This window comes from Pan paniscus, chromosome 4, assembly GCF_029289425.2.
Source record: "Pan paniscus chromosome 4, NHGRI_mPanPan1-v2.0_pri, whole genome shotgun sequence".
Taxonomy (NCBI): domain Eukaryota; kingdom Metazoa; phylum Chordata; class Mammalia; order Primates; family Hominidae; genus Pan; species Pan paniscus.
Window position 1 is genome coordinate 77829515 of NC_073253.2, and position 121896 is coordinate 77951410.

The 121896-nt window shown below is 40.0% G+C and overlaps 1 protein-coding gene across 2 annotated transcripts; it reads left to right on the forward strand.

Moving 5' to 3' along the window:
• Positions 1 to 30081: 30081 nt before the first annotated feature.
• On the forward strand, positions 30082 to 120692 carry ZFR (zinc finger RNA binding protein). Of its 2 annotated transcripts, XM_034960212.3 has the most exons (20): positions 30082 to 30554; positions 30848 to 30947; positions 55062 to 55344; positions 57361 to 57505; positions 59975 to 60193; positions 68126 to 68373; positions 71040 to 71231; positions 71740 to 72031; positions 74937 to 75133; positions 77777 to 77896; positions 79817 to 79962; positions 84705 to 84867; positions 86463 to 86668; positions 87433 to 87583; positions 89486 to 89627; positions 94978 to 95075; positions 95938 to 96033; positions 110755 to 110866; positions 110985 to 111082; positions 119100 to 120692. In XM_034960212.3, the coding sequence occupies exons 1-20, from the start codon at positions 30518 to 30520 to the stop codon at positions 119277 to 119279; spliced, it is 3225 nt and encodes a 1074-aa protein (XP_034816103.1). In that variant the 5' UTR covers positions 30082 to 30517; the 3' UTR covers positions 119280 to 120692. The 2 variants fall into 2 exon arrangements, 1 of the variants encoding a protein (XP_034816103.1); XR_008625396.2 differs by lacking the exons at positions 94978 to 95075; positions 110985 to 111082; positions 119100 to 120692 and having other exon boundaries at positions 110755 to 110775.
• Positions 120693 to 121896: the final 1204 nt, after the last annotated feature.

A 121896-nucleotide genomic window follows, 5' to 3' on the forward strand; every position in this document is an offset into this window, starting at 1 on the left:
CCAGCTAATTTTTGTATTTTTTAGTACAGATGAGTTTTCGCCATGTTGTCCAGGCTGGTCTTGAACTCCTGACCTCAGGTGATCCGCCCTCCTCGGCCCCCCATAGTGCTGGGATTACAGGTGTGAGCCACTGCGCTGGGTCTTGCCAATGAAATATTAAAGGATGTCACCCGAGCAGAGGTTTTCAATGAGTTTGCATGGTTTGGGCTGCCTTCTCAAACCTCTGCTAGCTGCCAAGAGAAGCTGCTGGTCCCAGCGTGAGAGCCATGTGGGGCAGACGTGATCTGGATCCACAGCCTGAAGCAGAACCACCACAGCTGACCTGAACACCTATAGGTGAGATACATAAATGTGGTGTTGATGTTGTAAGTCGCTGAAATTCAGTGTGTTTTTCAGGTAGAATCATTGCAGTAAAACCTGACTGACCCAGCCTCCTTCTTTGGCACGTCCCCAGTGCTTACCGTGCAGCTCCACGTCACTCCAATGGTCACTCCTCACCAGGCATTAACTGTGACTCTTGCTGCCCAAGTTTCCACCCTCCCTGCTGTGGCTGGTGCCCTGTTGGTCACCCCTGTGACATGTCCCGTTTCTCTGGAGTCAGAGGCAAGGTACAGCTCCCCTCTGTTGCTGCTGGAGTGAAATACCTCTTCCAATCCGGGTTAAACTCTTTGAGGCCATAAAACACAGCTCCCTGTGCTGTTATCTACAGCTCTCAAGCTTGGCTGATTCGTTTTTCACTTCAGTAAATGATCCTTCTCCCCAGGAGACTGACACAAGACAACTTGGCCGAAGATCATTTGAGACGCTCCTCAGGGCTACATTCAAACCATATCCCCTACCGACCCAGGAGAGAAAGCTCCCTTGCTGCCCTGAGTGAGGTATTCTAGAATACTGCCAGGAGGAGAAAGGTAAATGTGGGTTATATCCCTCCAGGCCAGCTGACCGGCCCGTGCACAAGGTATCAGGGTCTTTTGAGAAAAGAATCCCAGATGGCCCAAGTGGAAATTCACATGAGCTCCATGGCATAAGCCTACACTCTGAGACTCTACCTAAGATAAGTGGCTGGTAAATGATACGTTTACCTTTCCATTCTCTAGAGAAGATAGTTCTGTATCAAGCGAGTCCTGGAATAGTCATTATCCATTCATCCAACAAATATTCAAATACGGAGCTAAGCACCAGAGACACAAAAGTGAAGGAGGCAAAGTCCTTGCCCTCATGAAGTTTATGTTCCTGGGAGGAAAGTAAGGAAACAGAACATAAAGAGATAGACATATAAAGACATCATTTTCAGTAGTGATAAGGGTTATTTTAAAATGTAAGGTAGCCAGATGCGGTGGCTCACACCTGTAATCCCAGCACTTTGGGAGGCCTAGGCAGGAGGATCACAAGGTCAGGAGGTTGAGACCATCCTGGCCAACATGGTGAAACCCTGTCTCTACTAAAAATACAAAAATCAGCCAGGCGTGGTGGCGGGCCCCTGTAGTCCCAGCTACTCAGGAGACTGAGGCAGGAGAATCACTTGAAACTGGAAGGCGGAAGTTGCAGTGACCCCAGATTGTCCACTCCAGCCTGGACAAAAGAGCAAAACTCCACCTCAAAAAAATAAATAAATAAATAACGTAAACCATGGAAAAAGGCCTCTTTTACATATAGCAGCGGGAGAATGTCTCTGAGAACCTACGTAGAAAACCCTAAGTAGACACCTGAATCCAAGGACCCCACCATCCCCCTGATTAAGGGACGGAACACACCATAAGAAGTATGAAGAAAGAACAAACTACAATAGGAAGAACAAACACAAGGATCCTGAGACTGGAGTAAAAGTCACAGACCATCATGAATGCCAGTGACTGGAGGAGAAGGAGCCAAGAGGAGTCGGAAGCAGTGGGTGGCCAGGGGCCAGGTCACGTAGGGGCCTGTCCGCCACGTAAGGAATTTGAGTTTTGTTTTGTTTTTATTTTATTTTATGAGACAGAGAGTCACTCTGTTACCCAGGCTGGACTGCCGTGGTGTGATCTCGGCTCACTGCAACCTCTGCCTCCCAGGTTTAAACAATCCTCCTACCTCAGTCTCCTAGGTAGCTGGGATTACAGATGTGCATCACCACGCCTGGCTAATTTTTGTATTTTTAATAGAGACAGGGTTTCGCCATGTTGGCCAGGCTGGTCTTGAATTCCTGGCCTCAAGCAATCCTCCAACCTCAACCTCCCAAAGTGCTGGGATTACAGATGTGAGCCACTGCTCCTGGCCTTGTTTTGTTTTTAATTTTTCTTTCTTTCTTTCTTTTTTTTTTTTTTTTTAGAAATAGAGTCTTACTCTATCACACCCAGGCTAGAGTGCAGTGGTGCCGTCATAACTCACTGCAGCCTCCAAATCCTGGGCTCAAGTAATTCTCTCACCCTGGCCTCCCAAGAAGCTGGGCTTACAGGTGTGTGCCACCACACCCAGATACTTTTTCTGTCAAGACAAGGTCTCTCTTTTTTTTTTTTTTTTTTCTGGAGACAAAGTCTCACTCTGTCACCCAGGCTGGAGTATAGTGGCATGATCAAGGATCAAAGCTCACTGCAGCCTCGACCTTCCAGGCTCAAGCAATCCTCCACCTTCCAGGCTCAAGCAATCCTCCCATCTCAGCTTCCTCAGTAGCTGGGACTACAGGCACACACCACCACACCTGGATAATTTTTGTTTTTTTGTTTTCTGTTTTTAGAGACAGGGTTTCATTATGTTGCCTTGGCTGGTCTTGAACTCTTGGCCTCAAGCAATCCTCCTACCTCAGCCTCCCAAATAGCTAAGATTACAGGCAGGAGCCACTGTGCCTGGCAGGAATTTGAGTTTTCTTAGAAGCGGCTTGTGATCTGATGAATATATTTAAAATCTAATCTACACTGATATAGGGGATGAAGGAGGAGGCAGCAAGACCAGTTAGAAGGTTACTGCAATAGCTTAGATGGGAGATGCCAGTGGTGTGGATGAAGTGGTGGTGGTAGAGGTGGTAAGACGTAGTCAGATTTTGGGTATAGTTTGAAGGTAGAATCAACAAGACTTGCTGAGCAATTGGAGGTGATGGGTGAAGAAAAGAATCAAGAATAACTTCCTGGGATGGGCAGACTAAAGTGGGAGTGGCTCTGGCAATGATCCCCCCAGCCTGTTTCACATGGTAACACAGATTCCCCACTGTCATTTATGTAAGAATGTTGTGAGGACAGCTGGATATGCCAGTTGGTGGCAGTCAAGGGACAGTCCAGGCTGGCAGTATAAACCTGGGAATCATTAGCTTTTAGATAAATTTGAAGCTGTGAACCAGGATGAATTCTCAAGGAAGAAAGTGTAGCAAGAAAAGAGAAGGAGCTGAGAACAGATTCTGAGGCATTCCGGTGTGTTTAGAATCCTCCATCTAGAAGATGCCTTCAGACATGTGGGTGGTTCTCCCTTTGGATGTAACAGGGGACCCATGTTCTTGGGAGCAGAGGCCTCAAGGGTCTTGGTGACCCCCTCCAGTTTTTGCATGGGCCCTGGTGTCTGGCCCCTGTTTCTGTAGCAAGGAGTCTCAACTGAGGCTTCAGCTCTAAAGAAACACAGCCAAGTCAGGGCTGAGTTACAGGCAGAGACTCCAAGTAAACTGATAATTTGCTTTGTGTTGTACACGGTTTCACATAAGTTCTGTGGCCAGGATGTCACTTATGTTGTGTGGGAAGAGCAAAATTGGGATGAAGATTTGTTAGCATTTAAAATTTTCAACTTATCTTTTAAGCAAACTACTAAGTTTTTAAAATAATTCTTTCATGGTTGCTAGGGTAGATATGGTCACTTGCAATCAAACTGTGCTGCCATATCTTAGTTTTTAAAATCTTTCCAATTATGGAGAATGTATAACTTACACAAAAGTAGACCAAATGGTACGATAAGTGCCCCACCCCATATTCATTATCTAACCTCCAAAACCATCAATCCATCAATCCATGGGACAATCCTGCCCCAACCAAACCCTCACCCACTTCTTCTCCTCCCAAACTATTTCGAAGTAAATTTCAGACATGACATCATTTCATCCATGAATATGTGAGTATGTTTCTCTAAAAGACTAGGTATTTTTAGTTTTATTTGTTTGTTTTTAGAAGAAGATCTGGCTATATTGTCCTGGCAGGTCTTGAATTCCTGGGCTCAAACAATCCTCCTGCCTCAGCTCCCAAGTAGCTGGGACCACAGACATGTACCATCATGCCTGGCTAAGATTAGTTTTTAAAACGTAACCACATCCAGGCCTCCCCTGGCCTCAATCCCACCACTTTTAACCCTTGTTTTGAACAGTAAAGGGTACATACAGGCCGGGCACGGTGGCTCACGCCTGTAATCCCAGCATTTTGGGAGGCCGAGGTGGGTGGATCATTTGAGGTCAGGAGTTCGAGACCAGCCTGACCAACATGGCGAAAACCCGTCTCTACTAAAAATAAAAAAATTAGCCCGGCATGGTGGCACACACCCGTAACCTCAGCTGCTTGGGAGGCTGAGGCGTGAGAATCACTTGAACCTGGGGGCGGAGGCTGCAATGAGCAGCAAGCGCGCCACTGCAGTCCAGCCTGGGTGACAGGGCAAGACTGTCTCAAAAAACAAGCAAACAAACAAACAAACATACAATGGATTATCATTTAGCCTTTAAAATAAGGAGGAAATCCTGCAATATGTTACAACATGAATGAAACTTGAGGATATTATGCTAAGTGAAATTAAGTCAGTCACAGAAGGACAAATACTGCATGATTCCACTGCAGTGGTATTTTTAAATAGTCAAATTCATAGAATCAAAGAGTGGAATGGTGGTTGCCAGGGGCTGGGAGAAGGGAAATAAGGAGTTGCTAATCAACAAACAGAAAGTTTCAGTTAAGCAAGGTGAATAAGTTCTACAGAACCTGCCACACAATCTTTTCCTTATAGTTAACTGTATTGTACACTTAACAATTTGTTAAAGAGAGTAGATCTCATGTTGTGTTCTTACCACAATAAAATCAAATTTTTTAAAGAATGATTTGCTGGGCCGGGCGTGATGGCTCACGCCTGTAATCCCAGCACTTTGGGAGGCTGAGACAGGTGGATCACCTGAAGTCAGGAGTTTGAGACCAGCCTGGCCAACATGGTGAAACCCCATCTCTACTAAAAATACAAAAATTAGCTGAGCACGGTGGCAGGTGCCTATAATCCCAGCTACCTGGGAGGCTGAGGCAGGAGAATCGCTTGAACCCAGGAGGCGGAGGTTGCAGTGTGCTGAGATCATGCCATTGCACTCCAGCCAGGGCAACAAGAGCAAGACTCTGTCTCAAAAAAGAAAAAAAAAAAGAAGAAGGATTTTCTGTGCAAGTTCATTGTGGGATTCTGAAGGAGTCTATGATTCTCATTAACAGCCTGATGTTAGAATTCCTACATGACACCTCCAAAAGGAAAGTTCAAGATAAATGAAGGCTGTACAAAATCATGTCTCCATGTAATCATGTGCTCACACCCTGACTCTTTGACGTGCCCTCCTGCTCTCCACCCATACAATGTGCCTGTATCTGTCTCTTTCACTTCTGTTGCCTTTTTGATTGTGAGCCCTTGCTCAAAGATTCTGCTTCAGGGTCTGTGTTTATCTGTCTGGCTTATATGAGAGGTAATGCCAACATTTAAATTGCCAACATTTAAATCCCAGCTCTGTCTCTTTAAATAGCTGTGTTACCTTGGGCAAGTGCCTTAAACTTTCTGTGTGTTAGTTTCCTCATCTGTAAAATGGAGATAGTAATAGTAACTCCCATAATGGAGTTCTTATGAGGATTAAATAAGATGGCACGTGTACAGTGATTAGAACAGACTTGGCACAACAGTAGTCGTTGTTTTTTATTAAAATATATACAAAGCAAAAGTCTCTGTTTCCACTGCTCTAAACCCTGTGGAGCTGTTGCAGTCATCAGTGGCCCTGAATTGCAGCCTCTTGGTCTTGTGGCTGTGCATTGCACATTTTCAGGTAGCTTCCCTGGGAGCACTGGATTTCCACACTGCTAAGCCCCCAGGCTGGTTCCTTATCCATTACACCCAGTTAGTTGGGCACCTTCACTGGGAGAAGAGATGCATGAACCCTTGCCTGTTCCCTGCTCAGCTGTGGGCCCTGAGGTCCTTTCTTGGCAGGCTGAACTGACCTTGAACAAGAAGGGAGGTGCAATAGGCACACCTGAGGCACCACAGTAGGGGTCTGGAATCAGTCAGGTTGCTGGGGGCGTAATGTCTGCTATGCTTGAGCTTCTCAAAACCCTAAGCCACAGGAACGTGCCACCCTCCAAACCTCTAGGTTCTACCTCTGTTTCCCATTCCTGGTCTGGGCCAGGAGTCCTCCGGTCCACAGGCCTGGCTTGTGTTTGACATCTTGCCCTGCTCTCTCTGGCCCAAAGGGTCCCTGCTCAGTCTTCCTCTAAAGGCTTTATTGATCTTCCTTTCACATTTAAATCTGCAATCTACCTGAAATTGATCATGTCTCTAGTTTGAATATTCTGCAGAGAATTGAAGTGACAATGATTGGCATTCGTTCATTAGGCAATGGTGTCTGTCCAGACTGTTCCTCCAGGTCCTGCTTTCTCACCCTGAAGAGCTGACTTTGTTCCTGCCCAATTCCAAGCCTGATCTCCCAGCATTCCCACTGAGTCTAGGCTCTCTATGGTCTCCCCTAAAATCTCCTGTTTATCACATCAGCCAGAATTGGTTTCCATTCCTTGCAACCAAAGGTCCCTAATTTTTATACCCCCAGAAAAGTGGATGGCTCAGCTCTAGCTGTTTTGGGTGAAGGTGCTGGAAAGAAAGACCTATTGGGATATCAAAGGAGTAAGTACATAAATTACTACTGGTAAAACTTAGTTCGTCATATTTACTTCCTTTGTGCAGAAGACTTGAAACACCCATCCTAAGGCTTTGCTTAGAAATTGGGCAACATGGGTAGCCATGAAGTCATTCATGCTGGAGACACTGGGCATAGGCAGACAAAGGTTGCATGCATGGGGTACTCAGGAACCTGCCAATAGGCTCTAATATATCTTCACAGATTTTAGATTATTTGAAATAAACCAAGGCTTGTTATGGCAGAAGCAATGCCCTACCCATACTCGGCCTGCCCCATAATGTCTGAGATGATCAAGGACACCTTTTGTGGACAGAGCCCATTAATCAGGAATCTCAAACTCTGGAAATCTCTGAGGGAGAATGTAGGGGGAACTTCCGGCTCTCAGGTCTGGGTGACTAGTGACATGTGATTTCACCATTACTAAGATTATTGTAAGCATATCTTTTGTGTCCCTTGCAACCAACATAATTCCCAGGTTGCTACCCAAGCTGAGACTACCCAATCACCCCACAAATAAATGGCAGATGTTGTTTTATTGCCTACTTGGCAGCTGTTATGGACTGAATATTTGTGTCCACTATAATTCATATGTTGAAGCCCTAATCCCAGATATGATGATAATTGCAGATGGAGCCTTTTAGATGTAATTAGGGATCTAGAGCCTTAATCAAAAATTGAACTCTGTCAGGCCTTGATCTTGAACTTTTCAACCTCTAGAACTGTGAGAAAATAAATGCCTGTTGTTTAAGCCACTCAGTCTATGGGGCTTTGTTATGGCAGCACAAGCTAAGACCATAGCCATCCCCTTTCTTTCCTAACAGCACCCTAATTTGGTAATGGTTGAAACCCCTGGCAACAGAACCCCAGGGATAAATAGTGATTTGTCTAAGGCAGTCATCATATTACCTATCATTCCCCTTTTCCAACAACAGGTTTAGGAGTAAGCATGTCAATCAGTTATAGTCAATGAAACCCAAAAGAAAGTTGGCTAGGGATAAAAAGCCATTAAAAGTCCTTTTTCCTCTGCTCCTTGCTCCTTCCTTTCTCTTGTGCAATTGGAACTGCAGCAGCCATCTCATGGCAAAGAGGTAACACATGAGAAGAAGAAAAGCTAATATCCTGATGATTGTGAGGCTGAGAGTGCTTAACAATATTAGTGAGCCATTCAACCAACCTTGGGGCTTCACATTGAATAAGTAATAAATGTTCTTATTGTTCAGCCTTACTAGTCAGCTTTCTATTACTATTTGAAGCTAAATGCAACCTCACTGATATAGGAATGCACCAGACTTCTCCTAGGCAGGCTGATTGCCAAAAGGTATTTATCCAACGTAAGGCTATACCATTTCTCTAGGCCCAAGATACAGCTTCTTGGCAAGTGTGTCCTCCTATATTGGAGGCAGAATGCCCTAAATGGTTAAAAACTCCAGTTTTAGAATCAGAGGCCTGGGTTCAAATCCTGGCTCTTTAGCTTATTAACTATGTGACCCTGAGAATGTTAGTTAACTGCTCTGTGCCTCAATTTCCTCATGAAAACCTCCCCCCCACGCCGCCATGAGACAGAGTTTCGCTCTTGTTGCCCAGGCTGGAATGCAGTGGTGCAATCTCGGCTCACTGCAACCTCCACATCCCGGGTTCAAGCGATTCTCCTGCCTCAGCCTCCCAAGTAGCTGGGATTACAGGAACCCACCACCATACCTAGCTAATTTTCTGTATTTTTAATAGAGATGGGGTTTCGCCATGTTGACCAGGCTGGTCTCGAACTCCTGACCTCAGGTGATCCACCCACCTCGTCCTCCCAAGGTGCTGGGATTACAGGTGTAAGCCGCAGCACCCGGCCAAAACCTTATAAACACCAAATGTGTGTTTATCATGGTCTGAGCCTAGAATCCAAGTCAGCATTGACAAACAAACACAAAGTCTATTTGCCACGTTTTAGGAATAATAATAGTACCTACCTTGTAAGGTTGTTCTGAGAATTAAATAACTCCTATAAAATGCATAGCACTGGGTTTGTATATAGCCTAGCATATAATAATCACTCAAATGTTAGCTATATCCCGTGACAGAAGATGAGGTACAAGGTCTCCAGTATTTAGTGGACAATAATGTCCAGCATGGATTCCAACCCTTGATTGTACAAATTGAGAAATCAATGGAGCCCTCTGCTCTAGAACATCTTTTTTTCTTTTTTTTTCTTTTTGAGACGGAGTTTCGCTCTCGTTGCACAGGCTGGAGTGCAATGGCGCGATCTCAGCTCACCGCAATCTCCGCCTCCCTGGTTCAAGCGATTCTCCTGCCTCAGCCTCCCAAGTGCTGGGATTACAGTTGTGAGCCACCACGCCTGGCCCTTTTTTTTTTTTTTTTTTTTTCAAATGGAATCTAACTCACCCAGGCTGGAGTGCAGTAGTGCAATCTCAGCTCACTGCAACCTCCACCTCCTGGGTTCATGTGATTCTCCTGCCTCAGCCTCCCCAGTCGCTGAGATTACAGGCACGCACCACCACGCCCAGCTAATTTTTGTATTTTTAGTAGAGATGGGGTTTCTCCAGGCCGGTCTTGAACTCCTGACCTCAGGAGATCCTCCCACCTTGGACTCCCAAAGTGCTGGGATTACAGGCGTGAGCTACTGTGCCTGGCCCTTCTCTAGAACATCTGAGGAGTCTTCTTTATAAAGGAAGTGAAATCTCAGTGCAGAGATAGGAATATAGTTTGAAACATTCAGGCATAATTTCCACCTGTTTGTCCAGGAACATTACCCACATCTTCTGATAGACTCTTGAGGTCAGTCACCAACCACAGAACATCCAAATGTTCATTAAGCTGAGACTCCAGGGAGCCTAATTTGGAACAGATCTATAGTACAATGAGTAGAGAGGCCTTGAAGACGTGAGAGAGTTGGCTCAAATTATCAAGCCCATCAAATTACCTTGATGGCCATGGATCATCTAGGGTTTCATGAATGCAAACATAAATGGCTTACAGCCTGGAAGTTATCCTCTATATTGATGGTTCTTGATCAAAGTGACAGCACCTCCTAGAGGAATGTTGGAAATTTGTGGTGTTATTTTTGGTTGTCACAGAGAGACTACTAGCATTTGATGGTCAGGGGCCATGAGTGTTAGACATCCTACAGTGCACAGGACAGTCTTGTAAGACATTGGATTGTCCTACATCCACCACGACTTTATAGTATCAAAATGGACACTCATGTATAAGTAAGATACATTTTTAACAATCTGAACCTAGAATCTAAGTCTGCTTTGACATATAAACACAAAATATTTTTACCTAGTTTTAACATACTCTAGATTTGAAAGGGATGTCATTATTGTATAAATGGAAGGTTGGTTGTACTGTGCTCTGTTTATCACTTTTAGCACAGATTGTTTTACCACTTCAAAAAAATCGCATCATCACTAGGTAATTAAGAGCCTTCTTCAGCCGGGCGCAGTGGCTCACGCCTGTAATCCCAGCACTTTGGGAGGCCAAGGCAGGCAGATCACCTGAGGTCGGAAGTTTGAGACCAGCCTGACCAACATGGAGAAACCCCATGTGTTTTTTTTGAGATGGAGTCTCACTCTGTCTCTCTGTCTCCCAGGCTGGGGTGCAGTGGCGCGATCTCGGCTCACCATAACCTCTGCCTCCTGGGTTCAAGCAATTCTCTTGCCTCAGCCTCCCAAATAACTGGGATTACAAGTGCCTGCCATCATGCCTGGTTAATTTTTATATTTTTAGTAGAGATGGGGTTTCACCTTGTTGGCCAGGCTGGTCTTGAACTCCTGACCTCAGGTGATCCACCTGCCTCAGGCTCCCAAAGTGCTGGGATTACAGGCATAAGCCACCGTGGCTGGCCGGGGCTATTTCTTTTTAAGTAAGCTTTAGGTTGAAGTAAACATACATACAGATAAATATACAAATCATGAGTAGCCATTTAATGAATTTCTATAAATTACCCATTTCTTACCCAATTTATACATTTATAAATTAAATGTTATACCATCTCCTTGGTTGGACCCTAATACTATCATCCCCTTTCCAGCCACTTCCCACCCACTATCCTGACTTAAAACAATAGAGACTAATTTTGCTTAACTAGAACCTCATGTAAATAACCATACATAATCTTTACTTATGTCTGGCTATTTTTTTTTTGGCCGAACATTATATTAGCAAGAATCATCCATGCTGTTGCATGTAACAGTAATTCATTCATTTTCGTTGCCAATAATATTCTATTTTATGAAGAGGATATAGCTTATTCATTTGACTATTGATAAATGTATTAAACTATTTTCACACTGCTCTAAATATACTACCTGAGGCCAGGCACAGTGGCTCACACCTGTAATCTCAGGGAGACCAAGGCCAGCGGGTCACTTGAGGTCAGAAGTTTGAGACCAGCCTGGCCAACGTGGTGAAACCCTGTCTCTAACAAAAATACAAAAATTAGCTTGGTGTGGTGGTGCACGCCTGTAATCCCAGCTGCTCAGGAGGCTGAGACAGGAGAATTGCCTAAACCTGGGAGGCAGAGGTTGTAGTGAGCCGAGATCGCGCCACTGCACTCCAGCCTGGGCAAAGAGGCTCTGTCTTAAAAAAAAAAAAAAAAAAAAAAAGATGCTACCTGAGACTGGGTAATTTAAAAACAAAAGAAGTTTAATTGACTTACAATTCCACACGGTGGGGGAGGCCTCAGGAAACTTACAATTATGGCAGAAAGCAACAGGAAGCAAGCACCTTCTTTACAAGGTGGCAGGAGAGAGAGAGAGCTCAGAGGTAAACTGCCACTTTTAAAACCATCAGATCTGGTGAGAACTCCCTCACTATCACAAGAACAGCATGGGGGAAACCACCCCATGATCCAGTCACCTCCCACCAGGTCGCTCCCTCGATACATGGGGATTACAATTTGAGATCAGATTTGGTTGAGGACACAGAGCCAAACCATGTCAATGAACACTTTGGTAGTTTCCAATTTTGGACTAATAGGAATAGTTGCTCCCATGAATATTTGTGTACTTATCCTTTGGTAAACATATATACACATTTCTGAGATAGATCCGAGAATGGAATTGCTGGATTGTATAAGTATGCACTGCTGAGCTTTAATAGACTCTGCCAAACAGTTTTCGAAAGTGGTTGAAACAATTGGCACTCCCACCCTAGTAATGACAGTTCCACTTGTTCCACACTTTTGTATTTAGATATTTAAATGTTTTTTTCTAACACCGTGTCATAAAGAAGCTTGTCTACGTGACTTTGAGAAGTTGCTATGTGAAACTACAAAGGTGGGAGTATGGCCACCCCAGCACAGAATTCATGTTCCACATCATGTCTGAATGTACTCAAGGTTGGGTGCCACTTAGTGGAATTGGTGGCACCAAGGAGAAAGGCCTTGGCTGAGTCACAGCCTAGCCCAGCAGTCAGCTCTGGGGCTGTCTCATACAGAGGATGATTCACTCCATGCCCCTCCTGGTAGAAGAAGAGGTTCTTCAAGTGTTCCTTCCCTTCAGCCCAGTCAGGGCAGCTGGAGTAAAGCAGGGCTGACTGTGCACAAGTGGAGGAGTCTGGAGTAGGCAGAGGAAAGGGAAATGAGGGGGCTGTCTGACAGCTAGAAAGCAGATTCAAGGTAGGTGGGAGTGGGGGAAGCTAGGGTACAATGACTATATTTCTAAGACGTATGCAAATCAGATGTACTCAGAACTAGGTTTTTATTGAAAAATTATTCATCATATGGGGAAAATGTTTCCCTAACCATCACAAAAGGGCATATAATGAAAAAATAAAGTCTTTTTTACCTCTTAGATTCACAGTTCTCCAGGCTGTTTCCCATAAGACAGGCACAGTCCCTCCAGAAGCAGTCTGTACTTACACAAGCGTAAACACAGGTATCTTCAATAAGTTATTCAACTTCTTTAGGTGTCTTAGTCTATTTTGTGCTGTTATAACAGAATATCACAAACTGGCTAATTTATTATAATGAGCAGAAATTTATTGGCTCACAGTTCTGGATGCTGGGAAGTCCAAGATCAAGGTGCTGGCATCTGGTGAGGGGCTTCTTGATGCGCCATCACATGGTGGAAGGCAGTGTACAAAGAGAAACTGTGTCCTCACAAGTGGCATTAATCTATTTGAGGGTGGACCCCTCAGGGGGGCTTAAACACCTCCAATTAGGCCCTACATCCCTATACTGTTGCCTTGGGGATTAAGCTTCCAACACATGAGTTTTAGAGGGGACAAAAACTGGGCTTCAGCGTCCTCATCCTTAGAATTATGAGGCTGGGCAGAACGTTTCCCAAACTTACTTGCTGGTAAGAATCATTTGGGAGGACTTGTTTAACATATGATTTCTCCAACCGAAGGCCCTGGGATTCTGATTTAGTGAAAATGCAGTGGGATTTAGGAATTTGTATAATTGGAAGAATCTCTAGGTGACTCTTATTATTAGGAATTTGGAGAATCACTGGATTTAGAGAGTCTCTAACAGTTAAAAATTTTCAAAAGCCTATAATATTCTGCCCTTTAGAAATCCTAATATGATCTTATGTTGTACAAATCAGAACTAATGAAGAAAGAAGAAAGGTGCCTTTATGGGAGCATAGTAAAGTGACTGAAAGCCACCATGTGGGCCCTTTTCCAGTAACAGTGGGGAATGTTGGCACCTCTCCTTGGTCTTGTTGCTTTTGCATGCATGGAAGCTTGTAATTGTGATTTAGTTTGCTCTGATGACATGGACTTAAGGAAAGGAGCATCTTTTCTGGGCAATTCAGTGAAGATTAGAGAGCCTGGATCAGTCGGGAGAGGAATGTATGCGACTTCTTCTGTAAAAGCTGGGAAGTAAATGGAGATGGCTACAGACAACAGAAGGCAGTTAAAGCCTTCCCCAGATGGGTATGACTGGGTTTTAATCCAGATCTCAGCTTGAATGGATAACATGACCCAAACACTTGGAACTTAGGACTAGAAATGTAGCCCCCTACAAAAGGACTTCTTACAGCTGAAGAATCTCTCAAGTAGTGCAAACAATCTCTCAAGAAGATGCGTTCGTTTCCCTACATGGACTGTACCTTTTGTAGGGCCTTCCCTGGCTTGAGTGTGTTTGTGAGCACAGGCACACACGTGTGCACGTGCACATGTGCATGCCTGTGTATGCAGGCCGTATTAGGCCATTCCTATGTTGCTATAAAGAAATACCTAAGCCTAGTTCATTTATAAAGAAAAGAGGTTTAACTGGCTGATGGTTCTGCAGGCTGTACAACAAGTGTGGTGCTGGCACTTGCTTCTGGTAAGGACATCAGGAAGCTTTCAATCATGGTGGAAGGCAAAGGGGGAGCAGGCACGTCACACAGCGAAAGCAGGAGCAAAAGAGAGAGCAGGGAGGTACCACACAGTTTTAAACAACCAGATTTTGTGACAACTCACCATTGTGAGGACAGTACCAAGCCACTCATGAAGGATCTGTCCCCATGACCCAAACACCTCCCACCAGGCTCCACCTCTGATATGGTTTGGCTCGATGTCCCCACCCAAACCTCATCTTGAATTGTAATCCCAATGTGTCAGGGGGAACCTGGTGGGAGGTGATTACATCATGGGGCAGTTTCCCCTATGATGTTCTCCTGATAGTGAGGGAGTTATCATGAGATCTAATGGTTTAAAAGTAGTTTCCCCTGCTCTTTCTCTCTGTCCTGCTACATGTAAGACATGCCTTGCTTCCCCTTCACCTTCTGCCATGATTTTAAGTTTTCTGAGGCCTCTCTAGCCATGTGGAACTGTGAGTCAATTAAACCTCTTTCCTTTATAAATTACCCACTCTCAGACAGTTCTTTATAGCAGAACGAAAATGAACTAATACAGAAAATTGGTACCGGGATAGCAGGGTACTTCTATAAAGATAACCTGAAAATGTGGAAGCGACTTTGGAACTGGGTAAGAGGCAGAGGTTGGAACAGTTTGGAGGGCTTGGAAGAAGAGAAGATGCGGGAAAGTTTGTAATGTCCTAGAGACTTGTTGAATGGTTTTGACCAAAATACTGATAGTGATATGGAAGTCCAGGCTGAGGTGGTCTCAGATGGAGACGAGAAACTTATTGGGAACTGGAGCAAAGGTCACTCTTCCTCTGCTTTAGCAAAGGGACTGGTGGCATTTTGCCCCTTCCCTAGAGGTCTGTGGAACATTGTTTTGTTTTGTTTTGTTTTGAGACAGAGTCTTGCTCTGTTGCCCAGGCTGGAGCACAGTGGTGCAATCTCAGCTAACTGCACACTCTGCTTCCCAGGTTCAAGCTATTCTCCTGCCTCAGCCTCCCGTGTAGCTGGGATTACAGGCGTGCACCACCACACTTGGCTAATTTTTTAAATTTTTAGTAAAGACAGTGTTTTGCCATGTATCAAACTCCTGGCCTCAAGTGATCCACCTGCCTCAGCCTCCCAAATTGCTGGGATTACAGGCATAAGCCACCATGCCCAGCCAAGATCTATGAAACTTTGAAATTAAGAGAGATGATTAGGGTATCTGGCAGACGAAATTTCTTTTTTCTTTTTTTTTGAGATGGGGTTTTGCTCTTGCTGCCCAGGCTGCAGTGCAATGGTGTGATCTCAGCTCACTGCAACCTCTGACTCTCAGGTTCAAATGATTCTCCTGTCTCAGCCTCCTGAGTAGCTGGAATTACGGGCACCCATCACTCCACCCTACTAATTTTTTGTATTTTTAGTAGAGATAGGGTTTCACCTTGTTGGTCAGACTGGTCTTGAACTCCTGACCTCAAGTGATCCACCTGCTTCAGCCTCCCAAAGTGCTGGGATTACAGGTGTGAGCCACCACTCCCCACCAATTTAGGGTATCTGGCAGAAGAATTTTTAAGCATCAAAGCATTCAAGAGGTAACCTGGCTGATTCTGAAAGCATTCAGTCGTGTGTGTTCACAAAGAGTTTATCTGAAACTGAAACTTATGTTTAAAAGGGAAGCAGAGCATAAATGTTTGGAAAATTTGCAGCATGACCATATGGTAGAAAAGAAAAACCCATTTTTCTGGGAAGAAATTCAAGCCGACTGCAGAAATTTGCATAAGCAAGGGGGAGCTGAATGTTAATAGCCAAGACAATGGGAAAAAATGTCTCCAGGGCATGTCAGAGAACTTCATGACAGCCCCTCCCATCACATGCCTGGAAGCTTAGGAGGGAAAAATGGTTTCTTGGGCCAGAGCTTGGTCCTGCTGCTCTGTGCAGACTCAGGACTTGGTGCCCTGTGTCCTAGCTGCTCCAGCTCTAGCTGTGGCTAAAAGGGATCAAGGTACAGCTTGGGCTATTGCTTCAGAGGGTACAAGCTCCAAGCCTTGGCAGCTTCCACATGGTATTGGGCCTGCGGGCCTGCAGAAATCAAGAGCTGAGGCTTGGCAGCCACTGCCTAGATTTCAGAGGATTTATGGAAATGTCTGGATGTCCAGGCAGACGTCTGCTGCAGGGGTGAAGCCTTCATGGAGGACCTCTACTAGGGCAATGCAGAGGGAAAATGTGGGATTGGAGCCCCCACATAAAGTCCCCACTGGGGCACTGCCTACTAGAGCTGTGAGGAGAGAGCTACCATCCTGCAGACCCCAGAATGGTAGATCCACCAAAGCTTGCACTGTACACCTGGAAAAGCTGCAGGCACACAATGCCAGCCCATGAAAGCAGCCGCAGGGGCTATACCCTGCAGAGCTGCCCAAGGCTTTGGGAGCCTACCCCTTGCATCAGGGTGTCCTGGATGTGAGACATGAAGCCAAAGGAGATCATTTCAGAGCTTTAAGATTTTATGACTGCCCCATTGGGTTTTGGAATTGTATGGGGCCTGTGGCCCCTTTGTTTTGGCCAATTTCTCCCATTTGGAACAGGAACATTTACCCAATGCCTGTGCCCCCATTGTCTCTAGGAAGTAGCTAACTTGTTTTTTGTTTTACAGGCTCATAGGCGGAAAAGACTTGCCTTGTCTCAGATGAGACTTTGGACTTTGACTTTCGGGTTAATGCTGGAATGAGTTAAGACTTTGGGGGACTGTTGGGAAGGTATGACTGGTTTTGAAATGTGAAAAGGATATGAGATTTGAGAAGGACCAGAGGTGGAATGATATGGTTTGGCTCTGTGTCCCCAGTCAAACCTCATCTTTAGTTCCCCACATGTTGATGGAGGGACCTGGTGGGAGGTGATTGGATCATGGGGGTGGTTTCCCCCATGCCGTTCTCATGATAGTGAGTGAGTTCTCAGAAAATCTGATGGTTTAAAAGTGGCAGTTTCTCCTGCTGTCTCTCTCCTGTCACCATGTAAGCTGTGCCTTGCTTCCCCTTCGCCTTCCACCATGATTGTAAGTTTCCTGAAGCCTCCCCAGCCATGCAGAACTGTGAGTCAATTAAACCTCTTTCCTTTATAAATTACCCAATCTCAGGCAGTTCTTTATAGCAGTGTGAAAACAGACTAATACAACCTCCAACATTGGGGATTACATTTCCACATGAGATTTTGAGGGGACAAACATCCAAACTATTTCACAAGCTAATTTCCACAGTCATTAATGAAAGATCCTTATATTTTTACTTGGTTTTGGTGGTGTTGGGGGAAGGCAGGGTGCAGGCATTAAAGAACCAGCATCTATTTTTTCTGCTATTCCTGACATAAAGAGGAATAAGGGCACTTAATTTAAGTTTATTTTACCAATTTGGGAGTTGTTATTACTCACACTGATCATCAATAATAAATATATATGATGAAATGAAATGGCTTTGGACTGGAAATCAGGTATGTCTTGATGTGGCGCTGCCACTAAGGAGCTATGTGACCTTAAGCAAGTCACTTACATCTCTAGACCTGATTCCTTGTGCAAATAATGAAAGTGTAGGCTAGGTGGTACCTGATTTTGCTTATTCTAAGGTGTGCTTTTTTCACATTTTAATATTTCTGAACTTGGGATGTATCTTATAATCAATGGGTGTCTCACAATTATTATTGGCAGAGTTTTCTTCTTGGCTGCCTTTATAATCTACAGCATATTAGATTCAATTAAATACTGTACTTAGCTCTATGAGTAGCTACATAATAAAGCCTTATGTTTGCACATTAATATAATACTCCGCATCTTCCAATTATGTTCTAAATACTCATTCATGCATTTCTAGAGGACCCAGGTTGGTGGTTTTCAACTTTGGCTTCCCAGAGAAGACGTGAGCTGACTCTTATAAAGGAATTGTCACTTACCTGGCAGGCAGAAAGGAATGAACAGAAGAGACAAAAGGAGGAAATATGTGGGAAGTCACAAAGACATAGAAAAACAAGACACATTTGGAAAATGTCAAGTGTCTTGTATGGCTGGACAACAGAGTACACATTGGTAGCTTAGCAGATGAGGCTTTAGGAGGACATAGGAACCAGATTGCAAGGGTTCTGGGTAACATCCTAAGAAGCTTGGATTTTATCCTCAGGGTTAAGGGTGCTGAAGGTTTATCAACAAAGAGGAGATCTATCCGGATTCACCTCTGAAGTTCAGGAAAATCACTCTGGTGGTATGGGAGATTGTCATTTAAAAGGGTGAGGGAAGTAAGATGAGTTAAGAGGTTGCTGACATATTCAGACAAGAAACGATGACAGCTTTAACTGACAACTGGTAGGAAAATGAGGGAGAAGAAATGAAGCTGAAAGATATTTATAGAATGTTGACCAAAGAGATCCAGAATATGAGGGAGGGATCAAGGATGATTTCAAAGTCCAAGCATGGGGCTCACGCCTGTAATCCCATCACTTTGGGAGGTCGAGGTAGGAGGATCACTTGAGCCCAGGAGTTTGAGACCAGCCTGGACAACATAGGGAGACCCTGTCTCTACAAAAAAATTTAAAAATTAGCCGAGCATGGTGGTTGCACCTGTGGTCCCAGCTACTTGGGAGGCTGAGATGGGAGGTTGGCTCGACTCTGGGAAGTCAAGGCTGCGGGGAGTCATGTTCACACCACTGCACTGCACTCCACTCCAGCCTGAGTGACAAAGACTGACCCTGTCTCCACAGAAAAAAAAAAAAGGGAAAAAAGAAGTATAATTCCCAGATTTCTGGACTAGCTGCCTAAATGAAAAACAGTGCCATATAAAGTTGGGGGCTTAAGAAGAGAAGAGGGTTTGAAAGGCCAGAGTAGTTATGTTTTGCTTATGTTGATTTTGGGGTGCCTGAGAGAAATATGCAATTGAAGATGTTCACAAAATAAGTGAAAAATAAGTCTAGTTCTCAAAACAAGTTTAACTCTTATGATATCTTTAGGTAAAAAAAACTTCCATTTATTTGCTCCTCAGAATCCACTCTCCACCATTCTCCACCCTTCTCTGTGTTCTGGGAGGCTGAATTGTATGCATTACAGACGCTTCTTGTTAAGGTTGGCCAATTTGGAGCCCTGGCAGATCAGAGAGAGAGAGAGAGAGAGAGGATAGTCAGCTTGAGGTATTTGTTGTCTCCTATCTCCCTCCCTTCCAGGTCAACAGCTCCTGTCTGGTGGCCTTCTCCACACAGCTCTTTCAGAGTTCCTCAACTTATCCCTTCCCTTGATAGTTTAGGCCAAATTGCCCGATTTGAATATACCTCCTGTTTCCTTTTGGGGTCCTGATTAGTACAGTATAATGTACCAGGAGTGGCTAAGGAAGAAGAAATGGAAAAATAAATTGGTTTGCACACATATTTAAGGAGTGCATGGCACTTCACCTTACCCAGGGGAACAGGAACATGAATAGTGCCAGGCATGCGATGGTATCACAGTTTCTCATATATGACTGGTGCGTGGCATGAGATGAAGCGAAGGGGTAGGACAAGGCATTGGGAAATCAACTGACTCCAACTGAGAAAATATGTGGTCATTCAGAAATCTTCAGTGGCAGTTTTGACGAAGTCCCCCATCTCCTATGAGGTCACAGGGAAAGAATGGCTGAAGACCAACTTTTTAGGGCCTAACGGTTAATGGTAAGAGCTGCAGAGTTTCAGCACTAATTAAAAGCTGAATGTTGATAAGTGTTTAAGTCTAGGACACCAGTGGGGAAAGGGTGGAACCTTGAGACATGGGATGGGATGGGACCTGTGGGAAGAGATAATCAAGGCTAAGAACTCTGAACCCAAGTGCCCCACACCACCCTTGGTTGCAGAGCCAGCCTTCCCTGCACAAAAGCCCTTTAATGCTGCATTTTGGGACAGCTGCCTTATAAGCCAATGCCTCTTCTGAGGGCCCACATCTGCAAGCCTTATTGCCTCAAGGCACAGGGCTTGGTGGACATCTTTGGATTTTTTAAAAATCCTTCAGCTGGGCACAGTGGCTCATGCCTGTAACACCAGCAGTTTGGGAGGCGGAGGCTGAGGCTGGTGGATCACCTGAGGTCAGGAATGCGAGACCAGCCTGTCAACATGGCGAAACTTCATCTCTACCAAAACTACAAAAATTAGCTGGGCATGGTGACGCATGCCTGTAATCCCAGCTACTTAGCTGGGCATGGTGACGCATGCCTGTAATCCCAGCTACTTGGGAGGCTGAGGCTGAGGCAGGAGAATAGCTTGAACCTGGGAGATGGGGGTTGCAGTGAGCCGAAATTGCACCATCACACTCCAGCCTGGGCAACAAGAGCTAAACTCCATCTCAAAAAAAAAAAAAATTTCGTCTCTCCCCTCCCTCTGATCTTTGGATTTTTGAGGTAATATGGACCACATTTGGGCATGCTGCTCTAATCCACTTAGTGGGCAACTCATAAGGCTACTGATTTTGAGTGTAGTCAGTTAAGCAAAGACTCTGAAGCAAGTCCAGGCTGTTATCCCAGCTTCCCTGTAGCTGGGCTTTATAACCCAAGGATACAGTGGTCCTGGAAATTTCTGTGTCAGCCGAAAATGCTATATGTAGCCCCTAGCAAGCCCCAACAGGAAAATCAAACACAAATCCCTAAGGTTTTAGAATTGGAGGACCATGTCTGCCAACGAGTATTCTTCTACCTGAAAAGTAGCTTTTAAGAGGCTCCTGAGCCCTTGTAGAGACTTAACACCTGAATCTGGGACCCCGTGTGCCTATGAAAACTGCCCATCATGAACTGAGTATTCATGAAGGGTAGTTAACTCATGATCCATCAAATCATATAATTAAACATGCACAGTAGCATTCCAAATAGAAGCGATCATGTATGAGACCAGGCTGAAACAGCCCAGAAGGCACCATAAACTATCACAAGCAGGTGGCCCAGAAGCCCACAGTACCTGCTCCTGGTACCTTCCTCCAGCCGTCCTTACACCCTCATAGGGAGTTCCCTGTGGCCAGTTAATGAAAGAGGCAGACAAGGAGGAATCAAGGACCTGCATCATTGACCAATCTGCATGGCATGTTGGTACGAGCTGAAATTAGAAAACTGCTGCCTTACTGCTCCACTCAAGGGGGCCCTGAAATATAGTGGTAAAGGACAGGGTTGGGGGAGGACACTTTATTATCTACTTCATGTGTAAATAAAGGTAGGCTGAGTATGGATCTGTACTTATAAATGGGGACTGGCTGGTGGGTTGTTAGCTGATCAGGACCTGGGAAAGAATTAGGCTAGAAAATTGTGACAATAAGATCTGGAGGGTGGAAAGTACATGAATGGACCTTTCAGAATGGTCACAGAATGTAGAGCTATGTCCCATATATCTTAGGCCCTCAAACCTAAGAATATGTCATCTTACATGGCAGAAGGAACTTCGCAGATGTGATTAAGGATTTGAGCCGGGAAGAGTATCCTAGATTATCCAGGTGGACCCAATGCAATCACAAGGATCCTTTTTTTTTTCTTTTTTCTTTTTTTCCAAGACATGATCTCCCTCTGTCACCCAGGCAGGAGTGCAGTTGATGCAACCACAGCTCACTGCAGTCTCAAACTCCTAGGCTCAAGCAATCTTCCCACCTCAGTCTCCCACGTAGCTGGGACCACAGGCGCATGCCACCATGCCAGGCTAATTTTTTATTTTTTGTAGAGGCGAGATCTCGTTATGTTGCTCTGGCTCGTCTTGAACTCCTGGGTTTAACTGATCCTCCCGCCTCAGCCTCCCAAAGTGCTAGGATTACAGGCATGAGCCACTGTGCCTGGCCATAAGGATCCTTATAAGAAGAAGACAGGAGTGTCAGAATCAGAGAGAGATTTGAAGATGCTATACTGCTAGCTTTAAAGAACAGTTCATGGCTGGGCACAGTGGCTCACACCTGTAATCCCAGCACTTTGGGAGGCCAAGGCGGGTGGATTACCTGAGGTCAGGAGTTCAAGACCAGCCTGACCAACATGGTGAAACCCTGTCTCTACTAAAAATACAAAAAATTAACCGGGCTTGGTGGCAGGCACCTGTAATCCCAGCTACTCAGGAGGCAGAGGTAGGAGAATCGCTTGAAGTTGCAGTGAGCAGAGATTGTGCCACTGCACTCCAGCCTGGGCAACAGAGCAATAGTCCATCTCAAAATAAAATAAAATTAAATTAAAAATAAATAAAAAAGAGTTCATGAGCCAAGGAATGTAGGCAACCTCTATAAGCTGGAAAAAACAAACAGACAAACATGCATCCCTGGGGGCAATTTGTTTTGTTTGTTTGTTTTTTTGAGATGGAGTCACACTCTGTCGCCCAGGCTAGAGTTCAGTGGCACAATCTCGGCTCACTGCAGCCTCACTTCTCGGGTTCAAGCGATTCTCCTTGCCTCCGCCTCCTGAGTAGCTGGGATTACAGGCACCCACCACCATGCCTGGCTAATTTTTGTACTTTTAGTAGAGACGGGGTTTCTTCATGTTGGTCAGGGCTGGTCTTGAACTCCTGACCTCAAGTGATCCACCCCACCCACCTCAGCTTCCCAAAGTGCTGTGATTACAGTGAGTCACCATGCCCGGCCCCTGTTGCCAATTTGATTTTAGCACAGTGAGGCTTCTAAACTACAGAATTGTAAGATAATAAACGTGTAGTTTTAAGCCAGGAATTCTGTGGTGACCTTTTGCAGCAGCGATAAGAAACTGATATACCATGTAAATGCCCATCAGAGAGTGTTCCCAGTGGAGGGGGCACTTCATCAATCAGGTGGGCCGATGACTTGTTTTATAGATGGCAGTCAGCCTTTATTTTTTTCTCAATTAGCAATAATCGCACTTCAGATAAACCCCATTGTCTATGATGCTGCCGCTGCATAAAGGTGGCCTTTTTTATTTTTTATTTTTATTTTTTTGAGACAGAGTCTCACTCTGTCGCCCAGGCTGGAGTGCAGTGGCGCAATCTCTGCTCACTGCAACCTCTGCCTCCTGGGTTCAAGCAATTCTCGTGCCTCAGCCTCCCAAGTAGCTGGGATTACAGGCATGTGCCACCATGCCTGGCAAATTTTTAGTATTTTTTGTAGAGATGGGGTTTCACCATATTGGTCAGGTTGGTCTCCAACTCCTGGCCTCAAGTGATCTGCCCACCTTGGCCTCGCAAAGTGCTAGGAATACAGGCATGAGCCACCATGCCTGGCCGCAGTCAGCCTTTTAAAAACAATTTTATTTTAAATAGAGACTGGGTCTCACTCTGTTGCCCAGGCTGGTCTTGAACCCCTGGGCTCAAGCGATCCACCCTCCTCGGCCTCCCAAAGCATTGGGATTACAGCTGACACGCCTAGCAGCAGTCAGCCTTTTTCCCCAGCCACCTTAGTGCTAGCCTGATGGGCTCATGTACAAAATATGAATTTAGTTGTTTAATCCTCATGTCAAATTATGAGGTTAGTACTATTATTATTTTTTCTGTTTTGTAGATGAGACCAGGGCATGAGAAGGTTAAGTAAATTCGCCAAAGTCATATTGTCAGTAAGTAGTAAAACCAGGATTTGAACATAGGTCATCTGACTCTGGTACTATACTATCCAATATAGTAGCCGCTAGCCATGTATGGGTTTTTAAAATTAAATTAAATTAAAATGTAGTTGCTGTCATACTAGCCCCATTTCAAGTGTTCAATAGCCACATGTGGCCAGTGGTTACCATATTGCACAGTGCAGAGAGAGAACATTTCTATCTTTGAAGAAAGTTCTATTGGACAGTGTTGATCTAGAGCGTGGGCTTTAAACCAATATGTCCTTCAGCATCTCCCATTGATAATCATATCAAGCTCTAAATCAGGTCACAGTGTGGCTGAGACTCTTCTCCAAGCTGCTAAACAGCGACTCCTATGGCTGCCTTGAGTCCTGTAGGTTCTTCAGGTTCCTATGAATATGTTACTGACACAAAGAAACCCTTATAACATTGGTGTTGGGGGTTCAAGCTTGGTAGCAAATAGCATTTTCTAGAATGTCAAGGGAGCTGCAAGGACTAAAATATGTTGGCATCTGCATTTGTGGCTGGTACCATGTCAGATGGTACTTGGGGGAGGGGGAAGAAAGATATTAAAGACCTATATCATAAAACCATTACCCTCAAAAAATGGACACAAGACTAATTTCATTCATCCCCAAAATATTTATTAAGTGCATACTGTGTTCTTGGAATGGTTCTCTCTTTTTAATATTTTATTTTTTGAGACAGCATCTCACGCTGTCACTCAGGCTGGAGTGTAGTGGCATGATCTCAGCTCACTCCAACCTCCACCTCCCAGACTCAAGGGATCCTCTTACCTCAGCCTCCTGTAGCTGGGACTACAGGTGCATGCCACCATGACCAGCTAGTTTTTGTATTTTCTGTAGAGACAGGGTTTCACTATGTTGCCCAGGCTGGTCTTGAACTCCTGAGCTCAAGTGCTCTGCCCGTCTCGGCTTCCCAAAGTGCTGGGATTACAGGCATGAGCCACCATGCTCGGCCGGAATGGCTCTAGGCATTGGAAATTCATTGGCAGATAAAACAGACATGGTTCCTGACCCCGTGGAGTTCATGTTCTTTCCTGGGGGAAGAGAGATATTGAGTAAGAAATGACCAGTCTGATGAGTGTTACAAAATGGGAACTATAGGATGCCTTGGAATGAAATAATTAAAGAGCCAATAATGTAAGTGCTCTAGGAGTTCATAAACGAAAAATAGCCATGTGCACTAAAACTGGAAACACAAAGGTGACTCTAGTGACCCACCAGTAATAGGACGTGTTCTTACTTTAGGCAAGTGTGAATCTTTACGAGATTTTTAGCAGGGTAATGACATGTTCAGATGTGTTTCAGGGAAGCAGTATGTCGCAGAGGTCAGGCATTCTGGAAACAGGTAGGTATAGTTTAAATCCTGCGTTTGCCACTTATTACCCTTATGAACTCACTTTTACTATCTCTAAATGGGATAATCATGATAGTACCTACCTTGTAGGTTTTTGTAAAGAATAAATGAGACAATGCATTATAATGTACACTGTTATTACTACTACTTTTTTTGTTGTTGTTGTTACAGAGTCTCACTCTGTTGCCCAGGCTGGAGTGCAGTGGCATGATCTTGGCTCACTGCAACCTCTGCCTCCTGGGTTGGAGCAATTCTCCTGCCTCAACCTCCCGAGTAGCTGGGATTACAGGTGTGCGCCACCATGCCAGGCTAATTTTAGTATTTTTAGTACAGATGAGGTTTCACCACGTTGGCCAGGCTGGTCTTGAACTCCTGACCTCAGGTGATCCACCCTCCTCAGCCTCCCAGAGCGCGGGGATTACAGGCATGAGCCACCACGCCCAGCCCTATTTATTTATTTTTTTAATCTTAGCTCCTTGATCATTGTGTAGAGGACAGATTTGAGAGGATTAGATTATTGGGAAGAGAGACCAATTAGTGGGCTGTTGAAGTAGGCTTGGGCAAGTGATGAACTACAGTAGTGGTTGTAGAGAGGAAAAGAATTTCAGCTATTCAGAGAGTTTGGGGGAAAAAAGGTATACCAGCAATTCCACTCCTAGGGATATACTCAGGAGAACTGAAAACATCTGTCCACACAAAAACTTGCATATCAGTGTTCATAGTGATGTTATTCATAATAGCCCAATAATGGAAGCATCCCAAACATCCATCAACTTATGAATGAATAAATAAAATGTGGTATATCCAAACAATGGACGATGAAATTTGAAAACATTATGCTAAGTGAAAGAAGCCAGACACAAAAGGCCACATTATTGTATGATTCCATTTATATGTCCAGGATAGACAAATCCATAGAGACACAAAGTAATTTTGTGGTTGTTAGGCATTGGAAGGAGGTAGAAATGGGGAGTGACTGCTAATGGGTACAGGATTTATTATGAGATGATGAAAATGTGCTTACAGTGAGCCAGGCACTGATCTAAGAGCTTTACATCTAGGAAGTCTTTAACCCCTACCAACAATCCCCTGATGAAGATACTACTTTTACATCTCTATTTACAGAGGAGGAAGAAAAATGAAGCAGAGAGATTGTGGCTGAGGTCACAGAGCAGAAAGTGACAGAGCTGGGATTTGAAGCCAGGTGTGTCCAGCTTTAGAGTCCTTGCTCTTACTCACCTCACTATACTCCTCTTGGTATAGAGTAGCTAGTATGATATCCTTTCTGGCTAATTTATCCGTATTTTATCAAGGTCTTTCAGGATACCACACCTTGACTCAAAGGTGTGACGGAAGACAACTATTATAGATTTATTTTTGGTGAGTTTAGGGGCTGGCTTTCTCAGGCTAGCTCTACCTTGTGGCTAATTGACTGCCAATGACATTTCCTCTTTTACCTTCAGATCCTAATTGAGGTTCATAATTATGACCCTGAGGCACTACAGGTTCTTGAACTACCTTCTGAATCATGAAAGAAAGATTAAACTGTGCACAGCGTGGTTCATTCATTCCATAAGTACTTATTGGGTGCCTACCAACAGGTACCCAATACTGGCAACCTGCCCTCGTGAAGCTTATAGTTTGATGAGAGAGAGAAATATATATTAATCATATAATCACACAATAAGTATAAGATTGCAACTGTGACAAGGGCAACTAAGAAGAGATGTCTGGTGCTCTGAGAGCATAGCAAGGGTTTGACCCATCAAGGTCACGAGGGGTTGAATGAGTTGCGATCCCCAAGCATGAGGGTAAACCAGGTAAAGGGAAGAAGGGAGAACATTCTAGGCAGGGAGAACATGCAAAGCCCCCTGGTGGGAGGGAGCATGGTGAACAGGAGGCCAAGATAGCTGGGATAGAGTGAATAAGGAGGAAGATGCTGAAAAGGCAGGTGGGCCACACCACAGAGTCTTGTGGGCCACATGGAAGAATTTGCTTTATCCTGAGAGATGAAAGCACAGAGGATTTGATCAGATTTGCATACCAAACCAGTTCTGGACATGAAGGATGACAATCCCTATTATAATTGGTTGCTTCTGGTCAAGTATTTCATCTTTAATTGTTGACCCAGAAGACTACGTACAGCCATGCTGCCTAGACCGGGTACTCTAGAACATAAACTCTTCCAGGGCAGAGCCACCTACTTTTGACTTGTAGGTGTGATTTGCACAATGCATTCACTTATTAGAAGGTTGATTTTAAAAGACTGGCAATCGGCCTGGCACAGTGGCACACGCCTGTAATCCCAGCACTTTGGGAGGCCAAGGTGGGTGGATCACTTGAGGTCAGGACTTTGAGAACAGCCTGGCCAACATGGTGAAACCCTTCTCTACTAAACATACAAAAATTAGCTGGGTGTGGTGGCGCATGCCTGTAGTCCCAGCTACTTGGGAGACTGAGGCAGGAGAATTGCTTGATCTTGAGAGGCAGAGTTTGTAGTGAGCTGAGATCGCGCCATTGCACTCCAGCGTGGGTGACAAAGCAAGACTTTGTCTCAAATAAATAAATAAAAATAAAGGACTGACAATCATCTAGCCTAGTCTTTTTACATCAAAAAGCTAGGCGTTAGGCCAGGCATGGTGGCTCACTCTCACCAGTAATCCTAGCACTTTGGGAGGCCGAAGTGAGCAGATCGCCTGAGCTCAGGAATCGGAGACCAGCCTGGGCAATGTGGCAAAACTCCATCTCTACAAAAAATACAAAAATTAGCTGGGCATGGTGGCATGTGCCTGTAGTCCCAGCTACTCAGGAGGCTGAGGTGGGAGGATTGCTTGAGCCCAGGAGGTTGGGGCTGCATTGAGCTGAGATCACAACACTGCACTTAGCCTGGGCGACAGAGTGAAACCCTATCTCAAAACAAAAAAAACTAGATGTCTTACATAAATGCTGCCTCATTTAAACCCCACCAGAGTCCCATCAGGAAGACGTTATTGTTATTCTTGCCGTATGGGTTCAGATAGGTTAAATAACATGTTCAGGTTACTCCACTACTAGATGCCCAGGAAAAATATTCAAAACCCTCCAAAACTCCTTCCTTAAAGAAGCCCAAGTCAAGGGCAAGTAGGTGCGATACTGAAAGGTTGTTCCTACAGGCTGCATCTTTGAGAGTGCTGTTGTAAATAATTTTCACTACTGCCACACCTACTTTGACCCCTAAGAACCAGGGGAGAGGCCCCGTCTTCCTCTTTCTAGTTATGTGCTTGCTCATTGGGGTGTGCCAGCAGCACGCCGGCCTCCAAAGGCCTGCCAAGCAACCAAGCATAAAACTGGCCTACACAGACTCTTTTTAGGCAAGTAATTAACACCTGTCTTTTCTCCTCCAGTTTTATTCAAATAGCCTAGTAACTAATAGAGTCGGTTCATCAAAGCAGTTACAGTCAGTGTCTTGAAGCTTGACTGCTCAATGAAGTTCAAGGCAAAGTACCTTTAAAATACAGTTCTAATGTCCTATGTGTAGGAGGTGTTTCTTCCTAGCAACATCCTTGGGGCACAAATAACTTTTGCCTGGGAAAACATCAGTATTCTCAAAAATAATGACACTTAACTTTTCTCCAAGGTTCTACATTTTCTCTTTCTGAAATGAGTAACAGGACAAATCAGACAGGTTCTGAGAGCCTGTACTTTTGTAGGAGGCGTGGGGAGCAAGGTTGGCACAAAAAAGAATTGAGGCATTGTTTCTGCTCTGGCACAAGAAAGTAGGACAAAGCCCTGAATTTCATGGGTGGGTTCTGATTCACCCTTTGCATTTCTTTTTTTCCTTTCCTTTTTTTTTTTTTTTTAAGACGGAGTCTCGTTCTGTCGCTCAGGCTGGAGTCCAGGGGCGCGATCTTGGCTCACTGCAACCTCTGCTTCCAGGGTTCAAGCGATTCTCCTGCCTCAGCCTTCTGAGTAGCTGGGACTACAGGCGCCCGCCACCACGCCCGGCTTTTTTTTTTTTTTTTTTTTTTTGAGACGGGGTTTCACCATGTTGGCCACTGACCTCACCTCGTGATCCACCCGACTCGGCCGCCCAAAGTGTTGGGATTACAGGCGTGAGCCACCGCGCCCGGCCAGCATTTCCTTTTAATGTTCATATCCAACAATGAGGAGAGATGAGGAGCAGGGAGTCTGGGGGATGGGCATGGAGAAGGTAAGGAAGAGGTGAAATGCAGGCAGTACATATGTACTTGATGGAAGACACGAAACATAAGGCCAGAGAAACTAGACCATCAGAAGAGGGACTGGAAGAGGAAAGAGAATGGTTGAAAACGAACTGAGAAACTAAAGGGAAGAAAGCGAGGAAACAGAGGGAAAGAGGAAATGCTTGCATGGGGGCAAGTACTGTTCTGTCCTTACCACTAAAGATCTGGCACGTGATCTGGTCTCCCTCTCACTTGACTCCAGCCAGACTGATCTTCTTGCTCTTGAACATTCATTCCTTCATCTGGACCCTTCCACTTGCTGCTCTTCCTGCAGGCATCTCCCAGGCCTGTCCTTCCTTCCTTCAAGTGGTCTCCCTAACCACACTCTACATGAAATAGCACCTCCCTTACCCTTATTTTCCTTACTCTGCTTTATTTATGCTTGAAGCTCCAGTCACCATCAGACAGAATTTCTGTGTTTTGGCTACTGGCTGTTGTCTGACATATACCCGCTCCTAGAACGTAAACTCCACGGGAACAGGGACTTTGTTTTGTTCCCTGCTGTATCTCCAGCACCTACAACACTGCCTGACACCCTGCTGGGTGACCGATATACGCCGGATGGCTCAGGGAGTGGGTGCAGGTCGAGGAAAGGGTATAGCAAGAGGTATGTCCGGGAGGGATGTTTAGGGTGTGCTTTTAGTCCAACAGAAAAGCACTTTCCATCCTTTTTCTATTTCTCTCCTCTCCTTCTCCCTCCCTCCGCACTTCAGAGGTTGGGGAAAAGCTGCGGGAAAGCAGGAAATAAGGAAAAATCCTAAATTGCCCAGCTCGAATTCCAATGAAAAATTAATGAGCGAGGAAGACAGGGAGGCAGGGAATAAATGCACATGCAAAAGTGAAGGAAACCAGTGGAAAGCAAAGAAAAAGGCGAACAGACGTCACTCTCTCTGGTCACGCTCCCCGACTCCCCAGAGGACAGGCGAGGCGCTTCTGGCACACGCCCCCGTCGCCCCGCGGCCGCGCGGCGTCACCACCACTTCGGAGAAGGCCAGGCCCCTCTTCCCCCGCGGGCTTCCCCGCGCCCGCACCGCCGAGGCCCCAGCACGCGCCCGGGGGAGCCGCGAAGACGGCGGGGACTACAGCTCCCAGGATGCCGAGCACAGGCGCGCCTGCGCAGTGCGGTCGGAGGCGGCGGTCTGTTCTCCGCTGAGGAGGAGCGGGGCAGAGGAGGGAGGCAGCGGGTGAGAGTTCAGAGTTCAGCAGCAGCAGCCCGAGCCCATGATTCCCATATGCCCTGTAGTTTCTTTCACCTATGGTGAGTCTAATGTGGCCCGCGAGGCCTCTGCCCGGCCCCCTCCCTGGCCCCGGGCAGCGGGGAGCCGCGGGGGTTGGGGCAGGCTCCGGGGAGGAGGCGGCGGCCGCCACCCGGGCGTGCGAGTGAGTGAGGGAGTGCGAGGCGGGAGGGGGAGGCGGCGCGGCCGCGGCCTGGGCCCCGCCAGGGCTGCTCTCACGGCGCCTCTCTCTTTCTCTCCCTGCCCTCCCTCGGCGTCTCGGCTCCTCTGTGTCTCTTGTCCCGCCATGGGACCCGACTCTTCGTGCCCGCCGCAGTGCCCAGCCGGCTGGGGGAAGATGCCAAAATGGCGACCGGCAACTACTTTGGATTCACCCACAGCGGGGCGGCGGCGGCGGCGGCTGCGGCCCAATATAGGTAACGGCATCCTGCCTTCTCCCTGTTCGCCCCTTGCTCTCCCCTCGGCCCGGATCCTGTCGATGCGACGCCCCCGCGCCCGCCCCCAGCCATCCCAGAGCCCCGGCCCGCTGCAGGCCTGGCCCGGCCCAGCCCCGCGGCCTCTCCCGCCCCGCCTTGCCCGGCCCGGCCCGGCCCGCGGCGGGGAGCGGCCCCCAGTAGGGGGGAGGTAGAGACGGCGGAGGTGTAGGGACGTGGAGGCCTCAGGGCCCTTCAGCGGCCCCTTAACTAAAATGGCCTCCTGCGGCCGCCGAGCGGAGCCGCCACCGCCGCCCGGCAGGCCCCCCAGTCCCCGCCTCCGCGCGTCCAGCCCCCACCTCCCATCTTCTTCCCACTTGGGGGATGGAGAGGGTGGCTGAAGGGACCTCACGGGGAGTGCCGTGTCGCAGGTCCACTGGCTTCTCCTGCGACGCCTCTCTGCGTCGTCGCCTGGTGCTTCAACCCCCGGAGCCCAGATAACGTGTCGTTGTCTCGGGTACCTTTTCCTCCGCCGTGGGGCTTCTTCCCCAGACGCTCCATCGCTAGCGAGTCCTGCTGACAAACTGCGGGTGTCACTGTGTTCATCGGGTTCCTTTAGTTTTTCCTGCAAGGAGAGAGGTTCACATACCAACCACCTGTAAATTGTGTAGTTCTTAGACTGGAAAAGATGTGCGAAGTTTCTAGTGCTGATAAATGAGTGCCCAGCCTTGTTTGAGCTATGGAGTTTAGGCCCCAGGTGGGCCTGTCATTCTCCTTGCGGGGGTCTTTCCCCTGCGGGGAATGGTGAGGAGGGAAGAAGATGCAAGTGAGATTGTACTGAGTCATTGTAATGCACCGGATGAAATCCCTACTTTAAGGGAAGCTCTCATTTCTGAAGTCTGTAGTTCATTATACATGTTACCAAAGACAAACACAACAGTGGATTGTTAAATTGTTACTTTTGAGTCAATCTGAGACTTTTGATTCAGGCCATAAGCGCACACGGCTCCTGCGTGATATGCTTTTTATGTATGTTAGATGTTGGTTAAACCCAGGCAGTTTTTTTCATTTGATTTACTTCAGGAGGCACGGTGTTTAATGGAAAGGGCATCATTGGGAGCCAGAAGACCCGAGTTCAGTCTCTTTTGCTCTTGATTTTTTTTTTTTTGAATAAATAATTTTTCTTACAGAGAAAGGACCTATGTTGCCCAGGCTGATCTCGAACTCCTGGGCTCAAGTCCTGCCTCGGCCTCCCAGAGTGCTAGGATTACGGGCATGAGCCACCACACCTGGCCTCTTTTGCTCCTGATTTTATGACGTTGGGAACATCATATAGTTGGGTTTTCATGTTCATCATCTGTAAAATGAGATGCTGGGCAAACTATCTTTTTGGGCTGAAACTTGTGGTTTTGAGAAACCAAGTTACTGTATTCCATGGCATCCTAAGATGCCATTTGTTGTAAAAGGTACCATTATTGTAGGTAGCACTAAAAAAAAATGCTGCCAGTTAAGACACTGCTTAAGACTCCATTAAGAGATGTCAAAATGTATAAATGTGCATCATATTGGTGAAACTAGATTTTACTAATTGTTGAATGCCATGTGGCATTTTACAAGTGTTTTTTCATGAGGCCTGCATTCCAGAAAAAGCACTGAGATGACAAATTATTACAGCAAAATCTTGGGGCATTTCAAGTATTAGCAAATCGTTTGCTTATAATTTTTGATAATTAGACAACAAAAAAAGTTTCAGCTACTTTGATAAAACTTTTTAGGACTTTTAAAAAATTCAACAGCTTTTTGGGGTACAAGTGGTTTTTGGTTACGTGGATTAATTATATAGTGAATTCTGAGATTTTAGTAGGGCTAATAATTTTCAAGGAGAGGAAAAAACCATCTTTTTCTCAGAAGAGATAGCTAATCAGCATCTGTGCCATAAATCTGCTGGCAATTACTAGTATTCCGTCTAGAAAAGATTGTGTTTAACCATTAAAATTTTACTTGTTTTACTCAGGTTTTTTCTGTTTTTCTCATATGGGCTGAGTGATAAGATTTGTTGAATTACTAACTTTATTTACTGTAAAGTGGTGGGTTCTTTGTGGCACTTCCGAAATGTTTTTCCTAAATGCAGACCTACAGATAGAAATGAAGAAAGGAAATGCTGATTTAAAGATAATTAATAATTTTTTGATAAAATATTTATGTGATTGTTTTATCCCAGTATAGGGAACTGTGACAGAATTTCTGTTTCTAATAATTTTTTTTTTGGCTTTGAAACTCAAAAGTTTAAACTGTAACAACAATCCAGGTTACTAAGTTGATTAAGTGTACATCTGATGAGAAAAGACTAGTCTTTTGACATTACTTATATTGCTAAAACTTAGGCACTCTTGTACATAAGGCCTTGTATATAAACATAGTACATGAAAAGTGTTTGCATTTAATGGCAAGAAATCAGGCCCAATAATACTGGGAATTTTGGCAAGGAAGATGAATGAATAACATTAATAACAAAAGCACATGCAAAAAGTGTGGTGGTGATGCTAATTTTTCTTCCTGGCTGGAAATAATTATAATGGAAATTTTAGAGACGGAAGACCAAGGTCTACTTTACTAATATTTTTTCAAATTTGAAGATCTCAAACTCAGGAAAATCTTAAGTACAGTTCACGCCTGAAAACATATGCAGTTTTTTTTTTTTTCCAATCAAATTTGGATAGAAAATAGAGTATTCATGGAGGGCCAACTTTTTGTATTCGCAGTTTCCACAGGGCCTACTGTGGGACTTTATGTATGGATTTTTGTATACGTAGCGGTCCTGGAACCAATCCCCTGCTTATATGGAGGGATGACTGTATTTATGTGTAAATGATGTGATTGAATTGCTTCACCTATCATTGAATACAGATAAAGTAAACATCCTACACCTAAATGTAATTCCAGAGGCCAGGCGTGGTGGCTCACGCCTGTAATCCCAGCACATTGGGAGGCTAAGGCGGGTGGATCACCTGAGGTCAGGGGTATGAGATCAGCCTGACCAACATGGCGAAACCCGGTCTCTACTACTAAAAATACAAAAGTTAGCTGGGCATGGTGGCGGGCACCTGTAATCCCAGCTACTCTGGAGGCTGAGGCAGGAGAATCGCTTGAACCGGGGAGGTGGAGGTTGCAGTGAGCCAAGATCGTGCCATTACACTCTGGCTGGGCGACAGAGACAGACTCCGTCTCAAAATAAAATACAATAAAAGTAATTCCAGCTCTTAGTTTTCTTGATTACAGCTCTGTAAGATATTTGATTAAATTTATTTTAGATTTAGACTTTTTAGCTTGTTAATATTTGAGATTCATAATGGCACACTAAAGATCAGATTCTTTAAGATGTAAAGATCTGTAATAATGAATTTGTCAAGTATGGCTACTAGTAACTTGTAGATTAGTTACCACGTTTTTCATTTGTGTTCATGCATATTAGACAATTTTGTGGTAAGCGTTTCTCAGTCTTGTGTTCTAAGTCCCATAAACTATGGAATTTTTTTTTTTCCTGTTTTGTATTTTTTGTTTTTTTTTTTGTTTTTGAGACAGAGTCTCCTTCTGTCACCCAGGCTGGAGTGCAATGGCACGATCTTGGCTCACTGCAACCTCTGCCTCTCGGGTTCAAGTGATTCTCCTGCCTCAGCCTCCTGAGTAGCTGGGATTACAGGCGTGTGCCACCACGCCTGGCTAGTTTTTGTATTTTTAGTACAGACGAGTTTCACCATGTTGGCCAGGCTGGTCTCAAACTTCCGAACTCAGGTCCTCCGCCCGCCTCAGCCTCCAGAAGTGCTGGGATTACAGGCATGAGCCACCGCGCCCAACCTTGTTTTGCATTTTTTTAAGTCAAGTAAATAATGCCAGTTAAGTATTCGTTTGTATGTGTTTACATGTGTACGTTTCTGATAGCATGTTAATTTGAGGGTGCACAGGAGAAAGCAGATTTCAGACATGGTGAAAATGTAAGGATGGCTTCATGGCCAAAAGGGAACTTGGTTAGGTAGATAACCTGTTAAGAGTAGAGTACCTTTTTTGTTTGAGGAAATGCACTTACATAAATCTAGTTTTATTTTTAAATAAATCTTGCGGAGAGAACTATTATGACAGTTCTAAGGACTTTAGGATAGCAAAGAATATGAGGAAAGGTAATTCTCAGTAGAAAAAACTTCCTAATAGTTTCATAGGATCAAAAATCATTTTTTTAAACTTCTTCATTGTCAAAGATAGAGAAGTTCTGATAGGAATTCTTCAGTTTTTGAGGAGAATTCTTGGCATATACATTTATAAAAGCATATGTAATAAACGTTATAAAATAATCCCATTATATCCCACAATTAATGAGACATAACCATTTCTTTGAGGCTTTTTTTTTTTTTTTTTTTAAGACATGGTCTCGCTCTCTCACCCAGGCTGCAGTGTAGTGGTGATCATAGCTCACTGCAGCCTTGAACCCCTGAGCTCAAGTGATCCTCCTGCAATGGGCTTCCAAGGTGCTGGGATTACAGGTGTGAGCCACTATGCCCAGCCTCGTCGAGAGTTGTAAACAGCCACTTTTTCTTTATTTATACTTTAGAAAAACCTTGGCCATAGCAGTAAGTGGATTTTGACTATTGCTGTACCTTAAGCATCTGCCAGTCAAAAGAAGGCATCTCATCTAATGATTTTGAGATGTCTTAGAGACTTCCATTCCTAAAGGATGAGGTAACTCGGGTAGGGTAACAGTAGCTTGGATAGGCTGATAAGCTAATGAGTTTTCCTTTTTTCCTTTCTCTTTTTTACTTTTTATTTGAAAGTAGTGTTATTAAGAATATTGTGTCTTGAATTCAGGAAAGAATAAAAGTAACACTAGTAAGGTAGAAAAGGATTAAACACTGAGAAAGTAAAAAAACCAGGTGAACAGGTTTTTGAAACCAACCTTGGTGATGGAAATTTACTGGCTTTACAAAAAAAAGAAATATTGCAACGACTAATAACATCAATCCTTCCATTGTTGAATCAGAGACCTTAGGATGTACACTGCATGGATAAGCTTGAAATAAGATAATTTTCATTCCAAAAGGATTGTTGCTATTACACTGATGGTATAATGGCTATTAGTCTTAATAGAGTAGGGTGAGCCAGAATATCCCTGTATAGAATAGGTATCTGCTTGAGTATGCTTTTGTAAACTGCCTTATAGTACACTGTGAACAAAAGGACATAACTTTGGAACTATATAGAGTTTGAATCCCAGCTCCATCCCTTCAGGCACCCTGGCCAAGTATCAACTTCTCTAAGACTTGGTTTCCTCACCTGACTTGCCTTGAGGTGAAGTTTAAATATAAAATTTTCTAGCCTAGTGCCTGATTATCAATAGGCATTCCTATCAATGCTGTTTCCTGCAGAGATTTAAGTAATAATATTATAAGGGTTTTAGAAGGATTCCTTGGTTAATATCTATCATATATTTATATAGAGAGTTTCATAATCTCACAGTAAAATGTTTTAAAACATTTGGAGTCCTCATTACTAATAGAGAAAGAAGGAAAGTTTCTATTTACAGGTAACATGATTATTATGCTTGTCAGGCAAGAATATGAGAACTAATAAGAGTACAGCAAGTTTTCTGGATCTATGATCAGGCAAAGGCCAGGAGCGGTGGCTCATGCCTGTAATCCCTGCACTTTGGGAGGCCGAGGTGGGCAGATCACTTGAGGTTGGGAATTCGAGACCAGCCTGACCAACATGGAGAAACCCTGTCTCTACTAAAACTACAAAATTAGCCAGGCGTGGTGGTGCATGCCTGTAATCCCAGCTACTCGGGAGGCTGAGGCAGGAGAATAGCTTGAATCCAGGAGGTGGAGGTTGCGGTGAGCCAAGATCGCGCCATTGCACTCCAGCCTGGGCGACAAGAGTGAAACTCCATCTCAAAAAAAAAAAAAAAAAAAAAAATCAGATAAAATCAGTAGCATTCTTGTTTCATCAATATTGAATTAGATTATTAAATTTCAAATAAGTCCTGTTTATGTATAGCCACCAAATCTATTAAGTAAGCAGGAATAAAACAAATGAAGTATTCAAAACACTTTGAAGAGAAAATACAATAGGATAAAAAAGTCATAAAAGATGACAAAGATGGACTGTGTTCATGAGTGAAAAACCAATGCCATCAAATTATTATCTCCTATATATATTTAGCATTACTCCAATAAAAATCTCATAGGATTTTTGATATAACTTGATAAAGGGATTTTAATGTATATAGTGAGGAGAGTGTTCAGCTAAAAATATCATGAAAGTCTTGGAGAAATGATAAGGAAGGACTTGTAATATCAGATACCAAAATATTATTAATAGAAAAATGTGGTATTGGTACAGGGATAGACAGATTATTGAGTTAAAATAGAGATCCCAGAGATAGACATGCTTATATAAGCAGTTGGATTAGAGTATATATCTAATATATGTCTGTTTAAATAGATGTATTTGTTAAAAAAAAAATCAGCTACATTTTTACTCAGAGACATAGATCATCAGGTTAATCAGAAGACCATTCAGGCTTATAAATGTTGTAATTGATGAAGTATGTTAGTATTATTTGGATGGATCTTTAGTCTACTTATTAAAGGTGCTTGACTATTAATTGTCCATGACACCACTCTGTCAGAATACAGGATTAGAGTGATTGTTCTGAGTATATCGTTTCTTAGTATTTCATGAAAGCCATGTACAGTACAGCTTTTATTCATACAGAGATAAAATGAATGAAATAAACTTTGGGTTTTTTTGGTTTTATTTGAATATTAGTCTTGTATACACTTTATATTAAAGTGCATTTGTAGGGAATAATTCACTTATTTAATATTTTATGAGCATCTACAATATGTATAGTCCCTGCTTTCAGGGAGTTTACACTTCTGGGGCATGAGGGTGGAGACAGATGAGTCTACAAGTAACTATGCCATTATAATTAAGTTTTAATGAAATACTAAAATGGGAAATTGGAGGATTTTGACTATGGAGTTTGAGGTAGACTTCGTGTTCTTTCATTCTGAAAATCAAGGGAAGGTCATTTTAGACAAAGGAAAAGTATTGAGCCAAGACAAATATCTGGATTGCATGATATAATAGAGACTGGGTTGGCTCTGAAGTCAGACTACCTGAGCTGAATCTGGCTCCTCCTATTACCTGCCATGTGACCTTGGGCAAACAGTTTCTTGTTCGTTTTTTTATCTATAAATTGAAGATAATATTTTCTTTGCCTCATAGGAAAACTGCACATGTAAGAGAATAGTTCAATGAAATGTCATAAACCGAGTGTACCTGTGTAACTTGCACTTAAATTAAAAACAAAAACAGAACATTATCAATATCCCAGGAGATTTTTACATTCTCCATTGTGTTGTTTTGAGGATTCACTATTATTTGTAAAGTGGACCTGGCAGTGACTCACACCTGTAACCCTAGCACTTTGGTAGGCCTAGGCGGGAGGATTTTAATCCCAGGATTTTGAGACTAGCGTGAACAGCAAAGTGAGACTCTGTATTATTAATAAAATGAAGAAAAGAAAACATTATTTGTGAAGTGTTCAGAACAGTATCTGGCATATATTATATCTCTATCAATGTTAGCCATTATTCAGTAGGTGGCTGGTGAATATGGATGAAACTAGAGAAAGTACACTGCCTGGCATATATCAAGCATTCAGTAGACATGTTTTAAATTATTTATAGAAAAATAAAGAATACAACTATGGGGCCAGGCACGGTGGCTCACGCCTGTATTACCAGCACTTTGGGAGGCTGAGGCGGGCGGATCACAAGGTCAGGAGATCGAGACCATCCTGGCTAACACGGTGAAACCACGTCTCTACTAAAAATAAAAAAAAAAAAATCAGCCGGGCGTGGTGGTGGGCGCCTGTAGTCCCAGCTACTCGGGAGGCCGAGGCAGGAGAATGGTGTGAACCCAGGAGGCGGAGCTTGCAGTGAGCCGAGATCGCGCCACTGCACTCCAGCCTGGGCGACAGAGCGAGACTCCATCTCAAAAAAAAAAAAAAAAAAAAGAATACAACTGTGGTTACCAACTTTAAGGTAGGACCAGGGAAAGAAATAAATACTGTGTGAACAGAGAGCCAGGAGAATTTAGGGTCATGAAAACCAAAAGATGATAGCAAGGTCGTCAGCTTTAGAGTTGCTGGATTAGGGATTTAGTACAGTTATCAAATTACTGGTGTAATTTTAATGAGTAGCCTTTATAAGGAAACTAGAATCTGATCACTTGGAGCTACAGAAAAAAATAGCATAAAATTTTGCTTAAAATAAGTTTGTAGTCTAGTGTTCACATAGATACTTAAGAGCTCCAGAGGTCACATGGGCTTAAAGTATTGGGAAGCACTGTGGTTGAAATCAATCAAATGAAAATAAATTTTTTGAATTCATATTTCTGGGAAAAGCTATAGTATAAAATACACTACTAGTATGGTAGTCAGTATTAAATGGGCAAGGCATGTCTTTGAAAATAGGCTTGAAGAAATATGACCCTTTTTGATGGGAAAAACAATAAAACTGTTTAAACAATAACCATGTAGATGAGAGCAAAGAGTGCTGTGATTTATGAAAGTGGCTTTACAGCTTCTCTTACTTCCCCAATCCTGCCCATTCCCAAACCGTTTTATACTATAAGCATAATGGTCTCTATGAAATGTAAATTTAATCATAACACTCTTCTGTTTAAGTTACTATCAGAATATCTGGTTATCCTAGTTTTATATTTAGAAGTCTGTAATGCTTCACCCACATTTACGAAATTCACACACTTCCGAAAATATTCGTAGTAAGCTTGTAAAAGCTTGACAGTAAAAACTGAATTGACAGAAGGTTAGCTTTTTTCCCATCTCACTCAGTGTGAATATTCATACCTTTCCTTGAAGAAGTGTTAATACATTTGAGAAATGATGAAGGATTTATTTTTCGTGAGTATAAAAAGTTACAGAGGTCGGGTGTTGTGGTTCATGCCTGTAATCCCAGCATTTTGGGAGGCTGATGTGGGTGGATTCCTTGAGCCCAGGAATTGAGGTCACCAGCCTGACCTCAAGCAATCCACTTGCCTCTACAAAAATTAACCCCCCATCATGGTATACACCTGTGGTCCCTGCTCCTCGAGAGGCTGAGGTGGGAGGATCACCGGAGCCTGGGGAGGTCAAGGCTGCAGTGAGCCTTGATCGAGCCACTGCACTCCAGCCTGGGTGACAGAGTGAAACCCTGTCTTTAAAAAAGAAAGAAAGAAAAAGTTACAGAGTACTTCATTTTAATTAATTTATGGTATCCTTCAGAGTTTATTGTACCCAACCAACAGTGAGTTTCTTTTTTGAGTAGTTCTAGTTACAAGGATTGACATTCCATGACTTTTATTTCTTAGAGGCCTTCCAAAGAGCAAAGAAAACATTTCCCTTATTTTTCAAAATGGAATAAAATTCATCCTATCTAGCAAGATTTATATCATGGGATCTTAAACATTTTGTTGTTTTATCATTCTGTGAATTATTTCCTCTATCACGTATTCCCAACTATGTTAAAGACTAATATAATTGGAAAATGGAAGAATGTTGGAATCACCTGCAAGGGTGGTACAGTAGTGAAATAACTGGATGATATTGCATTGCCCAAGTATCATAGCTTCTTTCAAAAAGCTAGAAAAGAAAGTAGAGACACTAACTTCATAGTTGGCTTTTAGTTTTCCTTCAACACAGTTGAGAATGCAAAATTGTTCATTCTCTGCCCATACCAGCAAAGGAGAAGGAAGTTGACACAGGAAAATGTTTCCCAATTATCAGATATATCATGAGATGAATGCAAAAAGCACCGCTCTAGACCAATGATAATGTTGAAATTGTATAAGCAGAAAATCTCAGGCTACAAGTCTTCAGCTGATAATGTCCTACATGAATTTTTCAAACTCAAGAATCAATACATAATACATTTCTAAGGATTAAAAAGGAAATATGCCATTCTCATTCAGTTAGTCATTCACTAGAAGGGACTTCGTTTTATAATATTCTGTGAGGAGAACCAGAACATCCTATTTTGCTAAGCAGATACTTGGCAGAATTCTTTCACCTTTTTGTTGTTGTTTTGAGGCAAGGGTCTCGAACTCTAGCCCACGCTGGAGTGCAGTGGCACAATCTTGGCTCACTGCAAACCTCTGCCTCCCAGGCACAGGTGATCCTCCCTCCTCAGCCTCCTAAGTGGGACTACAGGCATGTGCCACCGTGCCCAGCTTATTTTTGTAGAGATGGGGTTTTTGCCATGTTGCCCAGGTTGGTCTCAAGCTCCTGGATTCAAGCGATCCGCCTGCCTTGGCCTCCCAAAGTGCAGGGATTACAGGCCTGAGCCACCGTGCCTGGTGAATTCTTTCATCTTTTGTGAAGTTTATGCACTAAAATATACTTGATATGGTTCATTAGTGGACAAATGCTGAAAACAGATGCTTTATATAAAAGTGATTAGAAAAAAGTAGTTGGTGTAGAAATGAGTTATTAGATTAAACATTCCAAATCTAAAATTGAAAATGTTTTGCAGGTAGGGAGTAAAGAAGATGGCCATCTCTTTAACAAAATAGGAGCCATCAGACGTTTCAGAAAAAATTTTTATGGATTGTATTTTGACCCTGCAAGTGCAGGAAGAAGAACCAGAAGTAATGATGAACCAGATAGAACTTGTTAGAGATATATTTCAAATCTGGAGTCAGCATTTGTGAGGTGGGCATGTTCCAAGTTTGTGCATCAAAATTGAGCAGTTAGCTGTGTTTAGAGAACATGGTCCATATACCTTTGAAGTCAGGGCAATATGGAATAAAAATTCGGGTTTACTATAATTTTTTAACTACTGTAATTCTTATTTATAGAAGTTTCTAATCGTTCTTTTTCGTTATCCCTTATTTTAATGGAAATTATTTGTTAAATGACTAAAATTAAAATAATTTAAAAGATCCAGTGGACGCAGATGGGAAATGGTGATAGCTGTCTTTCCTGGTGAGTTAAAGATTACAAGAAAATTAACAATTTTCATACGACATTTAACCACCTTGCTCCCCTGTGGTCTACACCATTCTAGTGAGTTGGTAGGAATTGTAGGATAAGCTGTCTTATTCTAGTGTTTAAGAAGAAATCAAGCGGCAGGGCACAGTGGTTCATGTCTATAATCCCAGCACTTTGGGAGGCTGAAGCGGGAGGATCACTTGAAGCTGAGTTTGAGACCAGCCTGGGTAGCATAGCAAGACCTCATCTCTGTTTAAAAAAAAAAAAAAAAAACAATTAGCCAGGCATGGTGGAGTACACCTGTGGTCCCAGCTACTTAGAAGACTGAGGTAGGAGGATCACGTGAGCTGGGGATGTTGAGGGTGCAGTGAGCTGTGATTGCACCACTGCACTCCTTCCTGGGTGACAGAGTGAAAAAAATAAAAAGAAGAAATGGAACCTAAATTTAAATTTCTTCTAAAATCTATGGTAATAAAATTATTATTATAATGACATTGCAAAGATAATGGGAGCATGACATTACAACATCAAGAATAAGGAATAGCCAGGTGCTGTGGCTCACACCTGTAATCCCAACACTTTGGGAGGCTGAGGGGAGAGGATTACTTGACCTCAGGAGTTTGAGACCAGCTATATATAAAGAACTCTTAAAACTCAACAAAAGTCAAATAATCCAATTTAAAAATTGGCAGAAGACTTAAATAGAAACTTTACCAAAAATGACATACAAATGGCCAAAAAGCATATGAAAAGACGCTCAACATCACTGACTACCATAGAAATGCAAATCAAAACCACAATGGGCCATCACCTCACATTTAGTGAGCTATTACCTACATTATAGTAAACCCAATTTTTTATTCCATATTGCCCTGAAAGGTATATGGACTGTGTTCTCTAAATACAACTAACTGTTCAACTTTGATGCACAAACTTGCAGTGGCGCAATCAAAGTTCACTGTACCCTCAACATCCCCAGCTCAACATAGCGAGACCAGCATCTCTGCAAACAATTACCCGGGTTTGGTGGCAGGTTTCTGTGGTCCCAGCTACTCAGGAGGCTGAGGTGGGTGGATCGCTTGAACCTGGGAGGTTGAGGCTGCAGTGAGCCACGTTTATACCACTGCACTCCAGCCTGGGTGACAAAGTGAGACCCTGTGTCCAAAAAAAAAAAAAAAATAGCTGGGCATGCTGGCACACATGCGTAGTCCCAGCTACTACTCGGGAGGCTGAGGTGGGAAGATCATCTGAGTCTAGTCTGCAGTGAGCCATGATCTTGCCACTGCACTTACTGGGAAACAGTAAACCCTGTTGGGTTAAAAAACAAAAACAAAACAAAAAGAATAAAGTTGCTTTGTCTTTGGGGTGATTCTGTGAGGAAGTTTGTCTTTTTTTTTTTTTTTCAATGTTATACCTAATTTAAAGACATTTAAATGTCAGTAGTTTCGTAGATACATAAAATGCCACAATTTGTCCTAGAAAAGTCCAACACTGTTGAGCATTAAACTTGGACTAAAGGGAAGGTCAGATTGTGTTTCATGTGCCATGAAAGAGAAAGAAATGTTGTATCTATCAACTACTTTGCTGTTTTACCCAAAATTGAAACATGCACACACACAGTATGTTTTCTAAGGTACGAAAAGCACATTTAATGTGAATAACAGAAGCTGTCTATGTTTTCTTTAGATTTTTCCCACTTCATTCTTTATAACTGCAGAAATACAATATTCTGTTTCCACCTGGTAGTGGTTCCTCTAGAAATTTAACATGAATATTTCACTTAGTCTAAAGTTAGTCATTAGTTTTATTCCCCTAACCAATAGACTTAAAATATTTTAAACTTGATCAGTCCTCCTGATTTTGTGTTCTTGTTATATGATAGCTCAGATTTTTTTAACCCCGTGACCAATTACTGTTGGACACAATTACTTGTTTTATATGGTCAATGATTATTTAAGTTTACCTTCATATTTACCACTCTTTTTGCTCAACATTCATTCATTCTGAGATCATTTTTATTCTTTCTAAAGTAAATCTTTGAGAATTTCCATTAGCGTGGGTCTAAAAAACAGGTTTTCCCTCTTGCTTTCGTTTTTTGAGACAGGGTCTCACTGTGTTGCCCAGGCTGGAGTGCAGTGGTGCAATTTCAGCTCACTGCAGCTTCAACCTCCCGGGCTCAAGCAGTCCTCCCACCTCAGCCCCCTGAGTAGCTAGGATTACAGGCACGCCACCATGCCTAGCTAATTTTTGTATTTTTTAGTAGAGACAGAGTTTCACTGTGATGCCCAGGCTGGTCTCAAACTCCTGGACTCAAGAGATCTGCCTGCAATAGCCTCCCAAAGTGCTGGGATTACAGGTGTGAGGCACCACAATCAGCCTGAGATTTTTTTGGTTTTTTTTTCTTCATCTTAAAATATCTTTGATTCTACCTCCTTGAGTAGTCATCACTTAATCTCTGTAGGCAGTTTTTTCCCTCTGGCTGCTCATAAGAGTTTTTCTTTATCTTTCATGTTTACAGTTTCACTTAGATATATCTTACTGTGAATTCTTGTTTACTAGGGTTTCTTGGGACTCCTGAATCTGAACATTGTTATCTTTCATTAATTTTAGGGAATCTCTTGACGTTTTTTTTCTATATTCCTTCCTAGTCTTTCTCTCCATTTGTAATTCCAATTAGATGTAAGTTAACCACTTTTTATTTTATCTTCCAAGTATTTTAATCTCTTTAAAGTTTTTCATCTCTTCCTCTCTCTCTGTGCATTCTGGGTAATTTTTACAGATAATTTTCTCATTCACCAGTTTATTGCCAGCCATGTTTAATTAGTTATGCAATAACCTATCTGAGTTCCTGACTATAAATTTGTCAGATGATTTAGTTTTAAAAGTTCATTTGGTTGTTTTTGACCCATCTTGTTCCTTAGTCTTAGTTTTGACAATCTCTTTTACTTCAAGTGTGCTTAAACATTTTGTATCCAATAATTCTAATGCCTGTGGTCTCAAAAAATTTTTTTTCTTTTAATTCTGTACACTTTTGCTTATATTAGTGTATTTCCCTTGGGTTTTATCATGTTTTTTTTTTTTTTTTTTTTTGAAATAGGGTCTCACTCTGTCACCCAGGCTACATCCCAGGCAACATCACCCAGGATTGCAGTGGTGCAGTTGTGGCTCACAGCAGCCTCAACCTCCTGGGTTCAAGCAGTCCTCCTGCCTCAGCCTTCAGGACCCCACCATACCTGGCTAATTAAAACAAAAAAAATTTTTTTTTTAAAGGCAGGGCCTCCCTTTATTACCCAGCCTAGTGTCAAACTCCTAGCCTCAAGTGATTCTCCCTCTTTGACCTCCCAAAATGCCAGGATTACAAGCATGAGCTACTGCGCCTGGCCTCTTAAGATTTTTTTGATTGAGGTTTCCTGTTTGTTGGAACGTTATTTGCAGCATTTACAGAAGAATATGTGTTTTGTGTGACCTGGAAGCACTGTCAGCCTTGAGTTACAGAGGTTAAGTATTTTCGGGTTAGGCTTGCTCAACAGGTAAGTGTAATGCAAATATTCCAAAATCAGAAACTTCTGGTCCCATGCATTTCAGATAATAGATAGTCAGTCTGAATTAAACTAACTTCTTGGTTGGGAATTTGCCTGGTCAGATAATGTGAATTCTAGAGTCCAAACCTAGGGGAAGACTGTCTTGTGCCTAAGAACTGTCAGGAAAGTATTTTCTCTTCTTTACCCACACCTGGCTTATTTTTGTATTTTTTAGTGGAGACAGGGTTTCACCATGTCTTGTGCCTAAGAACTGTCAGGAAAGTCTTTTCTCTTCTTTACCCAGAGCAAGACTGATATAGGAAAAAGTTCCCTTACAGTTCTCCCTTAAAAGATGGAAGAAGAGGCCAGGCGCAGTGGCTCAAGCCTGTAATCCCAGCACTTTGGGAGGCCAAGCCGGGCGGATCACGAGGTCAGGAGATCGAGACCATCCTGGCTAACACGGTGAAACCCCGTCTCTACTAAAAATACAAAAAAATTAGCCGGGCGTGGTGGCGGGCGCCTGTAGTCCCAGCTACTCGGGAGGCTGAGGCAGGAGAATGGCGTGAACCCGAGAGGTGGAGCTTGCAGCGAGCCGAGATCACGCCACTGCACTCCAGCCTGGGCGACAGAGCAAGACTCCGTCTCAAAAAAAAAAAAAAAAAAAAAAAAGATGTAAGAAGACTTTCTTCTAATTCACCTACTGTGGTGGTTCGTTTGGTAGCCCCAAAGTTGTAAGCTGTTGCTTTCCAATTCTTCCATGTCTCTGCTAACACGGAAAGTGATATTTGTGCAGTAGCTTGCTGTGTAAGCTGAGAGATTGGAGCCTTGAATAAGGGATATTGCAGCTGCAGGCAACAGAATCGGGGCCTCCCTCAGGCCACTCATGCACTGTGCATTCTCCCTGAGAACTAACACCAACATCTGGTGGGACGCTCTGCTTTTATACTACTCAAAGTGTGGTAGGCAGACTGGTGCTGCTCTGTGACTTCTCTTGTTACTGCCTCATAAAAGATATTTGTAGGATGATGTCAGTCACCCAACTGCTAAACGTACTATAATTGTTTGTTTTGAGACAGAGTCTTCCTCTTCGCTCAGGTTGAAGTGTAGTGGTGCAGTCACAGCTCACTGAAGTCTCTAACTCCTCCTAGGCTCAAGTGATCCTCCTGTCTCAGCCTCTTGAGTAGCTGGGACTATAGGCATGTACCTACATGCTAGACTAATTTCTTTTTTTTGAGACAGACTCTCTCTGTTGCCCAGGCTGGAGTGCAGTGGCATGATCTCGGCTCACTGCAACCTCCGCCTCCTTGGTTCAAGCGATTCTCCTGCCTCAGCCCCCTGAGTAGCTGGGACTACAGGCATGTGCCACCACGCCTGGCTAATTTTTGTATTTTTAGTAGAGACAGGGTTTCACCATGTTGGCCAGACTGGTCTCGAACTCCTGACTTCAGGTGATCTGCCCACCTCGGCCTCCCACAGTGCCGGGATTACAGGCATGAGTCGCTGCACTCAGCCACACAGAGGTTTTTAATTTTGGTGTAGTCTCATTTGTCTAATTTTTTGCCTGTGCTTTTGATGTCACATCCAATAAATCATTGCCAAATTTCATGTCATGAAGCTTTTTTCCTTTGTGTTTTCTACTAAGAGTTGTATAGTTTTAGCTGTTACATTTAGATCTTTCATCCATTTTGAGTTAATTTTTGTATATTTTGTAAGGTGAAGCTCCAGCTTTTTTCCTTTTCGTGTGGATATCCAGTTTTCCTAACACCATTTGTTGAGAAGACAACGCACTGAATGGTCTTGGCATCCTTGTCAAAAATTATTTGACTGTATATGCAAGGCTATATATCTGGGTCCTCTATTCTATTTCATTGGTCTGTATGTCTGTATGCCAGCACTATACTGTTTTGATTATCATAGTTTGAAATTAGCAAGTGTGAGACTTCCAACTTTGTTCTAATATTTTAAGGTTGTTTTGCTGTTAGGGATCTCTTGAGATTCCACAGGAATTTTAGGATAGATTTCTTTTCTGGCAAAAAAAAAAAAATCACTGGGATTTTTATAGGAATTTCACTGAATTTTTAGATCACTTTGGGTAGTATTAACATCTTAACAATAGTTTGCCTTCTAATCCGTGAACATGGGATGTCTTTCCATTTATTTGTGTCTTTAAATCTTCCAGCAGTGTTTTGTAGTTTTTAATACACACGTTTTTCACCTTCTTGGCTAGGTTTATTCGTAAGGTTGTTTTCTTTTCTTTTCCTTTTTTTTTTTTTTTTTTTTTTGGAGACAGAGTCTTGCTGTGTTGCCCAGACTGGCACGATCACGGCCACCTGCAGCCCTGACCTCCTGGGCTCAGGTGATCCCAGCCACCCAAGTAGCTGGGACTACATGCACGTGTCATCATGCACTACTAATTGTTTTTTGTATTTTTCGTACAGATGAGGTCTCACTATATTGTCCTCCCAGCTTAGCCTCTGAAAGTGCTAGGATTACAGGCGTGAGCCAGCCACAGTACCTGGCCTGAGTTTTTTATTCTTTTTGACGCTATTGTAAGTGGAATTGTTTTCTTAATTGCCTGTTTATTGTTAACGTATAGGAATGCAACTGATTTTTGTATCCTGTAACTTTGCTTATTTCCTTTATTAGTTCTAACAGTTTTTTGTGGAGTGTTTAGTGTTTTCCATGTATAAAATGATGTCATCTGTGAACAGATGGCTTGATCTTTTTCAATTAGGATGCTTTTTTTTTTTTTTTAGAAAGAGTGTTTCTTTGTCATCCAGGCTGGAGTGCTGTAGCACAATCTCAGCTCACTGCAACCTCCGCCCCCTGGGTTTTCAAGCAGTTCCCGTGCTTCAGCCTCCCAAGTAGCTGGGGCTACAGGCACGTGCCAGCATGTATGGCTAATTTATTGTAGTTTTATTAGAGACGGGGTTTCACTGTGTTGGCCAGGCTGGTCTCGAACTCCTGGGCTGAAGTGATCCACCTGCCTAGGCCTCCCAAAGTGCTGTGATTACAGGTGTGAGCCACCAGCACCTGGCCTAATTTGGATGCCTTTTATTTTTCCTGCCATATTGCTTTGGCTGGAACTTAAGTACTATGTTGAATAGAAGCAGTAAAAGCATGCAGCTTTGTCTTCTTCCTGATCTTAGAGGAAAAGCTTTCAGTGTGTCATCGAGTGTGAGGTTAGCTATGGGCTTTTCATAGTTTTTATTATATTGAGGTTATTTCCTTCAATTCCTAGTTGGTTGAGGTTTTTTTTTTTTTTTCTTTTTTTAATCATAAAAGGATGTTGAATCTTGTCAAATGCTATTGAGATGATCGCTTGGGTTTTGTCTTCCATTTTATTAATGTGTATTACATTGATTTATATGTTGAACTTGTCACCGTATTTTAAACTGTTAAAGAAAACACAAATGTTGTAGAGAGTAGATGTGATGGTTAAGAGCACATACACACTGGGGCCACACTGCTTAGGTTCTGGCTTTTACTCTGCCACTTACTAGTGATTTCATATCTTGGGTTTAGATTAAACAATTTTCTGCTAGGTTTCTATTAATTATAAACCTTATTTTACTGTAATTAGTAGTTTTTATTAATGAATTAAGCAATTTCATTTTCCTGTTGCGTGACAGAAACTTTTTGCATAAAGGGATAATAAATAGAGACCAAGAAAATAAATGGTGAATAACCATTACAGACTCAAGTTAATGGTCTGCATCATGAAATGAAGATTCTCAAACTTTTGGGTTTCAGGATTCCTGTAGCACTTCTAATTATTCAGAATCCCAGAGTTTTTGTTTATTTGGGTTATATTGGTATTTACTATATTAGAATTAGGCTGGGCACGGTGGCTCATGCCTGTAATCCCAGCACTTTGGGAGGCCAAGGCGGGTGGATCACCTGAGGTCAGGAGTTTGAGACCAGCCTGGCCAACATGGTGAAACCGTGTCTCTATTAAAAATACAAAAATTAGCCAGAAGGTGGCAGCTGCCTGTAATCCCAGCTACTCGGGTGGCTGAGGCAGGGAAAACTGCTTGACCTAGGAGGCAGAGGTTGCAGTGAGCCGAGACTGTGCCACTGCACTCCAGCCTGGGCAACAGAGTGAGACTCCGACTCAAAAAGAAAGAATAAAACTATTACACATTAACCAAAAATATGCTTATGAAAAATTAGTTTCAAAAACAGTGAGATGAGAGGCATTGTTTTACATTTGTACAAATCTTTTTAATGTCTTAAATTAAGAATATTCTAAAATTTGCTTTTGCATTCAGACTGTTGCAGTAAATTATTTGGATTAAAATATATGAAGGCAGCCTGGCCTCACACCAGTGTGTAATTAAAAAGAGAACAACCTTGTGTGGACCTCCTGAAAGGGTCTCAGGAACCCTTAGAGGAGTCCCTGGATCACATTGAGAACCACTGTTGTATACAAATTAAAAACTCCCCAGAGACCTTTAAAGCATTCTGGTTTTATTTCTTTTGGTGCTAACCTCCACATCACTGAATAGTGTTCCTTTTTTGCTATTTTGTAACTTATCAACTTTATGCATATATTTTTATTTCCTACAATCACAGTTTAGGACTGCATTGCATATGCTCTCTTCTCATTTCTCCTCTTCCCAAATTCAGACTATTTCTGTTAATTTAGACAGTATACTCCATTTCTAGTTCCATCAAAGCTAGACAGTATATGAGTACTCTGTAGTTTTTAAAAATTCTTGAAACTCTTGTGTTTCACTCCTTCTCTTTCCCTACTTCACTCCCCAAACTTAATGTATACTCTTATTTATGATAACATTTACATTATATTCTGTAATCATAGTTTATCTTCTCTAATTTAGATTGATTCTAAAACTTTAAAGCAAAAACTTTTATCTTATCAATAGTATTTATTGTGGAGCCTAGTACCATTCTATGATTATGATTTCTAATGTGTTCCATTTTACAATCCTGTACCGCTTATTAGAAAATCTTCCTAGGCTCAAGTTCAAATGGATTTTTTCCTCTTTTATACCATACTGATTGCTCACCTATAAAGTCTTTTATTGGGATCATGCCTTTCTTGAGCAGTTTACATTTCCTGAATTCATTCATTACCTTTTTTTCTTTTCTTTTTTTTTTTTTGAGACGGGGTCTCACTCTTTCACCCAGGTGAGACTGCAGTGGCGTGATCTCGGCTCACTGCAAGCTCCGCCTTCTGGGCTCACGCCATTCTCCTGACTCAACCTCCTGAGTAGCTGGGACTACAGGTGCCCGCCACTGCGCCCAGCTAATGTTTTGTATTTTTAATAGAGACGGGCTTTCACCGTGGTCTCTATCTCCTGACCTCGTGATCCACCCACCTCGGCCTCCCAAAGTGCTGGGATTACAGGCGTGAGCCACCGCGCCCAGCCTACCTTTTTTTCTTAATCATGTTGTCATTTCTTAAAATTTGTCTAGGCTCCCTGTCTACTGGCTCTGTGCCAAGTCCTCTGTTTTTCTGGATATCTTTCTCTGAGAGGCTTCTGTCCTTCCCCTAATTCCAATCTATACTCACTTCTCTCTGGGCCTGCTGCCACCACAGCTGCTGACCTAGGCTTTCATCTGTTTGCAGGATCCCATGTTTTCTTGGTTTACTTTTTGTTTTAGCTGGAATATATCTTCATGTAGCTTCCTAAGAAAAGGTTATAGTAGGTAAACTCCTTCCATCCTTGAATGGTTAAAAAATCTTTATTCTGCCTCCATAGTTTGGCTGGGTACAAAATTCTACATTAGTAATCATTTTCCCTTGAATTTTGAAGATAATACCTTATCTTCTTGCTTTAGTGTTACCAGTAAGAAGTCTAGTTTTCATTTAGTTGCAGGTGCCCAGTTTTTCCCTCTCTGGAGACAGGATCTTTTTGTCTTGAAAAGTAAAATGCTATGTCTCTAGGTTTGTTTTTTTCACTCTGTTTTGCTCTCTGTGAGCTTTTTGAATTTGAAAACGTGGTTCACGTCAGGAGTGGGAAATTTTATTTCTTAATTTTTTTTATCTTTTTTCTTTTCTGTCATTCCTTCAGTCAGGACATTGGGCCTTCTAGACTTATCCTTTCTTTTATATTTTTCATATATTTATCTTGTCTATTTCTCAACTTTATCTTCTCTTCTAGGTAGTATAAAGTTCTTGTTTTATAGATACAAATTAGAGTTTTTGAAAATTCTCATCTGTGGCCTTCATATGTTCATTTCCCACATGGTCATTCTTAATTGTTTTGCAGTTTATAATAGGCTTTCTTCAGACATGTGGTGATTTGTGTTGTCTGTTCATTTTTTAAAACTTTTTTTAAATTAAAAAAAAATTTTTTTTGAGACAGGGGTCTCACTCTGTTGCCCAGGCTTGCAGTGGTATGATCTCAGCTCACTGCAACCTCTGCCTCCTGGGCTCAAGTGATCCTCTTGTCTCAGCCACCCAAATACCTGAGACTACAGATGCATGCCACGACACGCGGCTAATTTTTGTGTTTTTTGTAGTGATGGAGTCTCACTGTGTTGCCAAGTCTGGTCTCAAACTCAAGATCCAGCCTTCTTGGCCTCCCAAAGTGCTGGGATTACAGGTATTCCGTGCCCAGCTTGACTGTTATTTTTTTAAGCAGTAAGATTGCCTGGAAGTCTTGAAAGTCTTATTTTTTGTAGTGAGTCCCTGGCTCACTTTTTGTTGTTGTTGATAAGTAAGTAAGGAGCTGGCCATTTCTTGAGTAAGAATATAGAGTGTGTGTACTCTGTAATAATTGCTTACGTGCTTTCTTTTCCTGTTTCTCCTCAGGGAAAGTACTCTTCCATTTATGTCTGACGCTTGAAGTGTTTCTTGGCTTCCTTTTTTTTTTTTTTTTTTTTTTTTGAGACAGGTTTTACTCTGTCATCCAAGCTTGGAGTGCAGTGGCACAATCATGGTTCACCGTAGCCTCAACCTCCTCTGCTCAAGTGATCCTCCCACCTCAGCCTCCTGACTAGCTGGGACTAGAGGCACACACTACCATGTGTGGCTAATTTTTAAAAAATTTTCTGTAGAGATGTGGTCTTTCTACGTTGTCCAGGCTGGTCTCAAACTCCTGACTTCAAGCAGTCCTGCTGCCTTGGCCTCCCAAAGTGCTGGGATTACTGGTGTGAGCCACCGTGCCCAGCCTTCCTCATGCTTTTGGTAGAAGATATGGTTCCAGTCCAGATGATGGTTAGAGACCTGGCTATACAGAGCAGAGTTAGACAATGCCAGGGATGTGTAAATAGCAATTGCTAAATCTGCTGGCATGTTTTTCATATTTCATCTTTTCCTGGGACTGGTGACTGTATAATTTATTGTTCAAACTGAGACATGTAGGAGAGTGAAAAGTACTAAAAGTAATAATTACACCGGCAGTAGGCATTAACCAGAACATATGGTCATTCCTTCTTGAGTCTCATGGACATTTAGGGTGACGGTCAGAGGCAGTATAAGTTAAATTGGCTTCCTGGTTGACTCAACATTCCCATCCTATTCCCACCTGCTTTTTGTCTAATAGGACATGTTTTGGGGACAAATACTAGATAAGGAGCAGTGGGATGAATAGAAACAGTCTTTTATATAACCAAAATTACTCTTAGGTGGTTTAGTCTGGATGTATTTAATCTTATCCTGTTAGTAAATGTTAAATACAAGTTTCACAGACCTGTTGTATTTGTATTTTAAATAGTATCTTTTTTTTCAGTTCTAGGAATTTTGGAAAAGTATGACATGTTACTGGCATTGTCTTACAGATATGGAGTTGTTCCTAGAAAATGTTATTCCCAAACAAGTTTTTCACTGTTTTAATGTAAACTTTTCCTGTCATATTGGCATATATGTAGAAAATGTTAGTTTTATATCAAAATATGGAAACCTCATCCAGATAGAAATTATATGAGTTTCTTTGGACTCTGTTCTAAGTTTTTTTTGTTTTTTGTTTTTTGTTTTCTTTTTCATATTGGACTGAAATCTGCCACCCTGTAACTTCCAACTATTGGTTCTAGTTCTGTTCTCTGGAGCAGCATGGAGTAAGTGTCTTCTATTAGAAGGCATCTGTCACCTTTTCTAGACTGAATTTCTCCAGGTGTCCTCCCCTTTTTATATGAAATTAAAACCCATATCTCTGACCTTCACATTGATTCCCTTTGGAATCTTACAATCTAATATGAACTTCCTAGTTTATCAGTGTTTTCCCTAATACAGTTAAAATATGATAGCCCCAAATTTTAACTTAATTCTGTACTATATTTCTATGTTACTATGCACACCAGTACAGAATACCTTGTACTATAGACCATCAATCAGAGACTGAGTTAATTAGTGCAGCTTCAACTTTTTTTTTTTCTTTCTCTTAGCTATTCTTAGTTGTTGGCTCATACTAAAATGTGGTCAGCCTAAAACCTATCAGCTAAATAACTGTTGGGGCTCTTCTTTTTTTAGTAGGTGTTTCTGCCTTAGTAATGTAGCTTTACCTTGTGGAATTGAGTGTATTATTCAGAAAACCTAGAACAAGAAATACACTTTTATATGCTAACATCTGTAGGCCTTTGGTTTTAGTGATACAGGCTTTCAGTTTAAAAGTTAAAATAAACATATTGCTGTAAGAACTTTAGCTAGAAATTCATTTGATTGCTGTTTTGGAAAATGTTTTTGTCTCTTTGAGGTTTAAATGTTTTTAATTGCAAAGCATCTGATTTGTGTCTTCTTTTACAAAACATGCTATTATATATTTAAAAGTAACTTTGTATAATGAAATGCTCCCTGTAAGCTGGAAAATGTATCTAAAATAATAGATATTCCATTGTAGGTTTTGTACCCTGGAACAGAACTTCTCAACCCTCAGCACTATTGACATACTTTAAATAATTCTTTGTTATGCACGGCTGTCCTGTGCATTGTAGGATTTGTAACAGCATCCCTGGCCTCTATCCACTAGATGCCAGTAGCTCACATATCACCACCTCCTCTGCAGTTTGGTCATCAAAAATATATGCAGATATGGCCATATGTCCCCTGGGGGAAAAATTCCCCCAGTTGAATACCAACTGTCCTAAAGCAACAGAAGTATTTTTTAATCAGCTGGTCAGTAGTTTCTACCTTAAATTTCTTTCTGTAATTGGGCTAGAATAGAATATTTTTCTTATGATTTCTTTGTAGAGATTTGTAAAACTGTACAACATAATAAAGAACTTTACATGTAACTAACACTAAAGTTCCTAATTTGGTCAGTTTTTTCTTTTCTTCCTAATACTGTTTTTTATCCTAGTTTTTAATTCCTGTTATGTGATACAATCTATGATCTGAAACGTGTGACTATATAATGTATTGAGATTAAAGAATGAAAATTTAAAAAAAAAGAATGAAAATTACAGAACAGTAATAAATATGATATTGAATAGGAAGTTTATTGAGTTCAAGTACTTGACCTTTTGTGGTCCGTGATTAAATTACTTGAAAATGTGCTTTTTATTTCAGTTGAATAGCTTTTAATTGAAGTTGGTTAACTCCTGGATATTAAAATTGTATTATATTTATTCTTGTACTCCACAATGTAGCCAGCAGCCAGCTTCGGGTGTAGCCTATTCTCATCCAACTACAGTTGCTAGCTACACTGTCCATCAGGCTCCAGTAGCTGCTCACACAGTTACTGCTGCCTATGCACCAGCAGCCGCCACAGTTGCAGTTGCCAGGCCTGCTCCAGTAGCTGTTGCAGCTGCTGCAACAGCTGCTGCTTATGGAGGCTACCCCACTGCACACACAGCAACTGACTATGGTTATACTCAGAGGCAACAAGAAGCACCACCACCACCACCCCCAGCTACTACACAAAACTACCAGGTAAGAAAACTACTAGTTTTGGTAGCCTGAATGTGCGGGTTTCTTTGTCTTCGGTGTATAATGTAATGCCCTAGCCATTGCTTCTCAAACTTGGGGCTTCCAAAATACACATGTACTGATAGAGAAAAGTAAATGAGTATTCCTTGGTAGTTTGGGACATACCAACCATTAAGGTTCCTTGCCGGCTGGGCGCGGTGGCTCATGCCTGTAATCCCAGCACTTTGAGAGGCCAAGGTGGGTGGATCACCTGAGGTCAGGAGTTCAAGACCAGCGTGTCCAACATGGCGAAACCCCGTCTCTGCTAAAAATACAAAAATTAGCTGGGTGCAGTGGTGCGCACCTGTAGTCCCAGCTACTCAGGAGGCTGAGGCACGAGAATCACTTGAATCCAGGAGGCAGAGGCTGCAGTGAGCCAGGATTATGCCATTGCATTCCAGCCTGGGTGACAGAGCGAGACCCTGTCTCAAGAAAAAAAAAAATTCCTTGCAATGAGCTTTGTATTAATCCTTCCTCTCACCCCCCATCCATTTGACTCTATTATTTATAGCTGTCTGTTAAAAACTTTCACATTAATTGCTAGTTAAATATTTCATTGTTTACCCCAAGTTTGTTTGTTATTGTTTTAACTGAAGACATAGAAAAGACTTCCCTTGTTTGTACTAGAGCATTATTCATCTGGAACACAGGTATGTCTCCTATTTTGAGAATATTTTGAGAGCAGGACAAACATATTACATATTTTCTTCTTGAAACTTAGCAAAGGTGGAGATTCTGTCCCCTTTACATTTATCCTGTCAAGATGTTCTTTTTTAATACATATTATAACAAAAATTGATCATGCCCTTATTCATCCAGTTGCCTCTTACTCAGTCTTATAGGAATTCTACATTCTCTTTATTATGTTTGAAAACAGTGCTAGATTACTACTTGCTTATTTAAATTAAATTTGGTCCTAATTTCTTTAATCTGTTTTTTTGCTTATTTGCTTTTAGGATCTGTTTTTTAAACTTTGATCCTTCTGAACTTTCCCTGGTTTTGCTATGTTCTTTCTAAAGCATAGGAATTTATGCAGTAAAAAATTGAAATGTAAATCAACAATATTAGTATTTGCTATTAATTTTAGGCAGGTTACTAAATGAAATTCCTTTTGAGGTGTGATTATTTATGCCCAGAGACAAAATATAATAAATTTTGTTGTTTTTAATAGTGTCTGTGAAACCCAGTGTTTTCTGGGCCCTACCTGCTACTTCAACCATTTCACCTACATACCTTTCTACCCCTCTTTACTTCATGGACTGCCAGAATTCACTCAGCTCACCTTGATCTTTCTTGAAAAAGAAATACTGAAAAGGAGCAATTACAAAGTTTAGTAACACAAGTGTTCTTTTGCAATATTGTAGGATCCATCTTTAAGGCAAAACTTCTGTGACTTTTTTAATAAAATTAATTTTTACTTAAGTATTATTTAGAAATGTTTTGGTGATTGTTCTGATTGTAAAAGTTCAACATGCTGCTTGAAATGCTTTTGATTTTTTTTTTCTTTTTTTTTGAGGCAGAATCTCTCTCTGTCGCCCAGGCTGGAATGCAGTGGCGCAATCTTGGCTCACTGCAACCTCCGCCTCGCAGGTTCATGCCATTCTCCTGCCTCAGCCTCCCGAGTAGCTGGGACTACAGGTGCCCGCCACCATGCCCGGCTAATTTTTTGTATTTTTAGTAGAGACGGGGTCTCACCGTGTTAGCCAGGATGGTCTTTATCTGCTTACCTCGTGATCCGCCCGGCTTGGCCTCCCAAAGTGCTGGGATTACAGGCGTGAGCCACCACACCCAGCCTTGATATTATTTTAATGAAGTACAAAATGAATCTTCTGTGTATTTAATTTGATTCTTTTATGTTTAGGTCTGTCATGAAACTATGTATTTAGTGTTTTGTTTTCCTTTATTGCACTTCTATACAGTAAGTATTTTTTTCCTTCCACTTGTCTCATAGCAAGATTTTCTTTCATTCCTTTTCTTTAGGATTCATACTCATATGTAAGGTCCACAGCTCCTGCTGTAGCTTATGATAGTAAGCAGTACTACCAACAACCAACAGCAACTGCTGCTGCTGTAGCTGCCGCTGCCCAACCTCAGCCTTCTGTTGCTGAAACTTACTATCAGACAGGTGGGTTTTCTTAACCTACAGAGTTTCTTTGTAAACTATTGAAGTATATGACTTACTGTGTTTAATGAAGATAAGCTTTTGAGTCCATCTAAACTCATATCACATCATCTTAGGAGGCAGGTTCTAGACATGTCCTACTAAATGCCTTGGAGTCACAATTCATAATCATGCCTTTCTCTCCTGGAAATGTACTCCATTTCTGGACTTTCAGCCCACAGTCCATCCCTGCTGAAATAAGCTGTGCAAAAGAACCTGTGATGATAACTTCTGAACACATTTTTATCTTTGCCAGAAATGCCCAGAACATATGATACTGCCAACAAACAGCCTTTGTAACCAGTGGAGACCCTTTAATGGGCCCATATTTTTAATTAATCTTTCTCTGATCACTAATGACAGTTGGTTCTGTTATCAGCCACCAATCATGTTAAATACAGTATGTAGAATGGTTCAAATCTAGGAAGCATTTCATTTGCAAAGAAACCTGTATATTTACAGACTTTAAAAGATGGATTTTTTTTTTTTTAGAGAGAGACTTGATAATTTTTAAAACAAAGCTTTTGAAAAGTGGGCAGTTCTTGGGGTGGGGGGAGGGAAAGCACTAGGAGATACACCTAATGTAAATGACAAGTTAATGGGTGCAGCACACTAACATGACACATGTATACATATGTAACAAACCTGCATGTTGTGCACATGTACCCTAGAACTTAAAGTATAATTAAAAAAAAAAAAGAAAGAAAAAAAATGGGCACTTCCTTTAATTATTTTTGAAGGGTGTGAGGGTGTGGGTAGAGCCTTGGATTGTAAGAGAGTAGAATTGGCTTCCAGTACTGGCTTTATTGCTAATGTGGGCAAGTGATTTTTTACCTCTCTTATCTCTGTTCTCTTACCTGTAAATGAGGTAGTTGACCCAAATTTCAGTAGGGCCCCTTCTAGTTCTAAGATTTTATGTGTCCCTTAAAAGTGGTTTTAACATGTTTTGAATTATAGTGACTATCTGACTATTCCTGTGGTCTCTTCTCTTTTTTTTTTTTTTTTTTTTTTTTTTTGAGATGGAGTTTTACTCTTGTCGCCCAGGCTGGAGTGCAGTGGTGCAATCTTGGCTCACCGCAACCTCCACCTCCTGGATTCAAGCGATTCTCCTGCCTCAGCCTCTCAAGTAGCTGGGATTACAGGCATGCGCCACCATGCCCAGCTAATTCTGTATTAGAGACAGGGTTTCTCCATGTTGGTTGGGCTGGCCTTGAACTCTTAACCTCAGGTGATCTGCCCACTTCGGCCTCCCAAAGTGCTGGGATTACAGGCGTGAGCCACCATGCCCAGCCTTGTGGTCTCTTCTCTATTGATTTCCGTGTATAATAATTTATAGTAAACTTCCTGTTTAATTACCAAGCTTAGGTTGTGCTTGAGTGCTAAATTATCTAAGAGAAGATCTTGATTTAGTCTAACTCTGGTATTGCTGTGACTTGTGTAAGTTATTTAGCTCTTGGATATTAGTCTCATCTCTGTAAAGTATTATCTTTTTGTGTTACATGGATCAAATTTCATAAGCAGATAAGTTCTACTTGAGATAAAAGTTCTACTTGAGAGGCTGAGGTGGGAGGATCACTTGAGTCCAGGAGTTTGAGGTTGCAGTGAGCCATGATCACACCATCATACTTCAGCCTGGGCAACAGAGTGGGACCCTGTCTCAAAAAAAAAAAGATAAAAGTTCTAATGTACTTTTACTTAACTGAACAAAAAATGAGCTTGGCCCCGTGATTTTGGGCCTTTTTCAGAAATAACATTTATGTGCTTTAGTGATCATTTACAAGTGATTATTAATTTAGTCATAAGGCTTCTGAGACTCTTTCAAAATATACATTGTTTTGAGTATGTCAGAGGCAGCAAAGAAGTTGACAGACATCAGTGGCAGCCATTTAAGAATAGCTGCATTCAAGTTATTGACATTTGAAAAATTATGTAGTACCTTGTTAGATTGTAGTTCACTATGGAAAAATCAGTTAAAATGCAATAAATGGTATATGAACAAGTTTCATATGATTAAACATTGAAGTTTTTACTGTGAATTGAAATATGTACATTGTAACTCATTCTGTCCTGTTTCCAATATTAAGCCTAACTGAAGTAGACTGACTAGTGCACACGCACACACACACACACACACACTCCTTTTCAGAAAAGTTTGTTTAGTGGTAGCACTGCTATTTCAGTTAGTTATAAGTTTTGCCAAAATAATCATTTTGGAAATACATAGAAAGCATTTGGCAGAAGATAGTATATTTATTTGTATATTCTATTCATATTGGTAATAAGAGTTTTATGCCTTTTGCTAAGGAGAAATTGCTGGCATAAAATTTATAGTTAATGATGTTTGTACCTATTCTTTCCAGCTTTTAAGGATACTGGTACAGTAACTATAGTGGCTTACTCTTCTAATTTTCTGATGTCTCTTTCCTACTTCAGCCCCCAAAGCAGGTTACAGCCAAGGTGCAACTCAGTATACTCAAGCCCAGCAAACTCGACAAGTGACAGCCATAAAACCAGCCACACCAAGTCCAGCTACCACTACTTTCTCCATCTATCCTGTATCCTCCACCGTACAGCCAGTAGCAGCTGCGGCTACTGTGGTGCCATCCTATACTCAGAGTGCTACTTACAGTACCACAGCAGTTACATATTCTGGTAAGACTGATAAACTGTGTTTAAATGAGTAAACAAATTAGGAAGAGACTTAGTAGAAACTATCTTGATTGTCTTTGAAATTATCTTACTCCCAATAATAGGAATTAAATTAATTGATAGACATAAATATAGGTACATAATGTGACTGTTCTGTAAATTGTATGCTTTTTTTGGAGCGTGGGGAGGAGAAGATCTTAGAAGAATATAATATGTTCTTGGGGGTTTTAAAGCTCATTATGAGTCTTGGGCTTAGCATTGCAATTAAAGGAAGTAACACCCAGTTTTCTACAGGATTGTTTACTTTCCTGCTTTTCCAAATGAAATTGAAAACTCAAGGTTAATACTCAGGGAATACTACAGACAAATTATTTCTGTTTATTTTGGCTCTCAAAGAGCTATTTATTATCAGAAATAGTTCATCATGGAAATGTTGGGTAGCCCTTTCTAAACATCCATAAGATGGTGGTTATGTAACACACCTTTTTTGGAAGAACAGAGTACCTTTATTTTCCTTAAATAATTATATATTTCTCCCAGAGAGGTACAATGGCTAAAACCTTTTTGTGTCCACTGCTGTTGCCAATTTCTAACTGAGGAAGTTTGCATTTTCACAGTGATTAAGATCACACATTGCCTTTTTTGTAGAGACTCAGCTTTTGTATTCCTCCCAGAAGATATGCTGTGAATGACACTCTTTTATTTCTCAGAGATTTCTTATCTCTTACTCTAGGGTGCTAGGGATACAATGATGAATTAGGCATGCATGGAGTGTTTGAGAACTGCAGTTCATTGTGGCTGGAATACAGGATACATGGGGTAAATGTCAGTAGATGAGGCTAGAAGTGTCAGAGTATGTAAAGCCATGTGTGCTCTGCTATGGTGTGTGTCTTTATCTTGTGGGCAGAAAGGGAGCTGCAGAGGCTATATTAAGAAATGGAGCGGTGTGAGCAGATTTGTAAGTTAACCGGACAACCAGGTGGAAATGAATTGAATGAGGAGACATTATCATCTGAGAACTCTGGCTGGAGTGGTGAATGATGAGGACCTGCTCATCATTCACCAGTATGAATGATGGTAGAAAGACATTTTATAATCTATTAAAGGCATAGTACAGGAGATTCCTTATTTAGGAAAGAAATCTTTTGTTAAGATCTCAAGAAAATACTGAATTTATGATTCCTAGATCTGTCATTTAAGATAGATAGGACTTTACTGTCTCTCCCTATTTGGTTGACTAGCTATCATTGTAACTAGGATTATATTACAATGAAATCTGATTAGTCACATTTTTTTTAAATGTCCACATTAGCTTCAACAAAATAGGAAGTACCAGAGTAGCTTTTCCTGTTCATTGTTTCTCTCTTATATGTGCTTCCTTTCCTTTCTCTTTCTCTGGTTGTCTATACAGTATGAAGATAATTTTTATTTACATGAGTAATATATTATTATTTATAAATTAGAAACTATATTTTTTTAGAAAGAGAAAAAAAGTTAAACCACTAGATTTCTACTCCTAGACACTAATTGTCATTAACATTTTAGTGCATGTCTCTGTCTACTTTTCTTCCATGGAATATACATGTGTAAATACGGTTTATAAAAATGCATTTGTCTTATACGTGCTATTCTGTAAACTGCTTTATTGTTACTGTGATTGCCTTTCGTGTCACTAAGTATAGATATATACCTCTGATTAATGTTTTTTCCCAACTTTTTATATCAGGTTTTTTTTGTTTTGTTTTGTTTTTTTGTTTTGTTTTGTTTTTTTTGAGATTAAAAGAGTCTCACTCTTGTCGCCTCGGCTGGAGTGCAATGGTACCAGCTTGGCTCACTGCAACCTCTGCCTCTTGGGTTTAAGCGATTCTCCTGCCTCAGCCTCCCAAGTAGCCGGGACTACAAGCGTGCACCACCACGCCTGGCTAATTTTTGTATTTTTAGTAGAGACAGGGTTTCGCCATGTTGGCCAGGCTGGTCTCGAACTCCTAACCTCAAGTGATCCACCCACCTTGGCCTCCCAGAGTGCTGGGATTACAGTACAGGCATGAGCCACCGTGCCCGCCCCAGAAAATTTTAATTCTCCAGAAAAGTGGAAAAAAATAGTTCCAAGAACTATTTTTTATGCCATTCACCTAGGTTCACCAATTATTAATAATTTTTCAAATTTGCTTTATCTCTCCTTTCTCTTAAAGGCTATTTTCAAATGGCTCAGCAATATAAGTTTATAAGCAATATGCTTTACAAGTTGTAGATGACATGGTACTTTGCCCTGAATTCTTCAGAAGGTATTTCCCAAGAATAAGGACATTCTTTTATGTAGCCACAATGGCAACATTATGAAAAGGAATTGAACATGGATACTATACTATCTAATACATAAATTTGTCCAGTTGTCCAAAAATGTATTTAATGGCTGGGCTTTGTATGTATTTGGTGTATGTATGTTTGTGCTTGTGCTTTGTTTTTGAAATTTAGAATCTAGTCAAGGATCATGGATTGTATTTGGTTGCCATTCTTTGTTAGTTTGCTTTAATGTAGAACAGTTCCTTATTTTTATCTTGTCTCTCATGATAGTGATATTTTTGAAGCGTTCAGGCCAGTTGTCTTGTAGAATGTCCCATATCTGGATTTATCTGATGATTTATGTTTAGATTCAGGTAACTTTTTAGACAAGAAAATTACTTGACCAGCCTTCCATTTCATCACATCAGAAGCATGTAATAAGTAATGTTTGTTTATTCCTATTGATGCTGGCTTTACTGGTTAAAGCTGTGCCTATCAGATCTCTCCATTATAAAGATACCTTTTTCCTTTATAATGAACAAGTACTCTGTGGGCCTGTTGCTCAACTGTCTTTCACCCTGTGGTGGTAGATCCTTTGAAAACTGAATGAATTTCTACAGTGGTAGTTGCAAAATCCTTTCACATTGATCCTTAGGCATTCTTCTCTAGAGTTCCCTCCTTCCACTTCTTTTTCTGTTATTACTATGAACTTACTCATTTTTATTCAATGTACAGTCATCCCTGCTATCCATGGGAGATTGGTTCCAGGGCCCCCATTGATACCAAAATTTGTGGATGCTCAAGTCCCGCATATAAAATGACATAATATTTGCCTTTAACCTATGTACATCCTCTTAAATACGTTAAATTATCTCTAGATTACTTACAGTACCTAATACCATGTAAGTGCTATATATAAATGGTTGTTAAGCTGTACTGAGTTTTGTGTTATATTTTCTATTCCCCGCCCCCCCCCCCATTTTTTTTTTTGAGACAGCATCTCACTCTGTTGCCCAGGCTGGGGTGCAGTGGCGCAATCTCGACTCACTGCAACCTCTGCCTCCCAGGTTCAACCAATTCTTATACCTCAGCCTCCCAAGTAGCTGGGGTTACAGGCGTGTACCACCATACCTGGCTCATTTTTGTATTTTTAGTAGAGACGGGGTTTTACCATGGTGGCCAAGCTGGTGTGAAACTCCTGACTTCAGGTTACCCACCTACCTCGGCCTCTCCAAGTGCTGGGATTACAGGCATGAGCCACCGCACCTGGCTCCGAATATTTTCAGTTCATGGTTGATTGAATCCATGGTTGCTGAACCGATGGATACAGAGAGCGACTATATTATAATCTGTTACTCTTGTTTCTCTCTTTGAGGCTCACATGGTTTTAAATTTGCCCAGTGAGATCCACTCAAACCAGCTCCTGAGTCTTTTTGACATATTCTCATTCGTCCTTGAACACATCTTTCCTCTTTGCCACTGAAAGTTATTACAGATACACTTTGAGCTTTCCCTGCCCTAGAGTCACAGTCAGCCATGTCACACAGGAGCCATGATTTCTTATAAATGCCAGTGGTATTTAGAAACCATTCTAATGGCCACAAAGTATTTTATTGTATGGATGTACTATGTTTTAAAGTGTGTATTTGAGGACATTTAGTTGTATATGAGACAGAAACTGGAAACAGCACTAGGTAGAACATCCTTACATGTAAAGATATGTACATTTGCCTACTTGTTTCCCTAGGATAAATTTCTAGTTCTGGAACAGTTATAAAGTATCTGTTTTTTAAAGACTATGTGATACACAGTCCAGAGTTGCCAAATCAGAGAAACCATTGTTAAGGCTTCTGAGTTCTTTATCTGCAATTTTTGGCAGCTACAATTTTGGTCAGCTATTCTCTTTATCTTAGTAAAATGAGTTCTAGAGTATTGCTACCTACCAAATGATGACTTGTAGCATGATGAATTTACTACTGAAATGTTAATTTTTTTGTTTCTGGTATCATACATTTAAAAGCTATATGCCAGCTCTTCTAATATCATAGCTTACTAATTGATTTTTTTTTTGAGACTGGGTCTCATTTCATCACCCAGGCTAGAGTGCAGTGGCACCATCTCAGCTCACTGCAACCTCCACCTCAAGAGATCCTCCCACCTCAGCCTCCCAGGTAGCTGGGACTACAGACGTGAGCCACCATGCCTGGCTAATTTTTTATTTTTGTATTTTTTGTATAGATGGGGTTTTGCCATGTTGCACAGGCTGGTCTCGAACTCCTGAGCTCAAGCAATCTGCCCACCTCCCTCCGCCTCTCAAAGTGTTGGGATTACAGGTGTGAGCCACCACGCCTGGCCTTGATAATGAAAGTACTTTTTTTTTTTTTTTTTTTTTGGAGACAGTGTCTTGCTGTGTCACCCAGGCTTGGAGTAGAGTGGCACAATCCCAGCTCACTGCAACCTCCACCTCCTGCGCTCAAATGATCCATCCTGCCTCGGTGCATGCCACCACACCGGGCTAATTTTTTGTATTTTTAGTTGAGATGGGGTTTCACCACACTGCCTGGGCTGGTCTTGAACTCCTGAGCTCAAGTGTTCCACGAGCCTGACCTAGTAAAAGTACTTTTTAAGTGAAACTATTTTAGTTTTCAAAAACTGTGCTTTTACTTAATTTATAGACACAGATTTCTTTTTTTCTTTTTCTTTGAAACAGGGTCTCATTCTGTCACCCAGGCTGGAGTGTAGTGGCACTATCATCATGGTTTACTGCAGCCTCAGCCTCCTGAGTAGCTGGGACTACAGGCACGCCACCACGCTTGGCTAAGCTGGTTTGAGCGGATCCCATTGGGCAAATTTAAAACCATGTGAGCCTCAAAGAGAGAAATGAGAGTAACAGATTATAATATAGCCGCTCTCTGTATCCATCGGTTCAGCAACCATGGATTCAATCAACCATGAACTGAAAATATTCGGCTGCAGGTGCGGTGGCTCATGCCTGTAATCCCAGCACTTGGAGAGGCCGAGGTAGGTGGGTAACCTGAAGTCAGGAGTTTCAGACCACCCTGGCCACCATGGTAAAACCCCGTCTCTACTAAAAATACAAAAATGAGCCAGGTATGGTGGTACACGCCTGTAATCCCAGCTACTTGGGAGGCTGAGGTACAAGAATTGGTTGAACCTGGGAGGCAGAGGTTGCAGTGAGTCGAGATTGCACCACTGCACCCCAGCCTGGGCAAAAAAAAAATGGGGGGGGGCGGTGGAGAATAGAAAATATAATACAAAACTCAGTACAGCTTAACAACCATTTATATAGCACTTACATGGTATTAGGTATTGTAAGTAATCCAGAGATAATTTAATGTATTTAAGAGAACGTTTTAAATTTGAAAGCTGTGGATTTTACTTATAAGCCTACCTGAAAACTGGTAAACTGACCATTTCTAGACTAAGATCTCTGGAAATTTGGTAGACTGCCTATTCACCATATTTCAGTTAAATTTCCTTATTCCTGTAAGTGGTAATGGATGGGCAAAGAGTGATATAAAGCTTGAGAGAGATTACTAGTTGACAGAAAAGCACAGAAGAACTGCTTACAGAGAATTAAACTTTTTGGTCTCTCAAATGCAGACTGCAATACTGAAAGACTTAGGACCCCCTAACTCCAATATGTCTGTACACATAGGGAAGGAAAAATAAATTGGAATGATGAGAGCTAAAATGCATGGAAAACCAGACATATCCAGGAGAAAAGTAGTCAGGCAACTTTTGAGAAAAGCCTTCTTAGACTTTTATGTCAGGCTACTATAGTATATAAAGTTTTAAGATAGAAAGTGTGATAATAGACAAGAAAACATCTGAAATGAAAATAGAAACAGGTAGCTGTATATCAGTGATAAAGCATGTATATGATCAGATAAAATTGAGAAAACAGTTGAGATAATTGCTTAAAACAAAATTTCTATAAACTAATAAACTCTACTGGGCAGTTCTACAAACGTCCTCTATTACTTACGAATGTGATAAAAGAACACAAGCTCACAGCCAATGTTTTCAAGCTTACAGCCAAAAACATGTATAGTTTAAATTTTACTGTAGAGAAATGCCATAAAATTGTCCAATTACAAATAATGAATATGTTTTTAGATTTATTACCAAGTAGGATCATGATTTTTACATAAAATCTTTATAACAGATATTTTCCAAATGACTTCAGTTCTTCTATATAGAAACTATACAAATGCCACAGAAATGTAACTTTATGAATTATGTATTAAGAAAATATGAAGCAGAATAAGGACAACAGAGGCCAACAGTGCTGAAAGAATAGTTCTTCTAGTTTTGTTTTTTTTGTTGTTTTTTTTTTTATCAAACGTTCACGATACAGGAAGCAGTATGCCAGACACAGTGTAGTTTTTAGAACAGATCTATAAGGTAAGTATCACTATCCTTAAATATGAGAAAAGTTAGGTTTAGAAATTGCAGTATCCTTTAAACACTGATCTAATTTAACCATAAAAATCACCAAGTTAAGCTTAATATTCATAAAATAATCTCTACTTGCACATAGGTAGTGTAAAACTAATAAAAGGCAAGTTTAGTTATAACTTACTACTTAGTTATAAAAATAAAGCATGCACTGAAAGGTGGGCTAAAGATTCTGGAACTCTGTTAAAGGGCATCTTAAATTCTCCTATAACTACTGGCAAACAAATGTACATTTCTTGTAAAAAGCATTGTAGGAAAACAGATACAAGGCTGTGACTGTGTCTGGCCTAGGCAACATGGCGAAACCCCGTCTCCACGTTCACAGATTAAAAATCTGTAAATCACTGAACATAAGCAACATGTATATATTATATAAACAGCTTGCATAATGTACTTATTCACTGGAGTCTCTGAACAATGGAAATGGGTAGAATTCATACATTTAACCAGAAAACACAATGCTTTTTCATCTTTTGGAAGATGAGAACCAATGTATTGGTCCCTAATTCCTAAATCTTTAACAGTTGTTCTATATTTTCATCTGAACTTCAGTTCCACATCACAAATTTCTGCTAAACTTTATTTACCTTGCCTCCCCAGACTAGCATCTGTCAGCTTCTTGATTCTAGCAGTTGCACAGCCCATCAGTTGATCACTGGGGCTCCAGATTTTAGTGTCACATTTGTATGTTTTCCTCTTCTTTTATCTCTTTTGTCCTCTTAGCTACCAAGCATGTCAAATCTTACTTTCATGAGTTTTTGTTTTTCCTATCTAGTATCCTACTTCAGATTCTTCCTCAAATCCAACACTTCCTAAATTTTGTTCACAGGATTTTATTTGGGGACATATTAGCAGATTCTATAAACAGACAAGTTTGTCAAACACACTATCACATCTCTCCAATTAAACTATAAGGTTCTTCAAGGCAGGGACCAAATTTTACACTGTCTTTATACCTCTATAACACCTGGCATATATTGAGTAAATACTAGTTGATGACTTTCTTAGAAGGAAAATAAGCTTTTTTCTGGTTCTGTGAGATATACGTTTGTAAATATGCACATGTAAATCTATCTTTATTGGCAGGATTAATTTAATTTAAATTTGTAAATTTTAACTTGTCCTTCTATAAGTATGTAACATAAGTTTTGTTTGATTTTTATTTGTAAGGTACGTCTTATTCAGGTTATGAAGCAGCAGTGTATTCAGCTGCGTCTTCCTACTATCAACAGCAGCAGCAGCAACAGAAGCAGGCAGCAGCAGCAGCTGCTGCTGCTGCTGCAACAGCTGCCTGGACAGGGACCACCTTTACTAAAAAAGCACCATTCCAAAATAAACAACTGAAACCAAAACAGCCTCCCAAACCACCACAGATTCACTATTGTGATGTTTGTAAGATCAGCTGTGCTGGACCACAGGTACTTATGTTGTATGTTTTACCTTGAGTCTTCAGTGGTTATTAAGTGTAGTTGGTATTCTAACTCCTGAGCCTACTAAAAGAGGTTTACATTTTTTCCTGTTAGCTTTTAGCCAGTGCATTTTTTAAGTTACTTGTATTGTGGCATGAGAATTTTCAGGGAAAAAAAAACTGTAAAGATGATTGTGAATGTAAATGATAAATAGGCAAATTGGGCTTTTTTTTCCAGAAAGAGACTTTGCTCTTTAAAACTTAAATTTAGTTTTAAAATTTTGTAGTCAAATTAATTGCGACTTGGGTAAGATTGAATTTTTATTTCGTTGTGTTTTTAGCATCTGTAACTTACTTGCCAAAGCCTTTATTCAAAATTCTTTAACTTAATATAGCAGGTTACTGATAATCTATAATTTTCAGGATTGCATTTCTAATGAGACTGACTTTGATATATACTTTATAGTATGTTATTTCTGTAATCTCATAAGGGGAGTAGGAACTTCGGGAACAAGGAAGGTGTAAAGAAGTGTCTTTTTCAAAAATACCAATTAGTGAGGCATGTAAATGTAAAAACCTTATTCCTTTTTCGGTATTGTATTGTTTCTGGTTGCTAAACATTAAAACGGGTGATTATGACATGATTCTATTTATTAAAATTAATGGATTCAACTCCCAGCCTTATTATTATGCTTAAGAGTGTCAACTTTTTATATTAAAATTTGATAAACAGCTTGGCAGATAAAAGGCATGTTATTTGGAAACAACCAATTTTGACTCTCTACTAGCTTCTCCAAGTTATATCCATCTCTCATTTGCCCTACCTGTGTAACACGTTTACTTTACTGGATTAGTTTTCTCTACTTCTGAATTTTGGGGGGTATTTTCAGTTTCTAACATTCCCTGAGTTATACCAAATTACAGAACATTTTAATATATGTGGCTAGATATATAAAACCCTCTTTTCCCCTGTTTTGAGTATGGCAGGAAATAGTTTTGTTGTGGATTGCATGGTTGGCAGGAGGTGACGGGAGGCAGGTGTGGCACAGGTAGGAAATGTTTGCAGGGACCTGGAGTAAACATGAAAGGGAACAAGAATGATGGGCGGTCTTAGTATTTAAGGAGCATTTCCTACTCTATGTTGACTGTTCAGAGGGGTTAGTGTCATGAGTGCCAGACTTGGACATAAGAAATTTATTGATTACCTGGCTTATATGAAAGTATACAGCGTGACGCTTGGGTGATAGATTAACAGCAGCATGTGGAATGAGTGCATATAAGGCTGGCTATTTTTGCTGTGCTGGGTGGTTAACAAAAAGAACAGGCCACAGGTATTTCTGCAAGTCAGTGTCAGTACCTTAAGGGGGTGGTTAATGAGCCTTAGCGAAAAATATCATTGAGATTGAGTTAGAGTTCTAGATGCGTACATAAGAAGGAAAAGAGTAAGTTGATTGAGCTTTTGGGGGCCAAGATTGCAGTCCTGGCTCTGCCACTAGCTATATAACCTTGGGCAATTTAGAGACCTTAATTTCTTTGGGCTTTTATTTCCTCACTTTTCTATAACAGGACTTGCCCTAAATAATTGAGGCTCAGACTGCTTGGTGGAGCTATTTCAGGCCACTGCAGATAATGAAAGGAAAGTCCCATCCAGCTCTGAATTGTATGATGAACATATAATTGTATGCTAATTATTTGTCAGTTTACAACTGTCTTTTAAGAGGCAGTTTTTAAAAAGAGAGTTTGAGACCAGCCTGGGCAACATGGCCAAATCCCATCTTTACCAAAAATATGAAAAATGAGCTAGGCATGGTGGCAGGCACCTGTGGTCCCAGCTACTCAGGAGTCTTAGGTGGGAGGATCACATGAGCCTGGGAGGTGGAGATTGCGGTGACCCAAGATTGTGCCACCGCACTGAAGCCTGGGTAACAGAGTGAGACCCATCTCAAAAAAAAGTAACAGAGGAACCATTTGGTCCTACTCACAAAACTGTCCAGTTGTTCTTACTAATATCCTCAATATTAACAGCCTTCCTCAATCATGTGCATTCACAATGATTTTTAATATGTAATTTCACTATTTATTGGCTAATGTTACAATAATACTATTTTTGCTTGCAAGTATATACCATATTGGCCCTCATGTATTTTAAATAAGCATTCATTTAAGGGCCATGGATTCTAATACAGATTCTATGTCAAAATGTATTCTGAATTAGAAAAGTCAGTTTTATAAACATAGCTGTTTGTAAAGAATCTTGTTCCACCATACAGTAACTTTTTCTTTCTTCTAATGGTATAGGCACATCTCCCCCGCCTCATCTTAACCCTGTAACTAAATATAATTTCTTTATGGAATGATCACTGTCTATTATTCTCTGTCCAACATTTATATAAGCAACAAAAGATAAAATTTTTAAAACCGAAAGCCATTGCCTTATATTATGGCTATATATGAAAGTACTTTGTAACTCAGTGTTAGATAATATTCTTGATAAACAAGATACAGAGAACCATAGATATGTCACATATGTAACGAATGCCACATGCCCTTTTTCAACTTAAAAAGTTTGTTTTGGTCTCATTTTTAAATGAGTATTAGAGATTTCTTGAGAATTGAATAATCTTAATGTGTAAAGAAAATTAGTGAAGCAAAATGTTTCCTTTTTATTTGAAACAGACTTACAAAGAACATTTAGAAGGACAGAAACATAAAAAAAAAGAAGCTGCATTGAAAGCCTCACAAAATACCAGCAGCAGCAACAGTTCTACTCGTGGGACTCAAAATCAGCTACGTTGTGAGCTCTGCGATGTGTCTTGTACAGGAGCAGATGCGTATGCTGCCCACATTCGTGGTGCTAAGCATCAGAAAGTAGGTGTTTTTTTCCCACACACCCTTATGCCTTGATTCTGTTATCTTTTACTTTTTCAAAGGGGGTTAGGTAAAGGTAACTTCAAATTTCGAAAACTTTTAAGTGCATTATAAGCCTTGCTTATGTGCTAATAATACATAAAGGTGACATCAAATAATCATTGCTAAAAGAGGGAAAGACTGGAGACCTGTCTTTAAATTGAACTAAACCATTTATTTCACTAACTGGGAATTGTCATGTGATTATTTTTAATGTAGCCAAGTCTGTTCATCTTTCTCTACCTCAGTTTCCTCACCTAATAGTAGATGGAATATGTATGCATATTTGTTTCACAGAGATTATCTTGAAAGTAATGAGTTTTGTATATGTGTGTATATACAAAAACATATAGCAGAAAAAATACAACAAAGAAAAGCATGGTTTAGATTTTCATTTTATAATGTTCCAGGCAGACTTTTCAAAATCTATTTGAGTTTCCTGACAAATAAGTGTGCTTTTGTTTTATAGGTGGTTAAGTTACACACAAAACTTGGTAAACCCATTCCATCAACAGAACCAAACGTTGTTAGCCAAGCTACTTCTTCAACAGCTGTATCTGCTTCAAAGCCGACTGCCTCTCCTTCAAGCATTGCAGCAAACAATTGTACTGTGAATACGTCATCAATTGCAACGTCTTCAATGAAGGGTCTTACGACTACAGGAAACTCGTCTCTTAATAGCACATCTAACACTAAAGTATCAGCAGTGCCTACAAATATGGCTGCCAAGAAAACATCTACCCCCAAAATAAATTTTGTTGGCAAGTACTGATATTCTCTGTCCCTGCTGACTCTGTCAAAGTGTTGTTTCTTCTCCATTGCAGCACTAACCCTTCTCCCTGTGTTCTTGGACCTGTCTCCTCCCTTCTCTCTGGGACCTTGTTTCTTCACATATCTGCCTAGTGTGTGTGTATTTTTAATTTTTATTCCATCGTCTACTGGTTTCTTCCCTTCAGCCATACAGATATATCTGTGTCTTCCTCTAGTCATTTAATAAAAAAAGATCTGCACACACAAAGACCCTTTTCCCATTTCTCTAATCTTAAGGTAACCTGATTGGTTTTTTTTGTTTGTTTTTTTCATTTTTGAGACAGAGCCCCACTCTGTCACCGAGGCTGGAGTGCAGTAGCACGATCTTGGCTCACTGCAGCCTCAATCTCCAGGGCTCAAGCGATCCGCCCACCTCAGTCTCCTGAGTAGCTGGGACTATAGCTGTGCTCCATCACACACAGCCAGTTTTTTTTTTTTTTTTTTCTTTTTTTTGGTAGAGATGGGGTTTCACCACATTGCCCAGACCGATCTCGAATTCTCCTGAGCTCAAGTGAGCTGCCTGCCTCAACTTCCAAAGTGCTTGGGTTATAAGCATGCATCACAACGCATGGCCCTGATTTTTTCTCTACGTCTGTACTTCCTACCCAATCCTCAGTCTGCTATAGTGTTTCTACTCTACCTTTTTCTGAAGCTGCTTTCAGTAGTCACCAAAGACCTAATTGCCAATCCAGTGGCCAGTTTTCAGTTTCATCCTATTGACTCTCCTAATACTTGACACAGTTGACTGCTACACCTTTAGGCTTAAGATACATCTCTGTCTCTCAATTATGTGTCCATCCACCCCTTTCTCAGTTTTCCTTATTGGTTCTCCTGCCTATGTGTTCATTAAATGGTAGTGTTACTAAGATTATAACTCTGGCCCTCGTCTCACTGTCCGCCTCTATTAATGGGTGGTCTCATTCATTCCCATGTGGGCAGTGACTTTTAAAATCTTTCTGGTAAATTCAAAACCCCCACCTGAGTTGGACAGCCACATTTTAAATATTCCCTGGACATCTTTTATATGGCGGTGTAGATGCCTCCCAATGTGTCTCATTCTAACCCATTAATTCATGAGAAGAGTACCATGAAGTAATGGCATAAAATTGCAGATTTCTGAAGTGGAAAATCCACTAACATTATTTCTTTGTTTTTATTGCCTTCTCCAGCTGTTTACCTAGTCTTGTTTCTATCTCTATAATATTTCTACAAAAACTTCTTCGTTGCCATTGCCCTTTTTTAGGCCTTAAAAGTCTCTTCCTTGGAGCTTTATTTCTTACTGTACCCAATCTCAACATATTCTCCACGCTCTTATTTCATTAAAATACATATCTATTGTGTTAGTCTTCTGCTCAGCAGCCTTCCACTGCAATAGGATAAAATCTGTAGTCCCCATTTTTCATATAAGGCCCATCATTACCTGACCCATGCCTACCTTTCCAACCTCATAACTCATCCATGCTACCTGTGTAGTAATTCATATTGAATTACTGGCTCTTCCTTGAGTTTACCATAGCCTTTTTCACACCATGTTGCTGTGCTTTTATGTACATGCTATTTTTTTCTTTTTAAACGTCATTCTTTTCTTTCTGACCAGTTCATATTCTTCTTTCAAATCCCAGTTCAAGTGTCACACCCTTTGTGAAACCTTTCCTTACTGGATCATGTTAAAGGGTGGTGGCTCCTTCTAAATTTCCGCAATATTCAGTCCATACTTCTTATAGTGCTTATCACATTGTATTATCGTTATTTGTATCTTCCCATAAATTGGACACTTGAAAGGCAGCTACATTGTCTTCTCTTTACTGTATTACCAGAACTTAGCGCCGTATCCAGATTGTTGTAGATACTTAAGAATATTTTTGAAAGAAAAGTTTAAAAGTAGGAGATTCACAATTAACATGCTATTCTCTTGGACAGTTAGTTGAAGTGTTAAGTTTAATTGATGATAAAAATGAAAGCTATTATTTATAGTCACTTCTACATCAGTTTCTGAGGTTCTTCATACTTTCAGCTTAGAACAATAATAGAAAATCTTTTGTAAATAAGTTAAAGGAAATAAACAGTGATAAAACCTAAATTGGTTCTGTTTCCTTCCCTGGTGGGAAACTTTGTTTGGACTAAGTTTGCAGAGAGACCTAATCATTGAACTTAACTTTTTTTAATTTTTCTAAATTGTAGGGCATGACCTAGACGTTACCCCAACTTTTTTTGGAGACAGGGTCTGACCAGGCCTGGAGTGCAGTGGTGCGATCTCAGCTCACTGCAGCCTCTACCTCTTAGGCTCAAGCAGTCCTTCCACCTCAGCCCCACAAGTAGCTAGGACTACAGGCATGCACCATCACATCCAGCTAATTTTTGTAGTGACCAGGTTTTGCCATGTTCCCCCGGCTGGTCTCAAACTTCTAGGCTCAAACTCCTGGGCTCAAGTGATCCTCCCACCTCTGCCTCCCACAGTGCTGGGATCATAGGGCATAAGCCACCACACCCAACTGGAAGTTAGCAGTTTTTAAGGAATAAATATTACTCATTTCAGTCACTTGCCAAGAAACTAGGGCTACAAATATCAATTAGGCTTAGTCCTTACCATTTCAGGTACTTGCTATTCACTTTGAGGGGGGATGAGGAGGGTGTTGGGTGTTCCAAGATGGAAAAGAGAAAAATTCAGAAACGTATTTCACTAATAGGGTAAAAAAGCCAAGTAGTTTATGTAGTTCTTCAAAATTCTCATCTGTTGTATGTCAGTTAGGAGTTTGACTATTAGCAGAAAAGAACTTTATCTGAAGTTTTCGTCTTATCAGGTATATATATTTATACAAAAATAAAATTTTTTTTAACTTTTTGATACTTTTCTAGGTGGTAATAAGCTGCAGTCAACAGGAAATAAAGCAGAAGACATAAAAGGAACCGAATGTGTTAAAAGTACTCCTGTCACTTCTGCTGTGCAGATTCCTGAAGTAAAGCAAGACACAGTGTCAGAACCAGTCACACCTGCATCTCTTGCTGCTTTACAGAGTGATGTGCAGCCAGTGGGCCATGATTATGTGGAAGAGGTAATTGATTTGAGAATACCATTGCTGTGAAATTGGATAAAGGGAAGAAGTGCATTACGAGCATATGTTACGTGTAAAATTAAATATACTTAATTGTATTTTAGATTTAGCTTAAAGAATATTAAAGGAATCTTTGTTATAAGAAAGCATGTCCTTTAAGCCTGCCTAAGTGACATCATAATGATTTTTTTTTGCTAACTTTTATATTATTTTCCCTGTGTATTGCCACTGTGGTGTGCAGAGTAACTTTCTATTTACTAGCAAGCATTCTTGTAATACATCCTTCAACTATCATAAAAGTTTAAAAGTTCTGAGCAGCAAAAATGTTGATAAAGAGAACCAATATATTTATTTTTGAATAGTCAGTTTTGTGATAAAATTAAGTTTGCTGATTTAACAGAATATATTCATTTGGTTTCTCCAGTGGAGTAGAAGACTGTTGCTGTTTTACAGGTAAAGTAAACTCAGTAAAATAAAGGAGTGAAGGGATATCAGAGAGGACTGGATAAATACCTGCTGTTAGCAGAAAGACATACAGTGGCATATGACTACTATTTACTTTGACTTTAGAGCATATATGTTTTTTGAGCTTCAGTGTCGATATCTATAAAATTGGGATATTCCTTAACAAAGTTGTGAAGAGTAGATGAAATAAAGTACCTAGCATGGTGTCTAGCATCTAGGAGAGTTTTTGTTTTTGTTTTTGTTTGAGAGAGTCTTATTCTGCCACCCAGGCTGGAGTGTAATGACACAGTCTTGGCTCACTGTAACGTCTGCCTCCTGGGTTCAAGCAATTCTTCTGCCTCAGCCTCCCAAGTAGCTGGGATTACAGGTGCATGCCACCACCCCCAGCTGATTTTTGTATTTTTTTTAGTAGATGGGGTTTCACTATGTTGGCCAGGCTGGTCTCGAACTCCTGACCTCATGATCTGCCTGCCTCGGCCTTCCAAAGTGCTGTGATTACAGGCGTGAGACACTGCGCCTAGCCTAGTAGGTTTTAAATAAATATTTGTTCTTGCATCCCTTTTCCTATCAAGAAAAATTATCTATTGATGGCCAGGCACAGTGGCTCACGCCTGTAATTGCAGCACTTTGGGAGGCCGAGGTGGGTGAATCACTTGAGGCCAGAAGTTCAAGGCCAGTAGTTGCGCACACTTGTAATCCCAGCTACTCGGGACGCTGAGGCGCAATCACTTGAACTTGGGAGGTGGAGGTTGCAGTGAGCCGAGATCACACAACTGTACTCCAGCCTGGGCAACAGAGTGAGACTCTGTCTCACAAAAAAGAAAAGAAAACAAGAAAAAGAAAAATTGTGTATTGAATTCTTTGTTTACAAGGTGGATAGCTGGGTTATGGAATATATAATTAGTTCAGAAATAATTCTGACTTTTAAGTTTCATCTCTTAAAGGAGTAAGATTTGATTATCTCAAAAAAAGCTCTCAACCAGAACACCCAATTTTTGATGATACTGTTTAATCCTAAACTTCAGAGAATTACATTCAGAACCTATCTTAAAGCTTGGACAATTTGAACTCAGTATTCATAATAGACTTCATAGTAAGACTCAAGTGTACTTGTCCTCCTGTAACTGTTCAGTTAGAAAAAATTTCATCTTAATTTTCCATAAAGTTACATATTATAAAACCTTGAGCTTTGAGAAATTTTGTATACCAAAATAATGCTATTATTCATCTTTATCTTCATTTTCAAGAACAATACTTGGCCAGCAGCAATTATTCAGTAACTGTTAGAAAATTTAAGACATCTAGCTACATTTAAATCTAAATGCTTACATACATACAAAAATATTAAATTGAAAGATAGTGGCCAGGCATGGTGGCTCACGCCTGTAATCCCAGCACTTTGGGAGGCCGAGGCGGGCGGATCACGAGGTCAGGAGATCAAGACCATCCTGGCTAACACGGTGAAACCCCCATCTCTACTAAAAATACAAAATTAGCCAGGCGTGGTGGTGGGTACCTGTAGTCCCAGCTACTTGGAAGGCTGAGGCAGGAGAATGGTGTGAACCCAGGAGGCGGAGCTGACAGTGAGCCGAGATCGCACCACTGCACTCCAGCCTGAGCGACAGAGCAAGACTCCGTCTCAAAAAAAAAAAAAAAAAAAAAAAAAAAAAGATACAAGAGCAAACACATGCTATCACATCTTGCATGCTAAAATTCCAACTTTTCATTCCCATTTCTACAGTTTCTATCCTTTTAAAAAGTAATAGGCCAGGCGCAGTGGCTCGTGCCTGTAATCCCAGCACTTTGGGAGGCCAAGGTGGGCGGATCACAAGGAGTTTGAGACCAGCCTGGCCAACATGGTAAAACCCTGTCTCTACTAAAAATACAAAAAACAAATTAGCCGGTCGTGGTGGTACATACCTTTAATCCCAGCTACTTGGGTGGCTGAGGCGGGAGAATCGCTTGAACCCAGGAGGCTGAGGTTGCAGTGAGCTGAGTTCAAACCACTGCACTCCAGCATGGGCGACAGAGCAAGACTCTGTCCTGGGGAAAAAAAAAATGTAATAGACATTGCCACTTCTTTCTAACCGTGTACAACTTCATCAAATAATATGTGGGGGTTTATGAATGATATAATCTTCAACTATGATGATTCTTGAATTTTTTTTCCACACCAAGGTACGAAATGATGAAGGAAAAGTAATTCGGTTCCATTGTAAATTATGCGAGTGCAGCTTTAATGATCCCAATGCTAAGGAGATGCACTTAAAAGGGCGAAGACACAGACTTCAATATAAAGTGAGTAAAATTTCAGCTATTACCTTCTTTAAAACAAAAAACAAAAACAAAAAACACCCAGAGCATTCTATATGTAAAACAAAGCATCTAAACACAGCTTGCCAAGTCCATGATGTCCCATTCTAAGATTAGCATGTCATGTTGGTAGACTCAGATGGATGTTTGGTTTTTATTTATCCATTTTTATACTTAAAGAAGAATAACATTCTCATCAGTTTTAGTAATTGTGGCAAAAACTGAAGCATTGCCTGGACCAAGCAATCATGTAAAGATAATTAATTCACATAAAATGTTTGAAAAAAGTCTCAACTCTTTATCCACCTTCTTTATCTGGTAGAATTCCCACCAAAATGAACTTTGAGATGAGTTGATATGTTGGAAAATCCCTTCACTTATCTTAGTGTAGGAATTCTTCACTGAATACACTTCAAATGTTAAGATAAATCAGATATTGTATTTGAAGTTTTTTTTTTTAATGAGATGGAGTCTCGCTCTGTAGCCAAGGCTGGAGTGCAGTGGCATGATCTCGGCTCACTGCAGCCTCTGCTTCCTGGGTCCCTGTTCAGGCAATTCTCCTGTCTCCGCCTCCCGAGTAGCTGGGATTACAGGCATGCACCCCCATGCCCAGCTAATTTTTGTATTTTTAGTAGAGATGGGGTTTCACCATGTTGGCCAGGTTGGCCTGAACTCCTGACCTCATGATCCGCCCTCCTTGGCCTCCCAAAGTGCTGGGATTACATGCGTGAGCCACCGTGCCTGGCCTGTATTTGAAGTTTTTAACTAGGCTAGATTGATGTACTAGATCCATGTTTTCTGTTTTAAACACGGAGGAGGTGAAAATTAAAACAGTGTAAAAGGGTAGTACTTAAATATGTAAAGAAACTTTTTAACCCCAACGTAGACATTTAGAGTCATCTGTTTATAAACAGTTACAGTTGACCCTTGAACAACATGGAGGTCAGGGGCCCCTCACGCAGTCAAAAATTTGCCTGCCTTTTTTTTTTTTTTTTTTGAGATAGGTCCTTGCTCTGTTGCCCAGGCTGGAGTACAATGACATGAACATGGCTCACTGCAACCTTCCAGGCTCCAGTGATCCTCCCACCACAGCCTCCGAAGTAGCTGGGACTACAGGCATGTGCCACCATGCCTGGCTAGCTTTTGTATTTTTCTAGAGAACGTTTCACCATGTTGGCCGGGCTAGTCTGAAACTCCTGGCCTCAAGTGATCTGCCTTCCTTGGCCTCCCAAAGTGCTGGGACTCCAGGCTGCTTATAACTTTTGACTCCCTAAAAACTTCTAAAAGCCTACTAATGACCAGAAGCCTTACTGATAACATAAACAGTTATTTTTATGTTAACACGTATTTGGTATGTCGTGTATCTCATATATACTGTATTCTTAGAATAAAGTAAGCTAGAGAAGAGAAAATATTATTGAGAAAATATGAAAATCAGAAAATATTTACTATTCATTAAGTGGAAGTGGGTCATCATATAAAGGTCTTCATCCTCATCATCTTCAAGTTGAGTAGGCTGAGGAAGAAGAGGAGGGGTTGGTCTTACTCTCTCGGGTGGCAGAGGGAGAAGAAACTCAGCAGCATAGATGTAAGTGTATTCATATACTTCAAACGCCTGTTGTTCAAGGGTCAAATGTAAAATAAAATTAAATATCCATTAGTTTTTCTAAGGATTTCATGACTTTTTGTTGGTCAGCACTAAGTTACATACTTTTTACATAATTTTTATTAATGTATTTTGAATCTTTTCTCTGATTTACCTTAATTATATTGATTTTACTCTCTAGTGGGAAACTTGCAACTAAAAGCCTCCATGATTAAAGAATAAGTATAATTGTATGATTAAAAATACATGTAGATTGTTTTGGGGCTGCTGTTTTTTAAATGTCTTATTTATATTAATAGAAAAAAGTAAATCCAGATTTGCAAGTAGAAGTAAAGCCTAGTATTCGAGCAAGAAAGATTCAAGAAGAGAAAATGAGGAAGCAAATGCAGAAGGAGGAGTACTGGCGAAGACGAGAAGAAGAGGAGCGTTGGAGAATGGAAATGAGGTAATATCTTTAACTTTTAATAGCCTGGTAAGTGGTTCAGCCTTTCTTAAAAACTTAGCCATTCTGAGCATGTGACTCCCATTCAAAGCAATCCAGATTTATTTACTTCCAATTTTCACTCTTGAGGAAGATCCTAGGTCTAGGAAAGACATGCATTAAAATTGTTACTGGCTATACTAATATTTTACTGTGGCCTTGGTATTAGAGTTATATGTTTAAGTGGCATCTTTTATAAATTAAACATATGAAGAAATAGTTTCATATTATAAATAAGTGCCTCGGTTTGAAACAAGCAAAATAGACATACATTACCTGATAGAAGTATAAGATTTGATAGATTCTACATGTTAATAATGTCCATAAAGAAACTTTAGTGGCTACAGGGAAGGAGAATTGAGAAAACATATTTCAAATATTTATTTATATATATATAAAGATATAAATGTTAAGTTTTATTGAAATATAACATATCTTCTAAACTTATACAGTGACAGAGTTGTGTAACAATCACCACAATCAATTTAGAACAGTTCATCACCCTCAAAAGAAATCACGTACCCATTAACAATAATTCCCCATGTGTCCCACATACCTAGTATCTCCCCCAGCCCCAGCCCTGGACAACCTCTAACCTTTCTGTCTCTATAGATTTGTCTATTCTAGAGATTTCATATAAATGGAGTCATATTAGGTTAATGCAAAAGTAATCGCGGTTTGTGCCAGATGACGATTTGAATTAATAAATTCATTTGGTATAAACCGCGATTATTTTTGCATCAACTTAATACAGTCTATGGTCTTTTGTGTCTGGCACCGTTCACTTAGCATGTTTTCATGGTTCATCGAGATTGTAACATGTATCAGTATTCCATTGTCTTTTATGACTAAATAATACTGAATAATACATCCTTATGTACCACATTTTGTTTATTCGTTCATTAGTTGATGGACATGCAACTTGTTTCCACATTTTGACTATTATGAATATTGCTGCTGTGAATATTTTTGTATAACTTTTAAAATACAGTTTTAGCAGAAACATACCATACACGTATTTTCATAATCCACTTTTTTCATTTACATACCTTCAACTTTAAAAACTAAATTTGGATTATTTTGTTTTTCATGAGGACATAGTAATTTTTGTGCATATGTAAAATTTTCTTCATAACCAATCCTTGTTGTTATTGTTTAGATATTTAGGTAGTTTCCAGTGTTTCCTTATTATAGTTATTAATATATTGACCCTCCTCGAGGCACTTTTTTGTTTCTTTCACCAAGTATGTGAACCTATTGAGGCGATATTACTGCATACATTATCGTTAGTTGCTAATAATAGAATATGGGAAATGGAAATGTTTGAAGGATACTCACATGTCTGCCTGTACTGGATAGCATAACTCAGTGGTTCTCAAACTTTTTGGTCTCAGGATCCTTTATCCTCAATTATCAAGGACTCCAAAGAGTCCTTATGTGGGTTATATCTGTCAAGACTTACTGTATTAAAAATTAAAACTGGCCGGGCACAGTTGCTCATGCCTGTAATCCCAACACTTTGGGAGGCTGAGGTGGGTGGATCACCTGAGGTCGGGATTCAAGACCAGCCTGACCAACATGGAGAAATTCCCATCTCTACTAAAAATACAAAATTAGCCGGCGTGGTGGCGCATGCCTGTAATTCCGGCTACTCAGGAGGCTGAGGCAGGAGAATTGCTTGAACCCGGGAAGAGGAGGTTGCGGTGAGGCGAGATCGTGCCATTATACTCCAGCCTGGGCAACAAGAACAAAACTCCGTCTCAAAAAAAAAAAAAAATTTAAAACTAAGAAATTTAAATATTTGTTAATTCATTTTAAAATGACATTTTAATTATTTTTTGAAATATGGTTACATGTATATTTGTTAAAATATTACACGATATATTTAATCAATAAAATACAGTAAAAAAATTATTCCACAGAATAGTGGGGAAAGTTATGCTATTTTACATTTTTGTACATCTCTTTAATGTCTGGTTTTAACAGAAGGCAGCAAGATTCTCATGTTTGCTTTTGTGTTCATATGTGGTGAATAACACATGTTGCCTCTGGATAATTTCACTGTACATTTAGAATGAAAGAGCAAATAAGTGTCTTTAGTATTTATTATGAAAATAATTTTTTTTTAAAGAGTCTCACTGTGTTGCCGAGGCTGGAGTGCAATGGCACGATCTTGGCTCACTGCACTCTCCACCTCCTGAGTTTAAGTGATTCTCTTGCCTCAGCCTCCCATGTAGTTGGGATTACAGGCACCTGCCATCACGCCTGGCTAATTTTTGCATTTTTAGTAGGGATGGGCTTTCACCAGGTTGACCAGGCTGGTCTCAAACTCCTGGCCTCAAGTGATCTGCCCACCTCGGTCTCCCAAAGTGCTGGAATTACATGTATGAGCCACCACGACTGGCCTTATTGTGAAAATAATTTTGACCCCATGGATCTCCTGAAAGGGTCTCCGGGACCACTTGGTGTCCCTGAATTGCACCTGGAGAACCCCTGCTACAGCTTAATAAAATCTCTACCAATTAAATGTGATAGCCATTTTGTTTCAGTTTGAATTGTTTTCATGTTTGGCTATTTATACTTCTTTTGTGGTAAATTGCCTGTTTTTTCTTATGTGTTGATTTGTACAGACGTTTCTTACGTTGTTATTATTAATAATCCTTTTTTATGGGTTACCTTTAAATAGTTTTTACTATTATGTATGTGTTGGTTTTAATTTTTACACATTTATCAGTTAATGTCCTTTATGAAGTTTCTGCCTTTGTAACATATTGGGAATTCTCTTCTATAGCTAGATTATACAGTGCTTTCCTCTTTCACTGATAATACCAACTATTAAGCATCTACAGTGTGCCAGGAACTGTATTAGGTAGTGAGCACAAATTGGTAAACAATGGATAAAGGTCCCTGCCCTTATTTGACTTAAACGTTGTTAGCAACAACAGTAAACTATTAGAAACTGAAACGAACAGGATTTTCCAGAACGTTTAAGCTGTTTTTATTCATTTTTTCCTCAAAGCCTAAATAACATAGATAGAAGAATGGTTTCTATCAGTCCCTAGGTGGTTAATCCTAAAAAGCACTGCTGGCTGGGCACGGTGACACACTGCCTGTAATCCCAGCACTTTGGGAGGCCAAGGCGGGCAATCAGTTGAGCCCAGGAGTTTGAGACCAGCCTAGGCAACATGACAAGACCCCGTCTCTACAAAAAATACGAAAATTAGCTGGGCGTGGTGGTGCACACCTGTATTCCCATCTGCTTGGGGGGCTGAGGTGGGAGGATCACCTGATCATGGGAGGTCAAGGCTGTAGAGACCGGTGATCACGCCACTGCAATGGGTGACAGAGTGGGACTCTGCCAATTTAAGGGAAAAAAAAGCACTGCTTATTCCCAACCTGAGGAAATTGGTAGTTTCTGTAATGGTAGTCAGGAAGCGCACTTCTTTCTTATGTGTTAACAGATGACATTAGTAAAACCTTAACCTAATTGTTAACAGAATTTGCTGTGGACACATGGTTTCCCTTGGGAATTATTGGTATCCTAGTTTGAAGTTGAAAATGAGGAAAGAACTGGGAGGGCAGAGGGGAGGAGATGGTAAAAAAAAAAAAAAAAAAAAAGTAGATTTCGCACATGTTGGTCAGTAAAGCAGAGGCTGTACACTAGCTGCCCACATTCTGAGTTCAGCTCAGAGGTGTTATATTTGGTATGCATAGTATTTTGTAATCTGAACCAGCAACCGTGAAGTTTCACAAAAATCCTGATGACCTCAGCAACACAGCCTGTGCAGTAGTCCCTCCTTGTCCAAGGGGGTTACGTTACAAGACCACCAGTGGATACCTAAAATCGCAGGTTGTACCAAACCCTGTATATACTATATGTTTTCCATCTGATAACGGTGTTAGTTACTAAGCAACTAATAGGCTAGTAGGGTGTATACTGTGTGGACATGCTGGACAAAGGGATGATTCATAGGTGGGATGGAGCTGGACAGTGCAACATTTCATCACACTGCTCAAAATTGCACAAGATTTAAAACTTATGAATTGTTTCTTTCTGGAACGTTCTTTTCTATATTTGTATACTGTGGTTGACCATAGGTAACTGAAACCACGGCGATGAGAATGGTGGGGACTATTGTATTCCCTTATGGCAACAATTAATAGGAGCTGAGTTGCAGCAGCTGTTATCTCTAGCCAGGACAAGTTCTTTACCATAATTCCCAACACCCTTAATGTGTCCCCAACAGTAAGACTGACTATGACTTGCCATTTATCACTGCCTTGCACTGTTTTTCTTCATAGTAGAGACATAGGAAAGAGCATGTTTCTTTGAGGACATGAAGAAAATTCCCAAATGTTGATCTGTGCACTTCAGGTCATTTACTCACAGTGTTGGCCTGCCTCCTTTAGGTGGCATTGGGTTTCTAATTCATACTTAAAGCAGGAGAGAGGTAAGAAACTGAGGTTTCTGATGCCTGTTCTTTTTACTTTTTCCTCAGGCTGAAATTTTCTGCTTTTCATGCTCTCTTTTCTCTTTCATTTACTTCGCAATGAAAGCAAACATGGAAAATCAGATACATTTGGGAAGAAATTTTAGCTAGGCTGATGTTGGTGGGGTTTTTTATTGCTTTTTATGTCACTATTGATGCAAGTTCTTGGGCTGTATTTTTCCTCATATGCTTATAATGTCATTCTTTATGTTTCAGACGTTATGAAGAGGACATGTACTGGAGGAGAATGGAGGAAGAACAACATCATTGGGATGATCGCCGCCGAATGCCAGATGGAGGTTATCCTCATGGTCCTCCAGGCCCATTAGGCCTTCTGGGAGTCCGACCAGGCATGCCTCCTCAGCCTCAGGGGCCTGCAGTGAGTGTCCACGTTGGTGATACAAGGGGTGAAAGTTTGACTGGTTCAACATTAGAAGAAAACAATTTTGGAGGGGCTAGTGTTTAGACTTAATAATCTTGTAATCTTAGTAGTTTTTTTGAGACAGAGTCTTGCTCTGTCGCCCAGGCTGGAGTGCAGTGGCGTGATCTCGGCTCACTGCACGTAACGTGCGCTTCCCAGGTTCAAGCAATTCTCCTGCCTCAGCCTTCCAAGTAACTGGGATTACAGGTGCTCACCAACACACTTGGCTAATTTTTGTATTATTAGTAGAGATAGAGTTTCGCCACGTTGGCCAGGCTGGTCTTGAACTCCTGACCTCAGGAGATCCGTCCGCCTGGGCCTCCCAAAATGCTGGGATTATAGGCATGAGCCACCTCACCCAGCTTGATACAAGTTTTTTATCTGATTTAGAATCTTTCCTCCATTTTTTATAGGAAGGGAATATGTTTCCTGTGTCTTCTGTGTAAGGACCTCATAGAATTTCTGGGTATCTTTCTTATTTTCAGTATATGCTAAACGGGAACGGAGCTTTTTATGCCAACTGTTCTTTCACATGAGACTCTTGCCTTTGGTTTTCCTTACATGAGCAGGAACAACTAATTTTTTTTCTTGTTTCTTTTCTTATTTTTCCTTTGGAGTGCAGTGGCATGATCATAGCTCACCGAAGCCTCAGCTTCCCGAATAGCCGGTACACAGGCATGAGCCTCTATACCTGTCAGGAACAACTGATGTTGAAGGCAACTGCTTTGTATTTAGATTTATTCTTACTGGTCTGGGTGCAGTGGCTCATGCCTATAATCCCAGTACTTTAGGAAGACCAAGGTGAAAGGATGGCTTGGTGCTAGAAGTTCAAGACTAGCCTGGGCAACATGGTGAGACCCAGTGTCTATAAAAATTTTTTTTAATAGAAATTTATTCTTATTTTTCCATTACCAGTGGCTTAGAATCTTTTTTCCTTCTTCCAGTTTTGACCATCTAAAACATACTACTTCTAAATTGAGTGAAAGATAAGGGGTAGATAAAATGGTTTTAAGATAAGCCCCAGAGTTGATGTGTTATTAAGACTATAGGAAAAATCTGCATCTTGAGAGATGCAGAAGCTGGGTAAAAGGGACATCTTGTGTAAGTTCAGTCTACCAAAAACAAGATTTGTTTCTCTATAGAGCAGTTACAAGAAAAAAGTAGACTTCTCTTCTTTAACCTGTTCTCTCATTTATCTTTGCTCAGAGGGTTGGCAGTTGTAAGACTTGAATTACTGAAAGCAAAGAAAGTTTCAGAATCACTGGTTTTTAAGGTTGAGTAAAGAGCATTTTCATAGCTTTAGGTTTATATGTATTATAAATGTTACTTGTTTTGAGGCAAAGTGGGTGTACATGCATGCATGCATGCATACATACATATAGTCTTGATGGTATAACTTTCCATAGTTTGCATTTTCGTTTTTACTGAAATGGAAAAAAGAAGATAAAGGCTTTCTTATTGAAAAGATACAACAAATATGTATAGTTGAAAAATATAATTTGCTTTTGCTCAGGAAACTTTTTTTTAAATTGAGCAACTTTGTTTCTCTGTAGCCCTTACGTCGTCCTGACTCATCTGATGACCGTTATGTAATGACAAAACATGCCACCATTTATCCAACTGAAGAGGAGTTACAGGCAGTTCAGAAAATTGTTTCTATTACTGAACGTGCTTTAAAACTCGTTTCAGACAGTTTGTCTGAACATGAGAAGAACAAGAACAAAGAGGGAGATGATAAGAAAGAGGGAGGTAAAGACAGGTGTGTTTTGAAAGTTATTTACCATGTGTAATTTTGGTTTTTCTTATGTGGACTTCTTACATTTGAAATATAGCTTATGACTGGTAACTCTGGTGTGAGTTCTGTGTTTTAACCATGCCTGTGTTCGATATTTCATGTATTCTGCAGCTGCTTGCAAAAATAGAAATACACAAGTTCCATGGACACATGTAGTGTCTAACCTTGTAATTGTACTCATTTTAAGTTTATATAAACTATTTTGAGTCTATTTCAAAGCAGCCATTATAGTTTTACAGTTGTACTCAGCTGCTGTTTTTCTGTTCTTATTTGTTTGTTGCTTCTGCCCCACACTCAGTCGTTGTTTTAATAACTATTTCCTTAAAGCACTGACTGTAAAGCATGATTAAGCCTAAGCTTTAGTAATGTCTTTATGTCAAGTTTGCATTATTAGCTGTAACTTTTTATTTTCCTTTTACCATTTGGAAATATTTTTGTATTACATTAAACATAACTCTTATTATTCTGACTTGTGAAATAAGAAACAGAAGTGTTAATGTCCATTGCTTTGCAGTTGTCTTTCTGTAAAGAACTTAGCTCTTTATTATTATTTTTTTTTATCCACATTGCTTAAATGAAGTATAGTTCTAAAAATGCTGGATGTCTTTCTACTGCGGTTGATGGAAATTTTAATGGTACAAAAGTTATTTCACTTACTATTGTATGTTTACAGAATATCATGCTTCCGGTTAAGCAGAGAAATATCATAATATTTTATTTTACTGCAGAGCTTTGAAAGGAGTTTTGCGAGTGGGAGTATTGGCAAAAGGATTACTTCTCCGAGGAGATAGAAATGTCAACCTTGTTTTGCTGTGCTCAGAGAAACCTTCAAAGACATTATTAAGCCGTATTGCAGAAAACCTACCCAAACAGCTTGCTGTAAGTATTATGGAAATGTTCATTTTTACCCCTTGTCTGGTTCAGAAGTTTTTGGCGGGACTGACTGTGCTTCGGTTTAAACCTAAGCCAGCCTTTAAAATTTTGGCTTGACTTTCTGTATTGAGTTTTTTTTGTTTGATTGTGCAAACTGATGAAACTATTTTCTACTTCATCTTTTTTAGGTTTTATAGTGATTATATTTGGCATGAAGCCATCTTGCTGATTTATTTAAAAATGTAAAATTGCAGCATATGCCTTCCTTCTCTTGTTCTTTTTCCAAGACTTGAATCATAAGAAGGCAGTTGTTAGGACAAAGTGATTTTTTTAAAAAAAATCCCATGTGTAGCAAGGTTAAATTTTTTTAATTCATGAATCTCTTGCCTATTTAGTTTAATGCTTTTAATAAAATATAGTAACTAAAATAGTCTTTCTGATTTTAATTTCCCCAGTTTTATTGTGAATATTTTCAGTTTTCTACATGTTTATAATGGTAGGAAATACTTCTCGTCTCCATCCAGCAAAACATGGCAATGCAAAACTAATAATTTTATTTGGGTCCTACAAAAACAAACTTTTTTTAAGCTTAAATTTATAAAAATTTTATATATTAGCTTGTCAGAATGACTGAGATTTAAAATAGTGATTCCTTTAATAATTGAGGGTATAAAACTCGCAATTTAATAAAGCATTCTAAATTCAAGGAATCAGCTTTCATTAGTAACATGTATTCTACAGTAGTGAATTAGAACAGTACCTTACTGTAGCAGAGCAACTGATGACAAAAGGGACAATGAAGCACACTATTAAACTTAAAACTCTGACAACTCTGCACTTACTGTTGCTTGTTTTATATTACCATTATTCCAGATGGGAAATTTTTTATTGTAGATGAGTCTTTTTTTTTAATTATCGGGAGCCAGGAGAATTGGCTTTGTTGTGTGTTTACTTCTTACTCCTGTTGAGGCTGCTAGGGCAATGAAGGGGGAAAATAAAAGGTTTGGAAGCCTTGGAAGAATCATAGAATTTGCGAGAAACATCTTGATCCTAATTGTGGTGTTTAGTAAAACTGCAAACCAAGGAATATATCATAACTAAATAACTAACAACCAGTTAAGCTAAAAGTGGAATACTCTTCAAACCCACCTATATAAGTGGATAAGCAAGTGAAATAAAATTAATTTATAGTTAATTTATACTATAGTAAGTGCTTTATATAGTTGATTCATTTAATCTTCCAGCCACCCTATAGGTTAGGTACAATTATTTTCTCCATCTTACAGAAATAGGTGCAGGATAGTTAAATAATTTGTCTATCATCGCATCACTGTAAAGTATCAGAGCTAGGATTTAAACCTAGATACTATACTGGAAATACTGTATGTAGTTTCTGTAGAGTCTTCATTTGTTCGTATAAAATGGAGCTTATTACGTGTCTACCAAATTACAGCAAATCCTGGTTTTTCTGGATATTGACTGAGACTTTCTGCTCCCTGATAAAATGTGTATTTCACAGAAAATGTACAATATGGGAATAAATTGTAGCTCCTATTAAGGTCAGGTAGCTATTTTAGCTTCATTCAAATTATGCAAATATATGTTATAAATATGGCAGTGTTTCTTTTATCCAAGAATTTATTATCTAAGAGAGACATACCTATGTACAAATAACTCAAAATACAAACAATGGTAAATATTAGTTCAACACAGAATTCTGAAAGTAGGGAGTAAGACTAATAATACTGGCATGTATGGCAGGGCTTCCTAGAAGGAGCAGTATATAATCTAGTCCTCATATAGAATGGTTAGGGTAGTAAGAGAGTGAAAGAGCCATAATGAAAGTGCTTTTGTTTGTTAACACAACAGATCCAATCCAATTTGTTTCTTATCATCTTCATTACACAGGTTATAAGCCCTGAGAAGTATGACATAAAATGTGCTGTATCTGAAGCGGCAATAATTTTGAATTCATGTGTGGAACCCAAAATGCAAGTCACTATCACACTGACATCTCCAATTATTCGAGAAGAGAACATGAGGGAAGGAGGTTGGAAAGCCATTAAACTTTCTACTTTCTATTAACTTTTTTTTTTTCATTTATCTACTCTTTAAGATGGCATTAAGCCCTAGAAGGCAACATGCTGGCATTACACGTGAATTTGATAGATTTGACTTATTTAGCAACCGGTTTTGCCTAAGATAATTTCCCACAGAGTAAATGCTCTTTTTAGTGATGTATTTTTATATAAAACACTATGGTATGATTGATTTTCTTGATTTCTTTCTTTTCTTGCTAACCTCAGATTTCTGGAAAAAAACTTCAAAATTATTTTTACTGGCATAGTCAATGCATGAAAAAATGGTTTTAAAATGTTGCTAGTGACTAGGGGGACACAACTTTAAGTTGGATTAAGAAGTTTTTGCTCTTGCCTTGTCTTACAAAAAAGACAAGAGTTTTCACAAACAAAATTGGCTAAGTATTCGTAACACATTTTAAAGAGGCATTTTTATATATATAATAATGGATTTGGCTTGTCCTGTGGTAAATATTTCTAGTTCTCTGAGGTTGCTCTTTGGCTTGGAGCGCTTTCATAAATGCAGAACATCCTAAAGCAGGAGGATTTGGACATTTGACCCTAATATCACACTTGAGATACTGAAAAATAAACTGTGTAAATGTAGATAGTGAGTCACAGCACAATTCAGGGTTTTTAAACTTAATTTACAACTATAGAATATGAAATCCTGCTGGTGCCAGCAATGTTGCTTTAGGGACTATTCTGTAACATTTTCAAAGCTTCAAAAGCTTTTAAGCTGAAAAGCATGATCAGTGTCTGCAGTATGTTGGTTCTGTTGTTTTATGGGTCAGATAAAATTTACTTTGTTTCCTTTCATGTTTTTATACATCTTGTTGAGTATGGAATAACAGTCTACACTAATATTTCTTTGTGATACAGGTTGAGGAGGAAGAGGGTACTACATACTTAATATTAAAATTGATTTGTATAAAATAGCATCAGTAGTCTCTCAATTACTGTTTCTTTAAATTTGTTTGCTTATAACAAAGCAATTTTTTAAGACACTGGGCTTTTCACAACCCAGGAAAAGAACATTTTACCAAAAATGTCATTGGGAGCTATGTCTAATTTTACATACTTTGCATGTATACCATAATCAGATGATATTTATATCTTAAGCTTTGCATCTTAAATGAGTTTTGTGTAAAGGATTTTCTTACGTGAACGTGAGTTTCTACTCAAGGTCTGGCCATGGGTGTTGCTGGAGAAACAGTTCCTGAGTCAATCTGGTCAGGTCGTATACAGCATATGGGATTTGATAAAACTAATATGATACATTATAAATGTTGCTATATTTAGTGTAAAGTGATAACCATTTAACTTTATTTCAGAATACATTTTGTTCAGTTATATTTAGACTTAATTAAATTTATACAGTATCAAGCCATTTTATTATGTTGTAAAAGTCTAAAGTGAATAGTATCATATTTGCAGTAAATTATTTGATAACCTATCCCTTCTAAAGGAAACAAAATTATATTTTTGTCTGACCCAGACTTGAGTTAGAATTATTGTTCTGAATTTCATAAATATTATGATGAGGAAAATGGTCAGTCCAAAATGGAAAGATTTTGCTTCAAGACACTGAGCTGAAAAGTTGGATGTGCCAAAGTGTAGAAACACTGATAGTGTTCCTTGCTGCAGATAACTGCAGTAAACCATGTCTTTAGCTTCATTATGAAGATTGCTTCTTTCTTGCTGCAGAATAACGGTATGTATTCTCTCTCACTGCAGCTCCCAGTGCTCTGTGTCTTAAAATCATTTAAAGCCTATAGCTTGCTTTGGGGAGTTAGTACAGGGGTTAAGGAAGGCTTTGCCGGAAGAACAATTGTAAATCATGAGAGTTACTACTTGCGCATTGTGTGGTAGTCTCTTTAATGCATAATGGTCCTTTTTAATACCAAAAATTAATTAATAAAGGAAATGATTACATTGTCCAAATAACTGTTAAACGCATGACAGATCTGTTTTATGATACTGTGTTTGACAGTTAAACATTAAGTAAACATTTAATTGACTTTAAGCTTGAAATGTTCAGAATGCTCTAACCCTTGCTACAGAATCTTTTCTGCAGCAAGTTAAGTATTTTGTGTGTTTTTTCCCACCTGTAGCTTATCAGGCCCGGTCCAAAGCCTTCTAGCAGAGGGGATTGATCCTGTCAGGGGTTGCTGCCAAGACATCGGAAGGATTTTTGACCAAGGTTTTCAAAAGCTCAGTGTCACATCTGCCATTTGATAAAGGAGGGATTTTGGATGCAGAGCCTGGCATTTATTGTCCTTTGTGTGGCTGTTTTGTTTGTTTTGTCTTTGTCTCTTCTAGAATTGAGCAGTGTTCACACTAGTTTTTAAATGGTTGAGTGGGTTATATATTTTACATGACCATGTTAATTTGAATTAATATATTCCCATTAACGTTTAATCTTAAAATAGTGTGGACACAGCATGTCTTCTAATTGGTGATTAACCCCTTAAAATCTATGAAATACATTCACATAGAATAAGAATTAGCATTTTGTTTTTATAAATTAACTGATTTTTTTTTGCTTTGTTAACTGGGTGTTAGGCAACAAGTATGATTTTAGCAGAATATAAGGGGTTAATCTACTTGAAATAGAAAATGGGTACAAAAATCCACACTAAATTTAACAAAAATTTGCTACTTATAGCTGTAATTTGTTTTTAAATTGCAATAGGTATTAGCTGGGCGTGGTGGCGAGTGCCTATAATCCCAGCTACTTGGGAGGCTGAGGCAGGAGAATTGCTTGAACCCAGAAGGTGTAGGTTGCAGTGAGCCGAGATCATGCCATTGCACTCTGGCCTGGGCGACAAGAGTGAAACTCCATCTCAAAGAAAAAAAAAATTGCAATAGGTGTCTTGGCATCTTTGAATTTATATCATGAATTACAATTTCCAAAGTTATGAATGCTTATGTGCAAAACAAAATTTTCTTGCATATTGGAGGAAATAAAATTGTGAATTAACATTAGAAATTTAGAAAAATTTTAGAGATTGCACATTGTCACCTATTTGCATTCTAGCTTTAGCAAATGTAAGTAAATAAGGGACATAGAAAGAGGTTCTTTAGCATGTTATAATACTGCTTTGGGGAAGTCAGCTTTTTCTTTTTTGTGTGTGTGAGGGGTTTTGTTTTGTTTTGCTTTGTTTTTGAGACAGTCACTCTGTCACCCAGGCTGGAGTGCAGCAGCACAATCTCGGCTCACTGCAACCTCCACCTCCCAGGTTCAAGCAATTCTCATGCCTCAGCCTCCCAAGTAGCTGAGGAGCTGGGACCACAGGCATGTGCCACGACACCCAGCTAATTTTTGTATTTTTGAGTAGGAATGGAGTTTCACCATGTTGGCCGGGCTGGTCTCGAACTCACTACCTCAGATGATCCACCTGCCTCAGCCTCCCAAAGTGCTAGGATTACAGGCATGAGCCACTGCACCTGGCCCTTTTTTCTTTTTTAAAACTTCATAGTTAGCTGTCTCTTGTGTCCCTTTTCTTTATCTATTCCTGACAGAATAGTTCATTTCTTATGTTCAGGTTATTTCTAGGTTCAATAGTTGGTCTTATAAGTTTTGAGAGTACTAATATTTTTGTCTTGATAACTTCTTTTTAGCACCAAATTCCACTTTTAGTATTTATTCTCAAAATGTCACACAGTTTTCCTTGATTATCTGTCTTTCCTCTAAATATGTCTTCTGAAGAATCTGTGTCCATCTGATTACTCGAGGAGTAAAAAACTAAGAAAAAGAAACCTTAGACAGAGAATAGAATTCTCTATCAGTTTCAAAATATGTTTTTTATATGTCATCTACTCAAAATAAGAACAAGTTATCCTTTAAGATATCTGAATGCTTATGAGATATGAGTAACTTGACCAGAACTGCAGCTAGCACTCTTAAGATAATTAACTTTTTCATACTTTTATCATGTATTTTTTCGTCCATATTCATTTTATATACTCGATTATTAAACTGTATTCTAAATGCCCCATAATTTCCAAAGGACTATTATATTTAATAGATTATATAATTTTTCTATATTGAGAAAATATTCATACTATTTAAATCACTGAGAGCTGTGAATTAGATTGGAATAATTGCCATTTGCTTACTAATAGCTTGATTAGCAGATTTGCTGTTAATATACACATTTTACAGATGTTTAGATGGATATAAAGATAGCCCTTTGTCTACTTTTATGAATGATATATTAATGTAAAGTTAACTTCTTGTCCTGGTTTAGTTTCATATATTCTCAAGTTTTGTGTAGCTCATTTATGTTTTAATCAGCTTAAAGACCCTACACATCTATCATCACAGGATGCTGTTTGTTGCATCTTTTCCACTCTTAATTCTGTTTAACCATACTAGTTCCTATTCGCTGTTCTGCTTGCCTATTGTTTCTCTTTTATCATTTTTTGAAATACTTTATGGGAACTTTAAATTTTAAAGGGCATTTCATACTCTCTGATAACGAAAATTTTCATGCGGAAGGGAGAGCATGAAACTTTTAGAAATGCCTGTTTTGGGCCGGGCACAGTGGCTCACGCCTGTAATCCTAGCACTTTGGGAGGCCGAGGCGGGTGTATCACTTGAGGTCAGGAGTTAAAAACCAGCCTGGCCAACATGGTGAAACTTCGTCTCTACTAAAAAATACAAAAAATTAGCCTGGTGTGGTGGTGCACACCTGTAATCCCAGCTACTTGGGAGGCTGAGACAGGAGAATCGCTTGAACCCAGGAGGCCGAGGTTGCAGTGATCTGAGATCGTGCACTCCAGCCTGGGGGACAGAGTGACACTCCGTCTCAAAAAAAAAAAAAAAAAAAAAAAAGAAATGCCTGTTTTGGGTTCTTCATTTTTTTTCTATAACTGTAACTATATTGAGCATTCTATATTTATCATCAGTTCTTTGTTATATTAGCTCCAGAATAACTTATGACCATTTAGAGTACTGAACAAACTCAGTAGTTTATTGTACATACTCATTTATTAAGGTGGATTTTTGTGTTCCCTCTTGTCTTGTTGTCTTTGTGCTAGTGCACTGTGTCCAGTAATCTTTCCTTCAGATTTCGTTTTGGTGGGTAGGGTTTATATTTCCAGAAATTGTTTATTATATTACTAAATTAATAAGTTAACCTTTTGTTCCTCATATTGGATTATGTAAATTTATTGAAAATAACTCCGTGGATATATTAAAGTGCCAACAAGCTCTCAAATGGCTCATGTGACACTGATGCTACCTTAAGGAAGTGTCTTGCTCACCTGGTCAAACACCCATTCCTCACTGCATTTTGCCAATTCAATCCATTTTAGATGTAACCTCGGGTATGGTGAAAGACCCACCGGACGTCTTGGACAGGCAAAAATGCCTTGACGCTCTGGCTGCTCTACGCCACGCTAAGTGGTTCCAGGTTCGGAACATCATTTTACTTTTTTCTTGTAGCCTTATGAGAGAGTAGTTCAGTACAACATGTTTAACTGTGCTTAAACATTTCAAAAGACTGCCCAAGCAATACTATTTTAAATTAAATATCAGAAAATATGTTAACATAGAAAGCTGGGTATGATGATCTGCATATTGCAGTTATTATTAATTTGACAATGAACTTAGGTTTGGGGAGTGTTTTGTAGTTGGGTTTTTTTTATTTTTTATTTTTAGTGGCTATATTTAAAGTTGACTTGTTTAGGAACATCACATGTTTGTGTATATATATTATATTCCATAAGGCTGCAGATTAACTTTGCTTTAAATAATGGAATATGTGTTTAAAGCTTTGTGTATAGTTTTAAGATTTTTTTCCCCCTCTTTCTCTAAGTTAATAAGTGTAGGGAGTGAAAGGGGAGGAAGCAGCTGTTTGGTTTAGTGACTTTGCAGTCATGCAAAGGCACAGAAGGGAAACCAAACAGATTTCCTTAACCTTTCAGTCCCTAGACAAACTTTTTAGCTCTTTACTTTTTCTTTTATTTCTAATATAGGCAGACTTTTTTTTTTAAGTTTACTGTTTTAAATGAACACAGGTCAAGGTTCACAGGGGATCAAGAAATATTATTCTTGTATAATCTGTTTACTTTGACCTAAATACCAGCTTTTAAATACTAACCCTGGCATAAAATACTGCTGTAAATGGCAGCTCATTGAATCCAATTTTAAGTGTGATTGTTTTTGTTTTTATCTGAGCTTCCATTGAACGGTGGTATTTTAACTTTTTTTCATCAAGGGATATATTCAGTATTTCTAAGATTAATTCAATTGGTTTTTGTGTTGCTCTCAAGGCTAGAGCTAATGGTCTGCAGTCCTGTGTGATTATCATACGCATTCTTCGAGACCTCTGTCAGCGAGTTCCAACTTGGTCTGATTTTCCAAGCTGGGTAAGTAGTATGTAACTGTATGGTGTAAAAACATGTAGGAAATAATTCTGCAGTTTTTATCCTCTCAGTTTACATGTAATTATCAGCCTTATTTGCATTTACTAAATATAGTTTTTTTTTCTGATGAAAAATCCTGGGGGAGTCTTAGAATGTTTAATTTTCTCAGATGTGACTAATTAAAGAATTTTCATTGATGTTTCTCTTTGTGTGTTTTTTTCTTTTTGCTGTTTTCACAGTGTTTTTTTTTTAATATTACAGCATTTATTAGTTGGCTTTTACATATACTATACAAATGTATAAAGAAGACTTTGAAGAACTGTTAATCTCCTTATGCAAGGACATTTTTTAAAATAATGTATGTGGTTGGGAACTGTAAAAATTCAGAAATATATATTATTCAAAAATAATACAAAAAATAGGAGATTCAGTAACGCAGAAAGCTACAAAATAACCAAAAGCCTTCTTATTTAAAGGCAGATTATCTTAACAATCTGCTATGATTTCTTCTAGGAGAAAAAAATTATACCTATATACAGTATATGTTTCTATCTTTATGTACATTACTGTTTGAAACTTTGATTCCTGAAGAGCAAGAATTCAGATAGACAGGGATTCATCAAAAAATAAAACAACCTATTGACTCCAGAGTTTAATTAATGAGAGTTAATAGGCAAGATTACCTTAGTTCTTTTTTTTTAATCTTTTTTAACAAAAGCATGGCCTTGCTATCACAGTTTAAAACTGTACAATTTAAAACTTTCTTAACAAATCTCATCTTAGAGTTCTTTGAAAAGGCAGTCACATCTGCATTCTTTCTATGGACATGCCGTATTTTATTCAACTTACATTCATTTGATAGACATTTAGGTTTACAATCTTTTGCTATTAAATCCTTATTATACCTCATTGTATATATTGTTGTCAAGCTTTTGAGGGCGGAATAAATTGCTAGGGCTGAAATATCAAGGTTAAAGAACATGTACTAATTGTTCACCAGAAGGTTGGGTCATTGAAAATTTCAAAAAAACTATTAGACTAATTATATTCTTTACACTGTCATAGTTCTGGGATATTATCACACTTCTTAATAGTTAACAATATGATAGGCAAAATATGGTATTCACCAAGCACAGTGGCTCATGCCTGTAATCCCAACACTTTGGGAGGCCGAGGCGGGCGGATCACTGAGGTCAGGAGTTCGAGACCAGCCTGGCCAACATAGTGAAACCTCGTCTCTACTAATAATACAACAATTAGCTGGGCATGGTGGCGGGCACCTGTAATCCAAGCTACTCGGGAGGCTGAGGCAGGAGAGGAGAATCACTTGAACCCGGGAGGCGGAGGTTGCAGTGAGCCGAGATTGTGCCACTATCTCTAGTCTGGGTGACAGAGTGAGACTTCATCTCAAAAATATATATATATGCTATTTAATTTTTTGTATTTCTTTAATTGCGTAATGGTTGGCATTTGTAATTGTTTTTTTCTTAACTGCCAGTTTCTTATTCATCATTTTATTATAGTAATTCTTTTTACAATAATTAGCCTTTACCTGTGTTGGAAATTGTGTTCTCCAGTTTTTCATCTACTTTTCAGCTTTATGATGATTTTTGCTATATGAAAGTTACCACATTTTGCCGGGCACGGTGGCTCACGCCTGTAATTCCAGCACTTTGGGAGGCCGAGGCGGGTGGATCACAAGGTCGGAAGATCAAGACTGCCCTGACCAACATGCACACCTGTAATCCCAGCTACTCAGGAGGCTGAGGCAGGAGAATCGCTTGAACCTGGGAGGCAGAGGTTGCAGTGAGCCGAGATCACGCCACTGCACTCCAGCCTGGCAACAGAGCAAGATCCTGTCTCGAAAGAAAGAGAGAGAGGAGAGAGAGAGAGAGAAAGAGAAATAAAGAAAGAGAAGGAAAGTTAACCACTTTTTTTTTTTTTTTTTTTTCAGATGGAGTCTTGCTCTGTTGCCCAGGCTGGAGTGCAGTGGCACGATCTCAGCTCACTGCAAGCTCCGCCTCCCAGGTTCTTGCCATTCTCCTTCCTCAGCCTCCGAGTAGCTGGGACTACAGGCGCCTGCCACCACGCCCGGCTAAATTTTTTGTATTTTTAGTAGAGACAGGGTTTTTTTTCAGACAGCTTGTCGCCCAGGCTAGAGTGTAGTGGCATGATCTCAGCTCACTGCAGCCTTTGCCTCCTGGGTTCAAGCGATTCTCCTGCCTCCGTTTTGCAAGTAGCTGGGATTACAGGCAGGGGCCACCACGCCCTGCTAATAATTTGTTTTTTTAGTAGAGATGGGGTTTCATCATGTTGGTCTCAAACTGCTAACCTTGGGTGATCTGCCCTCCTTGGCCTCCCAAACTGCTGGGATTATAGGCCTGAGCCCCACTGTACCTGGCATTAAATTTTGATTCATTAATTTTTTTTATCATTTCTGGATTTTGTATTCTGACAAATTAGTTCACACCTGCTTTCTTTTTTTTTCTTTTTTTTGACACAGAGTCTCGCTCTGTCACCCAGGCTGGAGTGCAGTGGCAGCTGTAGTACAGTACGGCTATCTCAGCTCACTACACACTACAGGCATGCGCCACCACACCTGGCTAATTTTTGTATATTTTAATAGAAACGGGGTTTCACCATATTGGCCAAGCTGGTTTCAAACTCCTGACCTTGTGATCCACCCGCCTTGGCCTCCCAAAATGCTGGGATTATAGGCATGAGCCACTGTGCCTGGCACATCTCCTTTGTTTTAGAGCTTTTTTTTCATCGAATTTTATTTTCTATAGATATGTATATGTAAATTTAAATACATAACAAAATTTTTGGTAGGATATATTCTAATTTACAGTAGTGATTATTTCTGAGGAGTGGGAGGAAGAGATGACTAGTATAGAGACCTGTAATGTTTAATTTTTACCAGGATAAATTATACATGTGCATTACTTAAAAACTAATTTAAAACTGGGCATGGTGGCTCATGCCTGTAATCCCAGCACTTTAGGAGGCCGAGGCGGGTGGATCACAAGGTCAGGAGTTCAAGACCAGCCTGGCCAAGGTGGTGAAACCCCATCTCTACTAAAAACACAAAAAATTAGCCAGGCTCGGTGGCAGACGCCTGTAATCCCAGCTACTCGGGAGGCTGAGGCAGGAGAATCGCTTGAACTCAGAGGGCGGAGGTTGCAGTGAGCCGAGATCGTGCCACTGTACTCCAGCCTGGGTGACATAGTGAGACTCCGTCTCAAAAAAAAAAAAAAACTAATTAAAAAACTATAAATCGATAGATCAAAGATCAACCAGTCATGGTCTAGTGGCTCATGCCTGTAATCCCATTATTTGAGAGGCCCGAGGCAGGAGGATCGCTTGAGTCCCAGAGTTGGAGACCAGCTTGGGCAACATGGTGAAACCCTTTCTCTAGAAAAGATAGAAAAATTAGCCCGGCATGGTGGCATGTGCTTGTGGTTTCAGCTACTGGAGAGACTGAAGTGGGAAGATCTATTGAGCCCAGGTCAAGTCTACAGTGAGCCATGATTGTGCCATGGCACTCCAGCCTGGGTGACAGAATGAGACCTTATCTCTTTTTTTTTCTTTGAGACATATCTACAAATGATATTTTGCCTTCTTTCCAATACTTGTTTTTCTATTTTAATTAAAAGATAATTCTAGAGTAACAAATACGGAATAAAAGAAATACTGCTTGACATGTATGATACGTTCCTGATTGTATTAAAAATGTTTCTGGTCTATAAACTGTATTAAGCATGACGGTATATAGCCTTTTATTTGAGATATTTACTTGTCATGTTGAATTATCAATCTTTTTCCAGTTTAAGTAATTTTTGAATCAGTAACGGAAGTTGAACTTTCATCAATTTTTTAAGTCTTATTAACATGAATGTATAGTTTTTCTCCTTCAACCTTTTAATACTGTGTAAATAGATTTCTTCATTTTGAGCTACCTTTGCATTCTGGGAATGATTCTTCATACATATGAGAATAGTGTTGTAATGAACTCTTAAGTTCTGCTTGCCAATAGTTTAAGAATTTCTCAGTGACATGAAACAAATTTTTTATGTTTTGTTTCTGTGCTCTTTGTCAAATTTAGAAGCAGTGATCACTAACTCTGTAAAAATAATTTGGAAGCTTTTCTTTGTTTAAACTCTGAAGCAGTTTTAGTAGCATCAAAACTTTGTTTCTTGTCAGTTTATAAAAATTTATGTGACATCATCACTTCCCAATTCCTTTTAAGGGAATAGTGTTTTCTCAATTTCTTCTATTGTAATTAGTCTCTCTCTGGTGGTTAATTTTGGCAATTTATATTTCCTTTAAAAAAATCAACCCATTCAATAGAGTTACGCTATTTTAGGATTTTTTTTTGCTTGTTTGTTTGTTTGTTTGCTTTTAATTCTTCCTTGTGTCATTGATGAGACTAGCCAGTAAAGTATTTGCCAGATGGGAGCAAAATAACAATGTGGGTGTTTCAGTATTTAGGTGTTTGGAATTTATTAGATTCTTAATAGATTTTAAATACAATAATTTGTAGGCATTGTATAGCTTCAAATTTTATTTATTTATTTATTTATTTTTGAAATGGAGTCTCGCTCTGTACCCCAGCCTGGAGTGCAGCAGTGCTTTCTTGGCTCACTGCAACCTCCATCTCCCAGGTTCAAGCGATTCTCCTGCCTCAGCCTCCCGAGTAGCTAGGATTACAGGCATGCACCACCACGCCTGGCTGATTGTATTTTTAGTAGAGACAGAGTTTCATCATGTTGGCCAGGGTAGTCTAGAACTCCTGACCTCAAGTGATCCGCCCACCTTGGCCTCACAAGTTGCTGGGATTACAGGCGTGAGCCACCGTGCCCGTCCCAAATTTTAAAAATGTATGGAAATACAAGCATTGTACATCATGATCCTGCTTCCTGCTTTCTTAAACTTTGGTCCCCTCTACCCACCCAGGGTGTCCTTGAAGCTATCTCTGTTGTAGTAAGTCCACATTGTTACTTGTATGAATAGACTCTCAAGACCACTGCATCTGGGCCACTCTTGCAGTCTGGATTTTCAGCACTGCAGATTGGTCCTACCCAGGCCTTCTTTGAGAGAGTCACCCATGCACTTCACAGGGTGTGTTCTTCTTTGAGGGTAGAGAGCCGTAAGAACTGAGAAGAAAAGAGAATGCACAGGTCAAAGGAATTGGAGCATTGGCCATGGCAGGGAAAATGATTGTGAAGAAAGTCAAAAGTGAAAAAAGCTGCTGGCTGATCTTTGAAATCATTTACATATAACAACAAATACATTAGTATTTTGGTACTTTAAAAAAAAACACCAAAATGTCAGTATTTTGACATTTAAAATTCGCTCCTAATATTGTATTCTTTAGGCAGTGGTTTATCTGTTTTATTGCTTTTTTGTCTCTTCAAAATCAGCTCTATTGTAATCCTCATTAATAACTTATTACCTTATGATTTTACCTTTCTATATTTATTTTCCTTGGGGTTTTCTGTTATTATTTTACAAACTTCTTGAGTTAGATGCTTGATTCATTGATTTATTCTGTAGTTACAGAGGTTTTAAAGCTGCAGTTTAAAGATGAACACAAGAGTTTTGGCTGCATAGGTAATGCTTTGTAATTTGTTTTCATACTATCTTTAAACCAACAGTAGTTTTGAGGGAATTTTATTTCCCCACCCTTTCCCCGAGACGGAGTGTTGCTCTGTCACCCATGCTGGAGTGCAGTGGCTCAACCTGGGGTCACTGCAACCTCCACCTCCCAGGTTCAAGCAATTCTCCTGTGTTAGCATCCTGAGTAGCTGGGATTACAGGCATGCACCACCATGCCTGACTAATTTTTGTATTTTTAGTAGAGATGGGTTTTCACCATGTTGGCCAGGCTGGTCTTAAACTCCTCATCTCATGATCCGCCTGCCTTAGCCTCCCAAAGTGCTGGGATTACAGGCGTGAGCCACGGCACCCAGCCAAGGGAATTTTTATATTCTGCACAGTTGAAGGAGGGTTACTTTTGTTTTGGTAAATAATAATTTAGTTTTTATGGCATCGTGATTCGAAAAATGTAGTCTGCTATTTGCAATTTTTGGAATTTAAAGGGTTTTTTGGTTGCCTAATATATGTTCAATTTTTATTAACTATGGTTATTTAAAAGAAGAGATCTGCTCTCAACAAGGTATAATGTATACCTCTTAATTTTTTAACTTCAGTCATTTTGTTCCTTTTTTTGTTTGTTTTGTTTGTTTTTTTGAGACCAAGTCTCGCTGTGTCGCCCAGACTAGAGTGCAGTGGTGTGATCTCAACTCACTGTAACCTCCACCTCCTGGGTTCAAGAGATTTTCCTGCCTCAGCCTTTCAAGTAGCTGGGATTACAAGCGCGCGCGCCACCATGTCTGGATAATTTTTGTATTTTTAGTAGAGACGGAGTTTCACCATGTTGGCCAGGTTAGTCTCGAGCTCTTGGCCTCAAGTGATCTGCTCCCCTCGGCCTCCCAAAGTGCTTGGATTGTAGGTGTGAGCCACTGTGCCCAGCCCTCAACTTCTTATTGAATAGGCTAAGGGTGAGGAAGGAAGATTGATGTTGCTGTCTCTGGTGGCAGAGATGGAAGATAACTCCCATATAAGTGGATCTGTGCAGTTCAAACTCACGTTTTTCAAGGGTCAACCATATAGAGTTCCCACATATCCCCTGCCCTCACACATACACAGCCTCCCCGACACTAGAGTAGTATGTTTGTTACAATTAATGAACCTACATTGACCTGTGACTATCACCCAAAGTCCCTACAGAATATATTTTTATCACTAGTTTTCATGCTATGTTCCACACAAGTACAAAGATGTCATGCAAATCTATTCTCACCTTTTTTGATAACTCTTCTTTTCCTTCCCCTGTGAGATATGATTGGAGGATTGCTTATGAAAAGGAGTAGGATTTGGCTACCTGCAGCCTTGTTAGCAAATGTAGGCTACACTCTCCTGTGTCTTCATCAAATATACTATGGCACTCCAAATGTGATGGATTTTATTGCCACCCCTTCAGTTTCAGGTTTCAATCCAAGAATGGACTCCTAGAGCTTTTGTCTTTGCAGGATTTGCTCCATTTGTTTCCTGAACCTATTTTACCATTTCCTTTCACTAACAATTTATATTCCCCTGAACCAAGAGAGCATTTGGGTATGTGAAGCTAATTTGGGGCTCTATGAAGTTTTTTTTTTCCCTACCTCTAATTCCTTTGGAAGATCTTACCTTTATTTTTTCTTTTATCTGCATTTTAGCCAAATGCATTTATTATTGGAAATAGTTAGATATGAATGATTACCATTTTTCTGCTCTTTCCTGATTTCCTGATTGCTTCTGTTCTTTCCTGGTTTTCAAAGTCTTCAGGATAGCAAATTCTAGTGTTTTTCTTTTTTCTGGTGAGATAGAAGATGGTCAGATGGAGTTTTTACGTTTAGGAAAATTTCTTCTGAAACTGCTTATAATGTGATTCATTTTACCTTTCTCCAAATTGAAAGTTATTGGTGAAGTTTTTGCGATTTGTTGAATCAGCTGTCATCCCCACCCTCATCTCTGGAGAGCCAAGCTTAAGCAGGGTAAACACTCTGTTCTTAAGGAATGTTCTCTGTCACTGGCCTTTTCCTCTGTTTGATTCAAGCTATTACATTTTTTCTTGAAAGGCAGTAGTGTGTATATTCTATCATTTGTTTTTGAGACAGGGTCCTGCTCTGTCATCTAAACTGGAGGGCGATGGAGCAGCCCTGGCTCACTGCAGCTTTGAACTCCTGGGCTCAAGCATTCCTTCTGCCTGAACCTTCCTAGTGCCTGTGACGATAGGCACATGCCACCATACCTGACTAATGTCTTTATTTTTAATAGAGATGAGCTCTCACTATGTTGCCCCAGCTGGTCTCGAACTCCTGGGCTCAAGCGATCCTCTTGCCACAGTCTTCCAAAGTGCTGGGATTATAGGCATGAGCCAACATGCCTGGCCCTAATATATTTCTTAATCATGTTTTGGAGGCAAGAGATCTTCAGTTTGTGTCTGTGCTATTGTCATAAACAGGAGTAACTTTTTTTCTGTTATCAAATAAATTTGAAATTCTTATGAACTGTATTATGTTTAATTTTATTTAGCATTCAGATTACTTTGAACAAATCCTTAAGTAACAATGCCTGCTTTTGTGGCCTTTCCTTTGCCACTGCAATGAGGATTGAAAATGGTGTTCTGCCTTCAAATTAGTTGTTCTTTTGTCATGAATCCATGGTGATGAAATAAAATATAGGTAGAGTTCTGTTGTAATGTTGGTCTGATATCAGAATTGCTGTGTGCTATCTAAACCTTTAGAATAATATAACTGCAGTGACTTACAAAAGGCATGTAATTTTTTTAATGTTTATTATAGACCTAGCACAATGGCTCCTACCTGTAATCCCAGCACTTTAGGAAGCCAAGGTGGGAAGGTCACTTGAGGCCAGGAGTTCAAAACCAGCCTTATTTGTATAGCAAGACCCTATGTCTACAAAAGACAAAGTTAAAAATTAGCTGGATGAGATGGCGCACACCTGTAGTCCCAGCTACTCAGGAGGCTGAGGTCAGAGAATCACTTGAGCCCAGGAGGTTGAGGCTGCAGTGAGCTGTGATTGCACCACTGCACTTCACCCTGGGCGACAGGGCAAGACCATGTCTGTCTGTCTGTCTGTCTGTCTGTCTGTCTGTCTGTCTGTCTCTCTCTCTCTCTCTCTCTCCCTCCCCCCCCAACACACAATGTTATTATATATTTTATTTCTAGACAGTGTCCTATGATGAGTATTTCAGCAAAAAAATCTGTTATTGAGCTGGGCACAGTGGCCCATTCCTGTAGTCCCAGGTACTCAAGAGACTGAGGCAAGAGGATCTCTTGAGCCCAGGATTTTGAGGCCAGCCTGGGCACATCGTGAGACCCTATCTCAAAAAAAAAAAAAAAAAAATCTGCCACTGTATTGATTAATGTTGAAAACAGTATGCTAAGTGCAAGAATCCAGGCTCAAAAGGTCACATGTTGTGTGATTCCATTTATATGAAATATCAAGAATATATAAATCCATAGAGACAGAGTGCATGTCTCTATGGAAATAGGGATAAGTTGCTTAATGGGTAAGGGGGTTTACTTTGGGGTAATGGAGATGTTTTGGAACTTGATATGGACAACATAGTATAATAATGCTGCTGAATCATTCGTTTTAAAATGTTTCAGGTTATCTTTTTTAAGACAGAGTTTCACTCTGTCACTCAGGCTGGAGTGCAGTGGCATGATCATGACTCACTGCAGCCTCGACTTCCCAGGCTTAAGCGATTCTCCTAACTCAGCCTCCCACGTACATAGGACTGTAGGTGCATGCTACCATGCCTGGTTACATTTTTTTTTTTTTTTAATTTTTTGTAGAGATAAGGTCTCACTATCTTGCCCAGCCTGGTCTGAAACTCCTGGATCCAAGGGATCCTCCCAACTTGGCCTCCAGAAGTGCTGGGATTATAGGCGTGAGCCACCATTCCTGACCAGTTTTTTGTTTTGTTTTGTTTTGAAGAATGATATATCAAATATAAAGGAATCATTCTCAAAGAAAGGTGAAGAAAACTGCTATAATTATTCTTCCTGCCCAAATAACAGTTGAAATACGTTAACATTTCTTTTCACGTATTTTACTGGCTTTCAGAGGTATTTGTAAGTAATACAGATTTTAGTGGTGGTGGTTTGTACTAACAGTTCTCCCGGCTGTTGCTGATAGAACCAACAAAGAGTTCTAAAATGATAGGACACTGACATCTCAGGGCAAAGAACAAACAGTCTCAGCTTACAAAAAAATCAGCAAACGGTACATGAACTAACTCAACATTTAGATACCCCTTAACAAAAATCATCTATTTAACTGTATGCACACCCCAAATCACTAAAAGCTGTAAGTAAATCTTTTCCCTGCAAGACATGACCATTTTTATTAAGACTTTCATACATTTCACCATATAAAGTAAAGTGCTGTGAGTAAATATATTACAAAAATGCAACAACCTGCAAATGGGCTTACAAATCAAAGTCTGTTGTGCATGTATCAATAGTGATCCATGTCAACTGGACTATGTAAGTGGCTTTTGTATGTACAATTGCCCATTGTTGTGGTATTCATAAAATCCTATTTTAAGAGCATAAACATCTTAATTTGTAAAATGGGAATGATAGTCATATCTACCTTCAGAATGTGATTATAATGGTTAGAATTGGTTAATATATGTGAAGACTTAGAGCATCACTTAGCGAGGATAAGCACTCAGTAAGTGGTAGCTATAATGAAGAGGATAACTGCTACTACTGTTATTTAGCCAGAACTCCTAGTGCTAGAGATTGTTTCCAGTCTGTTACAAATTAAGAGCAGGGCAGAATATTTTTTGTGCTTTTCTTATGTAGTAATAGCCCTATTGTAAATCTTAGTACTGCCATTGCTGGGCTAATTAATGTGTGTCTTTTAAAAATTTGTGGCCAGGTGCAATGGCTGTAATCTTAGCACTTTGGGAGGCTGAGGTGGGCAGATTACCTGAGGTCAAGAGTTCAAGACCAGCCTGACCGATATGGAGAAACTCCCATCTCTACTAAAAATACAAAATTAGCTGGGCGTGGTGGCTTATGCCCATAATCCCAGCTACTTGGGAGGCGGAGGCAAGAGAACCGCTTGAACCTGGGAGGTGGAGGTTGCGGTGAGCTGAGATCACGCCATTGCAGCCTGGACAACAAGAGTGAAACTCCGTCTCTTGTTGGGGGGGAAAAGAAACGTTTTGATGCAGTTTGCCATTTGTGCTTTAAAGGAAGATTTTACTGGTTTACACTCCCACCAGTGAAAGTGCCTGTGTTACTGAAATCTCATCAGGTGGCTTTGTTTTGTTTGTTTTACATAGGTCTTTGTCTCTACCAGAGCTGGAAACTAATATTCACGGAAACTAGTTAATGTTTTCTCTCTGGATCACCCATTGATGAAAGATACTTATTGAAACATAGTAGGAAAGAAAACATAAGGGAAAGAAGAAAAAAAAAAAGCATTATTTTGATTTCAGAAAGACCTGGGTTCAAATCTCAGCTTTATCACCTAGCTACATGACCTTGGACAAAACTATTTTTAGCTTCTTAAATTTATGGGATTTTTTTTCCATCTTGAATTAAATTATGCATATAAGTGATCATTTAGCATGGTGCCTGCCACTTACTAAGAGTTACTCTTATTATAACTGGAGATGGGATGGGAAAAAATACACTTCATGAGTGTTTTTAAAAAGCAAATAAGGCTGGGTCCAGTGGCTCACGCCTGTAATCTCATCACTTTGGCCTGTAATCTCATCACTTTGGGACACGAAGATGGAAAGATCGCTTGAGCCCAGGAGTTCAAGACCAGCTCAGGCAACATAGCAAGACCTCATCTCTACTAAAAATAAAAATTAGCCAAGCATGGTAGTGGGTTCTGTAGTGCCAGCTACTCAGGAGGCTGAGGTCAATCACTTGAGCCTGGGAGGTCAAGGCTACAGTGAGTTATTTATTTATTTATTTATTTACTTTATTTATTTATTATTTTTGAGATGGAGTTTCACTCTTGTCGCCCAGGCTGGAGTGCAGTGGCGTGATCTCAGCTCACTGCAACCTCCGCTTCCCAGGTTCAAGTGATTCCCCTGCCTCAGCCTCCTGAGTAGCTGAGATTACAGGCACCTGCCACCACACCCGGCTAATTTTTTGTGTTTTTGGTAGAGACAGGATTTCGCCATGTTGGGCAGGCTGGTCTCAAACTCCTCACGTCAGGTGATCCACCCACCTTGACCTCCCAAAGTGCTGGGATTACAGACGTGAACCACCACACCCAGCCTGCTACAGTCAGTTATAATCACACCACTGCTTTCCAGTCTAGGAAACAGAGCAAGACCCTGTCTCTCAAAAAATTAATAAAAAGCAAATATACAGTGGAGTGCAGTGGCATTCACTTGTAGTCTCAGCTACTGGGGAAACTGAGGTATGATTACTTGAGCCCAGGAGTTCAAGCTCGGCTGCAGTGTGCTATGATCGTGCCTGCGAATAACTACTGCACTCCATCCTGGCAACATAGCGAGAGCCTGTCTGTAAAAAAAAAAAAAATTAAAAAATCTTTTAAAGCAAATATTACAATCCTTGATTTTTTTAATCATTTAATATGGGGAGCTTTTTCCATCTCCAGTTATAATAATTCTTAATAAGTTATTCTCTTATATAATTATAGCCTCCAAGACCCTTTACATTAAAACCTGAAGTGTTGTAATCCTTAATTTGATTCTATTTATTTTTGATATTATCTTTTTACTTTTGAATTATATTCTTCTATTTTCATTGCTCTTTTAACTGTAGACATGTGCTTGGAGAATAGCTATGTTCTTTAGAAAATTAATATGTTTTAGTTGATTAGTTTTATTGTGTGTGTTTAAGTGTATTGACTTTTTTGTGTTCCATAAATAATTGATTTCTTTCTTGACTTTTAATTAATTTCTGCTTTTACCTGCTGGTATAAATCAGAAATGCCTGATTCTTAAAGCCAATCAATAAACAGATTTTGAAAAAGCTTTGAGTTACTTGAAACACATTTTTATGTCTTGACATACCTGAACTGTAGCTGATTACTTAATCCTCACTTTTCTCATAACATTTGCTAAAAGTACTCAGTAAAAATTTGTGGCATTTATCGAAAGTTACGTATTTTATGACTTCAATTTTGTGTTTTAATCACAACATCAATATTTTGCTAATTATTACTCTTGGTTTATTTTATCACTGAATTGTCAGGATGATTCTCACATTCTTTCCAAAATCATTCCATGTCTTAATCATTTACTAAGTATTTACAAAATTCTGGCTACTTGTACTAGGCAAGTGGGTTCAAGATGAGTAACACTGACCTTATTATCCTCAAGGGTCTCAAGTCTTTTCGCATCTTAAAATATTCCATACACATGCATACTCCATACATACACATAGAGTTTTCTAGATGACTGAAGCTTGTCCCTTAAAATATTAAAACTTAACTTTAAAATGAAAATCCATAAAAAATGAAAAATGTCTTGAGGGGCTGTTGCTGTGATGCCTGTAATCCCAAGGCTTTGGGAGGCCAAGGCAGTTGGTTTACATGAGTCCAGGAGTTCAAAACCAGCCTGGACAGCATAGTGAGACCCCATCTCTACAAAAATTAGCCAAGCATGGTGGCTGCGCCTGTTGTCCCAGTCGTACAGTGGCACGACCACAGCTCACTGCAACCTCAAGCTCTTGGGCTCAAGTGATCCTGCGCTGAGGTGGGAGGATCACTTGAGCCCAAGAGCTTGAGGCTGCAGTGAGCCATGGTCATGCCACTGCATTCTAGCCTGGGTGACAGAACAAGACCCTTTCTCAAAATAAAAAAGAATCTTGAACATCTTCCTGCATTCTTCAACGGAATAAACTGAGCTGTCTTAATTTTTTTAATTGTGACTTACATTTATCACTATTAATATTCATTATTTTCAGGTTTTTTCCAATCGTGCTGGAAGCTATCATTTATTTTTCATAGTTGTTAATGTGCACTATTTCTTTAAATTCTCATCTCTTAAAATGTAAAGAGATTCTGAGAAATGGCCTTGGAGTGAATAGGTTGACGTAGTTTTTACTTCTGACAAATAAGTCCATGAGCTTTTTTAGTGTATAGCCAAAAGTATGGATTCTCACTAATGTCTTTTCAGCTTTCATTATCATCTTAAGGATTTCATAGTGGTTCCAAACTAGTTTCTTTGAATTGCTGTTAGTAGTCTCATTTAAACTTTTAAGTAAAAGCTACAACATGGATAAGCCTTAAATATTATGCTAAGTGAGAGAAGTCAAACACAGAGCCACGTATTACATGATTCCATTTGTATAAAACGTCCATAGTAGGCAAATCTGTAGAAACTGGAAGTGATTTAGGGGTTGCCAAGGGCTAAAAGAAAGGGAGAATGGAGAATGACTACTAGTGGCTATGTGGTTTCTTTTGGAGATCATGAAAATGTTCTGGAATTAGGTAATGGTGATTATTGAACAACTTTGTGAATATACTAAAAACTACTGAATTGTACAGTTTAAAAGGGTGAATCTTACATGTGAATTATATCTCAATTTTTAAAAATCTAAATACAAATTTTTATCATGAGACCCTTCAAAACACCACTCCCTGCATTGGGTTTTTGTTTTGTTTTTTTTATTTTTTTGTTTGTGAAGAGAGATGGTCTCACTCCATCACTCAGGCTACTAGAGTGCAATGGCGCGATCTCAGCTTACTGCAGCCAGTAAACGATCCCAGGCTCAAGCGATCCTCCCGCCTCAGTCCCCCAAGTAGCTGGGGCCACCAGCATGTGCCACCACATCCAGCTAATTTTTGGTTTTTTGGGGTTTTTTTTGTAGAGACGGGGTTTTGCCATCTTGCCCAGGCTGGTCTTTAACTCCTGAACTCAGGCAATCTGCCTCCCAAAGTGTTGGGATTACAGACGTGAGCCACTGTGCCCGGCCTATTCCTTAATTTTGAATGTTTTTATATTATATGTAATATTTATTTTCTGTTTTTGTGACTTGTTCTATGTAGCTTTTTCAGTCTTTAAAATTTTAGTTTGTCATGCTAGTGTTTGAAAATGAGTAATTCCTTTGGTAAGCTGTTAAACACATTTTTATGTTGTATTTTTAGGCTATGGAGTTACTAGTAGAGAAAGCAATCAGCAGTGCTTCTAGCCCTCAGAGCCCTGGGGATGCACTGAGAAGAGTTTTTGAATGCATTTCTTCAGGGATTATTCTTAAAGGTAACTCTTACTTTGTTTTTAATGAAGTAAAATGAAGTTTACTCATTTGCTGGTTGAATAATTTTTTTTATAAGTGGACAATGCTAATAATTTCCTCTCCCTGTGGTGATTGCTGTAGGTAGTCCTGGACTTCTGGATCCTTGTGAAAAGGATCCCTTTGATACCTTGGCAACAATGACTGACCAGCAGCGTGAAGACATCACATCCAGTGCACAGGTACTGGTATTCCTAAATTCAGAGCCCTATTGGGTTACTCCATTAAGGTTTTATTTTTCTGTTATTGTCTTAAGGAATATTATAAGTCACTATATAATATTCGTTCTTCTGCTTCTGTAGTAAGCAAGCCCCTAGAAAGGATATTAAAATAGCTTGCCCAAAACTAGATTTCACTAATAGAGTTTAAAATTTTATTATTTAATTATATGGGCATTTCTAAGTAAGTGTATTATATATTATAAAAATACAGCAATATTTTCAGTGTCTCATTAAATCTGGGTAATAGGTTATGTATCAAGATCAGCAGAAATTCTTATGTCCTCTGGTTGTACAAAAGTAATTTGCTGTGGTGTTTATGGTCATTATTGTTATAATTTAACCTTTCCTGCCACTGTCAAATAAAGTAAATAAAAATGTGGGCTCTGGAGACAGACTCCCTGGATTTGACTACCAACTCTGCCATCTCATCTGTAATATGGATATAAAAGCAGTATCTGTCTCAAACAGGATTGTTGAGAAGATTAAATGAGTTAATATGTGTAACCATCTTAACACCTGGTATATGGAAGGATCTTAAATGTTAGCTAGTATTATCATCTTATTAACCCTATTGAATAATTATGAAAAAGAAAAAACATTGAACCTAATGAATGAATGGAAAAAAATCAACCTAAGATTGGTACAGCTTCCCTTTGTTGATTCCAGAAATGTGCTGAGTAGGGGAAAAAAGCATGCTAGCTATGAACAGTAATCCACTCTAAGATGCTTGGGAGTTGTTGGATTTAAGATCTTGATTGGTTATCTTGAATAATTTGGAATTTGAAAGATGTCAGGATCAAAGTAAATTGTTAGGCCAGAAATGGTATTGGGGGAGAGAGAGTAGTAATAGAATATTATGGATATCTTACAGACTCAAAACATGACCAAATTCTTATGCATTCGCTGTTTTTATTTCTTTCATTTTATATTCTAGGGAAGAAGATAGTTGCCTTAAGTGTCTGTTCTTTCTCCCTTTAGTACTTAAAGGAATTAGTTATAAATTTAAGGGAAAAGAAATTCAAAAGGAAACACTTGAAAACTAACAAAATTCATCATTAAGAAGAATGCTTACTTTTCTAAAAATGTGACCTTAAAGAAAGTGGTCTGGTTTTAAGAGGACGTTTAGGAGAACATTTAGAAGTGTTCTTAATAAAAGTGAAGGAGTTACATAATATATAATGCATTTATGTAGCACTCATGATGTAATACTTGGATGAGGAGGAAAACAGATTAGTGTTTCCTAGGAGTGTTTAAGGATAGGAAGAAGGAATGGCATGGCTCTAAAGGGGGTCTTGTGGCAACAGAACAGTTAACCATCTTGATTGTGGTGGTAGTTACATGACATAAGGCGGCATGTGTGATAAAATTGCATAGAGCTATACACACATGCACACATAAATTAGTGCATATATAACTGGTGAAATCTGAAGTACCAGTGTCAATTTCGGTTAGTTTTTCGGTGGCCTGTAGTGCCCATGTTAACGTTCCTCTTCCTTCCTTTGTCTCTGGAATGATTCCATATTTCCTTCCACAGTGTCTACCTTTATTCTTGTATGCCACTATATGTCTTTTCTCCAGTGATCCTTTTCAAGTTGCTTCTGCCAGATACAGCCTTTGTCATTTATTAAAATTCCTTCCTATAGGTAGGCGTACATAGTTTAACATACCTTTAATAAACAGGCAAAATTTATAGGGTTAATCATCCCTTCCCAAGAAGCAAATGGATTATAAAATAAACCTTTAATCCTCGATGATTATTAAAATTCCAAAATGTCTTTGGGAATGATTTGTATCAATCTTCAAATTTAGTTTGCTGCTAAATAATTGCCAGTAATATGGTAGAATTTTCTCTTCTTGTCAGACCTTAGAAGTACCTACAAACCACATGCAGAACAAGAGATTATAGGGTGCTCACTCAAACCTCAAATGCTATATTGGTTTTACTTACTGGAGTATTCCTTCATTTAGAAACTCATAAAATATTAGCATAGGCTGGGCCGGGTGCAGTGGCTTCCACCTGTAATCCCAGCACTTAAGGAGGTCAAGGCGGGCGGGCCACCTGAGGTCAGGAGTTTGAGACCAACCTGGCAAAACCCTGTGTCTACTAAAAATAAAAGAATTAGCCGGGCGTGGTGGCATGTGAGTGCCTGTAGTCCAAGCTACTTGGGAGACTAAGGCACGAAAATCGCTTAAACCCAGGAGGCACAGGTTGCAGTGAGCCGAAATCGCACCATTGCACTCTAGCCTGGGCAACAGAGTGAGACTCCATCTCAAAAAAAAAAAAAAAAAGAATAGGCTGATGCTTAGTAAGAATATCTCTGTGGTAAAAATGTATAAATATTCATTATTATATATGAGATATCTTTTGATATTTTCTGTTAATGTAGAAGAAAACACTATTATGTTATCTTTAGGAAGGACCTTTTATAAGTCTCTCTGAATAAAGAATTAGTATATTATGATGATAAATATTCCTAGTTCTCACCTGGGAAGTTAACAGTCTTATAACTTAAGTGAAGTAGAGAAACGGTACTGGCAAAAGTCCCTAATAATTGTAGACTAAGTAGAATGCTGTATCAAGTCCTGACTACAGATGACTTTGAGACTTTCAGGATTTTCAAAGCAGGTGTATGAGCCAAAATTCTTAGCAACTAGAATTATCTAACTTGGGGGAAAAGTTTTGGAGCAATAAATTCCCATGTGGATGACTAAACCAGTAACTATCCTTTATCTCAAAATCAGAGCAGGGATTTAAAATAGTGTGAACAGCAGTCACTTTGAAAAACAGGTTAGGGCCAGGCACAGTGGCTCACGCCTGTAATCTCAAGACTTTGGGAGGCTGAGGCAAGAGGATTGGTTGAGCCCATGAGTTCAAGAACGACCTGGCAACATAGCATAACCTTATCTCTATAAAAAATTTTAATTAGCTCTGGGCATGGTGGCGTGCACCTGTAATCCCAGCTACTCAGGTGGCTTGAGGTGGGAGGATCACTTAAGCCCAGGAAGTTGAGGGTTCAGTGAGCAACGGCTCATGCCTGTATCCGAACAGTTTGCGAGGCCGAGGTGGGAGGATCTCTTGAGCCCAGGAGTGCATTACCAGTTTGAGCAACATAGCAAGACCTCATCACTTAAAAAAAGGAAAAGAGAAACAGGTTAGCAGCTCCTCAGTAAGTTAAACATGGATTGCTATATGCCTCAGCAACTCTTTGATATCTAGATATATACTCAAGAGAATTGAAAAAAATATGTCCCCACAAAAACTTGTGCACAAATGTTCAAAACAGCATTATGTGTGATAGTCAAAAAGTAGCAACAACCTAAATGTCCATCAATTGATGAATGGGTGAATAAACAAATACAGTCATACGTTAGAATATTATTCAGCCAGACATTAAAAGAAAGTACTGACACATGCTATGATGTGAATGAACCTTAAAAACTTTATCCTAATTATCTCGTTTATATGAAATATTCATAATAGGCAGTGGTAGTTCTCAGGGCCTAAGGATAGAGGGGTTGGGGAGTAACTGCTGTTGGGCTTGGGGTTTCCACTTAGGGTAATGAAAATGTTCTAGGATAAGATAATAGTGATAGTTGAGTAACTTTGTAAGTATTCTGAAAACTTCTGAATTTTACATTTTAAAGGTGTACATTTTAAAGGTATATGAATTTTACCAGAAAAAAAGAGTCCAGTTACGTTGAAGCCTATAACTATGTAGAGAAAGTTGCTGTTTAATCAAGTGACTGTAAAATTTCCTTGAATTAGGTTAAGTGGGTATATCCCTAGAAATGGAGGGATAGATTAAATCATGTCTCTGAAGTCCCCCTAGTTTCAAGATTTTAAGAAATCTTTTGAAATTGGTGCCAAAGATATTCTTACATACACATGGTCATGTGGTGAAAGTTTATTTTTATTCATGAAGTAACAAGGAATTTTTCTTTCTTTTTTTTTTTTTTTTTTTTTCCTTAAGACGGAGTCTCGCTCTGTCACCCAGGCTGGAGTGCAAAGGCGCAATCTCAGCTCACCTCCGCCTCCTGAGTTCAAGCGATTTTCCTGCCTCAGCCTCCTGAGTAGCTGGGATTACAGGCATGCGCCACCACCCCCCGGCTACTTTTTGTATTTTTAGTAGAGACGGGGTTTCACCATGTTGGCCAGGCTGGTGTCGAACTCCTGACCTCGTGGTCCACCCACCTTGGTCTCCCAAAGTGCTGGGATTACAGGCATGAGCCACCGCACCCGGTCAAGGATTTTCTTTCCTAATCATAGTGATTTCAGTCATACACAATGTTTCTATACTGATGCACATTTTTTTGTGTTCTAAGGAAGGAATCTTTTGGCATTGGCTGCTGTTAGGGAGCAACTTAGACTCATTGAAAACCAGCTACAGTATCAGTACATTTTTAAGATTGCACAGTGAATGCCACATTCTTCTGGCTGAAAGTAAACAACCCATTAAATAGATATTAGCATATCTTTAAGCTTTAGGGCAGGGGTATCCAGTCTTTTGGCTTCCCTGGGCCACATTGAAAGAAGAATTGTGTTGGGCCATGCATAAAATACACTGACACTAATGATAGCTGATGGGCTAAAAAGAAAAAAAAATCGCAAAAAAATCTCATAATGTTTTAAGAAAGTTTATGAATTTGTATTGGGCCACATTCAACACTGAGGGCCACGGATTGGACAGACTTGCTTTAGGGGTTTTTTGGTTTTGTTTTTGCTGTTTTTTTTTGAGACAGTTTCACTCTGTCACACAGGCTGGAGTGCAGTGGCACCATCTGGGCCCACTGCAGCCTCAACCTCCCCGTCTCACACAATCCTGCCTTAGCCTTGCAAGTAGTTGGAACCACAGATGTGCGACACCATGCCCAGCTAATTATTTGTAGAGACAGGGTCTCCTTATGTTTCCCAGGCTGGGCTCAAGTGATCTTCCCACCTCCACCTCCCAAAGTGCTTAGCCACCATGCCCGGCTAAGCTTTAGAATTTTAATAGATTTTAATAAATTTTAATAAAAGAAAAATGAAGTAAAAGCACAAGATAAGATGATATGATTCAGTGCCAAAGTTTGCCTTCCCTTCCCTTATCTTGGAAAACAGTAGGCTCTTTTTGGCTGTCAGTTCTGCTGATAGTTCGATATGCCCTTCAGCCAAGACGATTAATTAACATTTGGTCTGAACTTCCCCCCTCCCCTTTTTTTTTTAATTTAAAAAAAAAGTTAATTAAAATTTCAGAGGGAGAAGAGGATAGAACTTTAAAAATTGATTTAAATTTTTTTTTTTTCTTTGAGATGGAGTCTCGCCGTGTCGCCCAGGCTGGAGTGCAGCCGCCTCCGGGGTTCATGCCATTCTGCCTCTGCCTCCTGAGTAGCTGGGACTATAGGCGCCCGCCACCAAGCCCGGCTAATTTTTTGTATTTTTAGTAGAGACGGGGTTTCACCGTGTTAGCCAGGATGGTCTGGATCTCCTGACCTCGTGATCCACCGGTCTAGGCCTCCCAAAGTGCTAGGATTACAGGCTTGCGCCACCGCGCCCGGCCTTAAATTTTCTTTTTTTATTTTTTGAGACAGAGTCTCTCTCTGTCACCCAGGCTGGATTGCAATGGCACAATTTTGGCTCACTGCAACCTGTGCCTCCCGGGTTCAAGCGATACTCCTGCCTCAGCCTCCAAAGTAGCTGGGACTACAGGTGCATGCCACCACACCTGGCTAATTTTTCTATTTTTAGTAGAGATGGGGTTACACCATGTTGGCCAGGCTGGTCTCAAACTCCTGACTTAAGTGATCCTTCCACCTTGGCCTCCCAAAGTGCTGAGATTACAGACATGAGCCACCACATTCAGCCAATTTTAATTTTCATTTGGAATTGGAAATACAAGAGAATTGCTAAGAAAAGTTCAACTCTACCAGATATCAAAACATCCTATAAACCAACAGAAATTTAAACTGTAGTTATGGCACAGAAGTAGACAGATAAACCTTTGGAATGGAAGAACCTTGAAGTAGACCATTAGATATAAGGGAATTAATGTATGACAGACCTGATGCTTCAAATCAGTGGGAAAAGATGAATCATCAGCAAAGTGGTATTGAGATAACTGGCTAATCATCTAAGGAAAAAATTAAGCTATACATATATACAAGTAAATGCCAGCTGACTTAAGGAGCCACACATAAATTATCAAAGTATTAAGAAAAATATAATTTTTACATAGGCAAGATCTTTTTAAGAAGGCTGTAAATACAGGAAGCCATGAAGGATATTATTGGAAATTTCATATGGTATCTTTAAACTTAAGGAAATGAGCCAGCAAAAATATGCTGCACCTCACTGATTGATTAAAAATACAAGTTGGCTGGCCCTGGTGGCCCACACCTGTAATCCCAGCACTTTGGGAGGCCAAGGCAGGCAGATCTCCGGAGGTCAGGAGTTCAAGACCAGCCTGGCCAACATGGTGAAACCCCATCTCTACTAAAAATACAAAAGTTAGCCTGGCATGGTGGCATGCACCTGTGATCCCAGCTGCTTTGGAGGCTGAGGCAGGAGAATCACTTGAACCCTAGAGGCGAAGGTTGCAGTAAGCTGAGATCGCGCCACTGCACTCCAACCTGGGCAATAGAGCAAGACTCTGTCTCAAAAAATAAATAAATAAATACAAGTTATAGCCAGTCATGATAGCTCAAGCCTGTAATCCTAGCAGGTGGGCAGAGTTCAAGACCAGCCTGGGCAACATGGCGAAAATACCCCGTCTCTACAGAAAATAGAAAAATGAGCCAGGTGTGTTGGTGTGAGCCTGTGTTCCTGGCTACTCGGGAGGCTGAGTGAGATCTGAGCCCAGGGAGGTCGAGGTTGCAGTGAGTTGTGATGGCACCACTGCACTCCAGCCTAGGCAACAGAGTAAGACCATGTCTCAAAAATGTTGTAAATAACAATTAGATACTGTTTTGCCCATCATACTTGTGAGAATATTTTTCTGTTTATAGTATCCAGAAGGGGGAAGCAGACTTGCATACATATTACTAGTGGATATATTAATCAGTATAAATTTTGGGGAGCTTCATTTGTTAGTACTCATCACTTTTATATGTTCAGCGGTCCCACTGATTAATAAAAGTTCTTTCTCCAGAACCTGTCACATAAGTGCACAGAAACATCTTAAAACAAGCATTCATTGTAATACAGTAATAAAAATACTTGGAGGCCGGGTGCAGTGGCTCACGCCTGTAATCCCAGAACTTTGGGAGGCCGAAGCGGGCAGATCACGAGGTCAGGAGATCGAGACAATCCTGGCTAACACAGTGAAACCCCGTCTCTACTAAAAATACAAAAAAAAAAAAAATTAGCCAGGCGTGGTGGCGGGCACCTGTAGTCCCAGCTACTTGGGAGACTGAGGCAGGAGAATGACGTGAACCTGGGAGGCGGAGCTTGCAGTGAGCCAAGCTCGTACCACTGCACTCCAGCCTGGGCAACAGAGCGAGACTCTGTCTCAAAAAACAAAACAAAACAAAAATACTGAAACCAGCCTAGTGTTTACCAGTAGAAAATTAGGTAAATAAGTTTGGTACATCCACATGAGTATAATTACAGTTCTTAAATTACATACTGTCTACCAAATGCCTAGGAAAGCCATCAGCAACCATTCTGTTAAAGCAGGTAGCTCCCATTTTTCTTTGTTTTCAACATCCTGCTTGTTTCTTTGATGTCACTTCTCATAATTTTTGTAATTTTGTGTGTGTGTTAAAGTTTTTTGTTTTTTTTTTTAACTTACTGTTTAAGATAACAAAATGGCATGCACACAGAAAAGCTAGGAAATAAAAACATGAGAACATACAGATTATTTCAGTTGTGAAAGTAATTCCTTTAAATGTTTCTTTCATTACACATGCTTTTTTATGTTGCATTTGGAGGGAGGTAAATGTAGTAAGTATTACTACTTGGGGTTTTTCAATTAACTCAAAATTCTGACTCTCTTTGTTGCAGTTTGCATTGAGACTCCTTGCATTCCGCCAGATACACAAAGTTCTAGGCATGGATCCATTACCGCAAATGAGCCAACGTTTTAACATCCACAACAACAGGAAACGAAGAAGAGATAGTGATGGAGTTGATGGATTTGAAGCTGAGGGGAAAAAAGACAAAAAAGATTATGATAACTTTTAAAAAGTGTCTGTAAATCTTCAGTGTTAAAAAGACAGATGCCCATTTGTTGGCTGTTTTTCATTCATAATAATGTCTACATTGAAAAATGTATCAAGAATTTAAAGGATTTCATGGAAGAACCAAGTTTTTCTATGACATTAAAAAATGTACAATGTTAGGTATTATTTGAATGGAAAGACACCCAAAAAAAAAAAAAATGTGCTCCGACTAGGGGGAAAACAGTAGTTCCGATTTTTTCCCATTATTTTTATTTTATTTTCTGGTTGCCCTAGCTTCCCCCCCTATTTTTGTGTCTTTTATTAACTAGTGCATTGTCTTATTAAATCTTCACTGTATTTAATGCAGGATTTGTGCTTCAGTTGCTCTGTGTATTTTGATATTTTAATTTAGAGGTTTTGTTTGCTTTTTGACACTAGTTGTAAGTTACTTTGTTATAGATGATATCCTTTACCCCTTCTTAATATTTTACAGCAGTACGTTTTTTTGTAACGTGAGACTGCAGAGTTTGTTTTTCTATATGTGAAGGATTACAACACAAAAAGTTATCCTGCCATTCGAGTGCTCAGAACTGAATGTTTCTGCAGATCTTGTGGCATTTGTCTCTAGTGTGATATATAAAGGTGTAATTAAGACAGAGTTCTGTTAATCTAATCAAGTTTGCTGTTAGTTGTGCATTAGCAGTATAAAAGCTAATATATACTATATGGTCTTGCAACAGTTTTAAAGCCTCTGCATAATTGATAATAAAAATGCATGACATTCTTGTTTTTAATAGACTTTTAAAATCATAATTTTAGGTTTAACACGTAGATCTTTGTACAGTTGACTTTTTGACATAGCAAGGCCAAAAATAACTTTCTGAATATTTTTTTCTTGTGTATAAGTGGAAAGGGCATTTTTCACATATAAGTGGGCTAACCAATATTTTCAAAAGAACTTCATCATTGTGCAACTAACAACAGTAACTAGCCCTTAATTATGGTGACAGTTCCTTATTGGTGTGTGTGAGATTACTCTAGCAACTATTACAGTATAACACAGATGATCTTCTCCACACACCCCATCACCCAGATAATTTACAGTTCTGTTAACAGTGAGGTTGATAAAGTATTACTGATAAAAAATTATCTAAGGAAAAAAACAGAAAATTATTTGGTGTGGCCATCTTACATGCTTATGTCTCCTACACAAAGCTAAATATTCTAGCAGTGATGTAATGAAAAATTACATCTTACTGTTGATATATGTATGCTCTGGTACACAGATGTCATTTTGTTGTCACAGCACTACAGTGAAATACACAAAAAATGAAATTCATATAATGACTTAAATGTATTATATGTTAGAATTGACAACATAAACTACTTTTGCTTTGAAATGATGTATGCTTCAGTAAAATCATATTCAAATTTATTGAGTACTGCATCTTGTTATTCCTGACAAATGTTTGTTGTCTAAGCACATAATTTTCAGAAAATTTTGTAATTCAATACTATATTGGCTTAATTTCTTTCTAGGGTCAGAATCTACCCCCAAAGTCTTAGAGGGCCAGGAAACTATAGGAGACCACAGGGGAAATAGAACAGGAGACTCAGACTTTTCTCCCAGATTCATCACATACAGATTATCTAATCTAAAAATCTGAAAATTGTCAAAATCTGAAACTTTTTGAGGGCCTACATGACATTCAAAGGAAATGCTCATTGGACCATTTCAGATTTTCAGATTAGGGATACTCAACTGATAGAAATATTCCACAATCCAAAACACTTCTGGTCCCAAGCATTTCAGCTAAGATATACTCAACCTGTACTGTCTGTTTAACTTGGACAAGGCTTTTTTTCCCTTTGTAAATTTTTCTGGGCCTCATTTTACTCTCCTTTAGAATTTCGTTCCTCACAATTCTCTTGGAAGAATGCTGGCCTGGCACAATGGCTCACGCCTGTAATCCTAACACTTTTGGAGCCCGAGGCAGGCAGATCTGCTTGAGCTTAGGAGTTTGAGACCAGCCTGGGCAACATGACGTAGTATACATCATATTTTTTCAATGAGGAAACGAGCCCAGAATGGCTAAATGAAGATTATACACCTTATGTCACTGTTTAAGTGACAGTTTCAAAGTTCATGGTCAGCACTTTGCCAGGCTGCTTCCTTCACCCTCCAATTATGTACTAAAGATGTTTTCAGCCCATCTGGGACCAAAATTTTGCATTTGGTTTGAGTGTCTTCATCCAAAAATGCAATTGGTACCATTTAAGTTTTTTACTAAAATAATTATTTCTGTATTTTCTACATAGCTTGTTTTCATAGCTGTGACTAGACCCACATTAGTTATATGAAAGAGTAACTTGGATTGAATATTCCTTAGTATCCTCTGACAGTTCTTTTGTTTGGTTGTTTTGCTTTTTGAGACAGGGTCACGCTCTGTCCCCCAGGCTGGGGTGCAGTAGCACGATCCTAGTCACAGCAGTCTCGAACCCCTGAGCTCAAGCAATTCTCCCGCTTAAGCCTCTCAAGTAGCTAGGTCTAGAGGTGTGCGTCACTACACCCAGCTCTTTTTTTGTAGAGTTGGAGGCCTTGCTGTATTGCCCAGGCTGGTCTCAAACTTGTGGTCTCA

What these genes read in the sequence shown, in the direction of transcription:
- ZFR (XM_034960212.3), top strand. Translation starts at nt 30,518, where the DNA reads ATGATTCCCATATGCCCTGTAGTTTCTTTCACCTATG. An exon ending in CACAGCAGTTACATATTCTG is followed by an intron (nt 60,194 to 68,125) that starts GTAAGACTGATA and finishes TTTATTTGTAAG; the next exon opens with GTACGTCTTATTCAGGTTAT. An exon ending in GGTCTGATTTTCCAAGCTGG is followed by an intron (nt 96,034 to 110,754) that starts GTAAGTAGTATG and finishes TTGTATTTTTAG; the next exon opens with GCTATGGAGTTACTAGTAGA.